General features: G+C 38.8%; 6 protein-coding genes across 7 annotated transcripts; 3 read left to right on the plus strand and 3 right to left on the minus strand.

The window, feature by feature from the left end:
* Positions 1-9,661: 9,661 nt before the first annotated feature.
* tmem131 (transmembrane protein 131) lies at positions 9,662-44,487 on the plus strand. Its single transcript, XM_088349260.1, has 41 exons — positions 9,662-9,956; positions 15,201-15,262; positions 15,850-15,887; positions 21,459-21,527; positions 22,992-23,112; positions 24,125-24,241; positions 24,330-24,452; positions 24,580-24,660; positions 24,796-24,946; positions 25,025-25,081; positions 25,157-25,218; positions 25,296-25,404; positions 25,839-25,947; positions 26,022-26,175; positions 26,470-26,640; positions 26,776-26,886; positions 27,034-27,168; positions 28,001-28,105; positions 28,203-28,289; positions 30,267-30,419; positions 32,017-32,092; positions 32,166-32,280; positions 36,042-36,180; positions 36,281-36,390; positions 36,719-36,791; positions 36,874-37,016; positions 37,097-37,239; positions 37,382-37,568; positions 37,636-37,821; positions 38,077-38,232; positions 38,332-38,768; positions 39,692-39,876; positions 40,014-40,150; positions 40,252-40,370; positions 40,460-40,609; positions 40,806-40,956; positions 41,024-41,139; positions 41,296-41,377; positions 41,459-41,562; positions 43,539-43,690; positions 43,765-44,487. Exons 1-41 carry the CDS (start codon positions 9,791-9,793, stop codon positions 44,020-44,022), a joined length of 5,400 nt encoding a protein of 1,799 aa, XP_088205386.1. The 5' UTR covers positions 9,662-9,790; the 3' UTR covers positions 44,023-44,487.
* Positions 44,488-44,803: 316 nt separating this feature from the next.
* LOC148355477 (nucleoside hydrolase) lies at positions 44,804-50,242 on the minus strand. Its single transcript, XM_088350186.1, has 5 exons — positions 49,816-50,242; positions 47,160-47,348; positions 46,983-47,094; positions 45,876-46,012; positions 44,804-45,568 (listed from the first exon to the last, which is right to left on the minus strand). The coding sequence occupies exons 1-5, from the start codon at positions 49,996-49,998 to the stop codon at positions 45,203-45,205; spliced, it is 987 nt and encodes a 328-aa protein (XP_088206312.1). The 5' UTR covers positions 49,999-50,242; the 3' UTR covers positions 44,804-45,202.
* Positions 50,243-50,360: 118 nt separating this feature from the next.
* Positions 50,361-58,886, plus strand: LOC148355478 (basic immunoglobulin-like variable motif-containing protein). Its single transcript, XM_088348914.1, has 9 exons — positions 50,361-50,534; positions 53,124-53,558; positions 53,633-53,759; positions 54,903-54,998; positions 55,063-55,167; positions 56,030-56,257; positions 56,328-56,411; positions 56,479-56,575; positions 58,213-58,886. The coding sequence occupies exons 2-9, from the start codon at positions 53,168-53,170 to the stop codon at positions 58,465-58,467; spliced, it is 1,383 nt and encodes a 460-aa protein (XP_088205040.1). The 5' UTR covers positions 50,361-50,534; positions 53,124-53,167; the 3' UTR covers positions 58,468-58,886.
* Positions 57,362-70,935, minus strand: LOC148355479 (uncharacterized). 2 transcript variants are annotated; one of them, XM_088348917.1, is made up of 7 exons: positions 70,373-70,935; positions 67,631-67,698; positions 67,286-67,553; positions 64,932-65,093; positions 63,031-63,236; positions 61,263-61,342; positions 57,362-58,752 (listed from the first exon to the last, which is right to left on the minus strand). In XM_088348917.1, the coding sequence occupies exons 1-7, from the start codon at positions 70,475-70,477 to the stop codon at positions 58,649-58,651; spliced, it is 993 nt and encodes a 330-aa protein (XP_088205043.1). In that variant the 5' UTR covers positions 70,478-70,935; the 3' UTR covers positions 57,362-58,648. The 2 variants fall into 2 exon arrangements, with proteins under 2 accessions (XP_088205043.1, XP_088205042.1); XM_088348916.1 differs by lacking the exon at positions 57,362-58,752 and having other exon boundaries at positions 61,013-61,342; positions 63,031-63,217; positions 70,373-70,932.
* nme7 (NME/NM23 family member 7) lies at positions 70,794-101,530 on the plus strand. Its single transcript, XM_088348915.1, has 12 exons — positions 70,794-71,111; positions 74,586-74,693; positions 74,801-74,967; positions 75,206-75,316; positions 75,675-75,725; positions 77,520-77,718; positions 78,444-78,549; positions 82,219-82,283; positions 85,392-85,460; positions 85,552-85,653; positions 98,567-98,674; positions 101,339-101,530. The coding sequence occupies exons 1-12, from the start codon at positions 71,109-71,111 to the stop codon at positions 101,369-101,371; spliced, it is 1,122 nt and encodes a 373-aa protein (XP_088205041.1). The 5' UTR covers positions 70,794-71,108; the 3' UTR covers positions 101,372-101,530.
* Positions 101,531-103,576: 2,046 nt separating this feature from the next.
* On the minus strand, positions 103,577-121,322 carry atp1b1a (ATPase Na+/K+ transporting subunit beta 1a). The gene is made up of 6 exons (XM_088348918.1): positions 120,944-121,322; positions 112,306-112,434; positions 108,922-109,097; positions 108,548-108,721; positions 107,056-107,136; positions 103,577-106,236 (listed from the first exon to the last, which is right to left on the minus strand). Exons 1-6 carry the CDS (start codon positions 121,038-121,040, stop codon positions 105,979-105,981), a joined length of 915 nt encoding a protein of 304 aa, XP_088205044.1. The 5' UTR covers positions 121,041-121,322; the 3' UTR covers positions 103,577-105,978.
* Between the last annotated feature and the right edge of the window lie 574 nt (positions 121,323-121,896).

Raw genomic sequence — 121,896 nt, forward strand, 5'->3', positions numbered from 1 at the left:
GAGATTATTTTGACGCCTTTTATTTTTACTTTAAAAGAATTTAAAGAACTACAGTACCTTAAAAAAAAGTCTTGGTGCACGTTTTTGCTTATTCAGTGGAACCCTCGGTTTTTTGAACGCCTCTAAGTTCGAACGAATCGGAGTCCGACCAAAAATTTTGAGAAATTCTTGCTTCGCTGTTCGGTCAAAAAATCGGAGTTCGAACGCCGGTAATGCGTGAGTGCGTACGCTAGGGTGCGATGCTGAGCGGCATACGGGTGTAGATCGCTCTTTTCCTGACCAACTGTTATCGCGTGCGGACGTGCCTCGTTTTGCTTTCGCTTTTAATATAGGCGTACGAAGTGTTTTAGCCCCTAATTATGCCTCCGAAGAAAGTCAGTGCAAGCAGCATAGTTGCTACAGGTGAAAAAAGAAAAGTAGTGCGTACAACTATTGCATTTGAGAAAGAAATAATAGCAAAATATAAAGGAGGTGAGCGAGTGTCTGATCCTCTCCCCACCGTCCACCTGCGCCTTCTGCTGACCACCACAAAGGTAAGAAATCCTATGCATAATTCTTTTCTTTATCCTTTTTTTTATTTTTACACGTTCATGTTAGCGTAATCTTTCATACGGAAGATTACGATAACGCGAACGTACGATTAGCCTGGGTTACCTTCATGTTTACGTTAAACATTCAAGGTAAACATTCAGGGTGTTGGAACAGAGCCCAACATTCAGGGTGTTGGGACGCAGCCCCCTTTCCAATGAACAGCTCACCACTTGTTGTGGAGACCCGGGTGCTAAATGACTTGTAAACGACCTGAATTTTTTATTTTTACACGTTCATGTTAGCGTAGACTTTCGTACTGAAGATTACGATAACGCGAACGTACGATTAGCCTGGGTTAGCTTCATGTTTACGTTAAACATTCAAGGTAAACATTCAGGGTGTTAGAACGGAGCCCAACATTCAGGGTGTTAGAACGGAGCCCAACATTCAGGGTGATGGGATGCAGCCCCCTTTCCAATGAACCGCTCACCAATTGTTGTGGAGACCCGGGTGCTAAATGATTTGTAAACGACCTGATTTTTTTATTTTTACACGTTCATGTTAGCGTAACCTTTCATACTGAAGATTACGATCACGCGAATGTACGATAAGCCCGGGTTAGCTTTATGTTTACGTTAAACATTCAAGCTAAACATTCAGGGTGTTGGAACGGATTAAAACGATTTACATTATTTTTAATGGGAAAAATGATTTCGGTGATCGAACAAATCGGTTTTCGAACAGGGTTCTGGAACGGATTATGGTCGAGAAGCAAGGTTCCACTGTAATGCCATTCGAACCCGGGTTGCTGCAGTGAGAATGCCGGTAATATATGACTTAAAAAGATGCATTTGGTTTTATTTTATTATCACACAATCTTTTTCCATTTTTCAACATTTTGGGAAAATTCCAGGGAGCCACTCGCTTGCGCTAAAGAGCCGCATGCTCCTGGGCCACAGATGGCTGACCCCCGGGTTAGATGTCACATATTATGGAGCCAAGTGAGACTAGGTTGTTGTTCATGTTGTTTTTGTTATATTTTCTGGATATGATCTCTTGCTTTTTCCTTTTTTACCCCATACATAATAGTTGCTACAGTCTGTCACAATTGCTCTTAGTGTGCATCATTATAATGACTGCGAATCATTCCAATCACTGCACACAAAAGTCAAGATGCTGCCAGCCAGCCAAGGACGTGTAATCAGACTACTTCACCATGAAAATTAAAGTGTGGGGCAGGCTGGAGATAGGCAATGTTGATCCAAAGGAAACACTAGAAAATGTGATTGTTGTTTAGCCTCGTCTTAAATTGCTAAACTTCAAAGGTATTAGCGATTATATTGGAAAACACTCTTGTATATTAAAGTCCCTGAATTTGGAATGACAAGGTCAATGGTATTACAGTATTTGTGATACTGTTCAAAATAGAATAAATGGGTTGCAGATCAAATGTTCATCAAACGAGACCATGCCGTTAAAAATACTAGCTCATTATATACAGTACATAGAACAAATTGTAATAATGTGCATGGATGTGGACTGATAAATTGTAATGGTTTGTTAGCAAAAACCGTGTTTATGTGTGGCCAGTTTCCATCCATTTTATGAGTAAATTATTTTCAAATGGATTGTGCTCTGATTTCAACCAGGTTTTTATGAGATCCTGTTCGTAGCTTGCTATGTGTTCGAAGGTTTTTAATAAACCCTCTTTTATCCGTAATGTCTTAAATTAAAGGGACACTGTGTTGTACAACTGAGTGCTACAAATCTCAGGAAATAATACAATCTATGCTGACTCAAAGTAAAAAACTGCACTTTTTCTTCCTCATTCTTTTTCCCAGCCTTTCACAAGGATTTTGTGGTATCTTTAACAACAATATGTCAGCTCCCTCTAGTTGAGGCTCTCGTTTTATAAAATAAATACAATTTGCTTGACCAACGATCATTTTAAAAAGCATGCTTATTTGATTATCATTCTATTCTTGCTTATTATTCAATTGAATACTGTTTTTTTTTTCTTAATGAAGTTTTTCAACACTGGGAGGCAATACGTAATATGCAAAATCCCTTTAAATCTACTGTAAACATGGTTTAGATCAGGAATTTAAAACTCGAGGCCCCGGGAGGCAATTGCAGCCCCTGGATAATAGTTTGAGGCCCCTGACTTAGATGAAAGTTAAAAGAAGATTGTGTATTATTTGGCCACTAGATGTCGCTGTATTCTGTCAAGCCACCAAAAACATTTGCTAAAAGCACAACTAAAAAAAGCAAAATACTCAAAGTGATGGAAAGGCACCCTTATTACTTTTGAAAAAGAAGAGAAAGAAGAAAATAAAAAATAGAATTAAAAGAAAATGAAAGTGTAAAAGAAAATAAAACAAAAAAGAAAAACAAAATGAGAAAAATGAAAAAAGAAGACAAAAAGTAAAACTTAAGAAAAAAGGAAAAGAAGAATTCCTTTTTAAATTTCTTTTTTTCTATTTTCCCTATTTGCTTTATATTCTCCTTCTTTCTTTTTATTCCCGTTTTTTTTTTTTTTTGCATAATCTTCTTATTTTTTTCTTCCCTATTGTTCTTCCCTTTTCCCTTCTTTATGTCTTTGTCAAAGGTTTGGTAAAAATTGGAAGAAAAGGGTGCTTTTTGCTCACTTTGAATCTCTGTAGTTTGTTGTCTTCCTTAGACTCATTTTTGGTTGCATTACACTATTAAACACTGTCCCTTTAAGAACAGCAACATAGTTTTATCAGCACTATTTTTGTAGAAAACCCCGTTTGGACCAACCTCACCTAGACCTTAGCTTCAGTGCCCCCCAACTCAACTGAGTTTGAGACCTCTGGTTTAGATGATTACACATTTAGATGTATGCCTACATCTAATGTGTGGAAAAACAAAAATTTCAACAACAAAAGCAAAAAAAGAAAACAATTATTCGAACCAAATTACGGATATGTGTTGTGTATCAGTGTTGAGCGTGTTACTTAAAAAAAAGTAATTAAACATATTTACTACTTCCAAAAAGTAACTATGTTAGTGCCGGAATTACTTTATAGTAAAAGAAACTAGTTACGAGGGAAAATAATTATTTACGTTACTTTAAGAAAAAGTTATATGTCAAAGAATTGGAAATTTTCTGAGCAAATATGAAACACCTCAGTGACTGACGTCTTTGACCAAAATTTCTTGGAAAGATGGGAATTCCGATTATTTTTAGAGATCGTTTCTTTAGGTGGTTTTTGTTGCTTTAATCCCTACATTACCAATTATTATGTATCGTAATGTAATGCACTGAATGACTTAAAAAGGGGGAAAAATAAAGAAAAGAAAAGACAAAAACAGGAAAATAAGGAACCTTATAAAAATACAATAGAAAAGGAAAAAATAGAAAAAGAAGAAGAAACTTAAAATTTCATACAAACACATTAACATTAAATAACACAGGTTCAATTTCAGCTAACTCAGCCTTCTTGTGTGGAGTTTTCATGTGTTCTCCGGGAACTCTCGACTCCTCCCACATTCCATGCAAGTCAGGTTAGTTGGCAGGTTCAAATTGTCCCTATGTGTGAGTTAGTGAGTTGTCTGCCTCTGTGTGCCCTTTGATTAGCTGGCAACCAGAACCAATAACTAACGAATGCAATTTGGTCTGGTACCACAGAAACCATCAATGACAACACAGAAGCATGTCTGTGTCGCTTTCTGGCACTATTACACTGGATGGGCTCCAGCACCCCTGAGACCCCAGTGAGGATACGCTGTGCAGAAAATGGATGGATGGAACACAGAATCCCCAAAAAGTGCATATTGACCAATCATAAGAGATAAAAAGGCGTCTCGGAAGGAACCAACTAATGATTGGTAGCGAGCCAGATTGCTTCGTTCACTTATGAGAGTCGGCTCATACAAATGTTTCGTTCATGAATGACACAAGTTCGCGTGCTCAAATTTTTTGCGAATGAGCCCTTATTCGCCTTTTCTTTCAGCTCATTAGTAAATACTCTATTCGTAATCTATATCTATCTACAATGGTACCTCTAGTTACAAAGCTCTCTAAATGCAAAAGTTTCAGGTTAGAAAGTACCTGAACGGGAAAATATTGCCTCTTGTCACAAAGGAATTTAAGGATACAAAGTCAAAAATACACTACAGCATGGACTGCCACTCACCGCTCCTAGAGTTCTACATGGCTATCTGGTCAGTATGGGTGAACTCCAGCATGCTCTTCGTGTCCCCTTCCTGCTCTGTAATCTGTCGACTGTATGGTATTGCTACTAAAAGCTATCATTCACAATTAACCCTATGAAAGACATGCAAAAAGTGGACAAAGAGAAAAGAAGAGGAAAATACTTTTTTCTGGCCATCTTAACAAAGCAAGAGATAATGAAAAGGTATGAAAACACACACCGCTGTGCAGGAGGAGTTCAGAGACGAAAGAGGATGCAGCCAGCATTCCATAGGCCCAAATTAAAGACATTTTGGCAAAATTCCATGACGTCTCAGAATTTGTGTAAAGGAATCACCCAGAAAACGTGTTGACAGGTCAGGCTATCACTCATTATGATGACATTTGCTTCGTGCATTTCCAACGGATTGTCAAAAGCTGGCAAAAGCAGACGTCACTGAAAAACGAGGCAAAAAACGCTGCTGAGGACCAGTCAACAAAGAGGCAAGGAAAAGATAAATGATTATTTTTATTATGTCCTTTATTCTTTGTTTTATTTTTACATTTTGTGCCTCTTGTTTTATGTTGGTTGTAATTTCAACATGTATCTGTGTTATGGGTTGTTGCATGGTGCATGCATTTTGAGCCATTGTACCTGAACTTGGACCTGATGTACACCATCATCTACAACCCGATGCATCGGTCAAGATTTTGAAAAAGGAAACTGTCAACTGGACGCTCTGTTATCACCTATATTTCATGTTGACAATGTCTTGTATTGTCTGTTGTAACATCTATTGCAGCCTCGTCATCCTGGAAAGGAGAATTACCTCATTTGCGACCTCTTATCGGTGTTTTTTTCATTTTCCTGCTTGCTGAGGTTTTTGAGTTTTTCCTAGCCCTCGTCTAGGTTTCAGATTATGGGGTGGTTTAATGGTAATCTGAAGGGTGTACAGCCTTTTTAGATATCTTGTGATTAAGTGCTATACAAATAAACATGACTTGACTTGACCTAACTAAACCTCTTTTTTCCTATGCCACCCTGTTATGTCATATTTACACTGAAAACGGGTGCAGGAAATTGTGTCTGAATATCTAAACAGAAGCTACAGCATATGCAGACCACACGGAACGCATACCAATGGTCGCTACGACAACCACTCAGAGCTCAGTGTCCTTTTTATTTCCCTTCCATGGACCTTGAGAAAATGTTAGTTTTTATATTAAGCTCTGCATTGTTGCCAAAGCGACCAATTCAGAGTCATGCCTCTACAAAGGTAAATTATATATTTAAGTGGTGTATAATCGAGAAAATTACATCCAAGCAGACACACTCTAATTTGAATGTTTGCTCTGATATTTTTATTGGAAACTTATTGATTTTTCAAAAAGTAGCAGTTCATGCAATAAAGATAGCAATGTGATCAAATATTTTATAAAATGTAGTCAATGATTGGATTTATATATAATGTTAAGATCTTAACAATTCAGATTGCAATCTATATTTAAACATTTAAGTTTATGGTAATAATCTTGCAAAAACACCAGGGATTTATATGCTATTTCTATTATTATTATTATTTTGTCAAGATAAAATTGTACTTGTATTGAATAGTGAGGAGACTTGTTTGTTTTTTTACATAAAATGGCAATTTGGACAACTCTGCCCTCTACGGGACATCTGAAAAACCTCTATCGATTGGGCCAAATAACATGATTTAGCTTCACTATTTTTAGATTGCTTTTAGTTTAGTATATCATCCTATGTGACCAGACCATTAAAATTTGCTTTGCACGTTTGAAAATGTCAAAGCATTTTTTTCCTGGAGACATGTTAGGAATTCAAGATTAACATGGCAACTACAGGGACATCATCTTCATCCTCAAAACACTTTTCAACTACACGCACACAGAAACACACTCCCGCACACACACACGCACGCACACGCACACAATGGTGCAGGTACAGCTTCAGAAACAGAACATTTTGCTCAAATTGTTCTCAAATATTTCATCAAACAAGAACTTTTCATAAATGTAGCATCATTTCGCAGTGTCATTCACAGTCGTTTTGTTTTTCTGTGTTTTGTCTCAACGTATGCAAAGTTGAAGAAAGAGGAATTAAAAGAAGGAAAAAACACTTCATTGACTTACCTGAGACATTTCAGAAAAGTACAAATCAAAACGTGCTTGTGTGATTTTTGATGTGGAAACAACCTTTGTGTTTGCTTATCATGGGGTAATAATTAGTGACGTTTTATCTTTGGTGTGCTTTTTTCACCTCATATTAGATTTTATTCATTATGGTGCAATATTGAGTAAGTGTAACTCATACACATTTTATATAGTCACAGATTCGAACCAAATTGCTACATAAAGATTAGAGATCGTTATCATAGTTTGCGATGACATACACGATAGAGCATGTCAAGCAAAGTCATTGAATTAGGCTTGACAAAGATATCTGTTTACAGTAAATGTTTAACTAAGACTAAAGTTTCATTTTCTATCTATCATTTACAACCATCACCTACTGCTCTAACTAATCTGTTTTTAAAAAGCACACAAACTCTTTTACAGACAATGAAACTCCTGTGTTGAGAAAATGCATATTTTCTCTGCTTGTTTTGGACATTTTTAGAGCATGTTTTCATGTCAAAATACTCATTATAGGTCGTTCTAGTGGTTTGGGTTTTTGTTGTTGTTGTTGCTATAGATATTGCATAGACAAACATAACTTAAAACCAGCACTTAAATGCTGAATGTCGGTGTTTGAATCTTGCGTCTCTAAAAACCAATTATGATCATATTATGAAATATATATAATTATCTTATTTTTGCTCAGATTTTTCTCAAACTTGGGCAATATTTCATAAAGTATACATGCACGTAATATGAATATCATGTTAAGAAACGGTATATTGCTTCAGGTGTCTAATAAAAAATTATCACTTCCACCAGTAGTCCAGCCTAAAATACTGTCTGATCACGGTTCAAAGATCCCTTAACCACATGGGTCGTCGGGGCACCAATGAGGATGCAACTCTGGACAGCCATCTCCACTGTTAAAGGTCCCTGGCCTATTCTTGGGCCGTGGCAAATTTGGCACCAGTCTGCGCACAATTGACAATAGTTCTTCGTAGGGTCCACTGCACCCTCTGATGGTGTTCGTTTTTCTTTTGACACGTAGGCTAAGTAGCTGATGCCTAGAAGTTTCCTGTAGCATTGGATCTTCAAGGCCTGGATTTTCATTTACAGTTGTCTTTTCCAATGTCTGATACTGATATTATTCAATCTCAGCAGACATGATACTCGCTATAGTGTATGGTTTTATTCAAATTAGGAACAACCCACTTGGCCAATTCAAGTTCATTGTGTCTATTCATGTTAGCATAATCAATCTTCATTTTAGTTCTGCTCCTCTAAAATTTGGATTATCTATGGCCAATGTAAATTGCTCATTGAGTCAGAAGAAAATTTTTATTGGGGAGGGTAAATATCTAGCCGATATCTGACATCAAAAAAGGTTTGGAAAACACTCAATGATGCTCAGGGAATTGGATGCTTTAAAGCACTAATCCACCCAGCACCAGACACCTCTTGGACCTTGAATTTTGAGTTAAATCTGGTCTGGTCTATTATCGACTAGGATTAGTCCAATAACCGAGATTTACATTTATGACATTATCCCAAAATGTGATAAGATCCTTATATGTGGGGATTTTAATGTTCACTTTGCTACCCATCTGACCAATTCATCACTGACTTCAAAGCCTGTTGGCAACTTGATGCAATTAGTTGGTAAACCAACTGACTATCTTGGGCGCACACTGGACCTGGTTATTTCTTTTGGGCTCTTAGTATCCATTAAGGTAAATCTCATGCTTTATCCTGTTGTCGGTGAATCATCACTCACTCTGGACTTGACTCACTCCACTGCTGTTGAATTCACTGCTGCCTTTAATGATTCTCAGTTTTTTCCCTTAAACGATTTGGCTTCCTCGCTCTTCCCAACCATTTTCTTTTTACCTTCCACTCTACCTAGGATCCTGGACTCTATTGTCCTCTTAGGAAAAACATCTTCAAAGCCAAGATCAGACCCCTGGTTGGATCACACTACCCGTGCTGTCAGGCAATGTTACTGGCAAGCAGGACTCAGATACTGACAAACTGCATTTGTCTCTGGAAATAATAAGGGACCCTCTTTGTGATTGTCAGAAAGGCGTTATTGAAGCAAAATGTCAGTATCTTTATTATTGTTTCTAGTAGCAGTCATTGTCCCAAGTTTAGTCATTTTATTCATATTTAGTTTCTTTTGTCTTTTGTTAGCATATTTGGTATTGGAGTAATCCAAAAGTAATTGAAAGTAATCAAGTTAAAGTAACCCTACCCAACCCTTCTCACAACAAAATGTTAATTAACAATATATAGGATATAACGAAACAAATAATAATAATAATAATAATTTCCTTTGTATTGTCATTCTTTTGTAAGAACGAAATGTAGATACACCTGAGCCGTTGTAGGGAGCCGGTGCAGCCGCAGCCAACAGATGTGCAATATAACATGTTAAACTACAAAAATAAACAAGTTTGAAAAAAAATATGGTGTAAGATTATTTTGTATTTTGTAAGGGAAAATTTTTTTTGGGGGTTTGAACAAATTTATTGACACTAAAAACAGAAAACAATCATGACAATCTCAACAGCAATTAAGCACATTCACAATATTATATTCCAATATTACGTTTTTAACAGCAAACACAAAGTGAGGTTTCAACAAACCTTCTCGAAAATCAAACATATTCACAATTTGTAAGGGAAAATACAACATTTTGTAAGGTCATGGGGCCCTGGAGCTTGACAGGTATGGAGACCACGCCGAAGCTCTAGAGGGCAGACCCCACCGCATACGTCACGGTTAACGTCCTGCTTCACCTCCTGTGTAACGTCATCCGAGCAAAAGAAGAAGAAAGCCCTGTAGCCAGAGGGGAGAGGCTAATGTATCTTCACTTTAGCAATACACACCGCGACAACGGCTATGGTAGACTGAGTCCTTGGAACTTGAGTCCTCACTCTCGTGCGGTTGTGAAAATAAAAGAGTATGACCTGTCCAAGCGACCGTGGGGAGGGCATGGTGGCTGGCCAGGAGCTGCGAACACGGCGGACGACTTCTCGCCATTTTTCGCCGACGAGGAGACTGCTATGCCTCGGACTCATGAGGATATTATTTATTAGTTTTTTCCACACGGCGCTAGCGGATAAACAAGGTTTGTATTAGGGAGGGCAAAGATGAGAGGGTGGGGGGTAGCAAAGCTCCTCTAAGCTAGACGTAACTTCCGTTTATATTCGCATTTTCCCTCTAATTTCTTCTCATTTTCGTCTCTTTTATTAGCATTATTTAGGGTGCTACCTAATTGGAATGTCGTCATAGAGATAAGGATGGTTTAGCCTCACCCCCTTGGGGGCGCAAGGAGTCAGGTGTCCCGGGTTCAAGTTTGTAAACGTGGCCCCGGTTTTGCTACTATGTTGGGTAGGGCATAAAATGACAGCCGTGTTGTCATTTCGGCTTCCAGCTCGGGTGTCGGGACGCCTGACAGGTCATGGTGTTCCACAGGGTAGTGGACAGCTGCCCCTCTCCTCACTAGTATTTTTCTTTCGCAAACAGTTGCCTAGATTTGTTTACAGGCAAACTTCGTAGAAATATAAAACGTGATTTAAAGGGAATCTGTTTACTACTTAGCACAGTGCTAAAGTGGGATTAAAACCTTATGGCCAAGGGTCCAGCCCTGGGGACCAAGTTTTCTCGTTTGTTATTGAGTATTCATGGAGATATCTCCAAGTTACATCTGTTTTTAGATTAATCTCGTCCAATTGGTTTTGTATTGCTCAAAGAGCAAATAAATATATATGGTTCTTAATAGTAATTAATTTGATCCCTAGCAATATAGCCAAGGTTGGGTAGGGTTACTTTAACTGGATTACTTTCAATTACTTTTGGATTACTCCAAACCAAATATGCTAATAAAAGACAAAAGAAACTAAATATGAATAAAATTTTGTGCAGGCTTGGGGGAATAACGGAATACATGGAACGGCAAAAATGATTTTCATTTTGTTTCTGTCGCATTTTATGTTCGTTTTGCCGGAGATCAAAGCCAGGAGAGAAAGCTTACCACGTGTTGTGAGTCACAATTTTATTCATATTTAGTTTATTTTGTCTTTTATTAGCATATTTGGTATTGAAGTAATCCAAAAGTAATTGACAGTAATCAAGTTAAAGTAACCCTACCCAACCCTGAATATAGCATTACAGCAGATGCATTTCCATAGCATTTTTGTCGTATTTTAGTAGATGTTCTTTTGTACTAGTTCCATAGTAGTATTTCCGTACGATTTCTGTAGTATTTTTGTCGTATTTCAGTAGATTTTCTTTTGTACTAGTTCCATAGTAGTATTTCTGTACGATTTCTGTAGTCTTTTTGTCGTATTTCTGTAGAATAGTCTGTAGTTTGCAGTACTCTTTGATCTGTGCAGCCCTTTATACTATTTGTGAATAAGGGTTATACAAATACTAGTAACATGACTAGTAACATTTTTGTCGTACTTCTGTTGTATTTTTCTTTCATTTCAGAATAAAAGCAAAATTGTAATTTTGATATGCAATCTTGTAGTAATTTGGTAGCATAGTGGTAACATTTCTGTTAAGTATTTTTGTAGTAAACATTCTTAGGGACAAAGCAGGCACCCCCCAAAAAACTTTGTTATTTTTGTACTACATTATCCATCCATCCATTATCTGCACCGCTTATCCTCAGTAGGGTCGCGGGGGTGCTGGAGCCCATCCCAGCAATATTCGGGCATTGGGCAGGGGACACCCTGAACTGGTTGCCAGCCAGTCGCAGGGCACACAGGGACAGACAATTCGCTCGTTCGTTCACACCTAGGGACAATTTGGACCGGCCAATTAACCTGATATGCATGTCTTTGGAATGTGGGAGGAAACCAGAGTGCCTGGAGGAAAGAACATGCAAACTCCACACAGGAGGTTCGATCTCACAACCTCAGAACTGTGCCGCACACGCGCTAACCACTGCGCCGCCGTGCTGCCCTGTACTACTTTATTTCATTTTTATTTATTTTTTAATACCAATTTTACCGTTTTCGTTTGATAAGCCGGATTAAAAACACCCATGTTTGCCTAACCCTGATTTAGTACGACCGAGTGCTAAATAAATCTTGATTCATTAAAAAAAATATATATTGATTTAATCATAAATAAACATACATGAACTATCATATAAACATGCATTTTTTTTAAATACTAGGTCGATAAAATTGTATTTATTTTACACAACGTAAGGCTTACCAAGAGGAAGCTGAGTTGAATTTCTGTCCTCTTTCTGCTACTGATACCCTCAAAAAAGGAAAGTCTTGTGTAAGGCTGTGCAAAAAATGGTACAGTAATGTTACTTTTAGTCTCCGTTTTTATTATTCTTCCTTGTGCTTATAGCACTCGTTGTAGGTTACACTATACTAGGATTCGTTTTGACTCAGAGCCATGAAAACCAAATGTTTGTTTATTTCACCGTATATTTTAAGACAAAATTCAACAAAGCTACTGAACCTGCACTCCAGACAAAAATAAATTTTTCATGGCATTTTATCTCACCGTGTGACGTTTAATGATTTAATGAAAAGGATATGGTCCGGCTTTTTCACGTCAGCTTTTTTCTTAGTTTATTTCGATCGATGAATAAAGTTGTTGATTTTTGATTAATTGTAACCTTGTATTTGGATGAGCAGAGAGAATAGTTCTCTATCCCATTTTTTCCATCTCCTTTACGGGCTTTTGAATGCAGACGTAATCTTTAAAGTGATAACACTCAAAATATTCTACTCAACTCCGTTTCAGTATAAATGTCCAAAGGATACAAATTATGCTGTGACAGAGAATAATTAAACACTTCTCAGAGAAGTATCAAGGCTCAATAAATATTTAGGTCGTATTCCTCGGATTGTTTTCCAACCGTTTACAATTAGCAATGAACCTCAGAGGTGTGATGAAAAATTAAGGCATCCATTTATAAAATAAGCAACATACATTTTTCACTGATCCAATCTTGTGCAATTGAAAAGCATTTTACACCTGTGAAACAAAACAAGTCAGGGTTGTTATTTTCAATGGTACCCGGAATGTTTTTATGCTGCACGTCATTGCCTGAAAAGTGCTTTACAAATACATTTTGATTATTAGGTCAGCAGATAAGCATTATCTTCAAACTAAGGAATTCGCTCATCTTGATTCCGGCTAATTAACACACATTGCCAAGAATTGTACGCCCAAAACTGAGCTCTTAGGCATCACCATTTGGAAAGGACATTATCACTGAAACGTCAAATAAGGTAGAATGCGCGACAAATTGTTTGAAAGCAATTTTTGAAATTAGGATGTGTATTATTATGCCAAAATGTTTTCCATGTAAAATCAGTACGTTGTTTGGCTTATCTTATTGTGAAAGTATTACTGTTGGAAAATTTGTGAGGCGTTTTCCCGAGATTATTTAGGGTAAATAACCAATTGCACAACTCCGACTATATCACTAAACTTGATGCGAGGACTTGAATAAACTAGGTGATTTTTGCTTTGTTTGTTTCCGTTGTAACGTTTAAAAACAGTTAAAAGTCCATGAGAATGTATGTTAAAGCATGCAAATATTCTACGATAAACTTACGACAATCAAATATGAATGTTTTTCACTACGTACAATACTTCATCGACTTCTGAAAATTATAAATTATATGGACTACAGAACAGTCAGCCAGATTCATTACCCGGTTGAAAGCAAAGGATACTAAATAAAACAAGTTTGCTATGAATGTTTGTGGATATAATGTGGTCTCAACAAAGTTGTATTCAAACAAATGTACTGGTTTGTTTTTGGTCATCCTATGAATATACTTGCTTTCTGGAAAAATATTTTGCCTATCCAAATTTCCAGAGGAAAAAGCCCAAGCATGAGTGAGGTATTGATTTCTCTCAAGCTAATGAAATTGTCATGTTTGCTCAGGGGATTTTTTTCAGGTGTTGCTAAGCTGCTTTAATTGATGGTTGGCGGTTTCACCTTTACAAGTTGATATAATATATCCGTCATGTTTCAGCTTTTGCCTCAGATAATAACCACGTTCCGCATTTGTTGTATGCAAAGAGTGATGTGTGATCTGATTTTGACATTGTCTAGTGATGTGGGTGAAAAGCTTCATTTTAAATTCCAGCTCCCTATGTGTGATTTATGCATTGAAGTTGATGCCTTATGCCCAGTAGGTAAACTGTGCAAAGTAAAATCATTTAGCAGGCTATTACATCAGAAAATGTAATTAAAGTAAGTTAGACACTGTTCTGAAGCAAGTCTATTTTCTAAATCATTCGGCCCTACTTCGTAAATTACCTGGTAGCGCACAAATAATAAAGACAATACTGTGGATTAGTGTGACATTATTTTTGGTTTTCTTGTACAGTGAAGAAAATGAGTATTTGAACACCCTGCTATTTTGCCATTTCTCCCACTTAGAAATCATGGAGGGGTCTGAAATTTTAATCGTGGGTGCATGTCCACTGTGAGATAGATAAAATAAAAAGAATAATCCATGTATGATTGTTCCCAAAAATCTCACAATAGTCATTCTGTCTCAAATGCAGTGCACTCGTCCTGTCCCATGTGCAGAAAACACCCCCAAAGCATGATGCTACCACCCCTATGCTTCAGAGTAGGGATGGTGTTCTTCGGATTGTACTCGTCATTCTTCTTCCTCCAAACAGGCTTTGTGGAGTTGTGACCAAAAAAAGTATATTTTGGTCTCATCTGACCACAAAACCTTCTCCCACGACTCCTCTGTATTATCCAAATGGTCATATGCAAACTTAAGACAGGCCTTGACACATGCTGGTTTAAGCAGGGGAACCTTTCGTGCCATGCATGAAATCGAACCATGACGTCTTAGTGTATTATTTACAGTAGCCTTGGAAACGGGGGTCCCAGCTCTTTTCAGATCATTGACCATCTCCTGTCGTGTAGTTCCGGGCTGATTCCTCACCTTTCTTAGAATCCTTGAGTCCCCAGGAGGTGATATCTTGCATGGGGCTCCACTCTGATTGAGATTGAGTGTCATGTTTGACTTCTTCCATTTTCTAATGATTGGACCTTTTTTCACCAAGCTGCTTGGCATTTGCTCTGTAGTCCTTTCCAGCCTTGTGGAGGTGCACAATTTTGTCTCTGGTGTCTTTGGACAGGTTTCGTCTTCGCTATGTTACAAGTTAAAGTCTAACTGATATGTATGGGGTGGTTTATGCCTCTCACAGTGGACATGCACTTACGATTAAAATTTTAGACCCTTCCATGATTTCTAAGTGGGAGAAATAAAAAAAATATCAGGGTGTTCAAATACTTTCTCCATTGTATGAGGTGTGTTATGGCATTGTGTATTGACGATTTACATATTTTGGTCTTTTGCAGCATTTATTCAATGTGACACAGTACTAGAAGTTCTACATTTTGGTGATGGGGCTGCTTTACCGGTAAGTTGTCAGTTTTTCGTCTTTATAAAAAATAAATCTCGCAATGAATATTGTAAACAGAAGTATACCCAGATCTGAATGTGAAATTGTTGTAAAATCCCCATTGCTGCTGTTGTACAATTTTATTGTAAAACAATAAATTTGATGTTGAATTTTGAAGTAGTTGCATACAATGCCACGTAACAATGTAGAACTTGCAATGATGACCTCCCTTTATGTATAAAGTGTACTGTGCTCTAGCGATCAACCAATATGGGGTTTTCAGGGCTATTACTGATTATTAGTATTGAAATGAGGCCGTTAGTCGATATTTGGAGCCGATATTCATTTGCTGTAAAAGCTTAAATTTGGCGTAAGAAACTTTTAATAATGCAATAAGAAACAACTAACATTTAAGTCTGAGCAACGGAGAGAGAGCTGTTCTGCTTAAATAGTTGGCCAGTCAAATGAATAAAAACATAGATAGCTATATCTGTCAAATTTCCAAACATCGGCGCCAATAATCGGTCCACTTTATAATTGTTCGACCTCTACTGTGTAGCCTTTTTCTACATTTTACTGACTACAACTATTTTGTCTTTTTACAGGCTGACTCTGACATCAATGTTAGTTTATATCAACAAAGGTTTGTACATATTTATTCCATCTATGTCAACTATCAAATATAGTATTCATTGCTGTGGGATATCTGTCCTGTTTTTGATTATTTCTCTCATTTAGTTCATGATTGACAGTTTTTTTTTTTTTGCTTTCAAACTAGGAATTCTCACAAAAACACCTAATTTCTCTCAGCTAAGGATAAACTTCATTTTTCCTTAAGTGAGGGTTGTTGGCTGATACACATGTTGCAGCATATGTAGCCTTGATGTGGGACGTTGTAAAAAATGTTTAGTATGTAGGTTTGTTTTGATATGTGTGGGTTCACCTTTGGTACATTGGTAGTTTGGGAAAAAAATCTGTTACATGAAATAGGTACCCTGAATGGCAGTCCTTAGTTTCTCGTTTTATAGGTTTTCCTTGTATGAACATACCAGAGATATTAGAAAGTGTGTCAGAAACCTGAAAATTATCTTGCTGATGAGATTCAGCTGCATTGTATTAGGGAGTTTGTGTTATGCTCTCATGGGGTTAAACAGGATTCAATATTTGGTCCATTACTTTTCTCTGTACAAGATCTCCACCCTATAGATGTAAAACATCATAACGTTGAGTATATAAACACAGGAGTTTTTTTGTATTGTAGCTTTGTTTGCATTGAATATGTAAAAGTGCTGTTAGCCGGATGCTAGGTCTCCCGTTCCTTGCTGACAAAATTGACATGCTGTATATAGCATTTTGCAAGCTACAATTTTGTCTTTTTACTTTATGTAATTAGTTTAACCCATAGAGCCTTAAAGGAACAGTATGTAATATTCAGTGCCCCTTAATGGTACTTTCTGTTTAAAAAAAATGGATTTTATTACTAAGCAAAAATACACAAACTATCATCTCATCTCATCATCCGTACCGCTTATCCTCATTAGGGTCGCGGGGGGGCTGGAGCCCATCCCAGCCATCTCCGGGCAATGGGCAGGGGACACCCTGAACTGGTTGCCAGCCAATTGCAGGGCACACAGGGACAGACAACTCATTCGCTCATTCACACCTAGGGACAATTTGGACCGGCCAATCCACCTGAAATGCATGTTTTTGGAATGTGGGAGGAAACCGGAGTGCCCGGAGGAAACCCACGCAAGCACGGGGAGAACATACAAACTCCGCACAGGAAGTCTGGAGCTGGATTTGAACCCACGACAGGTTCCCATGACATGAACTGTGCCGCACAAGCGCTAACCACTGCGCTGCCGTGCTGCCCACAAACTATCATACCAATGTTAATTTTTTCATAAAAAGTTCATAGGCCGAGCAATTTTTATTTCTTCCTGGAGTCCATAGCTAAAAGTCGCAGACATGTTTGTCTCGGTTCTCGCTGCTACAGGCACCCTAAGTAACCAAATCTTGCTATGTGTTTGGCGTCTGTAACATTAAGATACTATCACAAATAAATGTTTAGGGTCCTTGCTCAAAGCATCGAGTTGCTGCACCAGTAAGAGTATTGTGTGTTTGGGTTTTGAAGAAAAGATTATGCCACTTTGTGACTTTGTTTAGCTACTGCTAGCCATGTTATTAGCTTCGTGACTCACACCCACTCTTGACTTATTTCTACTCGGCTGGTAGAAATAGTTTGCGTTTTGGAAGAAAATATTATACAACTTAATTCTGTGTTGTTGTTTTTATTTGAATTCATTGTTTGCGATGCTAAACTATCCAATGTAATCCAGACATTTTAACTTTGTATGACAATCTTTGGTGTGTCTGAGAGGGAGTGGGATATATGTGGTGACATGGACTGAATTCTTAATTTTAGATGTAATATACACTCTGTGTGCATTAAAATAAGGTAAATTAAACAAGTACATTACATCACTGCAAGAAAAATACAATCATGAGACAGCACTTTTCTGTAACCTTTAGTGAACAATTTGTTTCTTTATTTTCCACTATTGATCAAAATTATGTGTGGGCAACCCAGTCAATGCAGAATGTTTACATGAACAAATACTAGTCGTTCACAGGATCAGCTGAACGAGCGCCTGAAATCCGAGTCATCAAACGTCCACCCGAAGCCTTTGGTGCACAAAAATAATTGCTGGTTGAGAGTAGTGAAAGTGAAACCTTTTTTGCTAAAATGACCTCATAGTGTATGTCTATCTATACATGTAGAAAAAAAATGTGAGTCAATGCCTAGGCATTATCCACAAAAACTACCATCATGTAAACCAATATGGTAGCTGGGTTGCTAGGGGTCTTTAAAATTTAGAATTCAGATATCTCTTTTAAGAAGCAACAGTACTTGTGCCTACCCTGCAATCCTGAACACTTGGTCAGAAACACATGGTTCCTGCGTAGCCAATTTACCTTAGCCGTTCCACCTTTGATACCAAACTTGGGATGGAGATACAGAATGTGCCACTTTTGAAGGGATACCCAAATTCTAAAACATACAAAATGTGAGAAAATAGTACTTTTTTGCATTGTATATGTATTTGTGTATATATATATATATATATATATATATAATTTCATTGGTACATTCCAATTTTTTTCCGAGATAATGCATTTTGAAGACAGTCTCTTGACTTTCACTTTCTGAGCTCTGACATGATGTGAAGAACACCAGCACCATAGCAAGCCAGTAACCATATTGGTTTTACATGTTAATTAGTCGAAAAGGTTTTGAGTGTTTTGAGCAAGGTTTTGATAGTTGGTGTGGTGAATGCCTAGTTGTTGTGTGGCAGGTGGGTGCAGCAATAGCACAACAAATGGAGAGCAGCCAACATGGTGCGAACTGGCAAAAATAACACAGAGAGCTGACAGATGCCATAACTAGCTGGGACACGTTAGAGTAGGCGGCTGCTAGAAATGGCTAACCGGGACCGATCGGCGGGAAAAAAAACTGCAGGCTGGCAGGCCAAAAACATGCAGTAAGCAGGTCTGAGTTATCCTTGTTAACAACAAAAAAAAACAATTACGGCAACAAACATGAACCCAGCCGCAGAAAAATCAATTAGCACAGCAGGCTAGCCAGCTACCCGACTGCTAACAGGATTTACCTCAGAGCTTACATGAGCCTGCTCGCTATCTGGACAATAACATATTAATCGCAAGTCACTCGGGGAAAAACACAATAGGAAAAGTCACAATCACATAACTAAAAGGAGGCGAGGCAAAAAAGGAACGCACGCTGTACATGACGGCAGGTAAACCTACCCTTTGATGATCAAAGAACGTTACTCTGACAAAATAGTCAGAAGTCCCAGTGACATGCAAAGTTCCAATCTCTATAAGCAAAAATGAGCGCTATGCATTCACTACAGTTGTCTGTTTTTCAATAGGACCCGCCATTATTTTGGTCCTTGTTGTCATCCGGTGACGTTGCAGCTCTAGGAGATATGAGTTCAAACAGTATACTTTGAGAATTAATTTCTCGAGATCCATGATTGTGGGGAGTAACACTTCACGTTGTGTGCCTTTTAATCCCTTTAAGTGTTGTTTCTGTTGGGAAATGTTCTTCTGTGATTTAGCTTACCAGATAACTCTATTTCAGCCAACTCTGTCAAATCTATTGTTGTGGACTTGGAGAACACATGACACTCTTTCACACAGATAAAAAAAAAACAAAAGAACAGTTGAGCAGGGAATGTGTTTCTCATTGAACCCAACAAAGCAGGACATTCCATTGGCGACAATTGCGAGTTCCCTCGGTGAGATTAGAGGTCAATGGACTGCAAGTTTGGTGTAAGATCACACATCTGTCCCATCTTCTATGATTTTATATTTGTGGCTTTCATTATGGCTGGATAGTTTTGTCCTCAACTATTTTAACAATAATTGGAGGAGTGCGGAGTGCCTGTCTTTATCCAGTGTTAACATTTGTATTTAATTTGGAATGTAGACATTTTCCTCCTCAGATGGTAATCCATCCCATCCCACAAGGTTGCCGTCATTGGAGCACACGGCGGCGGCCATTGTCTGCCTTTGATAAGTGAAATTGATATCTGCTGGTCTGACAGCAGGGCTAAGCTGCTCTATTTCAATTATTATTTTGTTTTTGTAGGTCTGGTTAAGAAGTCAGTTAACATTTTATTTGTTCAAATATATTTGAAATAATTCTAGGCTGCTTTTAAAGTTAACTGTTTTGATTTATATTTTCTTGTTTGTATGAATAGCAATTTATCAAGATCAGGCCAAAGCTACCAAACTGGAAAACCTCAGAGATATCTCCAAAACCTACTGGTATTTTTAGTCACGGATGTATCCTTTGGCCTTATTAAAGGTGCTTTTCAGGGAAAAAAAATGAAATGCTCTTTCCAGAAAGCTTTAAAAGGCAGGACTAGTACAACAATTGTGCCCTCATTTTACTAGAAATTTTGCAGCATTGAGGCAATTTAAACAATTGCCGAAGTTGTGATGTAATGCCACTTTGTTTTCCCCACTGTACCGGACTTGAAGGCTTTTGGTTTCTCATTATCCTGTTTTTTCTGAATAAGATTGTATTTTTAAGGAGGAACAAGTTGCAATACCAGAAAGACTGCTTATTTTAATGAACTACAATAACCATGTGGTTAGTGTATACAGTTCCACCTGCATTTTCAACAACAGGTTTTCTGAAGAGAGTGACAAAGTATGCTTGTTTAAATTCATTAAATGTAAAATTTTCATCAACTATGCTTTTAAAATAAAACGGGTGTCGCGTGCCCTGATGTTTTTCCATTTTTCCTGTATTGGCTCCTGTTTCATCAGTGTAAGTCTATTGGACCAAGAATACAATAGAATATACCTTTATTGTCATTTTTACAAAATGGGTTAACATATTGTGACAACAAAATTGGGCATGACACTCCAGTTTCACACATTCACAGTGAGGTAAAGAAACCAAGAAGATAAAGGAACAGAGAAGATAAGGTTATAAAACAGGGATGATAAGGTTATAGTTATAATTTACACAATATTTACACAAGAAATGTCGGCATGTAGGATGTGACATACAGTTTGGTATCGAGGACCTAGTCTATTGTTAAGGTTCACCTGTCATCAAACAGGCCAGGCAAGTTATCGTGTCTAACAGCTGGTGAGCTTCATCTACAGAAAGGTGGAAGTGTTTAGAGTTACTTGGCTTTTGGCTCATGCCAGGAAACGATGCTTGCATGTAAACTTTACAAACACAAATAATTAGGTTTCATCAGAAGCATGTGAAGGAGGTTCATAGTGAAATCACTCTGAATAATCTCATCAATGATAGTGGCCCATGACTGAGGCACTACTGGAAAGCTTCAAGGTTTCTTCATTTTCCTCATGTTGACGTTTTTGGGTTTCCTTGCCCTCATGTAGGTTTTAGATCAGGAGATGGTGTAATAAAAATCTGTGGTTTGCAATTATCTGTGGTCTGTGCAGCCCTTTGAGACTCCTTATGATTAAGGGCTATACAAATAAACATGACTTGACCTTTAGCTGCTCAACGTAAGAAGTTGTTTAGCATTGTATGTGTGGTTTTAGATTTAACTTAAAATGAGCACTAATTTTATCACTTTTTTAGCGGGGGCTACACTTCACCACCACCTTTTTTTGCTCATTCAAAACTCTCTGTTCACAACAGTACAGTCCCGCACAGAGGGAGCTGTCGACCCATACGCTTTGAACCTCCAATGTTGGACTTTCAAAAACAGTGAGTTTCTAATTCTCCATCACCTTCACACACATGCCAGCTCAGGAGTGGTTACTAGAAACACATGCCATGCACTATACTGAGTTTGCCTACCCTCAATGGCTCTATGTTAGGTCAATGTAGATTAGTGCCATGGCCACATACACTGTATGTTACATGTTGACCAGTCCAGTTAAAGAATTGCAGAGAAAGGTTTTTTTTTTAAATAAAAAAATAACTCGTGAATTAAAATAAAATCCCTCCAAATTCATATGGTTTAAATATGGTTTGGATAAACTGAATAGATAGGATAGGATTGTTACATGAGCTTTTTTCTGAAGAGACTTCCCCATACTCAAAGAATTTGGTGTCATTTCAGTGACTGCATGAAAATGTGATTATTTAAACTAAAGTAGAACATTTTTTAAGGCACGTAGTAAATGTGCATAAATAAATCCACATACATTTACTTTAAATATCAATTGCAATTAACGACATTCAATTAACAATAAGAGTACTCCACTTTTTGGCCTGTTCAAATTTAGTCCTATACCATTGAGTCACTTAAATTTTGCATTGACAATCAGCTGCTCTTCCGATCTTAAGATACTGTTATCTATGGCATCATAATCACACGTTCACAGTCCTGATATAGCAGTACAAATTGTTACTATTCTAGCTAACTTGCACATAATACTTGGATTGTTGCAAATGCTTTATACTAGTTTATCGGGGTGTTCCTACGTTTAACAAACTGTGTTCACCCAGGCCTACAGAACTGCAACATACAGTACATGGCACATATCAGCTGTAACTTTGACAAAGCTCCCTTAATGCGCTTATGAAATCACAGCAGATATTCGATATGCATGTTTAATAAATCAACCTATTAGAAGTGTACCTTTCGACCTTGATTGACAACTGTTGACAACACGTGACCTTTTGCAAGTCCAAATTTTTTAAATGTTAGTCATTAAAATGAGTCAACTGAAGATCTCATTCTGCATTTTCAGGTTAGATTAGTTTTAATCACAGTGGTTAACGTCACCTTAAATTAACTTAACATGCTGAACTTGTTTCTCAACTGGGCACAGACATTAGAGAGATGTATTTCTCAAAATATTTTTTAGTTTTCTACATATTGTAAAAACATTTCCATGAACTCTGCTGTTGTGACATGATATAATTTCTGAAAAAGGATGTCCTCCGATACTCCCTGCTTTGTGCAAGTACTGCCTGTTATTGTTTAAGACATCAATATGTTAAATAGAAGACTATTTCAAAATTAAATGTACCTAATCGATGAATGTACCTAATAAAACACACTCCCTTTTGTGGAGATGTAACATTTATTGTGTTAGAGGCATGATTTTTGTCAGGATATAGGTTTTGATATTTTTAAAACAAAATTATTTTTCAGACAGCTATATTGTGTGGATGCTTTATTTACACATTAACTAAACTTTGTTTTTTATTCTTTTACAGGCCTGTGGGCATGCCAAAAATGGAAAAAGTTTATTTACATAATCCTAGCCCAGCAGAAATTAGTTTAATATCAATATCAGCAACGACGGCACATTTTCACGCCTCCTTTTTCCAAAGCAGGGTGAGTATCTAAATTTACTTTTATTGTTGCATTGCATCAATTAGAAACATTTTTGCAACATGGTTTTAAAAGAATGTAGTTGGAACAAGAGCCCTGGCTTCCCTCCTCCATATAAATAGAGGAGGAAAGTGGCTAAAGTATTTGACCTTGGGAGAAAATATCTGAGGGAGAGGCAGGATGGAGCTCATGCTTACTTCCAAAAAGCTACAACAACAGTCTACAGTTGAAAACCCAGCATATACACAACATTTTCTCATTTTATATAATTTAATCTCTAAAGTTGCACCTTTACTGACTTGTGTGCAGAAGTTGAGGTTAGGTTATCAAGAAGCTCTGAAGCAAAAATAGACATACTCAATTATTTTGTAAAATAGGCAGATATTACAACTTGCCAGTCACAGATATTATGATTCAAATTACCTTCCAGTGTTTGACTATTTAAATGTTGAATTGTCTCTATGTATTTTTTTGTAAGCTCCAGTAGTTTTATTTCAGTTCAAGAGAATTCTAGAAAAACTGCACAGCATTATCAAGGACAATTGAGCACAACATAATTTAAAAAATACAACAAGAATGAATACTGAAAACAAGGGTTTAACTCGGATGTTGATTTCAGTGTTTGCAAGGAATACAACTTGATTTTATAAATGGTTTTAAAATTGGGCTGCAAAAGGACTTTATGTGCGCTGGGCAACCATGAAATACATTGCCATTGAGGGTAAAAAAAGACCCATTCAGAGCTTCTGGCTTAGTCTCTGCTACCTTCAGGAGCATATGGTCAGCTGGCATGAGGCACCAGGAAACAGTCTAAAGACGAAGAAGCTCAGGGAGAAAAAGTGGGAGTGGACTATTTAACATTTAAAGACAAATAGGAGAATGCTAAAATGAGCCAACAGGAAGCAGTAAGTGAGGCAAGATTACATTGTGCTCGCCTCCTTCTTATATTTTTGACATAAAATTTGAGTCCCCAAGTTATTGTTTAATCTAATCATATTTTCTGTGTTTTTCCAAGATAATCCCACCAGGAGGTAACACGTCATTTGATGTCGTGTTCCTAGCACGAGTCGTCGGGAATGTAGAAAACACTTTATTTATTAATACATCACATCACGGAGTGTTTACATACCAGGTAACGAATACTCAGGAAGGCATGCATTTTCCAATTTTATTGACTTGACTGATTTTCTCTCCAACCCTAACCTCATCCAACTGTGAAGGTTTTTGGTGTGGGAATACCAAACCCCTACAGGCTCCGTCCTTTTGTGGGAGCTCGTGTCCCAGTAAATAGCAGCTTCTCGCCGCTAATAAATATCCATAACCCCTACAGTGAACCATTGCAGGTAAATTATAATCAAGCAACTGAATGAAACGTATTACTGGATTGCAATATTTATACTTACCTATACATAATATCCGTGATTCCACTATTTTTTAAATGACTTTGTATGTGTGTGTGGCTCGGTGGAGGTGGTTGAGATTTATTCCAGTGGAGGGGATCTACATCTTGAGCTTCCCACTGGTCAGCAGGGAGGCACTAGGAAATTGTGGGTGCGTAGTTTAGAGTTTTGTACTAGTTGTTATTTACACATTTTTATACTTGTTACCTTGTTTACGAAGGTTAAACTACACGTTTGCACAGAGCTCATAGTGTCTGTAAATTGTCTTTCCTGCTTTCATCTCCAGGAAATTCCACCTTTTGAGACAAAAGGCGTGATGAGAGCCAGCTTCTCATCCAGAGATGAGGACAACCACACGGCTTTCATCCGAATCAAAACCAATTCGCCTAATGAAGACAAGTTTATAATCCTGCCTGTTGAGGTGGAAGTCACGGCAGGTGTGCTGTTATTTTTATTTGTTTATATTTTTACACTCAAAGACCTTCCAAGTCTCATTTTAACGGCTTTTTGTTCAGCCCATGGTATTTATTCCGCCACCGAAATGCTTGACTTCGGCACATTGCGCTCACAAGGTATGCATTCCAAAAGATACATATATTGTAGCGCACATTTCCCTTGCACTCAGATCATTTTGTTTTTTTCTCTAGATCGACCAAAACTGATCTCTTTGCATCTATTAAATTCGGGAACAAAAGATGTTCCCATTACAGTTGGTTACCTTTTTAACTCTTTAAAATCATTCTTGTTTCATTGGTTTCCAGATTTAAAGTTTTTCTTCTTGTACAGAGCATCCGAACATCGCCATCTAATGAGGCTATTACAATTGATTTCAAAGCAGTAACGCTCCGAGCAGGAGAGAGCAGTTTTACTAATGTGGCTAACATTACTTTTGACGGTAGGTATCAGTCTCACTTCTCATGCACCCTTTTTTGAATATTTTTCTGTATGAAATATCCACGCTGTGCGATGCCCCACATATTGTGTGCAAGAAATCGGTGGGGTTTTTTGTTTTTGTTTATGTGTTTCGATTGTGTGTTTTTTGTCAACTTTTTTTTAAATTTGATAACGGCATTAAAAAGTCTTGAAAAATCTTGGATTTAACTTGCCTTAAGCTGTAGAAACTTTGTTATATGATTATCAGAAAATAATCAGTTTGTCATATTTCTTGCTCATTTTAAGTATTTTTCTAATTGAGTGGGGAAATAAATAAAACATCAATAAGAAAAATATTGTCAAAATGATAAAACTTTTCTAATTTTACAAAATTATTTTCTAGTAACAATGCTACCTATTTGTGGTAATTTGATATTTTTACTTTGACTACTACAGCCTCCAAGGCCAAGAGACCCTTTCAGTTCTTTGGTAAAATCACAGTGAAAGCAAAGGAAAAGAGTTACTCAAAGCTTGAAATTCCCTACCAGGCAGATGTTTTAGAAGGGTAAGTTATATTTAGCTATGAAAACGTCTGTGTGCGAGGTAATAAGGATACTTTATTAATGTCTTTTGTTGCAGCCACCTGGGCTTTGACCACTCTGCAACATTGTTCCACATTCGCGACAGCCCTGTGGACCCGGCTGACCGAGCCATAATCCTCACAAATGCCTTCAATTTTGCCATCCACATACACAATGTGTCACTGCCCGAAGAGGCCAAAACCATGTTCAAGGTGACTTTCGAACAACTTTTAGAATATGTATATTTTTTTTCATTTTAGGTCATTTTTCCAGTGCCAATGTTTACAGACATCTGAACAAGTATCATGAATATCATGTGAAAAACGCTAATAAACTAATTTTAAGTTCTGATAGCTTAGTATTAATGTAATATTTTTTATGGGAACTACTATTGGTCAGATTTTTTGTTGTGCTTAGTTTCTTTGCCAGCCCTACATGCAATTTAGCACGATTTAAATGTTATAGAGAGAAACTTCTGTAATTTCTTTTTTTACTGATGCTTACAGATACAAAACTTCAGTGGGCCTGTTTTGCTTCCTGCCCGCGACTCGCGCTACGCCTTCTCGCTCCTTTTTCGACCCGTTCGGCCGTCCATTCACATCAACAACAACATCCTGCTCATCACCAATGCTTCAAAGTTTCACCTGCCTATCAGGGCTTACACGGGTTTCTTGGAGGTATATATTTTACTAACGTCTTCTTCTCAAATGCATTGTACTTTTTATTCTTATGACCTCAGCACACAATGGTCAATACTGACACCTAACTCACTGAGTGCTTTGTTTTTTTGTTTTTTTTTGCTCTCTTTCAAGCCTCATGTGCTGCCACCCAGCCTAAGAAGGAAAGTTCTAGACTTTGGTGTCCACAGTGCCTCAGACACTAGCAGCATCATATTTGTGGTGGTGAACAGTAATCCCATAGAGGTAAAAGATAGTGTCCCCTATGTGTTTTGAAGTCTGATTAATTCGCGTATCATGTTACAATTTTTCCTTCTGCATTCACTGAGAGTTGCTCAACCACCATTAAACAATCATGTATTCAGAGAAAATTGTATTTCAAACTCCCATTAGTTGGAGGTAAGGTCCTGGCATGTGACTGGTGACAGCCTCAGCATGGAGCTGCTCAAAGCCGAGAAAGGAAATGCAACAATGGCCACCAATCGTCTGAAAGACTTACAGAACGTGTCTGCATCCCATTACAAAACAGTAAGAATTCCAAAGAGGACAGTCACACTCCTAGAATTGTACTGTACTACAATAGAAACTCTATTTTTGTTATCGCTAGTAGTATTAAATACTCTGTGCAGTTTGACATAGAGAATACAGTAGTTAGTTGATCCCAGTTGAAGTAGTGTACAATTAATTGCCTAACTGCTAAATTGCCATGAGCATTTTCTTGAAAAGCTGAACAAATGTGTCAAAATATTTTATTAAGCAGCAATCTGTTTTAGGTTTTTAATTAGCTAATACGTTTTTTACTGATTTGATGTTTGCCATGGGTTTGAATCACCTCAATCCTTAGTCATATGATAAAATTATTCATAAGAAAACAATGCTCTGCTTGACAACAGAAGGTGTGTCTACAAATGCTTTTAAAATCATGCTGGAGATCTTTTTTTAGGAAGTTGAATGGCTAATTACTGAATTCACACTAGTTGCACACACACCACATTCTGAGTAAATGAATCGTACTTCAAACAAAAACATAATGATGGGTGGTGATTTGGCAGCTGTACATAGGATTTACACAATATTTATTTAAAGTGAACAATGTGTCTCTGTACACACAATCTGTAGTAACAGGAGTTGCCATTAAAATTGATGCATTTAATTTCCCCTTGATGTATTGGTAGTGCTGTAGGCAGTAACATAAGTATTTAAGCAATGATGACATTTTACACTTACGTAGAGCATAGAACCCTCTTTTTCTCTCCTTCATTGAACAGCTTGAGTCATTTAAATCTGCAAATATATAAAGCAGTAGCTCGTAATGACTTAAAAAAGTTTGTATGTGTAACTGTTTTTTTTTTTTTTCCAGATTATTGTGGCGTCTGGATTCTATGCTGCCTTCCGTGTGACTCTGGTAGCCAAGGCGCTTGAGGGAACGTATGACGGAGCCGTACACATTACCACAGACTATGAAGTATGTAAATGTTTACCCCATTTATCTGAGGTGTACCTCATTTATCTGAGGTGTCACTTTAATTCACTCTTACCTTTGACCCACCTTTTTTCCTCAGATATTAACTATCCCAGTTAAAGCATTCATCGCTGTGGGTACTTTAACCAGCTCGCCCAATCACATCGTCCTGCCACAGTCATTTCCCGTAAGACACACTTACGTTACCATTTTTTTTTTGTAACCCTCACGGAAAACGAGGAATGCAGTTCACGTAGTTCTTAAACACTTAACATAATTGAATGTCTGATAGCAGCAATTTCTAATAAAAAAAAAACAAGATAAAAATGTATTTTTTATATCACTCACTATGTCTTACTAGAAGTGTTAACCTGAGGTATCGGCCACAACATGGGTTGTTATTGTTTGCCAACAAAATGAACAAAACAATTTAAAATATTCAAATCAATGCTAAGGAGAGTGCTCTCTTGTATTTGCTGGTATATGCTCAACCAGCCTGGTGTGGGAGGGCGCCGGTTTGAGCCTCGGCCGAGTCCTACCTAAGACTTATAACATTGGTACCCGTTGCCTCCCTGGTCGGGATTAGGGCTTGGAATTGGGGAGGAGACATTTGGTCACCTAATGACTTCCAACGATAGGTGTTGTGACACATCGGTGGAGGCAAGCGAGAGGGCTGGGAATCCCCTCCTCTGTATCAATCTCCCACAAAAAGTCAAGAATGCAAGAATGTCAGTGTGGTCTTGACTGTAGCGACCTCCTACTAGGGGGATACGGCTCTTGTATGTATGTGTGTATATATATATATATATATATATATATATATATGCACACACAGTCTTGTGCAAAGGTTTGGGCACCTCTGATAATTTTCAAGATTTTCTTTAAAGATCATTGTTTGTTCGGATCAGCAATTTCAGTTAAATATATCAAATAGCAGACAAACATATTGACATCTGAGAAGTGAAATGAAGTTCAAAGGATTTACAGAAAATGTGCAATAATTGCTTAAACAAAAGTAGGCAGATGGATAAATTTGGTCACCCCAGCAGAAAAATTGCATCAATATTTAGTAGATACTCCTTTTGCAGAAATAAGTCTCTAAATGCTTCTTATAGCGAGGGTCTGGATTCTGGTTGAAGGTATTTTTGACTATTCTTTAAAAAACATCTCAATTTCAGTCAGGTTTGATGGTTTCGGAGCATGGACAGCCCACTTTAAATCACACCACAAATTTTCAATAATATTCAGGTTTGGGGACTGCGATGGCCATTCCAGAACATTGTACTTGTTCCTCTGCATGAATGCCTTAATAGAATTTGAGCAGTGTTTTGGGTCGTTGTCTCGTTGAAGTATCAAGCCCCGGTGCAACTTCAGCTTTGTCAATGATTCTTGAACATTGTTCGCAAGAATCTGCCTATACTGACTGGAATCCATGCGACATTCAACTTAAACAAGATTGCCAGTACCTACACTGGCCACACCGCCCCACAGCATGATGGAACCACCACCAAATTATACTGTGCCATGCATACCGCCCCTTGGTATGTCTAAATAACTCAATTTTAGTTTCATCAGTCCACAGCACCTTTTTCTAAAATGAAGCCGTCTTGTCCAAATGTGCTATAGCATAACCTCAATCAAATTTGTTTGTGGCATGTGCACAGAAAAGGCTTCTGCCGCATTACTCTCCCATACAGCATTTCCTTGTGCAAAGTGCGCTGAATAGTTGAACGATGCACAGTGACACCATCTACAGCAAGATCAGGTTGTAGGTCTTTGGAGCTGGTCTATGGGTTGAGTTTGACTGTTCTCACCAAGGGTGACAACAAGGGTGCCCAAATTTATGCACCTGCCTACTTTTGCTTAAGTAATTATTGTACACTTTCTGTAAATCCTATTAACTTTATTTCACTTCTCAGATATCACTGTGTTTGTCTGCTATATGATATAATTAACTGAAATTGCTGATCCAAACAACCAATTATTTATAAAGGAAGATCTTAAATGATCAGGGGTGCCCAAACTTTTGCATACAAGTGTGTGTGTGTGTGTGTGTGTGTGTGTGTGTGTGTGTGTGTGTGTGTGTGTGTGTGTGTGTGTGTGTGTGTTTGTTATATACATACACTGTAATAATCAAACTGATTTTTGTTTCGTCCTGCTATAGGGAAAGGTGGTACACCAAATTTTTAGCATCCGGAGCTCTTTCTCACAAAAAGTAAAACTAGAGCAAATCCGATCGCTGACAGAAGATATTCGCTTCTACTTTAAGCGCCTCCGCAATACCAAGGATGAGCTCGAGCCTAGGCGCAAAACGAAGGTAGGCAAAACTATTAGAGTTTATTGCAGGGGTGGCCAATCCGGTCCTTGAGAGCCGCATGTCCTGCATGTTTTTGGCGTTCCTATACTCCAAAACAGGATCGTTATCAAGCTCTTACACAACTTGCTGACAAGCTGAAAATTTGCATCACCTGATTTGGAGAAGAGAAACCTCCAAAACATGCAGGACATGCGGCCCTCGTGGATCGGGTTGGCCACCCTGTGTTTATTGTATTTGTAGTATTCTGACAACTGATTGCATTTTCAATGACCCAACACTGTAGTGACCCCAATTTAGTCCCTTAACGTTCCGCCGGCGGGCAGTAGGACTGTTGGTAGACCAAGATTTCACCAATCACTGAAATGTCATGCCAAATATCATTGGAAAGCTTAAACTCAAGGGGTTCAAGATATGACCATTTCAATATGTAGTCATCACGGAAACATCACTATCAGTCTGAAAAAACATACACTTAAACTAGAAAGCCGGTATAACCAGTCACTCAAACCCTGTAAAATATTTACTCCAAAACACACAATAATGCCGTCAGAAAAAAATCACCTAAAAGCATTTCTGCATCTTGTCAGATGATTCACAGTATGGCTGTTTGCCTCTGACACTTTGATACTACTCTTGGTCAAATGAAACTTTTTTTTCCAGTGTCCCTAGCCTGCGATAACCTATTTGGCTCTTATTATCATTAGCCAGTAGTGATCGATTCAAATGATGATTGACACAATGGTTATTCAATGAAATTTCCAACATAATTGTATGCAATTTTGCTGGATGTCTTAAATCAGAGCCGAAAATAAACTTGCGTAAATGCAACCTGCGATCCATTTTTACGCGCAATTATCATGCGCATGCGTGAACAACCAGGGATTGACTTTTGGTAAGAGATGTCAAATATTTATAACTCTTTTGCAATGTCTCAAAATTGGCCAAAGTATAATACACAATTGCAAAGCTTTTAGGACTGTGAACTGTGTAAAATACAATGTTTAGCTTTTCAGATTGGGATCAATTTTGACCTGGGACCAGATAAGGCTTCATGCTACTGTCCCAGCTGTTTATCAGCTAAAATGCCCGTGCTACACTCTTTTGCAGGCATGTGATTGCAAAAAATAATTCAGGTGAGAATATAAACCGTCTATTTCTGTGTGTTCCACCTTAGATTACTCAATGTTTGTAGTACTTGCAGCAATTGTTATAAGACAAAACTTCGGTGTGTTTCCGTTCAAAAGCGACCAAAACCGTCCATATTCTCGAAACGCTTCAAGAACAGTATTCAATTTACTTTGGGTACGCCTTGGATTGGGATTTTAGGGTTATTTCACAGGAAAGTTAAGGGGTTAAGATCATACCCTGATAATTGGCAAGACACTGATAGCCTCAAGCTGCTCGACACTATTGCAACCCTCTACTAAGGTGTGTGCTTATAACGTTGTTTTTTATGTTATGATGCATCAATTGAGCAGTTAATCTATTATTGTTATTGGCAGAATATAATGCTGATTGTGCCGCCAATTAAAAAAAGACTGTTAGCACTAGATACCGTTTGTATGTTCTCACACCCGTGACTCTCATGCTTTGGCAGGTAGCAAATATTTATTTTGACGCCAGTTTGCAGTGTGGAGATCACTGCTACGTGGGGATGCCTTTTGTCTTTAAATGTAAGTGTTATGATATCAACCAAAGGGCTGAATGGCTTCTTTGAGAATTTAATTTTAAACTTTCATTTGGCAGCTGAGTCGAAGCCTTATGGCACAGCGCTACAGGAAGATATTTGGGACACTGATGTGGATCTTCACCAAAAACTTCTCAAGAGATGGAAAGAGTTGAAAGAGCGGACGGGCGACATGTAAGATTTCTCTTTTGATTTCCATTTTAACACCTTAACGTTCTGACAGCCCGCTGGCGGGCCGCTGGACTTTAGATAAACAAATACGTGTCTGTACTAGAGGTCGACCGATTATCGGGTGAGCCAATTATCGGCACAGATATTTAGGAGTTTGACGGATATCGGTATCAGCATTTTATTAGGCTGATTAAGCCGATTATTAAACACAACACTGAGCAGCAGCTGAACCGAACTTTACTTTTCCTCTCCTGTCTTCTGTCTCGGACGCTACCCACCCAATAAGCGAGGGTGGGCGGAGCCACTGAAGCAGGAAGCCCACTCTGCACTGTGCGGAGTCACAAACTACATACTGGAGCAAGAGTTAGGGCTTTCGCTAATGTATTTCATATCCACGAATATTTTTCGCATTCACATTTACTGCCTTTTTTTCTCTTCACCTCCCTTTGTTCCAACCCTTGACTGAATTGTCGAGGAAATGTCATCAACGTGGTGTGTCGCACTCACGGAAGCAGAAACTACTGGAGTGTCACTCCCCTTCTCGCGAATGCAAACTCCAATTTTCCTATGCTTCTCACTTCCGATAGAACGTTTGTTGCAATCGTAGTCTGTACAATGTGTTAATTAACACATATTGATTAATATGATTGAAACAAAAACACTGGCATTGTATATATAATGTTTATTAATGTTTATTCTGACATATTCCTGTGAGTTGTAATGGAGCAATGTAGCTCAACGCTATAATATTTACAACCACAACGAATTGCACACAAGTAGGCTTTACATAGCATGCTTTAATACCCTTATTGTAAAGCATCCTTATTGTTCGTAGTAGTTCACTGATCGCTGTTACCAGAGTACCAATTGTGAATGAGACCCTGGTTTTATTGGATTTTCCCCGTGTAAACAAATGTTTTAATTGATTTTAAAATCTGACTATCTACTGTTTGCTAAGTAAGACACACTTCAAATATGTTGTGTTGTGTAGCTATGGGAGACTACAGCAGAATACCCCTTAAAATTGTATTTTATTTTATTTACTGTAAAAGCTTTCAGAGTACTATTGAAGTTAATTTTAATTTATAACAAATATTATTTGTGTCTTTTTTTTGCATTATTAAACATTTGTTACGCCATTTGTTAAGCTTTAAGAGAAAATGAACATCGGCTCCAAATATCGGTCATGGCCTCCACTTAATAATAATAATCGATATCGTATCGGCCCTGAAAAACACAAATCGGTCTATCCTTAGTCTGTATGATGACACCAGTCACTGAAATACAGTGGCTTGCGAAACTATTTGGCCCCCTTGAACTTTGACCTTTTGCCACATATGAGACTTCAAACCTCAAGATATAAAACTGTAATTTCTTGTGAAGCATCAACAATAAGTGGGACAGAATCAGAAAGTGGAACACACTTTATTGGATATTTTGCAAAATTATTCAGCCCCATTGAGTTAATACTTTGTAGCGCCACCTTTTGCTGCGATCACAGCTGCATTTCGCTTGGGGTATGTCTCTTATCAGTTTTACACATCGAGAAACTGATGTTTTTGCCCATTCCTCTTTACAAAACAGCTCAAGCTCAGTGAGGGTGGATAGAAAGCATTTGTGAACAGCAGTTTTCAGTTCTTTCCACAGATTCTCAATTGGATTGAGGTCTGGACTTCGACTTGGCCATTCTAACACCTTGATGTGTTTTTTGGTGAACCATTCCATTGTAGCTTTTGCTTTATGTTCATTGGTGTGTCTCCCAGGTTGCTTGTGGCAAACTTTAAACGACACTTTTTATGGATATCTTTAAGAAATGGCTTCCTTCTTGCCACTCTTTCATAAAGGCCAGAATTGTGCAGTAAACAACTGATTGTTGTCCTATGGACATATTCTCCCACCTCAGCTGTAGACCTCTGGAGTTCATCCAGAGTGATCATGGGCCTCTTGGCTGCATCTCTGATCAGTTTTCTCCTTGTATGAGCTAAAAGTTTAGGGGGAAGGCCCGATCATGGTAGATTTGCAGTGGTCTTATGCTCCTTGCATTTCAATATTTTTGCTTGCACAGTGCTCCTTGGTATGTTTAAAGCTTGGGAAATCTTTTTGTATCCAAATCTAGCTTTAAACTTCTCCACAACAGTATCTCGGACATGCCTGGTGTGTTCCTTGTTCTTCGTGATGCTCTCTGTGCTTTAAACAGACCTCTGAGACTATCACAGTGCAGGTGCATTTATACAGAGACTTGATTACACACAGGTGGATTCCATTTGTCATCGTTAGTCATTTAGATCAACATTGAATCATTCAGAGATCCTCACTGAACTTTTGGACTGAGTTTGCTGCACTGAAAGTAAAGGGGCTGAATCATTTGCACACCCACTTTTTCGTTTTTTATTTGTGAAAGTTTAAAATATCAAACAAAGTGTGTTCCACTTCATGATTGTGTCCCACTAATTGTTGATGCTTCACAAGAAATTACAATTTTATATCTTGTTTGAAGTCTGAAATGTGACAAAACGTCACAAAGTTCAAGGGGGCCCAAATAATTTCGCAAGTCACTGTATGTCATGCCGCATATCATTGGAAAGTCAAACTCTTGGAATTCAAGATATGATGACAATTTTCAAATGTATTCATTGCAGAAACATCACCATCAGTCTGAAACAAGATACGCAAGAACTATAAATCCTGGATAGCTCACAAATAATGTCCACTGGTTGTCATCAAATTTGTTGAATGTACGCAAAAATGACTTTGTTACATCAACGACAATCCATAGACTCCAACCGTGTAAAATATTTACTTCAAAACACATGATGATGCAGACAGATGAAAAGAAATCCGCCCGAAAGCATGTCTGTTCCGTTCAACGCTCTTGTAATTTGTTCGTTTCGCTGCAAAAATCCCCTTTTAAAATGAACCGACTCATATAATTATTCACATTATGGTAGTTAACCTCAGACCTTTCGATTGTCACCTTTCTTCGCCAATAGCGAGCTTTTTTCATGGTCCCACTGTCTGTTGTATAAAAGGAAAATCGCCTGTAGTAGGTCTGAATATCTTCAGCCAGTATTAACCGATTCAAATGATGATTGACACATTGTTTAGCCAATGAAATTTCGAACAAATGTAGACGATACTTTTGATGTGTATTTATACACACCATTATTACGCGCAAGTGTGCACAAGCATTAATTTGACTCCTGGAAACAGAAGTCTAACATTTACAACTTTTTCACAATGTCTAAAAAACTGGCCAAAGTAAAATACACATTACCAAAGGTCATCTTAAAATCATCACTTTTGGAAACGCCTAAACTTACCCTTAGAAAAATTTGTAAAATACAAAGTTTTTCAGATTGTGATCAAATTAGACACGGTACCAGGTAAGGCTTCAAGCTATCGTATTACCTGTTTTCCAGCTAAGATGCCCACGCAACAGTCTTCAGGCATTTAATTGCAAAAAAGAATTCAGGCGAGAATTAAATTATTTTTGTGCGTTCCAACTCAGATTGCTCAATGTTAGGAGCACTTGCAGTGATTATTTTAATTTGGGACATAGGTTCAGTCTTACCTTTCAGACCAAAACCGTCCATATTCTCCAAACGGTTCAAGAGCAACATTCAATTTACTTTGGGTACGTATTGGATTGGAATTTTAGGCAAATTTTCCAGGAATGTTAAGGGTTTAAATTAGTAGATTCCCGTGTTGTCAGAACTGTTCATTGAACACATTTTTTTTTACCCTTTTTCTCTGTTCTACTGCAGAATTGAAACCATGTTTGAAGTCAACGCAGATCTTCAGAAAAATGTCCAAACTAAAGTAACTGCCCAGCTGACCTGGCCTTCTCTTATCAATTCCACACGGCACATAACCTTTCCGCTGACCAACACAAACAGTTCCTCTGTAAGTTGCCTAACAATGCGCCTTTTGTGTGCAGGCAAATGCTAGCAGGAATGTCTTGAGGTGATGTAAAGTATTTTTTTTTCTGTCTGGGTGTCTTCAGGAAAGTGAAGTCATTTTGCGGAATCCAGCCGACGTTCCGATCTATGTCCAGGTTCTCCCGCTGGCGCTATTTCCCAACCCCTCGGTCTTTGCTGGGAAGTTAGCAGACAGGTAGAAAGTCATTTGCTATCTTTTGTAGCATCCCGATGTGTGTACATGCATCATTTCCACACATGTCTGGCCTGTTATTGACATTAACTGTTATCATAGGTCGTGCTGCCCTCACTGTGTCCCACAGTTTAGGTACAATTGGCCAATTCTGTTGAAATATTTTCTTTATTACAGGAGCTCTTTATACACCGTTCTCTGAAAGCTATGTGAATACCAACTTGATGGACAAAATATTGCTTTGCACAGAAGTCCCTATTTTATCGTGATTTGTTGTTGTTGTAATTATTATTGCTTGATTTTGAAAGACTCACTTTTGGTTTTTTGGCAGATGGCTACCAGAAAATCTATCCAATATCAACATTGACACAAGCACCATGGAGTTTCAAGTACAAAGAAACCAGGTAAGTTGTCTAAAAGATTCCATGTGAGGCCATGCAGGAAACACGTTTGTATCTTAACCTGAATTTTTTTTGTCTTTGTTAGACAAGTGCAGGAAATACATTTTCTGAGGGATCCAGCAGACAGTTTGTGTACAATCTGGTCTTGATGCCCAAAGAGATGAGATCGTTCAACGTAAGATTCACACCAGTCCGCAACCACAGCATCTCGTCTCTTCTCATAGTAAGGTAAAAGTTCTCGCTTGCAAACACAATTCTGTCCATATGATTGTGATTTCCATTCTAAGGTATCCATTTTGACTTTTCAGAAACAATCTGACAGTGATAGACACAATTGTCCTACATGGGCGTGGCACTACTGAAAGCTTAAAAGTTGCTGGTAGGCCTCCGGGCCAGGGCAGCTCACTAAGGTTCAAGATGACTGAAGCGTTGCTGAGAGAATGCACAGACAGTGAGTACCATTTTCTAATTTTTACATGGGTTGAGTATTTCCATTCTCCATTTCAGACTTAAGGTGAACTGGAAAACTAAAGATCAGGATTTTGTCATTTCTCAAATATAAATTTAGCTGCCAAAACTTTAAATGATTGCAGAAAAAAGAATAAAGGACCCCACCTTCACGCTGAAAAGGTCATTCCGCCTGGAAAATACAGGCTTGCTCCCCATTACCATCCGCTCAGTGGAGATAAATGGGCAAGCATGTGAAGGATTTGGATTTAAGGTTCTCAACTGTCATGAGTTTATTCTTCAACCCAATGCATCAGAAGACCTCATTATACTGTAAGTGCCGCAAAAGCACAAGTTGTCAAATATACGATTTGTATAGACTGGTTTGTTCTCCTCGCAGATTTACACCAGACTTCACTACATCGCGAGTAATTCGTGAACTCAAGCTTGTGACACGTGGCGGCTCAGAATTCGTCTTTGTGATGAACGCCTCCTTGCCCTACCACATGCTGTCAGCGTGTGCTGAGATCCTGCCAAGGCCTACTTGGGAAATTGAGCTTTGTGTTATTGTGGCCCTTGTCATGAGGTATTAAGATGTTTGCCTGCTCTTGAGAAATCAAATTGTTATTTTACTAGGACGTCACACGAAATTCTATCCTAGATGCACTCAAAAACTGTCTTTATTTAAACATTGTACCACCTAAAGTAATCTTTGTGTCTATGCTATGAATTAACTCACTAAAATATTTTTTGTGATCCATTTGTACCTCGAGCTCTAAAAGTATATAGAGTACAGACTGACGATTGTCATTGTCTGAAACTCACTATTTTTGTCCTGCAGTTCTATGTTTCTCTTGGTCATCGGCACAGCTTACCTAGAAGCACAAAGCATCTGGGAGCCATTTAAGCGGCGCGTGTCTGTTGAGCCCAACTGCACCTTGGAAACAGGGAGGCCATTTAATCTCAGGGAAATAGTGCGACTACACAGTGATTCAAAGTGAGTGATCAATGTTAGCATTCGCAGTTGACCATGACTCAAAAACATTTTTTGTAATGTTTTTACATTGCTCTTTGATGTGACAACTTTGCATTTTAGTGGCACATCCCAGCCTTCCAGGGTCTTATACACATCCAGCAACGGTACTGCACGTGGAGGCCGACATGGGAATAGTCGGACCCTGTTGGACCCTGACTTCCAAGACAAACGCTCTAGAATAGGTCTCAGCCGACAACCTACTTCTATACAAACCTCCACATCCTCCCATTTCTCAAAAGGGGGAAGTGTTACATCCAGCCAGGAAAGTGCCGCTACATCACCCTCAGATAACCAGCAGAGCAACCGCAAATCTCGCAGTGCCAAACTAGATCTCCAGGGACATCATAATATACCTTCTTTGTCATCACTGCCACAAAGAGGCAACTCTGACACGGATTACGCCAACCTAGTTGAAGCAATGGATACAGACCGCAACCGTCCAGAGTCACTCATAGAAACACAACAGGACCATGGGTCCCAGTCAATTCACAACAAAGGTGCAGTTCTTTTTTTAATGAGTTCTGGGGATTCTTTATTTTGATTAAACCCATGGCCCTTTTTAGTCTTATTCATATTTATTATTATGTATACCTACAACAAAAATGCCATGAGGAGAAAAGCTTACCCATTTTTCTTAGAAAAAGGCTGCTTGAGAGAATGAGGTACTAATATTACATTAATTGGATGTCTTTCAAAAATGTTGTATGACTTTAACAGTAATAAAAGTGCTACATTTTTTTACAAAAATGGAGCCATATTTTTAAAAAGTTACATCACATTACACAAAATTGTTGCCATAAATTATATAACAAATAAAAAGAAAGCATACACTGTTTATACACTTTTGCAGTACATCTTTTTAAAGGCTGATTGTCAGCGGAATAGTTGGAAAAAAATACTGGTAACATCCGACTTGTGATTGAGATTAGTTTAGAAAATAACCGGTCGTAAGTTTATAACAAAAGTGCCATATGCTGCAAAAGAGTATCTATCTACAAAGTGTAGTGGTAAATTACTGTGCCGGCTGGCTGCTAATATTTTCATACGCATCACCGGACTTTAAATTTTTAAAATGAGCATTTGCTGGAAAGAATTTGCATCTGTTGACCGTGGTTGTAAACACAGGTGGATCTAAGATGTGCCGCCCAAATGTTAGCTTCGATAAGAAAATGTTTTGGTCTATTTTCTGGTTAAGCTTAATCTAAATACTTCTAACACAATGTTGTTTGTTGCTGGCGCAACTTAAAAGAAAAATAGCAAGACATTTGGATTAAAAGAAAACTTAAACACAACACCCTTAAGTCTTTGAATCCAACTCTTCTTGAAAGTATCTTTTGAAAAAAAAAAAATTGTATTAACAATATGATGTATGAAATTTTCTAATGTATTTCATATTAAATCTGTTATTTATATGTTTCAGTTTTGGAATCTAAAGGGAAAATTAAAGCCAAAACAAAACTGCACCGAAAGAAGGAAGAAAAGACAAAGAAATCTACAATAAAAACCGCACGTGACGAATTTAAAGATAACTTGGCTGATAACGACGACAGCTCTTCCACAACCACGGAAACTTCAAATCCAGATGTGGAAACAAGTATTAAAGAGGTACATGTGAACTACTGCACGTAGCCCTTGAGGAGCCGAATTAGACTTAGCACTTTTGGTCAGCTGTAATAGACATTAATTGAATGAACAAAAAGGGGTGATGCTTGTACTGTAAAACTTATGTTGCTCCTCTCTAGGAACCAGTTAAAAAGAAAGGAAAAATAGGGATTCCCTCAAAAGAAGAAAAAGAAAATACAAATTTAAATTTCCTTACCAAACAAAAATCAAAAAAACAAGGAGCTACAAAAAAGGAGGTTCAAGGTGAAAAAAACAGGTCTGTGTCAAATTGATCATTTAAAAAAAACAAACCTGATAATGCATCCCCAAATAGCCAACTTTTCTGAGAAAGTATATGGTTTTGGTTTCTATTTTCAGTTCTCTGGAGCTCCCATATGTGACGCCACAGGAGAGCAAACCGCGCAAGGCTGTCACGTCCAAATCCATCCAACCCCATAACAGCGCCCCCAAGGCTAAACTGGCGCAGAATCATAGATGTTGGTTTCACGCCTGGCTCCTGAATCTGTCACCTGATTTTTGCCAGGTAATTATTGTTTTAACAAGATTCTGTTATTTATTTCCACAGTTGATGGAAAGTTGGAAGAAGGTCGCTCCTCCCTGCTGGCCAAACTATTATCGAGTTCAGCACAAGAGCAAGGACACAGCAGCAGCTCGGAAGGGGAGAAGGAGTTTGCCACACCTGAGTGGGACATCCCTGTTTGCCAAAACAGTGTCCGTAAGTACCCCAGAGTCTCTGCAGACATTGAAAAATAATTTATCATTTCAAATCTTTAATTGTTTTGTGTAAAGCCTCATTCCAAAACTGATTGTTTTTTCTCCTAAAATTGTGCTTTAATATCTGAAGAGGTGTGTTCTGGAAACATGTTAAATAGCATGTACAAATGTAGTGCTATGTCTTTTTCCATATAAAGAAGCAGACAGTCTCCAGCAGATTGCACTTCGGACATTAAACGCAGACCCCTTTCTCAAGCAATCATCCACAGCAGGAACATGCTCTCCACCGCCGACATCACCCAGCTTCTTGTCCCGAGGCAGCTACAGCAGCGTTCTCAACAGCAACAGGTGTGCAAGATGCACTCATACACAGGATATCTCCCTTTGATATAATTTAAATGTGATTTTTCTTCAGCGATGCAAACCATAATAAAGCTCCGGGACGCAAAGCTTCCTGCTCCACGCCACTCCCTGGCAAGAACGGAAACCCCACCTTTGCCGCTGTGGCTGCTGGTTACGACAAGAGCCCAGGTGATAAGTGTGCTATTAGCAGTTATAATTATTCAATAAACAGGACGGCATGCTGGGCTAAAATATATGCTAACACAAATGAAAATTATTCAGCCTCGGTTATGCATAAGGCAAATTGTATTCAACTCCTGATTTTATGTCTCTTGTTGCCACCAGGGGGTTCTGGGGCAGTCAGGTTTGAAAGCCAGACACTGAATCTGCCACACACAACATCAGTAGAAAGTGACAGCTCAGACAGGTACTGAGGACAGAAATACTAGGCATATATAATACAGTTTAAAAAAATGTACCCAAGTCTGTGGTTTTATTTGCTTTGCAGCTCCGGCTTGTGGAGTCCCATCGAAACAGTTGGCAACTCAAACTTCAATTCGACCAATTCTTTCTCTGCTTTTGGGCCCAACAATTCATTCAATCTGACAGGAGGTACGACGTAGTTTGTAAAAATTGCCGTACTTTTTGTGTTCTTATCATTGCAAGTGCTAACTTGCTAGATGAAATCAAAGCTCCTTTGACATGACAAATAACTTCACATTTGCACAATAACAAACCCGGTGGCAAGAATTAGCTGCATGAACGATTGTGGGTTTAGTACAGGGGTCTACAAACTCTTTTTAGCTGACCAAGCATTCTTATGGGGGCTGGACTCGTAAATTTATGGAATTTAAAATATGACTTTGCTGTTGGGTTGAGGGATCTTTCAAGGCTACGTATTAAATTATTATCACGGGGCACAAAATTCAAGTATAAAACGATTATTGTGTTGTTTTTTTCCTTAATATTTTTTTCTTAAGATTCAATCTCCTTTAATGTTTTATTAACTGAGCGTTTGTTTAAAAAAAAAAAAAGAAAAAAAAGCCAAACAATGGTTTAATTTTTTCCCCACTACAATTTATTGAACTTGGAGAAACTTGAAAGTGAAAGATAGCCCACTAACCTCATTTCAAATGATTATGTTTAAAAAGTCCTTTTTTATTTTGTATTTTTTATGAAAAATGTTTAACTGAATTAGGGTACTTCGCTGCTACAAATTTTCTGTGGTTGATAAGTGGTAGTCAGCAAATACAGCTACAGTGGGTGGATTATTTTGCAGGTCATTGTTGCTTCTTCTCTCTTGTGCTTCTCACTATTGTCTTGTGGGCAGAAATAAATCCATTGGCGGTTCGTTTGTTCGTCACCCTTGTACAGATTTTGAAGAAAATTATGAGTAAATGTATTTAATATACTGTATTTTCACGACTATAAGGTGCACCGGGTTATAAGGCGCACCCCCCCAAAAAAGTTTTTTGTCATATATTTCCCATACATAAGGCGCACCGGACTATAAGGCGCTACAGTGGGAACGTCAACAAAACAGTCAGATATTTCAGTCAAACTTAACATTCCAACGGCTCACAAAGAAGCCAATACGTGTCTCTGACACGTACGGACACGGTGTCTGTATGACGTCACCAATCAAATGCGTCATTCCACATATCATTAGGAAGGTTGAACTCTTGGGATTCAAGAAATGCTAGCCATTTCTTAGTTTCTATTTTCTTTTTCGCTGGCAACTGTGTGGACAGCAAAGTAAGAATTTTTTTGTGCGGGGAAACGTGGTTCTTTACTGTTCCTATAACAATAAACACTTTGAATTGAATTTAAAAATAGACTCATCACAGAACCATCAAAATCAGTCTGAAACAAGATACTGGGAAAATATAAAGCCGGGGTAGCTCACCAAAGTGGTCTCGTTCAATAATAATAGTATGGTTCTCTTACATCCGTGAGTGTAGTAAATCCAACCGTGTAAAATGTATACCCACTCCAAAACGCGCAATAATGCTGACAAATAAAAGAAAATTGATGGACGTTGCTTCTTGCTAGCTGTCCGTTTAGCCCCATAATTTCTGTTTACAAATGCAGACTAGTAAAAAAAAAATTCTCCATGCCGTAGAGCAACCTAACATGTGATTCACATTCATCTTTTATGGCTTTGTTTTGCCAGGCTTTAGCCTATGCGAGCCTGTAAATGCTGAAAAGGACCCGTTTCCTATACCTCCGAATAACTTTAGCCAATAGTGACCGATTCAAATGATGATTAACACATTGGTTAGGAAATGAAACACCCGTGTATATATATATCCCAGCAAACACCGCGGACTACTCCTATGGGGAAAATCTAGTCGGCGGCTGCTTGCCTTAGTTGCGAGACCTTGCAACACAATATTGATCCATAAATGAGGTGCACTGTATTGTAAGGCACATGGTCAGCTTTTGAAAAAAAATGAGGCTTTTAGGTGCACCTTATAGTCGTGAAAATACGGTATTTGTAAAAAAAGTCATAGTGCCACCAAAAGCCCAAGGTCATAATTTGGAGACCCAAGATAAAAGTCATTTTTAACAAATCCTTTGTTTATTAGTTTTTAGTGGAATGAGTGTTCAGAAGCCACCTGAGCCTCAGTTGAGCTGGCCTGAATTCACCACAATGCCAATGTCCATCTGGGACATGCCCAGCACAGACCCCCTGAACTCTTGGCCAAGCAGCTCCACCTCGCCAACCGCACCCACTTCGGTAAGATGCCCATCACCACTTGTCCACCTCGTGGTAAGTTAATGTTTTTTGTGGGGTTTTGTTTTGCATCCCAGTCGCTACTGGGTGGCAGCCACAACCCATGGTCCACCAGCACTGGCTTCGGCAACTCCATCTGGTCGACTGGTACAGAGTCGTCCCTGCGGCCCTACTCCTCTGCTGCCAATTCGCCCACCCTGACAGACCCCCTGGAACTCTCGCCGTCCCCTTCAACGGACATGAGTCGCACATACAATCCATGGAACACGTGGAGGCCCACACTCAGCCGGCGGAGTTCAGAGCCCTGGCCCAGTTCTTCAGAAGACGCTAGTTAAAATGGCACTTAAGGCTGCGAAACAATTTGATATTTTTCCCAAGTGTAACAGGAAAATGTTTGATTGCTCGCCAGCTGTTGTGTGTTCAGTTTTTTTAGTGGTTTTTATTCATGGGGGTTCCACACTTTCCTTTTAATAGAGTCCAGCTTCCTCTGCCCTGCAAAACTGCAAAATGAGACGTTTTGGCTGTTAAACTGGAACTTTGGTTCAGACTGAACCTTTGGTTTGCAACGCAGAATTTTAGTTCAGTATTAAAAAGTCAAACATTTTTCATTTAATTTTACAATGGCTTAAAGGCTGCTCAGCCAAAAACAAAGCAGATCAAATTGGACAGCAACCTCAGTTTTGATTGGCTACTAAAAGAAAAGCATCCTCTTTTTAAAAGTCCAAAAAGTATTAAGCTTGAGGTTTGATTTTCCTCAGCCCTTCATTTGTCAGCAAATTACAATAAAATATTTCATCACAGTGCCGCCTACTGACTGTAATTCTGTTTGTTTATCTTTGCTGTAATTTGGCTTGAATGAACATTAGCTTGTTCCTTATCTATAGGGAGGATTTCCAAAATGAATGTTCTGATGATCGAAGGCCTGAATATGGTGTGAAACTAGGAGGAAACACGTCTTGTGAATTTTCTGATCGGTCGGACGTATTAAAGAGGTGCACCAAGGCTAATTTGGCCCGGTAATATAAGCTGTGCTTGTAAAAGTTTGTTTTGCCATGTCCATTTGAAATTTGGGTTCAAAAGACTCACATCAGGTGTAAAGATTTGGGGAAACAAACCTTTGTGTGGGAAACAGTATTATAGTATCAATTTTTATTTATGGTTAATATTTTCCCAACTCAGTTTCAGATATTATTTGGCCCGAACCAAGTATTCGAGTGAAAAGTATGGCAACTGCAAATGCAACAGGGAAGCGACCGAGGTCTGGATCGTCTGCCTTTTTAGCGGTCTTGGCCCTCTCCCAAATCAAGAACACCTCCACCACCACTAGGCTTGCTGCCTCCTTGATAGTCTTCTTTTCTTGATTGTGGAAGTGAATGATTCGACTCGGCACTTCCCTCAAGGGGGAAGCTGCTTTCCCATCTTTGGCTCACAGTTTGCTTCAATGAACATAGATGTTTAATCTCAATTTATGGCTACAACATACAATCTTTAAATTGTGATGTAGTCTGAAATTATTTATTTTCCAGTGGGCTGAATGAGCGAGTCCAGCAACATCTTTGCCAACCTGTCCTTGTTGCATTTGGTGAACACGGTCACACTGTGCTTTTTGCCGAGCCTTCCCAAGCGGTCCAGCACCATCATGCCACGGCACATGGAGCCCAGAAGCTCCACACGAACCGGACACTGCACGCTCTCAGCCACCAATTCAGCGTCCAAGCAGGCCGCCATTGCGTACGAGTCAAAACAGACAAAGCCCTGCCCAAAGAGGATGTCGCGCCTCTCCATGAGGGCTTCACGGGAATATGCCCAGCAGTGGGACATGATGGTCTTCATGAAGCGGGAAGCCACTGAGTCCTGACTCGTCAGCTCCTCAAAGAAGTCCTTCATAGGAAAGATTGGGGGTTATCAAAGCAGGGGAAGTCGTACTAAGGGTGAGGTGCCTTTTTTCATGTTTTTTTATTTATTTTTTTCAGAGTAGTACATGATTTGTAGGTCATTTTTTTCTTGGAGGGAAAAAAATATCCATTATTACCGTTTTACAATTCTTAGTTGTCTTTTAAGTTAGTTAAAAATGTTAAGGTTTTTATATTATTGTTTTAATATTTAACTCCTTTCCTTTTCACCATACAAGCAACTTTTAAAGAGGGTGCTTGAAAGACTTTGAAACTGTCAATTTACATCATCTTACCCATGACAATGAATTTCTGCAGGCGTATTCCCATGTGGCCAAATAGGTTGGGCATAAAAACTCCTCCAGAACGACGTGAGCAGCCTCAGGATCCATAGCAAAGTTGAACTCTGCGCACGGAGACAAGTTTCCTATGCCTATGCTCGCACACAACATACAAAAACAAATTTATAAAACAAACTTTAATATACAACCAAAAAGGCACAGAACATACATGAAACTGAAAGGACTAAAACTAAACCAAATAAATTGTGTAAAAACTGGGAAAAATGTAAAAAAAAAAAAAAAAAATAGTAGCAGGTACAAAATGCCACAAAAAAACTTAGTCCTAAAATACACAAAAATACTATTTGGAACGGCATGCACGCCTGAGGGTTGTTTTCTCCTTTTTAAACCAACTAAATTTTAACCTTTTATCAACATCCAACTTGTGTTTAGAATGCAGCTGTTACAGGGAGGGTTTGTATAAAAAGAAGGTTGTAGACAACATGATTAAAAATGAAATCGGACAGATTACATAAACAGAAAATGCAGATGTGACATTTTCATTCATCAATGGCATAGGTGTGTAAACGAGACTTTGGTGTTTGGATTTAAGACCATTTACACAGTAAAGTTGAATTACCGTATTTTACGGACTATACAGTTCACTTTAAAAAAAAAATGCAAGAAATTCAAAAGTGCTCTTTATAATCAAGTGTGCCTTGCGTAATAAAATATAAAAAGCATGATTAAAGTTAAATGCTTTCACATATGGTAACCATTTAGGAAGGAAATTATTATTTTTAGTTGAGAAACCAGTGTTCCTAATATTAATGTTCTATGAAATCAATTTTTTAATTTCTTGATGTTTTTATTTTAATGCAAATCTTGCGCATCACTGTTGTTTCACTTTCATGCACCTTATAGTACGGTGCACCTTTATATAGAAAATCTTTCATAAAGGAATATTTTTGAAGGCGGGCCTTATAATCATGTGCACCTTATAGTCTGTACATTTCGGTAACTTAGAACCATAGTAGGCCAGAAATAATTATTTCTATAGTTAATTTTAAAGTAGACAATATACATGGATGTTACAGTGGTATTTTCAATCAGTTTATTTACCTTCCATGTTACCACCCATGATGTAAAGATCTTTGAGTTTTCCAGGAAAGCTTGGGTCCAGTTTAACTGCCAGCGCTAAGTTGGTAAGGGGCCCCAGAGCAACCAGTGTGACCTGTGGCCACCACACTTCTTTTAATTTCAATAAAGGAGCGCCACAATGGGACGGCGCATCCTCACCTGCTTTGGGTTCTCCGCCACGAGTTTCAGCATGGAACTCACCGCGTGTCCCTCCTGGATTTTCTCTTGCCATCGGGGATCCCTGACCTTCAAAACGTCACCGAGGCCATCGGTGCCGAAGTGGTCGCCAGGTTTGGCGCTGGCGGTGGCTCCCAGAAGAGGCCCAGCGGAGCCCCGAAATACAGGTATCTACCCAGGGCAGGACCGCAGAGGGATGACCAGAGCTTTTTTTCATATCAAGTTTACTAGCAACATTTATCATAATGATTTGGGATTTTAAAAATGAAAGAAAGAAAACTTTTATTTCGAACATTAAAATAAAAACGTGACAAAAACAATGAGTCAACAACAAAATAATGTCGCATAACATGTTCAAAAAGGGGTAGTCAGAAGCAGATGCTTATTTTCCCTACCCCTTTATCTTCCCTATTAAATACATTTTACAAATCCTCCTTTCCTCTTGTGTCTAATTTAACAAAATCTCTTGGATATACTTATTACATAGGTCAGATATCAATAATTATAATAATTACAATAATCACATATTTTATACACTAATCTTCGTAATATTCATCCCTCAAAAATGGAAGTAGAACTGGTCATATTTTAGAATGAAAGACAATTTTTTTTCATGTGCCAATAAAACCTGTAAACGATCCAAAAAAATGAAAAGAGAAAGTGTATGTTATTAAGCACTTTTCAGTGGTTAAAAACCGATGTAAAGTCGAGTCATATTTATTTATATAGCCCTTAATCACAAAAAGCCTCAAAAAGCTGCATGGACCAGCATTAATACATTCTCTGATCTGAAAATGTCTTGACTGCAAAGAAAAGCTCAAAAAACTTAATGTGAGGATAATGTTATAATAAATAAAAAGGTTTCTAAAATTGTTATTTAGGTAGGAAATTGTGTATTCTCAATTGGGTCACCTGTTTTTATTTGGTACAAAATGTTCAATGTAATCCCTGTTTACCGCAGATGTCTGTGCCATCATTCAATACAAAATAGAAATAATATTTCAAAATCATGTTTTAAATAACCAAAATCTTAATATCATACAAAAGTCATTTTTTAGAATAATCATAGGTCGAAAAATTTGCATAAATTTTACATAGGTCTCCCCTAGAGGGAGCGGACATAATTGTGGTCTCGCTGATAGTGGTACCCATAAAAAAAAACCTAATGAAAGATTGGGGGGGGAAAAAGTGCAATTTGTTCATTTTGAGTCACTGTAGTTAGTGCTCTTGTGCCTTTTCACACTCCTTTTTAATTGCACTTCACAATGGATTTACATTTACTGGTAATACAATCCCCACTGTCCCTTTAAGCGTACTTTATCAAAACAACATTTTTATATTAGTCGCGGAAAATCTCATCAATTAAAGTCAAGTCAAGTCATTTTATTTGTATAGCCCTTAATCACAAAGAGTATCAAAGGGCTGCACAGGTTATTGCACAGACTATTATTATTACAGACTATTATTACACCATCCCCTGATCTGAAACTAACATGAGGGCAAAGAAAAACTCAAAAACCTCAAGATGAGGAAAATGAAGAAACCTTGAGAAGGGACCGCACATGTGGTAATCCCCCTTTCAGGATGACCAGGCTGCAATGGATGTTGCAATAACAAATAATACACGGATATTGTCAACAGAAAATATAGGTTATTCATATGCTATAGAGTAGAAGGATGTTGGGGGACATTATCCCAAATTTATTACAAAATAATTTTGGATTAAGCTATAGATTGCGTTCTCCATCCGGGCCCCGATGTTATAGAACGCCCTGCCTCCGGAGATAAGATGTGCAACCTCAACGGAAGTTTTTAAATCGAGGCTTAAGACACACTTCTATTCCAAAGCTTATGACTGATGCCCACCTCATTTTCTGTATTGTCCTGTCTTTTTCCGACTGCCTGCCTGGTGGTGATACGAAGGAGAAGGACGATTTGAGATGAGTCAGCGGACCGGCGTCTGACCTGAAGCATGTCAACCCCTGCATTTACCAGCTGGCAGAGAAGGGAAGCTGCGTTGTGGCCGTCATAGACTTTCTGGACTAGTTTACAGGCTGGGGGCGTTGTTGCTGTCATGCACTTTCCGGACATTTTCAACATCTTACCTAGTGTTTACTATTCTGTGTACAGTAATGCTAATTGTGATTCACCCTGGTCAATCCTGGAAGGAGGATTACCACATGTGAGGTCCTTTCTCAAGGTTTCTCTTTTTTTCCTCACAATGAGGTTTTTGAGTTGTTCCTTGCCCGCATGCCGGTTTAAGATCAGGTAATTGTGCAATTTTGTAATTGTAATCCTGTGCAGTCCTGCGCAGATTAAAGGCTATATAAATAAATGTGACTTGAAATGTGACTAGATTTTAAGCAGACTTTTCCCCTGAATTATCACTTTTTTTTAAGTTAACTTGAAAAAATCCTGAGAATTTTCCCGATAAAGGACCTCTTCAATTGAAACCCTTTTTTCTCCTTTTTCTTTTTACAAACTAGTGTTGTGATAAGTCATAAGTGAGGTTTTTTTTTTAATTTTTTTTTTTACTTGAATGTTCACGCAAGTATACATATAAAACATGTGATTTATAATGTTGATTTTCTAAAAATATTTCCTTTAGATTTAGGGGTTTGATATTAAACTGACCGACCTTTTCCCGCTGTGCGACTGCAAGCACTTTCAACACATTCTGGCAGACGTTGTCCACGGACGCGTTCCCGAACACGCAAGTAATCGCCAGGACTCTTGCATGTGGCGCTGCCAAGGCCACCAGGATGGCTTGGGCGTCATCGATGCCACAGTCGGTGTCGATGATAAGCAATTTATCACACATAGTTCATTAAAACAACAAAAACCTAACTTGACAAGAAGAAATCTTCTACGTTTTTTTCAAGAGGACTTTGAACCTCTTTGCAGGGGGGATGCAACCACAACAACCATATTAAGCGCCTCTTTTGATTGGCTAGGTGTAACCGAATCCAACCAGGGAAGGAATAAGCAATTTCATCTTAGGTGCTAATAAAACTCTAAATAAAATACCCTGGTGGTGAAACAGGATACGAATAACAGTTAAATAATACAGATAAAACTTGATTAGTTATCACCAAATCAAAAAAATATTAGTACATCTAGTTAAAATATTTTGAGACCCCTACTCCTCTTGAGTGGTCCAGTCCGAGTCATCTAATCCGGAAGTGTACACAGCCACTTAATTGACTCTGAAGAAAGCTAATGTTACTTACGCAGCTATTTCTTATTAGATTAACGCTAAAATAAATAAAACGTCTCTTAACACACAATGTTAATGAACATCTAAATATTTTTTTCTCTTCAAATTGCCGTCCAGGTTCGTTGTTTCCGAGTCCTCAGGTAAAAAAAATCAATATTTTGTGTGAAATTGCCATTGAGGGAAGTCGCTGCTTGTGTTTAAAAAAAAAACAAGGAAATTATATGTGGCTAACAGCATCATTAAATGTAAGAAGTCCAAGCAAAATGTATTAAATATTTGAACAAATGATATTTGTACGTACCCATTTTTTTTGTTCCCGGAAGGTTTGACCTTTTTATTTTTATTGAAAAAAAAACAAGCTATTCTTAGGAGTATCTACAAATATCTGTTGAATGTTTTAGCATTTTAAAAAAAAACTGTGATGGTGACTCGAGAAGCGTAGAATAGAGCAGTGTTTTTCAACCAGTGTGCCGTGAGAATTTGCCCAATTTTATCTTTCAAAAAAATCAGGCCATTATTCAGTATTTTTGCTATCTTCAGACGAGGAACTGTAATAGTCATCTATATCAGTAGGTGGCAGTAGATTCTTATCTCATCTCATTAGCTGCACCGCTTATCTTCAGTAGGGTCGCGGGTGTGCTGGAGCCCATCCCAGCAATCATTGGGCAGTAGGCAGGGGACACCCTGAACTACAGGGATAGACAACTCGCTTGCTCATTCACACTTAGGGACAATTTGGACCGGCTAATCCACCTGAAATGCATGTCTTTGCAATGTGGGAGGAAACCCACGCAAGCACGGGGAGAACACACAAACTACGCACAGGAAGTCCGGTAGCGGGATTTGAACCCACACAGGAGGTTCCCAAGACCTTAGAACTGCGCCGCCGTGCTACCCTAGATTGTTATATACTTTTTAATATACTAATTATCTGCTCATGAGGGAGCACAGTACATTTAATAAGCAAATTTGTTTAACAAAGCGGTTTAAGATTGCACTGTAAAAAAAAAAACAAATTCAGCACTTCATTCTTTATTATTTTAAGTATTATTTTCTTTTTATATACTAATCTGCTTATGAAGTAGTACAGTGAAATATTTGACATAACTTCATGTTTAAACATTTTCGACGGACGGTGTTCCTCTGAACTTTTTTAGAAATAAAAGTGTACCTTGGTTCAAAAGGGGTTGAAAAACACTGGAATAGAGCATCCCTTTGAAAGCCAATTCTACAAACTAGGAATCAGTTGGGGCAGATGCTCGATGTCACACGGTTGAGTGCACCAACACTATTTAGAACACTTGGAGTAAAGGTTGCTTTCAAGAGTTTTCAAGTTATCACGGTTGTAAATTTCTGGAACTCCCAAGTATCTCAGTGCTGGACCATACAAAACATATTGTAATCCAGTCTTGCCTTATTGAAGCGGTTAATGCTGCCATGACCATGTGTTCACCTAACGTTTACTGCTCACCTTGCACAATGTCTGACCATTTCTTTTTTCTGCACTATGATGTCTATGTTTGCACCAATGCATATGCTGACTATTTTTTTGCACTATGATGACTTTGCACCAAATGCAATATTGCACAACCCTTACGATACCAACGGTATCACGATAACACTGTATGTAACATCCCACATGCCGACATTTCTTGTGTAAATACCATGTAAATTATAACTATAGCCTTATCCCCCTTGTTTTATAACCTTATCTTCTCTGTTCCTTTATCTTCTTGGCTCATACCTCACTGTGAATGTGTAAAACTGGAGTGTCATGCCCAATTTCGTTGTCACAATATGTTAACCCATTTTGTAACAATGACAATAAAGGTATATTCTATTCTATTCTAATTACTACAGACGGTTTTATTACCAGTTGAACTTAACTACTGAAAGTTTTACGTTCCAAATTTGTGGTCAAAACTCTTTTGGCAGTAGAATTTAACTGTGATTACCGTAATATAGGCCTCCAAAACCCAGTATCAACATTTGTTATACTTGTAAAAAAATCTTGTTTTCTTGGGCTTAAATCATTCTTCTTTTTCTTTCACCCACATTATCTAAATTATGCCTCTAAATGTATGCTTTTGACAATTGTGGCCGTAAAATAAATGTTGTTGGGTATATATTTATTAGCCAAACTGAAACACTTGGTCAAACATTATGACAATTCAATTCTACTGGCTTTTTAAATATCTTTTTATTCCCTATATACAATGGCATTTATTTCTTAGTCATGGAAGTTTACATTTTTAGTTTGTCATCAAATAAAGCTACTCAGAAATAGCTTGCATTTTGTATCGTTTATGTTGACAAGATGACCAAAAGCAGACAGTCATTTTAGAGATCTAACTCTACAAACATACAAACAGTATAAGTTTTTTTTTTGCATGTAAAATATTTTTTGTCAAGGTCGTGTAGTTGGGAAAATAATGTAACGTGGGGCTAAAAAAATAATTATTCCACAACGTGAGGCAATGATACCGTATCTCAGGTGTCTACTGTGCATCTTGTTTCCTTTAGAAATTCACTTTTTCTTGATTATTTTTTTTTCTTTCTTAATTTAACTAACTTTTGGTAGTTTCCCCCCCTTTAGTATTACGCAGTTTTTCTGGGTAGGACTGGGTCTGTTAACTAGGGAAAAAGATATATATTTTAATATTACTCATTTGTTCACATTCAAGTAATTCTACAAAAATAAATGTTATGTTTTTATTACTATTTTACAGATATTATTTTTCTCTTGGACATCAGGAGTTGAAGTGAGTGGTCAATGCTAAACACGTCAGAAACTCCAGTTGATCCGCCGGAAGCATCAAGTATGCAAAGGCAGACGGTGGACAGGGACGGACAGGATCGGCACCTGATCGGCTCTCTGGCCCGGGACATCAATCGGCGGGCGTCCAGTGGGGAGCTCCAACTTACTTGTGCCTTCCCCGTCACCCATTCCCGTGAGAAGTTCTACACCGTCTGCTCCGACTACGCGTTTCTCAACCGAGCTGTGAGGAAGCAGGATGACGGAGACAAAACCGGCCAAGACGTAGTTTCCGAACGTGACTGTGACATGGAGGACTTGACTGCCGGTGGGCATGCCAAGACCACATTGGCCTGGGAGATCGACACCACTGACTTTAAGGCGGTCCTAACACGCAAAACTAGGAAGAGTAAGAAGATTTTAAAAATATCATGTCCTAAAGATTTTGCAGGAATGATATATTGTTATATTTTTCCCTCTTAGGTAGCATGAAAAAATGTGGAGGTAAGAAAATGAAACCAGACCGAGCCAATCGCAACTTTCAGGACGTCCTACCTCACCCCTCGTTGGAAGATGTCAAGGAGAGAAAAGTTCTTGACCTTCGTAGATGGTAAATCCTCTTCAACATTGTGTAATATACTGTATGCATCATTGGCGTGCCATGAGGTTCGTGTGTGGTGAGGCACAGTCGGATTTTCAAATAAATGAACCTACTTCTTATCATTCGATTAGCAGCGAAAAAAAAACAACATATAAACTGTAGCATAAAAACAATTGTTGTTATTAAATACAAGCAACATAGGATACTCAATCCCCCATTATGAAAAAGGTCCATGGAACGAGAAGACAATTCCTGGATGGCTTGACTTGCTGCTAGCTTGCAAATACTACAACTACTTGTATTGTTTGGGGCTGGGGTGCACCAAATCAGAATCCTTTTGCCTTTTGCCATGAGGTTAGAAAACTTAGTGCCTCACGGCGCAGACGCTCAGCACAGTAATGTTACATACTAATTCTATTAACAGTACTCACAGTATAATGTAAAAAATCAGTGATTTTCAAACAGAAAATACCGAAATTGTGAAGTTAGACCAAAAAAATGTTAAAACTAAATAAATATAGCCATTTAATATATTTTTAATTTGACCTGCCTCCCCTGACGCACGTCACCGGTGTTTCTAGATAACCTGAAATATTTAAATGGATAAACAATATATAGGTGCAGTAATAACTCTGCTATTTTTGGGTGGTGGCTGAAACAAAATACCTAATGTAATTTATTTAAAATCAATTTCACTTGTGAAGAAAATGATCTGCAATTCCATCTTTGACCACTTTACAGCAGTATAACATTTAGTTTGACGTTTCAATTTTACTGAACTCAAGTAATAATAGGAGATAATAGTAAATAGACCTCCAGGAAAAGACATACACTACTGATGGATACATCGTAAAGGCCTTGAAAACTTGCATTTGTTAAGATTTCTATTATAAGCTCATGGACTTGATTGCAAATACTGAAAAATGTGTGTGATACAGAAAATCAAAATGTTGCTGGTCCACCTACTTGACACAATCCTACCTCAGGAAGAAGTTTTGGTCTCATCAGACCTCGGCACATGGTTCCAAAAACCAACCTCCTGGCGTTTGGCAAAATGGAAGGAAAATAACTGACTGCAATATGTAATTATTTTAATTTGTTGTATTACACATGTTTGGTGTGAACGTTTTTTGTTTTTTTCTTTTCTTTTAGGTACTGTATCAGCCGGCCGCAGTACAAGACATCATGCGGAATCTCATCACTGGTGTCCTGCTGGAACTTCTTGTACAGCACACTTGGTGCAGGAAGGTGAATGGCTATTGATGTCCATCACACACAAAATGCACCAGTTGACTTTGCCTCTCCTCGCCAGTCTGACACCCATTTCCCAAGAGGAGGCGCTCCACATTCTCGGCTACCAGCCGCCTTTTGACGACATCAAGTTCGGGCCCTTCACGGGCAACGCCACCCTCATGCGGTAAGGCAGAGGTGGGCAAATTACTGCCCGCATGCCGCACGCGGTCCATCAGACTTTTTTATTCGGCTCGCAAAACGAAAATGGTCAAGCTAATAAACTAATAACTAATAAAAATACATCTTTGTGTGTCTATAACAAAAATAAATATTACATTTTGTGCTTAGAAACCGGGACCTCAAATACAATACTAAAGTACTAAAAACATACTACGACAGTTACATTATAGAACTAAAATACTACAACAGAAATACTAAAAATACAAATAAATATTAACGCAGCAATACTACACAAATACCACTACAGTATTACTATCACACGAAATAAAACGGCAGAAATACTGCAAAAATACTACTACAGAAATATTACGACATAAATACTACAAAATGCAACTACAATAATACAACAAAAATGAAGATATACTACAAACATTTTACAATGGAAATACTACAAAAACACTACTATGGGCTTACTTAAACACTTCTAACGAGATACTACAAAAATACCACAACAGTAAAACAATCATTCAAAAATACTACGACAAATACTGGAAAAAAAACAGACCTAATCTAATATTTTGCTTCAGTTTTGATTGTTTCAAAACCAACTTGATGAGACCAATCTTATTAAAAAGATATATAACATTGTAGATGTCTGCATGTATATTTATTCAAAAATGGTATAGGTGTCCATCATCAGCCCCTTGGCCAATTTTTTTGAACCCAATGTGGCCCACGACTCCAGTTGCCCACCACTGCGGTAAGGGGAGGAATGATGATTTCACACAGTCAGTTGTTTAATTGCACACTTCTCATTACAGACTCCTTTGGTCTGTGTCTAGTTGTAACGTTTTCCCGCTCCTAAGGTGGTTCCGGCAAATCAACGACCACTTTCATGTCCGGGGATGCTCGTATATCCTGTACAAACCACACGGAAAACACAAGACAGCAGGAGAGACTGCAGAGGGAGCTTTGGCTAAACTGATGCTCGGCCTCAGGGATGAGACTATGGCCTACATATATCACTGCCAGAACCACTACTGTTGCCCACTTGGATTTGAAGCCACGCCCATTAAAGCAGCCAAGGCATACAGGTAAGTAAGGCACTACTTTTACTTTTGTTTTGAGCGTAATTGCACCAGCAGTTGGTATGGCCTTTACAAGGGGTCCTCTTCCCACCAACGAGATGGAACACTGGATCCTGATTGGAGAACCCAGCAGGAAGCATGCAGCCATTCACTGTAAAAAGTACATCTCACGGTCCTCCCGCCCACAGTAAATTGAAATTGTCTTTGAGACGGTCCTTTCTGCGCAGGTGGATGGACATAGTCACCGACCTCAATACACAGAATCCAGAATATTTGGACATTCGGCACATAGATAGGGGAATCCAAAGGCGCAACACCAAAAAAGTATGTTTTTTCCTGTTCGCAGTTGAGTTTTTAGCCGTTGTTTCAATATTTTTTCATTTAATATATTGCCCTTCCATTCAGGCTTGATTTTGAGATCATTTGGAATTTTGATCAAGTTTTCTTAAAAATAACTATTTTACACAATAGAGAATCGTCAAAAGGACAGTGTGTATCATATTACAACTAAATGTCGCTGTATGGTGTAGTGCTAATATGCACTAGGAAGAATACAAACTAGGGAGACTCAAAGTGACCAAAACGCTTAATTATACGTGATTTGTTTTTTATTGCCCAGCCTTTTTGTATTTTTGGGTCCTTGTAGCATATAGTTCATGCTTATTATTATTATACATACATATATATATATATATATATATATAATATACGTTTTCTTTATCACTAAGAGGTTCTAAATGTTACACACTATCCCTTTAAGTTTAATATATTAAAATTACCGTATTTTTCGGACTCTCGGGTGCACTTCAAACAAATAAAAATTGACAGCAATTGGAAAGTGAGCGTTACAATCCGGTGCAGACATGTGGTAAATAAAATCGGGAATTCCTGATCACAAGAGAATGCTTCTACATACGGTAAACCATATATGAATTATTTCATTTAAATGTGAAACCAGATTTGGTAACATTCATGTTCAATGAAATATCTTATTTTCTGACATTTTTGTCATGCTAACATTGCTCGTACTTAGGTTTTTAGTTTCATGTGCCTTAGTCTTTTGCTCTTTATATGTGAAAAAGCTTCAACAAAGGAATATTTAAGAAGCTGTGCCTTTCAACCAGGTGCGCTTTATTGTCTGACATAGTAAAACATGATTTATGACCTCCGCCACTGGTGACATTTCACATAAGGTGCCTTTTGTTTTGTTTTTTAAATCATCTTACGTGTGACATTGACATACGAGTCGTAATTTTATTTAAGTGCTCACTACCTAATCCAGAGTCATATATGACACTAAGGGCAAAATGTGATTTATGAATAGTCAAGGTTTGATTGATGTCAATGCATTATTATGCGAGGGCCTATAAACAAAATACCTATACATATATTTAGGCAAAAATCTAAATTTGGCCCAAAAATGAGGTAGGCACGATGAATTAGTGTGACAATACATTGCTTCTTTTTTGTTAAATCGCTCGATTGAAAGATAGTTTAGGGTTTCAAAATTAGTGCAGCCCGATTGACTTATTCACATAGTAATCCGATAAAAACTATTTCAAGATTGTGTTTTGCTTAGAAAATATACTAAATTACTTATTTGATGAATTATTGTTGTATTTATTACTGACTTATTTATTTTCTCACTAATTCTAATAATGTTTACTTTTTTTATATAACTTTAATTAGTTTCGGGGAAAATGTATTCGGGAACAGCGGTATGTTTTTATAAGGGATTTTCTTTTGAAAAACCTGATTTAGCCCCACCTCACCCAGACCCTTGCTCCGTTGGCCCTCAAGAAAATTGAGTTTGAAACACCTGAGATAGATCTAGAGACTTTCAACTTAATTAATCAGAGTGTTTTCATGCAAAAAGGCTTTTGATTCTTGTAGATTCTTGACTCAAACACTCATTGATTATTTTTTTTTTAAATGATTTTATTCTTATCGTGGCTTCTCAGGTGGGTGGCAATCTGCATTGTATCATGGCCTTTCAGCGGGTAAACTGGCAGAAGTTGGGCCCCTGGGCCCTCAACCTCGAAAACCTGCGGCACGCGAATGCAGAAGAAGAGCCAACCAGGCGCAACGTCCAGTTCGGACGCTCACAAAGCACAGGCAGCCAGAAAGACGCCCCATGGAGGCGCCTGTCCAGCACTGCAGACCACAGGCAGAAGAGCTCGCCCGACAGTGACATCGACGAGACCGATGCCAACTAAACACGAGGGTAAACAAAAACTACCAAGTACGGACTTCCACTTTTACATAATACACATTAATATGCAGAAAGGGTTTGGTTGGTTTTATTTTGTGTTAAAAAAAAAAATCATAGCTGTGCAAAATGTCCTCATCCTTTTAAGTACCCCAGCAGTTCTTCAATGTATAGAAACGTCGTTGAAATTATCCAATTTCTTTGCATTTTTTCTCTGTTGAGTGACTTTTAAGTGAGTTTAAATGTTGTCTCAGCTCTCCAATTTGATCCGGACTAACGCGGCAGCAACCACCTGAAAAGAAAATGTTCAAAGTCTTGCAGTGTATTTCCAAAGCACCAAATGGTGCTGGGGAAACAATCTTTTTGATTAGTACAGGAATAGACTGTGAAATAGGTACATAATAAACTTGTAATATTATCCGCAAAGTGTTGTTTTTCTCCCACTTTGCAACTATTTAAGGTATTTTTTTGTGGCACAAGAGAAAACCCTTTGATTGAGGTTGAGCTTGTGTAGGCTATTTGTTATTTAAAAAAACAATTATGATCCCTATGATTATGGTCATCTGAGTTTGCCAAACGGAAAACATTGGTTTAGAGTAGGGGTGGCGAACACGTGGCTCTAGGGCCGCATGCGGCTCTTGGCCAATAAGAATGCGGCTCTTTGCCTCATCATATTTTCTATATACTGTGGCTCTTTGCCTTGTTTTATGTTTAGTATTTTGTGTATTGAGGGTGGACCCTTTCCTTGAAATCAACACAAGAACAATACTTGTTGTATTGTAAGAAGAGGAGTGTGTTATGGAAAATAATATGTTTTTGATTGTGTGTATCTGTCTGTCATGGCAGGCCAGTGTGTGGTGTGGCTCTTTGACTCTCAAAGTTATAAATTTCGGCTCTTTGTGTCAAACTTGTTCGCCACCCCTGGTCTAGAGTATGTGTGAGCTATTTATGTTATTTCACAAAAGCATATATGACCCTTTCTGTTTTTTTTTTTTAAACTCTGCCACAAAATGATTAGACCAGTATGCCTCTAGATCAGGGGTCGGGAACCTATGGTTTGTGAGCCATATACAGGTATTTTCATGAGTACATATAGGTCACAGATAAAACTATACTCAAGTTAATCTTATTTGTAGCGATAAACACTGAGTCGATTCTAGTGCACACATAGCAGAACTGGTGCTCCTAGACTGAATAGTTTGATCAAGTATTTGAAGAGCATAATTCCCACTACATTTAACAGTCAAGGTGTCACCAGTGTTTGAAATAACGTCTGCCCTGACGCCCGGGGCGTGCATCTTTTACGTCAGGCGCACAACTTTTCAAAACGTCTCCGCCTGAGTGGCAGACAACTTTTTCAAGGGGGGGAGAAAAAGCCGCAAGATTTTTTTTTTCAAATCAAATGTTTGCTTTATTCCGATCTCGAAATCTTCGTTCGATTTGTACATTTCGGTTTGTTTAGCAATTTGCATACTTAGCAGCCAATCAGAAGCATGCATCAAATAACTTTGTGCTTCCAAGCTTTCCTGAGCCATATAAGGTCGCGCATTAGCATATCATTTTCAAAAGTAGACGCACAGAGAACACAAGAAAAAGGATAAGTGGTTAGGAATCGAGCCAAAACCTCAGCCCCAGAAGAAATATTCAAAAGAAGCTAACAACATTTATGACGCTACAAAACGTAAACGTACATTAAAATCATCGTGGAAAGAGGAGTTCACGTGGCTTGCAGCAGACGACGCAACGCAAACATTACAAGAATGAAGATGAGTAAATACAGGTACTTACTGAAGGCAGATGGAAAACAGCGATGGCATATACATGCAATGAAATAAGTAGATTTATAATAAACCAAATTTTAAACAGCTGTTCTGTTATATATTCTAATTATCCATCCTTAATAATTTGCAACAATGTTTTTTTTGCGATTACTCTTCTCATTGTGTTTCCAGTTGTGAAAAATGGGGCAGGCAACTTTTCCAGTAACTTTTTGTCATGAGTTTCAGACACTGGTGTCACACAAACAGATGCTAAGGAATCCTTATTAAACAATTTACATTCACCGTTGAGACACCTTATTATGAAAACTGTAAACAGACAGAAACGCCGGCCAAACACAAAGAGAAATTTGATTGGGTAAAACAGTAGGGCTGGGCTGAGCTATGCACACAGCGTACTTCTCCCTGCCCAGCGCCGTCTGCACCGAAGGTATATTCGTCAGTATCATTGTTTGCAGTATTCTTTAACATTTGTACAAAATAACTCTGCTTCCACCTTGTTTTGAAAGCATTTATATATATATATATATATATATATATATATATATATATATTTTTTTTTTTGTTTTTTTTTTGTTTTGTTTTTTATGTGTCAAAGTGAGCCTCAACAATATTAAGTAATTGCGGGAGGGAGACAAGTTTAAAGTGGTAGATTCTCTATATCGGACACAGGCTCTGGCATTATCCTTATTTAAAAAATGCTATCAAATCATCCAACGTCACAGTGAATTGAAATGCGCTGAAAAATCAGATACTTGTCTAGAGATTGGGTTTGGCTGAAATTATTCTTGAAATATATGGTATGGCTCTCAACAACAAAATCAAAATATTTTGCTAGCATGGCTCTTTGGGTCAACAAGGTTCACGACCCCTACTTTAGATTCTAATGTTGCACATTTTGTATCATCTTTACTTAACAAAGTACTGACAAAATAGTCATATATCCAAATTAACCTTAACTTATAGTTCATCATATGTAGTTTTCCAGACATTAAGTCTCATTAAAAAATAAAAAAAGGTTTACCGAGCAAAGCGGCCCCTTGCTTCATCCACTTGTCACTTAAAGCTGTTAAGGATTCTGGTTGTTTTCTCGACGCCTCCCATCTTAAAATTTACAAAACAAGATTATATTGAAACATTAATGTCAAATACCACAGTAACCTAAACTACAGAAAGACACATTCAACAATATAACGGAGGATTATACATGATTTTTTTGTTTTATGACTCCATGCAACACCCTGGGATGCGTTTATTAAATTATGTGTGTGTAATATATATATATATATATATATATATATATATATATATATATATATATATATATATATATATATAATAAATTATTTTTCCTTTAACTGCGTATGTTAAAGGAGCCAGGACCTTGACAGATCTGCCAAATATTGAAAATTGTATTCCAGATTGACAAAAACCTAGTAGTAGTATGTAAAACCATGATTCCTTGGTTGAAAGTGCTTACTAGACAACCTTTTCACTTAGTAAAAAAACTGCAAAACATCAATTAAAAACTTTATACATTTGTAGAATATAACTGTTTAGTATTTGTACAATTCAACATTTCAATAACAAAATGATTAGTGCTCCATTTGTTATAATTATTATATTTTCTTTATACAAAAATTATTGCTTGTTCCCCCAACACTTTTTGGAGAAATAGTTTTGTAATTTGCTATAAACTAGCTTATAAACTATGGAATATTTTCAGTATTTGGTAGCTCTGTCTTTAAAAAAAGACTATGTATTGTTTGACCACCGGATGTCGCTGTATGATGTAGTGCGACCAATAACAAGGGCAATAAAGAACGAGGAAGAATACAGTACAAACAATGTCAAGTCAAGTGACCAAAATACACCATTTTTCATTTTTTGATTTAGTCTTTTTGAGGTTTTTGGGTACCCATAGAAGCAAGATGAGTGAACAATAATGTCATCTCCCTTCAGATAAGGCTCATGTTATGTACAATAAATGCTTATTTCTGGACCTGTAAGTATTTAAACAATGCATTTTTATATGACAGTTAATGTAAAATTTGCTTATTGTTTTAACCACTATATATATACATATATATATATATATATATTTTTTTTTTTTTAATAAGGTTTTTTTTACCACTAGGGCGCACTAAATAATACACATTGTCCCTTGTAATTCTAGGAATTACTTTTCACAGTTTGTTAAATTGATTTATGACCCTTTGACCAATGTAATTTGGTGTGTTTTATTATAGAGGGTGTTTTAAAAATGTTATATCTTTTGAGTTGTAAATATTACAGAAAGTACATGATTAAAGCAAACAATATAAAACGTATTCACGTTGAAGGGCCACAAGATTTATCCCTTCAAATTTGAATTAGAAATTCAAAAGTATGTGGATACATGTGAATTTTCAAGATGCGCAACGCCTGAGACACGCCATACGTCAAGTGGATAATCCAGCTCCTGCCAAACACTGCTGAAGCCGATCTTGAGTACCAGTGCGGTATTTATTCTCTGGTTCAGCTCTTCTATGTTTGCAGGAAGAGGGGGAACATACACCATTCCCTTAACGCAACCCCAGAGAGAAAAGGCACAAGGTGTTGAATCAGGTGAACAGGGCGGCAATCTCAGCAACACACTGTCTTTAGCACCACCACGCCCAATCTATCTGGATTACCGGCTAGACATAAGCACGCGTCTCAGGCAGTTGCGTGTATTGAACATTGGTAAAATTGGAATAATCATGTCTATCACATGCTTTTGAGAAACTTACTAACTAAATTTTTTTACATACCCTCGTGAGGCATCCCAATTCTCCCCGCTGTTTGGGTACACCACCCATTTCCTATCTGGGCTCCATAGGTCACTGACAGAGTCCAACAAAGGCTCCACCCATTCCGGAGAGCAACAGTTGATGCCAACGGCCAGAACTTGCGCCGATCTGCCAGCCACAATGACGCCATTTTGCAGTGAGCTGCCATCTGACAAGAGAGACCCACACTGACAGAGAAGCAGAAAGGGCATGTCAATTTACAGGTGTGAAAATGGGTAAAGGGTGGTAAAGGTGAGAAGTATATGGAGGAAATGTGTTCTGGTACACAGTACAAACCAACAAATAATGAGGTCTGTCAACTTGCACTGTGTTTCAGTAATCTGGAGGAGGCCCCACATACACACAATATTGTACTGAACCAATTTTGGGGCAGAGCGCATTAGGTTCAAGGAATGTGGGCTGTGGGAAGTGCTGCAGAGTGACGTCATGCTTGTCCCTGCATATTTTTTTTTTTGTCAGTGGAGCAAACAAACGGTGAAAACAAGAAAAAGAAGGCTTCTAATAATGTCCAAACGCCAACCCAAACCTCAAGAAACTTGAAAAAAAGAAACGTTTCTTCTACCGCATCTAAGAAAAGCATGTACTTGCACGTTCATCATGAACAAGCTGCGTAAGGCTGCCATCATGTTTTTAAGCAAGGAGATGTGGTAGAGAGTAAAAACGTTTTAAACCATACATCCCCACCTTTAAGAAGGAGAACTTAAAACAAACTCAGACTAAATTTGGTAAACTAATGCTCTACCCTCTGAGATTCGATCTGAAGCCTCAGTAATAAATCTAGGTTTAAAACACACTTCTATTCTGTATCTCATGAATGGCCTATATTTCATGTTGACGATGTCTGTGTATTGTTTGTTGATGCCCTTGCAACATCCATTGCAGCTTAGTCATCCTGGAAGGGGGATTACTTCATGTGCAATCGCTTCTCAAGCTTTCTTCATTTTACTCATGCTGAGGTTTTTCCCTTGCCCACATGTAGGTTTTAGATCAGGGGATGGTGTAATAAGTCTTCAAGTCTGTGCTCTGTGGAGCCATTTGAGACTTCTTGTGATTAAAGGCTATACAAATAAACATGACTTGTCTTGAAAAGGGATATGTACGTTATTTTGGCTATACTTAGCCTCAAGTCGGTTGCATCGGAGCAGGTTCAATTTAGCTTGACTCAGTTACCGCGGTGATATATTCTCTACAGCTTGCTATCAAAAATATCTTTGACAGTGGTACTATAATAAATTATTATATATATATATATATATATATATATATATATATATATATAAGAAAAAGTTCAACTCCCAGTCATCTGTTCCCTCATCAAAGAGAGAAAAGTTTGTGCATTAAAAGGGATCAATGAATTGAAACTTAAAATAATTAAATACATAGGAATTAGAATTGTCCTTATCGTCACAGTGAATATTGTTTAATAAGGAGATAAAACGTGGCACCCCTGGATAGACAAGTGATAAAAGCTTTAAAAGAAAATTATAAAACAAAAAATGATTTGGTTAAATGGGAAGACATTTCTCCCGCATAGCAAGTAAAAATGGTACGACTGAACCACACATATATAACATATATAGATAATATATATTTTTTTAACATAGTTGCATTTGGCACTTGTTCAGTTAGGTTTATAAAAACAGCAAACAAAGCTTTAAAAAGTATTTCAGGGGACATCTAGTGGACAGATTTAAAACTGCATAGAAGTGTTTGACGCTGCCCATCCCCAATTCAAAAGGTTTCTCCTCGGATCTAAACATATCACATAGGTCACCCATTCCGACTTCAAAAAGGTAGATTTCGCCAAAGGTGAAGGACTTTCATGCCTGAATAGCTGACTGCTCTGATAGGAATCTCATTACCTTGCAAGAGAAGGAAATCCAGGCGTCGCAATTCGGAAATTCCCGGAGCAGCTCGACCAGCGCCTCTGCCTCTTTGACGCTCGGGATAGTCTCAAAGGCCAGGACGTCTGCACCTGCTGCTGCCAAACATGCCAGCTGAGGCCGATGCCAAGCCTTTAACTCCTGGGATCACAAAGATGCAAGAACTGTTGACATCAAATGTTTAGATTCAAATCAACAGATGCAGTATTACTTTATTTCCCCAAAGTTAATAAAAAAAAAAATTACTTAAGGGTGTATGTATATCGGGCACATGAGCAAAAGTCATGCCTTGTGGGCCAGATGTGGCCCGCCATATCATTGTATGTGTCCCTCAAAACAATCCTGGGAGAAGCTACTTCTATTACTGTTATAAGCCTTTAACCACCTGGGTCGTAGGGGCACCATTTCCTGCGGTATATCTTGGGCATGTCCAGCCTGGTGGCGCCCATCCCTCTCAGAGCCAACAAATATTTCCACCCGGAAGCACAAGAGAAAAATTAGCTGCATTGGGTCAGTGACTTGCAGTTTTAAATATGTCCACTAGGTATCGCCAAAGCAAGGCACCACTCACATCGCACCTATTGTATCTGTATTTGCGGACTACCATTACTCAACCAGCAAACATTGAGAAAATACATCCCAATGTTATTTTACTTAAAATAAATATCACCTAAGTAAATATTTTCAACATGCTCAAAAGTGATTTCTACACAAGATGCAAATACCCTGTGCTTTACTGTCCTATTACATTCCCAAAAATTTAGATAAAGTCGTTTTAGTCACATTTGCGTGAGGGGGACATTTTACGACGGGCGTGTATTTTCGGCAAAACGAAGCGTAGCAACATGTACCAGCTATGAAGAACTGGTAAGCTTCCAGGCTTTTATAAGCTTTTGGATACGCATTGGTGTATGGGAATGCTTCATTTCCAATGTACGTAGTGGTAAAGATCATCTGGACTAAAGTCAGATCGATTTGGTTAGATGTGTTCATACAGTATATCAGGAGAAAGAAGGTATGGGTTGGTCCTCAATTTCTCCAAATAGTGCTTTTTGTGCTTTTCAACAAGGTGAGCCACCCCATCTGACAGCTGCATAATATTCATATGACTAGTCATTGCCAATGGTGTTTAATAGTATAGTTTTTTTGTTGTACAATATGCCTACTTAACTGGCCTCATCCACTGTTTACTAAGGTTTACTGCCGTCCGTCCTGGTGTCGTCATGTGGTTAGGTATCGTGTGTGCAAAGGGTCATTATCTTCTACTTTTTACTGAAGTCTGGTACATTTTGGAATTAAGATACATTAAAAACTAGTCTAAGTCATTCATGTAAGTTTCAGATCAGGGGTTGGTGTAATGGATTGTCTGTGCAGCCCTTCGAGACATTCTGTGATTAAGTGCTGTACAAATCCACATGACTTGACTTTACAAAGGAAATAGTGAGTCTGCTAAGAAAACAAAAAAAGTGCCATGAGATGAGAACCTGGCTGATAAAGTCACAAAGTATGTTTTCTGTGTCTGTGATCTATTCATTCAATGGGTGTTGTTATGTGTTTAAATTATAGTCAACATAAGTGCTAATTAACACTAATTAAGGACTTTTCTACATCCAACTAAAAAGGGAACGATTAAAATGTTAATTTCTGTTGAATATAGTCCCAATGCGATCCATGGGATCTTTTTGTTCAGTTAGAATGCTCTTTTTATTCATGTTTGCAGTTAAATATACACACATAGATCAGGATCACTATGTATTTTAATCGTCTTTTAGCTTTTAAGTTGCTACATAGTGAATGTGACGGAAACAGTTGTTTAAATAAAACCCTGTGAAGCATCAGGTAAAAAAGACTCCAACATCATTCAGCCGGGGACGTTAAAAAAAGCAGACTTATTTAATCAAAACATTCCTTTAAATTAGTGTCTGTATGCTATTTTTTTCACTTTCTGCAAGAGTTTCCCCAAGTTAAATAAAGTAGTGGATGTATTTTTTTTAAATGCCTAGATGATAAAAATAAAATACAAGAGACGACATCTTGGTGAAGAAAGAAATTAGAAAAGAAACTTAATAATTGTTTTCTAATCAAATCTTGCATCCATAAATCATAATTGTGAGCCTCCAAAAAGACCCCAAGCCCTCAAGTTCAGGCCCACTTTTTATGCCATTAATGTACTAGAATGATTTTTTCTACCATGCATATAGTATATTTTAAACTCTTGATTTATGAGATTGCTACAACATTAATAAATCAATAAGTACATACGTAGGCCCAGGAACAGATACCTGAGGGACGCCGCAACTTGTTTTTTGGGGAAAAAAGGTCATGACTCTCACCTCTAAGCTCATTTTGTCAGCATATTTCCCATTGTACTCCGAACCATCATGCAAAAATGCTCCATAGGGTCCTACAGACGCCACCACTACCACAGGGTGTGTGGCCCGCTTTCCAGGACCGAACTCAGCCGCCTCTTTTGCCAGATGGAACCCAGATGCCAGCAGTTCCCTGGAAGCATCAGGGGTGAGACCCAAGTGTTGAACAAATCCTTGCATGGTGGCCTGGTAGGTGGCGCTGGTGATGACATCAGCACCACTAAGGAGGAAGCTGAAAGTAATTGACCTTTAATGTAAACTAGTATCGAAAGATAAAGCGGCGCATTCTTATTCAGCGTGTAAACATACCTATTATGGGCCGCTTTGATAGCATTGGGATTGGTCTGCAACAGTCTTGCACTCCACAATGGATCCCCCTAAACAAAAGACAAAATACGAAAATGTTGCTTCCATTAATATTGTTGTAAATCATCTTTTTCTTCCAACTGCGTATTCAGTTGATTACAGGTAGCCTGAAAGTATGTTATGAAAAAAAAAAAAGGCTGAGCAGGTCCTTCAAAGGTTTCATTTATTCAATAATGTATTCTGGACACAAATGAGTTAAGTACAATGGCTGGAGCAGGTCAAATATGGAAAGAAAATTGCCCTCGATCTCATACTAACAAGTCAAGTCGTGCTTATTTGTATCGCCCTTAAACACAAAGGGCTGCACAGACCACTTATTATTGAAAACTACAGACTATTATTACACCATCTCCTGATCTAAAACCTACATGAGGGCAAGGAAAAACTCAAAAACCTCAACATGAGGAAAATGTAGAAACCTTGAGAAGGGACTGCACATGAGGTAATCCCCCTTCCAGGATGACCAGGCTGCAATGGATGTTGCAATAACAAATAATACACAGATATTGTCATCATACAATATAGGTTAATGATATGCTATAGAATAGAAGTGTGTTTAAGCTTAGATTGAAACAGGGGAAACAACTTACCTAGGAAAAAAACGAAACACAGGGACAGTGTATAATAATTAGTGCCTCCAAGTTGTACAGAAAAATGCATTCAGTGAAAAAAACTCCTTGATTTGAATACAGTACGAGGCAAAAACACATGAACCAATGTAGATTTTCAGTAAAAACAAATCATAGGTCAAGAAATTGTGTTTATTTTACACCGTGGAATCCCTACTTAGATCAGCGCCATGTTTGGCCTAGCATTCTGCCGCCACTGTGCCTTGTATCACTGGCCCTCGCTTGTACCGGACTACACAGTGCCATCTAGTGGCTAAATATTACACATTGTGGCTTTCAAGTATAACAGTTGATAGTCCACGACAAGCCTCTTTCCAAATCAATACCACATGATAACACTCAAGGCTACATATGGCTCCAAAACACAACACAACTGAAATAATGAGAAGTTATATAATCATGAATCAATTAAATTGCATATCCATCTATTTTACGCACCACTATTATTTTTTATCCTCACTAGGGTCGTTGTGGTGCTGAAGCCAATCCCAGCTCTCTTTGGCATGGGAAGGGGACACCCGGAACAGGTTGCCAGTCAGATGCAGGGCACACGGAGACGTCGAACCATTCAAAAATTAATTCATACCTAGAGACAATTCTATCCGCCAATACGTGTCTTTGGAATGTGGGAGGAAATCTGAGTGCCGGAAGGAAACCCACATGGGCACAGGGCGAACATGCAAACTCCACACAGCGAGGCCATTGGCTGGATTTGAAACCTAAACTGCGGGGCTGATGCCTTAACCACTCATCCTCCATGCCACTAAAGTCGCAATTCAATATACAGTAACCACAATTCATACATCATCAGGATTATCCATTTTAGTGACATGAGCGCACTTTCAGGTTACGGTGGTTTATGGGTGATGTAGTTAGTCTGTCTCGAACGTTTGACGAGAGCTAGGAGAGAGAATGTTGCTTGTAAAATATACATCATTTAATTGCTTTATTCGTTAATTTCGGTACCTAAACAATGAAAGTAAATGTTTTATTGACTGTCGGCCTGACTGCTGCTAGTAGATCCTAATAAAAGGAAAAATAAAACTACAGTAGGAGTTGTAGCATTGCATTGCGCACCTTAAAAATAGTCTGTGGTTTGCAATAATCTATGGTCTTTGCAGGCCTTTGAGACTCTTTATGATTGAGGGCTATACCATACCTGTCAACCTGTACGTTTTTGCCGTACAAAGTACGTTTGTTATGCATATTAAGACGTGTACGACGTACAAGAAAATCTGTACGGAAAAACGCAAATTTGTCAATAATGGGTACTATCCGGTATACAATGACTATCACGAAACGGCAAATCAATCAAGCCAAACGAGTTCGCCGCGGTAGCCTCTATCTCTGAATAATTTTTTCGTTGATCAGAAAACAACAGGCGGGGTTGATTGAGAAAATTTGAAATACGCGTGGTCTTAAAAACATCAGATTTCATGTGGTGGTTGTGTAGTGAAAGGAAGTCCGTCTCTTTTGAGAGAACCAACTTTTTCGGCTCAACTTATTAAAAAGAGCCGGCTCTCAAACGGCTCACTTGCTTTGATGCATTATATTACGAATGATTATGTTGTATAAAGAAGTTAAGACAAAAAGGAAGTATAAAAGGAGAAAATGAAAAAAAGACAGGTTTGTGGTTATCCCCTTAATCAGTATATTACCAACAATAATTTAATGCAGAAAATGAATTATTCTACTTAACTATATTTGCATGTATTTTTTTCTTCTACAGTGAACGTCCAAGCGACTTCATTTTTTAACTTTTTTTTTATAATAAACCTCATTCATGTCGAGCAACTCAGGATCTCACAACAAAATGTTAATTAAAAATACATATGATATAACGAAACACATGTACGATACAACATGTTAAACAACATAAATAAACACGTTTAAATAATATATGGTGTAAGATTATTTTGAAAGGGAAAATACGACAGTTTGTAAGAGCATGGAGCCCTGGAGCGCGACAGGCATGCTATAAAAAATAAACATGACTTGACTTTCGGTAAGGAGAAAAACTCATAACCGAACAGTGCAATAGTTTAGTAAATCTTACTTGTAAATGTGCACCTTGTGCCTCTAATTCTGTTGCTAAACCACCATCCAAGAGGAGAATTTCTTCCTGGTTAGAGGCATTCCTCAGTCGAGATCGTAAATTCATGAAAACCAACTGAAGTAATATAAAATTTAATTAAGTTAAGTGCGTGATGGGGGGGTCATTGACAAGTAACAATTATTTCCATCAATGTTTTGTTTCCGGGTTCGAAACGGGTTCAACTGTTGCGTTTACTGTCACTCCGACTTTGTCCTTGTCACTGAAAGATAAGGAATTATTTGTATTTTGTAATCCTGCAAATGCAGTATCCGACGTGAACACATTCAGTCAATGTCATTGATTCATTAATATATTTTCAAAGCGATTCACTGTTCGTTCACTGAATTCATTCATACATGTTGTGTCGTTACTATGGAAACGGATAAAGCGTTCAAAATCCTTGGAAATGTGCACTTCAACGCTCACTTCACGCGTATTGACCATCATATATACGACTCCGAAAGTTTTAGACGACAAATAAATCGTACATTTAAACACGTGTAGCATCATGTCACTGATTTTTGCTCGTTGAATATATTTTGGAACTTTGTGGCGCATTTATATATATTGATGGGTTTCATTCCACACCCGGCTTTACAGTAGAACCTCAACGCAGCACGAGCACTTCTAGAGCTACCTAGCTACAGCATGCCAAGCTAAACATCTGGGACATGAGGATTTATTTCAAGCCAAAATAATGGTAAGTGAATTAAAACTTGTTTTTTTAAGGAAGCCGAAATACATATTTTTTTTAGTTTTGTGGTTTACTCGGGCTGTAAAAAAATTTTACGATAACCGTCAATTGTGTTTTGGTGAATCGTTAATGAACGCTAGTCAACGGGTAACATGGATGAGGAATTCGTCCTATACAGTCAAATTTCCGGTAAAATTCTATTTATGACGGATAACAGTTTCGCTAATACTGTATTCGTATAGTGTTTTTCAAGTTTAAGTCAAGTAACCGTGGTGTCCGTTTGTGCCCATTTCCTGTTATTGGTGTGCTGGTTTGATAAAATTGTAGCAGTATTCTCTACACTCGCTCAAACTAACAATGGTTTTTGAATTAATAAGTGACTGGTCTTCTTTTTATCTGACAAAAAAATGACTAAGTATTTTTGTCACCAATAGAGAGCGCTACGGCACTGTATTTAGGCTTTGGTGCAGGGAAAAGTTTTGTCCTCCAACCATCATTAAAAAATAACCTCACGCATCACCAAAGAAAACGTCAAAAGGTAGCATATACTAAACTAGCACATAATACTGTCTTGCTTATGTGACTTGCATATTGTATTTCTATACTCCTATTTTTGGACAATATTTCTACTACATGTCTCATCTTATCTCATTAGCTGCACCGCTTATCCTCAGTAGGGTCGCGGGGGTGCTGGAGCCCATCCCAGCGATCATCGGGCAGGGGACACCCTGAACTGGTTGCCAGCCAATCGCAGGGCACACGGGGACAGACAACTCACTCGCTCATTCACACCTAGGGACAATTTGGACCGGCCAATCCACCTGAAATGCATGTTTTTGGAATGTGGGAGGAACCCGGAGTGCCCGGATATATTTTTTAATTTTATTAGAGAACATACAAACTCCGCACAGGAAGTCTGGATCTGGATTTGAACCCACGCAGGAGGTTCCCATGACCTGTGCCGCACATGCGCCAACCACTGAACCGCCGTGCTGCCCGCTACTACATGTCATTGCACTATTTTTACTGCACTTTTCTGATATACTTAACCATTCTACAGGCACTACGTTTTACATTTTTAGTATAGATCTATATAACTAGTATAGCTATCCGAATACTATGTTTGTCTTATTTTTTTCTCTAATGTATTTTATTACATGTTTGAACATGTCTAATCAATGCTCACTAGATTGTTGTCAATATCCATCCATTATCTGCACCGCTTATCCTCAGCAGGGTCGCGGGGGTGCTGGAGCCCATTCCAGCTATCTTGGGGCATTGGGCAGGGGACACCCTGAACTGGTTGCCAGCCACTCGCAGGGCAAACAGAGACAGACAATTCGCTCGCTCATTCACACCAAGGGACAATTTGGACCAGCCAATTAACCTAACATGCTTGTCTTTGGAATGTGGGAGGAAAACTGGGTGCCCGGAGAAAACCCACGCAAGCACGGGGACAACATGCAAACTCCACACAGGAGGTTCGATCTCATGACCTCAGAACTTTGCCGCACACGCGCTAATCACTGCGCCGCCGTGCTGCCCGTTGTCAATGTCAATAAAGACAATCCACTCCGAAGTTATGTTCTGTTGTACAAAACTCAATTCCAATGAAGTTGGGAAAGTGTGTTAATTGCAAATAAAAATTGATCCAAGTAAATTGCAAATTCTTTTCAACCCATATTTAAATGAATGCACAGCAAAGACAACATATTTATTGTCTTCACTCATAAACTTTATTGTTTTGGGAGAAAACCATCAACTCTGTAATTTGATGACAGCAACACGTGCCAAAATAGTTGGGACAGGTGTCAATAACTACTCAGAAAGTGGATGAATGGAAATCAACCAACTATTTGCAGGTGAACAGATGAATTAGCAACAGGTGAGAGTTGTTACTGGGTATAAAAAAGGGAGACCCGAACAAGCTAAGTCATTCACATGCAAGGATGGGGCGAGGTTCACCTCTTTGTGAACAACTGCGTGAGCAAATTGTTGAACAGTTTAAAAACAACATTCCTCAAAGTACAATTGCAAGGAATTTAGGGATATCATCATCTACAGTCCATAATATTGTGAAAAGGTTCAGGGAATCTGGAGAAATCACTGTGCGTAAACGGCATGGCCGTAAACCATTATTGAATGCCCGTGACCTCCGAGCCCTCAAGCGGTACTGCATTAAGAACCGACATCAATGTGTAAAGGACATCACCACATGGGCTCAGGAACACTTTGGAAAACCACTGTCAGTCAATACAGTTCGACGCTATATCCGTAAGTGTGGGTTAAAACTTTATGTTGCAAAGCGTAAGCCATTCATCAACAACATCCAGAAACGCCGCAGGGTTCTCTGGGCCCGAGCCCATCTAAAATGGACTGATACAAAGTGGAAAAGTGTTCTGTGGTCTGATGAGTCAGTTTTCCAAATTGTGTTTGGAAATTGTGGACGTCGTGTCCTCCGGTCCAAAGAAGAACAGAACCACCCAGACTGTTATGCACGCAAAGTGCAAAAGCCAGCATCTGTGATGGTATGGGGGTGCATGAGTGGCCAAGGAATGGGTAACCTGCACATCTGTGAAGGCACCATTAATGCAGAAAAGTACATTCAGGTTTTGGAACAAAGTATGTTGCCATCCAAACAGAATCTTTACCATGGGCGCCCTTGCTTCTTCCAGCAGGATAATGCCAAGCCACACACTGCACGTCTCACGACAGCGTGGCTTCGTAGTAAGAGGGTGCGGGTGCTTGACTGGCCTGCCTGCAGTCCTGACCTGTCTCCCATTGAAAATGTGTGGCGCATTATAAAGCGCAGAATAAGACAAAGGAGACCCCGGACTGTTGAACAGCTGAAGCTGTACATAAAGCAAGAATGGGAAAGGATTCCACTATCAACGATTCAACAACTAGTCTCCTCACTTCCTAAACGTTTATTGAGTGTTATTAAAAGGAAAGGTGATGTAACACAATGGTGAAGGAGCCCCTTTCCCAACTACTTTGGCACTTGTTGCAATTATAAAATTCTAAGTTTATCATTATTTGCTTATGGAAATAAAGTTTATGAGTTTGAACATGGATAATCTTGTCTTTGTGGTGTATTCATTTAAATATGGGTTAGAAAAGGTTTCCAAGTCATTCTATTCTAATTTTACTGACATTTTAAACTTTTTCCCAACTTCAATGGAATTGACTTTTGTATGACAAAGCGGTTTTATTGCACATTCTTGTGTTTTGCATTCCCCATGTTTTGCATTCCCCAAGAAGGGCTGCTTAACTTTCATTAAATGATTTAATTTTGCTTGGATACTAGTTGACTACTGTATATAAAAACCGAAACATTAGTTGTGAAAAATCAAATAAAATTGTGCTTCAATTTTCATGGCAGTTCCCCCTAAAATCTCCCCCCCTACCGTACAAAGGGATAAATAACGTTTTCTGAATCAAAATAATAAATAATGTATGTAATGTTTTTGTCTTTTCTAGGAGGAGAAAAAACGCTACGCCTTTCTGGCCGATTGGTATGACTCCACGGCATCCCTTTTGAGGCGTTACCAGCTCTTTTACTACCCCCATGACCACTCGGTGGAGATGGTATGGAGTGTAAAAAACAAAACAAGCTCACAGCTTTCTTTGCCTCCTTTCGACATAGCCTGTAAACTTTTAACCAGGTTTAATGCCTTTTGCTATTTTCCTGGCAGTTTGACGTAAAGAACCAGCGCATCTTCCTGCGACGGACTAAATATGAAGCCCTGCACCCGAGGGATTTGTTTGTGGGCAACCGGGTCAACGTGTTCTCGCGGCAGCTCAACATCATCGACTACGGCGACCAATATACGGCCAGCAAGCTCGGGAGTAAAAAAGAACGGTAACGTGCCTCTCCTCCCCGAAGATTATTTTTAAACGCTTCTTAAGAAGGCCGGTATACGAGCGCGGCGTCGGCTCAGAATAATCACACTTGACGAGGTCAAGCTATGACTTTTTGAGTATAGTGAAAGCAAATCTCATCTGTTTTGACAGTAGACTGCAGCGTTGTTAATTCAAACGTCAGACGAAAATATCCTGTGCCTGTCATAAATTCAAATACATGACGTGATATCATCCAGGACCCTTGCGCTAGTCAAGCCGGCCGGCGTCAGCAAGGTGGGAGACATCTTGGAAATGGTCACCAAGTCCAACCTGATGGTCACAAACGCCAAGATGACACACTTGACATGGTAATTCAATCTTTACATAGTATGTGATCATTTATACATTACTGTTATTCTAGTACTTTTTTTGCAGTCTAGTTACTATGAGGTGAATCCTTAGAGACTAATTTTTTAGCCTGATGGACAACTTGAACCGCACTCACACAAATGTACTTCCGAAGTGTACCCATTTATTAGGCAACAAAACATTTTGATAGTACCAATTGTCAGTGTACTTTAAAAAATCACCATGAGGTGCACTATGTTTTATTGTTTTCAGTTGTTCAGCGTGCCTTATTGTTTTTTCTATGAACTAAAAACTGCAACCGAGTTCTATTGCGACCATATATTAGCATTCTATGGTAATTGTGTGTTTTTGTTACAGGAACCAAGCTGCAGATTTCTATATGGAGCATCAGTCGAAGCCCTTTTTCAAGTGAGTGCAAATGTCGGGGGGGCTTTCAAAATAAATACAGTTCGTGGTAAAAAACAAAAACAAATACTGTGCAGAAAAATGTAAAAAATAAAATAAATAAAAGCTCTCTATTGGCCGATGACAATTGCAGTAATCCCTCGCTAATACGTGACTCAGTGCATTGCTGGTAAAGAAATATTCATTTACACAAAAAAATATATAAAACAAAAATTCAAGCCTAGCTGCCTGTGTACGGTATGCACAATTGCAGAGTTTTATTTCTTTCTTTTTTTTCGGTTCGAATCGTTGAGGCATGCCTTTGTGGCCCGCCTAAAATTAACTGCACTGTGTGGCTGTGATACAATATCCCCGGTTGACTATTGCTGAGAGGGGTGACTGAAAGAGCAAATTTGTCTCTTGGGTAGCGGCTATTTTTGTCCACTCTTTCAGCCTAAAATGAACTGCACCTGTGTAGCTGTGATCCATTATCGCCAATCGCACATTGGTGCAGGTAGGGACCAGCAAAAGCATACTTTTTGACGGGCGTGGCGACACTTTTTTCGCCGTTATTTCCACCTAAAAGGAACACTCATGTAGCTACGATCTGTTTTCCCCAATAACATATTTCTGAAAGTGGGGTCCAGCATGAGGCACTCTTGTCGAGAGGCGTGCCGTTCTGGCCCACTTAAAATGAAATGCACAGTCGTGGAGGGATCCATTATCTCCAGTCAACTATTGTTTAGCTGGTAGAGCGCTTTTGTTTTTCTGGTCTGGGGTGCTGTAGCGTGCCATACCATTGCTCACCTAAAATTAATAGCTCCATTTTGGCTGAATTCCATCATCCCTGGTTGACTCTTCCTGCGAGCGGGAACTGGCACTTTTGTCAGTTCTGCCGGCGATTTTCCTGGTGTCATTTCTGCTTAAAAGAAACTGTATTCATGCAGCCTCGGTCTATTATCTGTAATCTCATATTGCTGCACATGGGGACCGGTAGAAGCTTTGTTTGTCAAGAGGCGTGCCCTTCTGGCCCCCCTAAAATGAAACTGTCTTTGGCCACTATCTATTGTCCCCGGTCAACTATTGTCAGACAAGGGCCGGCAGAGCGAATTTACTCAAGTTTAGGCCGCTAAAGTGTGTCTTTGTCTCTCTCTTCAAATTAACTGCACTGTTGTGGATGCAATCCATTATCCGTAGTCGACTATTGTTTGGAGAGAGGGGGCAGAGAGAGCAAGTTTGTGTCATATGTCGGCGGCTTTTTCCCCCTTAATTCCGCCTAAAATGAATCTCACCCGTGCAGCAGAAATCCAGGGTCCCTGGTTGACTATTGCTGCGAACGCCAGCCGGCAGAGCACATGTAAAACAGATATGGTAAATGGTAAATGGTCTGCATTTATATAGCGCTTTTCAAGTCCATGAAGACCTCCCAAAGCGCTTTGCGCTTCACACTTGACTATTCACACACACACTCACACACCAATAGGGAGTCAGCCATGCAAGGCGCCTACCTGCTTATTGGGGGCATTAGGGATTCAGTGTCTTCGCGGATTTTAACATCACAGGAGGTTTTGGTCCCTATTAACTGCAATAAAAGGATTACAGTAATTATAAAAATATTGCTCAGCAGAGTAGACTAGACTCAATCGCCACTGCTCAATATGCCAATCAAAAGAGAGCAGATGGGAACAGTAAGCCTAAAATATGTGTGTTGTTCAATGTAAATTGAAACAAATTCATTGCTTTTTATTATATATAAAATACTAAATGGATGATGACGGAATGTTCTACAACCTAAATCTCTTTGCTTCCTCATGGCAGTTCCTTAGTGCAGCAGGTTTCCTCCGGTCCTGTTGTTGCACTGGACCTGGTAGGCGACGAGGCCGTGTCTGTCTTGAAGAACCTCCTGGGACCTTCAGAAGTGGTGGCGGCGCCACACAAGGAGGCGCCACAGAGCGCCAGAGGGCAACTCGGCAGTGACCTAATACATGGCTCCGACTCGCTAACCGCAGCAGCCCGAGTAAGTGATTTGATGTCCTTTCCCGTATTCAGGCCATTATCCTGCATCCCATTAGTCTAGTCAACAGTATTCTCAGATATCCTCATTCGTCTTGATGTCGTATGTTAATTAATACAAAATCAATTCATACTTAATTGATTGCAGATTAGTCACACTACTATTTTTATTTTAGTATTAACATTTACTTTTGTAAATTTTTACTTATTATTGCTGCTTCAATGAGACTGCTAATGCTCCGACTGTTTCTTCTACAGCTAACAACCTTAGCTGAATTAGGATTAAAGTTAAACAAGAATGTCATAAAATGAAAACATTTTTGAATTTAATTTAAATCAACAAAATCAATACCCAGTCACACTAGTATAATGTTCAGAAAATGTCTTTATACTTTGTCCTTTGCTCCCGATAGTATTATGTGTAACTACTACAATGCTTCTCAATAAATCAAAGAGGTCACAGTCTTGCTACCTATGCTCTTCTAATACGTCCTCATGTCCCCACCCATTTTTATATACACTCTGTTTTAATTATTTTTCACGGCCTAATGAGTCACGATGTCCTTCACAGTCTTTATGCCCTCTGTCCCCCTCACACGCTCTCGAGTTTATGTCCTCCCTAACAACCGTCGACTCGTCTTTCTGTCCCCTCCTGTGTGAACTCATTAGTTCCGGGACTGGGACAATGGACACTATTTTCTAATATAGTCTCGCTCTCTTGCGGGACAGGAGCTGGAGTTCTTCTTCCCGACCACAGTTTGCCACGGCCCCACCAACACGGCTCGCTATTCCCAGTGCACGTGTTGTATCATCAAACCACACGCCATCTCCCAAGGTAAGAGCCAGTGCTCACTTTCAAGTTCACGTTTATATATTTGCACACATTCAAGTTTACCTTTGTGATCCCCCCTGGTGCTCCTTCATCCTTGGCATGGTGACCTTAGAAATTATATTTAATGCGGTATAATCTCAAGTGACAGCATGAATTACTGCTCTCATTTTCTCCCTGGGTAATAAAATCATCCATACTTGTAAAGACATGACTGGGATCACGGTAGCACGCACGTCTTTTCTGCCACACCTCTCTGGAGCTGTGCCAGGGTGAAGGTTGCTGAAAGAGTTTCCGCCTCCTTGTAGAGACACGTTGATGTTTGGTTTATACAAGAAAAGCCTCCGGCCGTGATGTTTACTTGGCTGCGGGCAACGATTAAGCAACGGCGGTGAATGCTCAAAAGTCATGCAAGTTACTTTAACATATGTTATATCATTCTTAAAAGATAAGCATACAAAATCGGTGTCAGTACCTGGTAACTGTATGACTACTTAATACTTGACTATCGTATTTGGCTAACAATGTGGTATAAAAACAAGGGCGTAGTTTTGGTCTTGACATTGATGGGGATATAGCGCTTTTTTTTTTTTAGTGATCATGTAAAAAATATTCTTCAAATCCAAGTTTGACTCTGGATGATTCCGTTTACTTAAAGTTATTCGAGTTAACATTAGGCATGAGCGGTACTTGGAATTTCGGTATTCAAGTAATTAACGGGTAGTATCGAGACCGGTCCAATACAATTTTCGCATGAAAAGGTCATGACCATTGAAAAATTGACCTCCCTCCTTGAGTTAATTTATTATAATTATGATAAACACAGCGGAAAGATTGTTGGCACTCATATTTGGACTACAACTGTTTCAGAGCAAAAGTCAAACCGAAATAGCCGCAATGTAACGAAAATACAAATACACCAATGTCAACATGACAACTATACCTTCCATTGCACAATATTTTGAAAACGTCAGAAAGTGCAAATAGTGTAATCAATACAATTCTGTTTAGAGGAGCGAACTACTGATCCAAGGTAATAGTAATGCTCCAATCCATGTATTTGCTCAGTATCAATAATATTGCTATTTGAATTGATGCGCCCACCCCTGAATTAGAATCTTGCAAAACCCTATTTTCAGTTATCCATGTGCCAAGGCATAGACCTAATGGACAACTTGTATATGAGCACCAATATCTGAAATTTTGGAAAAATCGGATACATTTTTTGGGCTGATATTGTAACATTTTATCGTAAGGTGACACCCCTAGTCAAGAGACACCACATCAGTTCGCTGACTCAAACAAGTAGACTCTCCGGGAATGCTGTAAACTTTGATAATTTGGTTAATTCCAGTTCCTGCCTTGGGTTAGCAAATTCACATATTACTCAGAATATTTGGTTACTGGTCCACTGTTAAGACCTAGCTGAGACACCACGACCCAGACTATTGCAAACACTGTTAGGTTCAGACGATACAGTTCTCTCATTTTACCAACTCCAGTTCCCCGATTCTTCAAAGCCTGGATTCAATTTAAAATTTTCTCAAGAAACTCTTCAGACCCTGTGGAGTCACTTGTTTCAGTTAAGTGACTGAAGTTGGTGGAATCACCAGGTCAGAACTTAAATGTTTCCCTCTACGGCTCAGATTCAAGTTGGCAGATTCTCTTGAAACTATTTAGACCATGTTGAGTCACTTATTTCAGTTCAGTGACTATAGTTTGTATAATCACCAGGTCAGGAAGGCAATGAACTTAGACGCTATAGTTGTGTCTGTTTACTGACTCTGTCGGAAACGCTGCAGAATCTGTTGAATCACTTGTGTCGGTTCAGTGTCTCTAGTTGGCGGACTAAACACATCATAAATGCTATGAACTCTGACAATGCAATCGGTATCTGTTGGCCAACTGAATTGGTTGTTTTATTATGTTTGGTTGTATGGTCTTGACTCAAGCTGGCAGATTTGCAAGAAACTGCTGATTTTTGAATCACCTGCGATAATTCAAGGAGACTTTGCTGATTCTGTTGTGTTCGGAATTGACTCAAGTTGGCGGAATCACCAGAAACTCTGCAGACTAGCGATTCACCCAAAAGTTTGGTGTCACTCAGACAATTTTATGTTTTTTTACGAAAAAGTCATACTTTTATTTATCAAATGAGTGTTCTTATGCCTGTTCTAGTATTATCCTTTTTTTTTGCGTAGTCAAAAAAATGGCTTTTTCTTTGTCATTCTGCTTTGAAGGCCAGCATCTCGGAGTCGCAGCTTCACTGTACATGTTGACTTTGGTGTACTGTTGGTAAAATTTAATGAACCTGCTCGTTGTGGACTTGCAAAGCTTTTATTTCTCAAACTACAAACTTTATGCACTTGTACTCTTGCTTGGCTGTCCCTTCTTATTTCTATGCTGGTTAGAGCATGTGTGTGCTGTTATCTGAAGGAAGTAGTACACACCGTTGTAGGAGATCTTCAGTCTCTTGGCAATTTCTCGCATGGAATAGTGTTTGTTTCGCAAAACAATAATAGACTATCGAGTTTCATGCAAAAGTTGTCATTTTCTAGCCATTATGAAATGTCGTGTTCCAGATACTCAACTACCTCAAAGGAAGGTCGGTTTTTATAGCTTTTCTTAACAGCTAGACAGTTTTCAGCTGTGTTTATATTGCACAGGGGTTTTCTAATTATTTGTTAGACTTCTATTGCAATTGGCAAACACGGTGAACACTGGATTCCTGGTTGATGGAAAAGGGGCCGCTATACACCTATGTAGATATTGCATTAAGAAGCGGATGTTTGCAGCAAAAATAGTAATTTACCATGTTAAAAGTGTATGCGGTGTATTTTCAATTAGTTTAATGTCATTTTCATGGAAAAAAACAGTGCTTTTCCACCCAAAGTAAGGACATTTCTAAGCGACCCCAAACTTTTGAATGGTGGTGTATGTTGGATGAAAGATTTGGGTTTGCTTTCTAAGGTTGTATAAATTGTATCAGTTGTCTCTCTTCCACTTGTGGCAAACAGTACAGATGATGCTTTTGTTCATTGAATTAAGTATGGGGACTCACTGGAAACAATTTGGGGATAGTCTGCTCCTGTTCTGGATTTGATTTTGTTGGATTTGATTTTGTTGCATACGTTTATCTTCATGGGAATTTGAACAAGATCGTAATAATCATATAAATTGTAAAATGATTGATTTTTGAATGACCAATCTATTATCTATCTTGTGAAAATACCTGCTAGAGCCCCACAGTCTCATTCCAGACGAGTCCGCAGCGTCATGGTGGGCTAGTACACCCCTGTGCTCCCCATCTCCCACCACTGTTCATGGTCACGCGCTACCAAATGCGCCGTGCAGACATGACTGGAATAGAAGAAGCTTCTGTTGCCAGGCACCCACAAGGAGTAGCGTGTCGCCTAGCAACAGGAGCAGCTGTGGGAGTTTTGCAGAGGGGGACTCGTGAGCCAAACAGACATATTGAGCCAGATTGCCAAATGTCTTATCTATCTCTCGCTATCTGTCCCGTTTTCCAATCTCTCGACTCCCATGAGAGCATCTCTATGCCTAAAGAGAAAGGCATGCGGAAATAGATAACCTGTTAGAAGCCTGCTGCTGCCTTCAGGGTCATCCCGCCCTGTCTGATGAGAACCCATTTAAAAGACTCTGATTTGTCGGCAGGGCTGGTCGGCAAGATCATCAACTCCATTTCTGAAGCTGGTTTTCAGATCTCCGCTCTGCAAATGGTAAAACACGCATGCACACACCTGCGAGAGTAGAACAAATAAAGAAATATGTACAACTTAAACCACCCCTATTGATTGTATGCCCTTTGTTATTTTTTTAGCTTCCTTACTAACAACTATTACCACGCAGTATTCTACTACCAGTGAATATAAAAACAGATGCTTTAAAAATAACCCAACTTTGGGTAAAAATGCATGAACCCAATTCTTTATTAATTTTACCCACCGTCCCATGTATGTAGAACTAGCCCCCACAAAAATTGTGTAACGGTTAAGGGTTCTTTTGTACAAGAGGATTATGCATAAATCGATTATTTTTGTTTAAAATAACAGCCCCAAAACTAGTTCATATTATACCAAACAATCTGGGTCGTTTTGTGTAGATCTAGAACAACCCAAAAGGCCCAGAAAAGTACTGGGTTTGACCCAGATGTTTTAAGAGTGTACCAGGTACTCATAGGAGTAGCACTAGTAATGCAACAGTGGTAATCCAATTTATAGTTGTTTTTCTAATATTACTAGTAGTGTTTTTTTCTGCTTGGACTCCAACAAATACTACAACATATTTCACTTTTCCCTGCGAGGATAAACAGGCCAGAAAATTGATGGAAAGCAAGCCAGAATATGGATTGATGGATCGATTTTTAACCATGACTACTACTAATTCTTTTTGTACTAAGGTTTTTAAACTACTACGATTTTTGCAGCTTATTTTTTTACTACAAAGCTAGACATATTTAACCAAACAACATCTCTCGTGCACACAGACACACACTTCATTTTACTTCCACGCCAACTACTTCTGTCACATCTGATACTAATGGTTGTTTTATTGTTAGATCTTCAACCTCTATCACCGCTAGTTGTCTATGTCTAAATCCACATCTTTTTTTGACTGCTGGCCATTGCACGACTAGTTTTTCTTGTAGTAGCAGATAAACTACCATCACTACTAGTTCTATTTTAACCAGCTCATTTACTATTTCTCCTACTTTTAAGATGGCTTTTGTTGTGTTTCTACAAACATTACTGTTGCTTTTACTTATACAGAGACCTTTAGTATTTCTCCTGTTATCAATACAATTACTGTTTTGACTTCCATTACAGCAAATGTTATGAATTCTTCACCAATGTCATTTCTTAGGTTTTTCTCAGCTACCACAGCTGCTACCTGTTATTAGTTCCCTGATACTATTACTATTCCAAATGTAATACAATAATATAAAATTATTAAGATTTGTCTTTCTTCTGATACTTGTAATTGACCTATGGCTAAGCCCCGGCCCTTTTATTCACTCGGACAAATATTCCACATTTTGTGAAGAGCGCCCTGGCAAGTGTCACTTAGGAGACATTTCACAGGAGGCAATTGATGATTTTGGGGCCCAGAAAGATCGTATAAAATCTTGAAGTCACCAAAAGGGCTTGGACTATGCCCTGGAGGTTTATATTCATGATTTTATTGTTGACAAGGTCGATGAAAAGCTTCAACTAGTCTCATTCTAAACTGCATAATTTCCCTGGACAAGCCTTTTTACCATCTGTAGGCTACCAGGAGCGCCTGCCTCACCGTTATTATGGTGCTACAGTATTTACGTTGAATCATTCAGCATAACATTGCCAACATTTGTTATCTTAGTTGTTTACAGGTACTTTAAAAAAGCAAAGCTCCAAATGTTAACGTTACTACGACTAGACCCCTTTTGGACAACAGCTAACGATCGGTGAAACGCATACACTTGGAAACGTATGATTACTAGCACATAACAGGTTACTGAATTCCCAGTACACAAAGTGACACGCTGTACGACCTAGTTAAGAACTAAGATTAGCTAACAACAGAGATGTTAACGTTATAAATAACTCTATATTTCTCTCCAGCAAAGTGACAATACTGTATGTTGCCTCAAATACTAAGTTGGCTTATCTTAGAACAGATGTAGACATCTTCATTAAATAACATTGAGTTGGTGCTGTGGTTGACTCATAACTTTATCCAAAGCAGGCACTTTTCTCGATTTAGACGTGGCTAAATGGGGTAAAAAAAATACTGCTCATCGCCCAGTCTTTCAGGATATTTTGTATCAAATTTGCATGTACCCCATGCACACCGTTTAAACAATTTAAAGTTTAAAATGTAAGAAAAAAACACACAAAAATGACCGACTGCAATGCTATTGAATGGACATGCCAGCAGAGTCTGTCCTAGTGTATGGAGTCTGCTATGCGCACTGTGATTGGCTCACCGTGTTTGAGGGCGGGGCTTGGCTATCAGCCAATTGTTAAACTTCTAGTAGTTTTATTAGCAGCAGTGACGGGCGGTGAAGTTCGTGTGAGGTGAGCCGTTGTCAGATGTAAAAATAAATGAACATACATCCTATTCGTCATTTGATTGGCAGAGCAAGGAGACAGTAAATGAACTGTAGCACAAAAAAACATTATTCTTACCTTATCTATAAGTCTAAGTGATGCTCTTTTTGAAAAATGGCACCAATAAATAGGTAATAATCCATTTGAAAAGTCAAGGCAACAGGAAAAAATAAACAACGAGCTTGACTTGCTGTTAGTTTGCCAATACCCTAACTAACTCTATCCTTTGGGGCTGAGGTGTACTCCAATTCAGAATCCTTGGTCTACCGATCACGCAAGAGAATTGAAATCTGCAGACAGTCAGCACAGTAATACATTATGTGCTATTTGCATTATTTATATTCAAAATGTAATGTAAAAGTTCAGCAATTTTGAAAAAGAAAGTCCAAAAAATTGTAAATAGAAAAAACTTTAACCCTGAAGAAATGAAACAATTTAATATATTTGTAATTTTATAACTCTATTATGACATGTAAGGTACAGTTCCGCCTCCCTTGACTGCATGTCACCGTCTCCCAGTTCTGAATGCTGTTTACTATCAACATTCCACTCGATTAATCGTAATATACTGTAATATACTAAGTTCCCCCAAAAACGGGGCTCATTTACCCACCCACATATGTATTCAATTTATAATAAAAGGTTAGCGTTGAGTCAAAGCCCTTAACCAGTTACAATGGTGATTTTAGCTTACGTGTTATTTATGTATTTTTTTAATTTCTTCTCCCAACTCCACAGTTCAAAGTGGACCGAGCCAATGCAGAGGAGTTCTTTGAAGTTTACAAAGGTGTCGTGACGGAATACATGGTGAGTAGAGTACGCCAAAGCAGTCGCGAGTAAATGTTCACTTGTGCTCTCATAAAATCATGATATCCCCGTCATCTGGCCCTATTACCAGGATATGGTAAATGAACTTTCCTTGGGGCCCTGCATGGTCTTGGAGATCCACGGTGAAGACGTAGCCAAGACCTTCCGAGAATTCTGCGGACCCGCCGATCCGGTGAGTTGCTAGGCAAAATGGCAGCACCTAGCTAACCTCTTGTTACCTGATGGTCGATTTAAGCATCCGTCTTTGGGTCTATGGAGCAGGGCGTTATTGACCCAAAGAGCCATAAAAGTAAAAATATTTATGAAAACCTTTTGAGAGAGCCGCACCATATATTTAAAGACAAAATTCAACAAAACCACCAAACCTGCTCTCCAGACAAAAGCAAATTCTTCAGCACATTTTATTTAACTGTGTGAGGTTTGATGATTTAATCAAATGAAGAAAATGATAATAATGCCAGAGCCTGTGTCCTATATCAGTATCAATATACCACTTAGAATTTGTCTCCCTCCCTCCGAGTGTTGAGGCTCATTTTGACCATAATTTTTGTCCTAAATAATGTTTTTTTAAAAAAGGTGCAGGCAAAGTTATTTTGTAAGATTGTCACAAAATGCTGTAAATGAGAAGCATATCATTGTTTTTACTTTCAGAGCAGACTGCACTAAGCGAGAACACAAAGGTAGTGCCCGTTGCTGTGTGCAGAAATCCGCCCAACTCTAGCGCTCACCCAATCACTTTGCTTTGAGTGGTTTTCGGGCGTTTTCTGTGTTTACAATTCATTCTGTGGGATTTTCATCAGTGAACATACATAGTTTAATTGGCCTCCATTTGAAGGATTTCCTAGCTACTTTTTGCCAAAACGGGGTAAACTGGTGTGACACCCTAACTGAAAGCTTTATTTCCAACATTAAAATAAAAACGGGACAAAACATTGAGTCAACAATAAAATAATGTTACATAACATGTTCGAAAAAGGGTAGTCAGAAGCAGATGCTTATTTTCCCTACCCCTTCATCTTCCCTATTAAATACATTTTACAAATCCTCTTCTCCTCTTGTGTCTAATATAACAAAATCTCATGGATATACTTATTACTTAGGTCGGATATCAATAATTATAATAATTACAATAATCACATATTTTATACACTAATCTTCGTAATACCCATCCCTCAACGTCATCATGCCACTAGTTACCAAACATCACTGCGGCACCAATGATAATTACAACAATAAAAATAAAAAGAATATTTATAATAACAGTTATGATATAATAATAGCAACAATAACAACAACGTTAACCATAGTTTTAAACGCAGTATTTCCAATCTCACTCATATCCCATTTCCTTCATCCCTGTATTTCGCCAGTAATGTTTTTTGTATTTAAATTTGAACACATGAATAGTTGGACATTGTTTGATCTCATCTTGTAAATTATTCCAAAGTTTGACTCCACACACAGACACACACATACTTTTCCTGGTTGTTCTCACCTTTGGGATTTTGAATTTACTACAGCCCCTCAAGTTATAATTTCCCTCTTTCCGAATGAATAATTTTTGGATGTTTTCTGGCACCATTTTTTGTCGACCTTAAATAACAGTTGTGAAGTGAAAATTTTTATTAAATCTTCCAATTTTAATAAGTTGGACTGCATGAATAAAATATTAGTATGATCCTGATATCCTACCCTGTGCATGGTTCTCTTGTAATTATTGCCCCAGACTTCTGCACAATATGTTAAGTATGGCAGACTGTAACCTGTAGTTGAGGAAGTTCCCTATATATACTGGACTGAACCAAGAGCTCCCTCGGTGGTTCTTCGCCTTCGCATGTACCACAATCGAGATCTAACCACTCGACGAGGAAGAGCCAAAGAGAAATATACAACGGTCAAATTTGACTCATACTTATTCATGAAAAGAACCATAAATGGCTCGCGAGCCATAGGTTCAAGACCCCTGCTTTAGAGGAAAGGCACAACTGCAAATGATCCCTTTACCATCCATCCATCCATTATCTGCACCGCTTATCCTCAGTAGGGTCGCGGGGTGCTGGAGCCCATCCGAGCTATCTTCGGGCAGTGGGCAGGGGATACCCTGAACTGGTTGCCAGCCAGTCGCAGGGCACACAGGGACAGACAATTTGCTCGCTCATTCACACCTAGGGACAATTTGGAGCGGCCAATTCACCTGAAATGCATGTTTTTGGAATGTGGGAGGAAACCGGAGTGCCCGGAGGAAACGCACGCAAGCACGGGGAGAACATGCAAACTCCACACCGGAAGGGTGGTAGCTGGTTTTGATCTCATGACCACAGAACTGTGCCGCACACGCGCTAACCACTTCGCCGCCGTGCTGCCCATCCCTTTACTATATAGTACATAATGCGTGTCGGTGACACATTCCTGCAATAAAGTGAACGTGCTATCATATGACTGACGCCCTCGTGTGAGATCATGTTCATTTATGCACAGACATTACACGGGTTGTGCATGTCTTGCATTGAGCTTATTTGACACATTTCTCATATTTTTTTTTATTATTTGAATGGTTTCTTAATTATTCATTGATATATATATACATTATATATATATATATATATATATTTTTTTAAATTATTTTAACACACCCTACCCTGTTTAGGGCGGTGGATTTTTTTCCCCACAAAATGATGACTGTATTTCCTCTCATAAAATGGTAAAGCCAACATATGTGGGTGTTTTTTTCCATTTTTTTTGCAAAGAAATAAAAATGTGATGGTCTTATTAATAGAATGTTTGAGAGGGTGATGGTTTCAATCTCCACAATTCTAAATTTGTTTCACTTAAGAAAATATGGATCAAACATGTATGCCTAATTTCTGAGTTTGTATGGGACCAACCAGTCAGTACCTTAAAGGGACATTGTATATTATTTAGCTACTAGTGGTTAAAAAAGATCCATTCTTTAAAAACAATATTGATTTGATTATTAAGCAAACATACATGAACTATCACATAAATGTGTATTCTTTTTAAATACTTGTAGGCCGAGAAATGTGCATTTATTTGACATAACATCAGCCTCACCTAGAGATCTTGCTGCTACGGGTACCTGAAAAACCAAAAGGCTTGGCAAAAGAAATGAGAGGAAAATTGTGTGGTTTGGTCTCTTGGCCCTGTAGTTTGTATTATTCTGCTTTCTAGCACTCTTTTTTTTGGGGGGGGGTTGCACAATACAGTGACATAAAATGGTCACATATTACACAGTGTCCATTTTAGCTTATTAATTATTTTGTATTTAGTTTTTACATTTTATTAAAGGTTTATAAGTTATTTTTATTAATTTGTGTCGTTTAATATTCTATGTTTCACTCATTCACTAAAGTTTTAGTGTAATTTGTCTTACTTTAAAGTTTATTTCTATTGACTTTACATTTGAGTTTTTAAAACATTGATATATGTTTAATTTTGTAATTTTCAGATCTTTTTCTTACGCTTATTGAATTTTTTTAAAGGTTTTTTTTTTTTATTATTTTATTTTTTCCCCTTTGGGTTTCGTGGTTTTTTTCTTTAGTTGCCATGACTTTATCTATTATTTATTATTTATTTATTTTATATATTTATAAAATAATAATAATACCCGTAATATGATTAAACAATATACAATATTTCATATTTATTGTAATTTTATGATGTATTTAATGTACTTATTTAATCATTACTTCTTTGAGAATTTATGATCATTTTTGCTGTCAATTTTCTTGTTTTTCACCTTAGTCCAATTTGAATATTTTGAACAAATGTGTGCATATTTGTTGTGTTTATAGTTATCACTCTTATATTTTTAACAAATAATTGCTTCTTTATATATATTTTTTGAATATATCTATAGTTTATTGTTGTTTTTAATGCATCGATTTATCATTTTTACCACGTGCTGCACAAGTAGCAAAAGCATCCCACCTTTTTTGTCGTTGTTTAATTTTATCTTGTTTTTCACTTAAGTCAATTTGAATATTTTGAACAAATGAATGCATGTTTGTCATGTTGTATTTAGCATTCTTCTAATGTTTAATAATGTTTTTAACCAAATGATAGACATGTAGCAATACCGTCCCGCTTTTGTGTTTTGCGGGTGATGTTTCAGCAACATCACTTGGGAATCGACACACTCACCTAGTCTGAAATAGAAAAGCTATTGTTGTTCATCTTCAGTTTCTGTTGCGCAACTTCCAGGCAGTTGATGACAAACGCACATACACACCAAAATGCGTCATCAATGAGCTTAGCGTGTGATCAATATAGGGGAGGGCTGTCCTTTATTATTAGCGCCGAAATTGTGCAGTCGTGTGTTGTGGATCTATTAATCAATAGTGCCTTCTGACCATCAGCCACAATACCAAATCACAGTGACCTTCGCACTGTAGCCGGAGGCCTGCTGCCATTGGTTTGGACAGTGGCTCCTCTCCCCCTAAACAAGAGCACATCCAGTGTCCTGCTCATAATAGATGCGCCCCCGTATTGGGAAATTGTCATTATTTGGGCAACTGGAGCCCAGAGGGTTCTGTGCTCTTGTGGCCTGCCTGCAAATCATTAGCACAACAATACAAGATGGAAAAAGACGTAAACAACAAGGTTTTAGAAATCAATTTTATATTTGTTCCAGTTTATATTGAATCATTTATGAAAAAAACGACAATGTTCTATCAACTGTACATGTCCATTTGTTTTAAATGAATATTCATAATTTAATATGACAATTGTATTCCGTTTTTTATTATTTTGTTAATCATTATAAACAATAACAGGTTCACAGTGAGAAAAAGCAAGTGAAGAATAAAAAAGTGTGTACTTTATATTCTTACGCATCATCATATTTTCCATTGTTATAAAGAAAAATAATGCATACATTTTAGTTAATTTACATTTATTACAAATCATGTATCAATAATATTTTCAGGCAAAGGCATATAAATGTAATATCTGTCTCTGTGTGCCCTTCGACAGGCTGATTACCAGTTCAGGGTGTCTATATTGTGATCTCACTCTTTTCCACACTTTGTACTTCAACGTGGGTTGAAAATATTCCATGATCAATTAACCTTGATTGCATTTTTTGGTGAGCAGGAGATTTCAGAGCACATTTTTGCCAGGTTTGGTGACTTTTTTTTTTGGGGTGCTGCCTACCAAAAGGTGAACCATGATCCATTATCCCCGATCACTTATTGCTGCAGGAAAGGCCCAGCATATTGAATTTTTGTTGGACCATTTGGCTGTTTTTCCATATCCTTGCCAAAAGGTGAACTGCACCTCTCTGGCTGAAATCCATATATTATTATTACTATTTCCTTTATGCTAACCTTGTATCGCATATTGTAGGGGATTCTTGTCCCCGTTAACCGCGATAAACAAGGTATATATTAAAACATTTGTGTAATTATTTAACGTAAGTAATAACTTCTTCACTAAATCAAACCATAAAAAAGGTTCAAGAAATCATTTCAAATAATTTTATATTTTTACATTTTTTTCCATGGTATATCTTTGGGTACAACGACATTGTACGAAGTTAAAAGGGATAACAACCTTTGTATTTGGAGCCTAGGGAGCAAGGGTTTGCACCCCCTCCTCCTGAAATTTTGCCGTTGCCAATAGCCAAAAACCCACTCGAAACCCGCTCCGAGGGAGTACTCCCGGCGCTTGTTATAGGCGTTGCATGAAAGTAATTGGGCAAACCCTCTGGGACCCCCATCGCCAGAAAGGGAGGAAACCTCTGAGCAACCGGGTCAGGCCGGGTTGGGAGCTACCGCGTAGTAGCAGTGCTGAGGTGTTGCCCCCCTGGCTCTCCACCCCCTCGGTTGAATCTGAGGCGGTCGATCTGGTTGGGCGCCTGGAACGTGACCTCTCTCCGTGCGGACTCCCGCGTATTTCTCTTATCTCGGGAGCTCGCCCGGCTCTGTGTCGCTACCCTCTCTGAGGTTAGAAGGCCGTACTCCTCAAAACCAGCTTGGTAGCCTAGATGGTAGGGCGCCCGCTCCGAGACTGGGAGGTCACTGGTTCAAGCCTCGGCCGAGTCATACCTAAGACTTACAACATTGGTACTCATCGCCTCCCTGCTTGGCGCCCGGCATTAAGGGTTGGAATTGGGGGGTTTGGTCACCTAATGACTCCCAACACAGCAGTTGGGTCTAAAATGGCTGCATCGGCTCGCTACAGTTTAACTGTGCGGGTCAGGTGTATCGACATTTCGTTCTGTGTCCATGGTTACAAAGAATGACAATAAAAGTAAATTCTCTTCTTATAATCGGGGGTGGTGGCTACACCTACTACTGGTCTGGCTGGGGAGATGGGAGATGGTCGCCATACCGAAGCGGTGGCGTTGGCGGTTGCCCAGGTTCGGGAGGTGTCACCGGTCTGTGAGCGTATTATGCGACTGAGACTTGTCCACTCTGTGGGGAATGTTTCTCTCATTGCAGTGTACGCTCCGACTGGGGTGAGTGATGACTCCGTGAAAGAAGCGTTCTACACCAAACTCCAATTGGTGGTGGATGCAGTTCCTACAGGCAATACCCTTATGTCCTGGGAGACTTCAATGCAACCACAGGCACTTCCAGAGCTGGATACAAGTCTTGTGTTGGTCCTCACGGTTCCGGAAAGCGTGACCAGAGCTCCTCAATGTTGCCCGACTTTACGTCGAGGCATGGGTAGAGGATTGCTGCGTCGTGGTTCCAAAGACCGGATTCTAGACGCTGGTCTTTGTATTCCAATGACAGTGTCACAAAGAAACAGATCTATCATATTCTCATAGACGGGCGGTGGGGATGGATCCAAAACTGTAGGGTATTCAGAAGTGCACAGTTCTACAACTGACCACAGGCTACTGATTGCAACGCTGAGACTGCGATTCAGGACCCTGGTCGGTCGTCCACGGCCAGGCGTCTCCCACCCATGCGATCCTGACGTTGCTCATGCGTATGCCAGCAAGCTTGCGGAAACATTCACGAGAGACAACCCTGAGGACCTGGAAACTGAGTGCAGCTCCCTCAAAATCTGCGTTCTGGATGCTGCTGATGAGTGCATTCCAAGCCTGCCTAGGAAATCTCAGGATTGCATCTCAGAGGAAACTGTTGAAATCATCGAGGAGTGTCTCAGAGCTAAACTCGATGGCAAGACTGAGCTGTACAGGGAGCTGAGGCAGAGGAGAGGGCCTTTCGGGCTGCGTGCAGCGACCACGAGAGGAGGTTTCGTGACCTTTTGTGGGCGGGTTGAGAGCAGCCTTCAAACTGGCAACTCGCGACTAGCATACAGAGGTATAAGGGCCCTCTGTTCCCTGGGGCCGCCTGCGTGGTGCCCTGTGGTCCTCTCAGCGGGTGGCAAAGTCCTATCTGATCAGGCTCAGGTTAGGGCCTGCTCGGCCGGGTACTTTGAGGGGCTGTATCCAGTGGATCTGCCTAGCCAAGACCTCTCTGCGCAGGACGACGAGATCCTGGTCACTGATCCTCCTCTAGATTGCGATCCACTGTCCCTGGAAGAAACCAGAAAGGCGGTTGAACAACTAAAGGACGGAAAGGCGGCAGGGGTCTGTGGAATCTACGCAGAGATGCTCAAAGCTGGCGGTGACTATGTCCTCGAGCGGTTGCATGCACTCATTTGTTCCGTGTGGAACTCTGGGAACAGCCCTTCCGACTGGAGAAAGGGCTTCATTGGCCCATCTGGAATGGAAAGGGTGATACCCGTGAGTGCAACAATTATCAAGGTATTACACTCCTCTCCGTGCTGGGCAAGGTCCTTGCCAGGATCCTATTGGACAGGGTTCTCGACCAGCGCCCTGAACAGTCGGGTTTCACTCTGAAACGGTCGATGGTGGACCGAATTCTGGGGCTTCGCTTCCTCGCCGAGCGCTTCCGTGAATTCGATGTGGGTCTCTTAGCAGCGTACATCGACTTCAAGAAGGCGCTTGACTTAGTTAGTAGGGATGCTCTGTGGAGGGTCTTACAGCTCCGCGGGATCCCCCTGCGGTTCCTCCGACTCATCTCCGCCCTGTATTTGGGTACAGACAGTGCTGTACAGGCTCAGGGGTACGCTTTCCTGTTACTTCCATTTACAATATTTCTCCATTGTTCTCTGAAATGTGCAACATAAGTATGCTTTTGAATAATATTTGAATCCTTTTAAAATAATCCCTACTTTTACTAAATGTACCTGTTTTGATTACGTCTTTTTTTCCTGTAACTGTAACAGAATACAATGATTTTTGTATCCTAAATACGTAATGCAGTCAGTCCCCAAGCTTACATTTCAATTTTATTTCATTTATTGCAAATGACTTCATAGTTTTCGATCTCTATATATTACACATACAATATGAATGTAATTAATACATTCTGTATAAAATTCATTCATGAGAAATGACATTAAGTTGTGGCGTGCAACATGCGAGCATAGTAATACATTACAATTTTTTAAAGAGTCCCCAAAAGATTTTAACGAATTCAATGTTAAATGAACCGTATCAGTGAACCTATTGACCCGTGTTTATGTTTTTGTGATCGATCAAAAACCAGCGCTGAGTCACATTCGCACAGACGAGTTTGTCGCTCCAGGGTCTCCATGGCAACAGTGCTCAGCGTTGCGCCATTAGCTTTCACGTCACGCACCTTGCAGTACTTTTACAGAAGGCACACACATACTCCCTATCGCACTCATGCTTACTTTGGAAATCTGATTAATAGAAAGAACAATCTGTTCCCAGGTCTCACTTCATTTGTCCCAGACAGGAGACATTTGACCTTGGAGCAAGGGCACACTTATTTTAGTATTCGATGAAGATTTTGAATCTGAACGTGTCTATATCGTGAACTCGAAAATTAACAGGGGATCTTGAGGGCATGCATGTCTGAGGTGACTTTTTCACCATTTAATATGAGCAGAGAGTTTATAACTCTAAATCGAAATAAATTCGATGGTGAATAATGATTTGGAATTTTGAGCAAAACGATTTTCTCCATCCATGTATTTTTCCTTTCTTCCTTCTGTGCATCCCTCCATACAACCTTCCTCCCTTGCTTACATTCAGATTCCTTCCTTCCTTCTTTGCACCCTCCACACAGCCTTCTTTTTTTCCTTGCATCCTCCACACTACCTTCTTTTTTCTTTCTTTCATCCATTTTCCTTCCTTGAATCCTTCATACATCTTTCATTTTTGCATTTCTTTCCTTCCATCAATGTTTCCTTCTTTCCTTGCATCTTTTATACAACATTTCTTTTTTTTCTTTGTTCCCTCCATTTTTTCCTTGCACCCTCCATGGAACCTTTCTTCCTTATTTATTTCTTCTCTTCCTTCCTCTCATCCATTCTTTCATACCGTCCGTCCATCTATTCCTTCCTTCCTTGCGTCCTCTAAATAACCTTCCTTCATTTTTTCTTTCCTTTGTTCCTTTCTTGCTTCCTTGCTTCTTTCTTGCATACTTCCTGCTTACCACACATCCATTTTTACTTCCTTCCTTGCATCCTCAATAAAAAATGTTTTTTCCTCTCTTCTTTGCTACTTACTGCTTACTACATACTCACTTTCAGCCATGCCAAGTGTGACGTAACAAATGCAACAAATTGTTCTTTTCTTTTTCATTTTCTGTGTGCTTTTCATATTAATTCCACTCCTTTCTAAACCGTAACATTGAAACCGGTTACAAGAATAATCTGAAGTGTTTAACTTGGGAAAAAATTGGTATGCAGTACTGCCCTTCACTCTTGCTTATTCTTCTTCGTATTTGCTGTCACCACTTCTATTGCGATTGTGTGATTTTTCTTAGCCTATGTAGGAATTTACGATCCATAACACAACATGAACACAGTCCCGAACCGACTTTGTAAAACGGGACTTGTGTCCATCACTTTTTCCCCTTATGCTTCATTTTTGAGAGCATTTTCTTACCCTTATGATCCACACACTTTGCTGAAGTAAGGAGTAAAATTGAGGGTCAGGGGGAGTAATGGGATTGAGCTTAAATCTGGATGTTAATTTTTGCCAGAGCGAGAGAAATGATATTATTTAGCCAAAGTAACTACTACAATACCTGTAGCTATCAAGGAATGGATAGATTGAGCCTTCAGTATTTAATTTAAAAACCCGAAAAAGCATTTACCTCTCGGAATTAGTTCCTAAATGAACCAATCTATACCTTGAAAATTAGCTTGTACTCTGTAAATGTACTGCCAATTTATCATTTGGACAGTAATATATACGGTAGCACTATGATCTTCATTTATATATTCATGCAATTCAAATAAAAGCTATTAAATCGATGCTCCGTCGTCGTAATCCAATTATGGAGGATGCTCGTTCGCTCGCCAGCGATCGTCCAACCGCTAACGCCCTGAATCTCCGTCGTGAAGGTAACGTAATTACCGACCCTGCCGGAGCTCTTCATCTTCCAAAACTGCCGCTGTTGTAATCCTTTCCTGTTACTGATCCACAATGACTCATGGTGTTGCCTTAGATGCAAACTAGGAAAAGTAATCTGATTACATTGCTCAAAATTCATGCAGTTACCGAGTAAAATGGTTTATTTTCTTTGAAGTATAACGTGACTGAAGGACTTGTCTGATGACACTTGTAGAGAAAATAATTCAGCTCATTTTAAATTGATTTCAAGAGTGACTTTTTTTGTATCCAATGTCATGTGAGAGGGAAAGCGGATTTCGTTTCTTAAGTAACTCTGTGTGCAGTAACGCCACAAATGAAATGAAATGATCTGCATTTATATAGCGCTTTTCAAGTCAATGACTTCCCAAAGCGCTTTACAATGTGCTCCACATTTCCCAATAGCGGCCCTGCAGCCATGTAAGGGGGTATTAGGGGTTCAGTGTCTTACCCAAGGACACTTCGACATGTAACACGGGCGAGACGGGATTCGAACTGGGATCCCTTGATCCAAAGACGAACGCTCTACCACCTGAGCTACTGCCGCCCCGATGAATGATTATATTTTTTGCTACATGCTGCAAATAAAAACTAATCTAATTACTCATAAGTTATGCAGTTAACTTATTATGGGTTGTTTGAAAAGGAACTAAAATTAATGTGTATGCACTGTGTAAAAAAATGGTGGTAATCTGCACTTTTTCAAAGTATTCTATGTATTGTTTGCCCAATTTTAAAGCTGAGTTATGTGATTAAGTTAAATATAGAGTAATCTGATTGTACTACTACAAAGTTTTGCTATAGCTTAAATTTGTAGTGCAGATGAAAAATTCATCGGATTTCACCTTTCAAATATCTGTTCTCTGAAAGCTTGCTTGATTGATTATAGCTCATTCAGTCACTTTAGTCAAGGGTAGATTTTAATTATATCGCCATAGAGGATTATTGACATCAAAGTTCTATTTTGATTTCAATGCCATTGACGACTAAAGACGTCAAATGTTGATTTTAATTTCACTGTCGTCAACTACTGAAGACGTGAAAGGTTGAGTTTTGTTTCAATGCCATTCATGAGTTAAACATCAAATGTTGATTACATTTAGGTTGCCATTGATGTCTCTAGACCTCAAAGATTGATTTTACTTGTGTTGCCATTGACAACAATTGACCTCAAAATTGATAAATTAAATCAGAGGTTGATTTTTACTTTGTTGCATTCACGACTAATGACGTCAAAGGGTGACTTTAGTTTTCTTGCCATTGACGACTATGGTTAATTTTGTGGCAACTATTAATTGCAGACGGAACATCCATCCAGCCATTATCTGCACTGCTTATTCTCAGGAGGGTCCCGGGGGTGCTGGAGCCCATCCCAGCTATCTCCGGGCAGTAGGCAGGGGACACCCTCAACTGGTTGCCAGCCAGTCGCAGGGCACACAGGGACAGACAATTTGCTCGTTCATTCACACCTAGGGACAATTCGGACCGGCCAATTAACCTGACATGCATGTTTTTGGAATGTGGGAGGAAACCGGAGTGCCTGGAGGAAACCCACGCAAACACAGGGAGAACATGCAAACTCCACACAGAAAGGTTTGATCTCATGACCTCAGAACTGTGCTGCCGTGCTACTCCAAATGGAACATATTGCTTTTAAAGAGCCTGAGTTAAGTTACATTCAACCTCCACATAAAAAACTTCATGGATATAAGTTCTAGTATTTGCTATGCTAACATTGCACAGAATGTGGCTTTGCATAATAGCAAATCATGCAACAAGATTTGACCACACTTATTTAAAATGGTGGCACACTCTTAGACAAGGGATGCCCAACCCAGTTTGGCTCCGGGGCCGGATCAGTAAATGGATGTCAGCTCTAAAGTTTTTTTTTTTCAATATTATGGTTTATTGTGCAGCCTATGTCAGTTACCTAAGATGTGTATTATAATATCAGATGAACAGGGATCTTTTCATAACTAAATACATTTAAAAAGGGGAACCAAGATTTCATTTTTGTCATTGAATGTGCTTACTGGTTTCTTTTGCACTTTTACACCTGAACCAATTCGCCACACTATACAAGAAATTTATTTCAAAGATTATAACTTTTGACAAAAAAATCCCAACGACTTTCTTTCCATACAGGCTGGATTATATCATCCTGCGGGCCATATATTTGACACGCCTGCTCTTAGAGAAGCTAACTATTCATTCATAATATGATAAATTAGCTACGGCTCTTGAAAAAGCGCTTCACTACCATACTGATTTGTCATTTCCTGAACCGTGCGGTAATCCAAGTGTTTGGCAGGACATGAAAACAATTCACATGTCAGAACACAAACGAGTCATTTCTTCTCCATTATTGCTAGCCTCTGCGAATGAGTTATTTCATCAAAAGGAGACAATGAAGGAAGTCAGGAATTGTGTTTCCTGCCGTAACACTCGTAACTTTCCTCATGATCTTCTCTTTGTCGGCTTCCGCTCTTGTCGTTTTATATCCTGGCGGTGAGTTGTGGGGAACTTCAAGGAACAATATTGGCATCCAGGTTACTTACCTCAGTGGCCTTTTTTGGTTCATTCCAGTTTTGTTTTTTTACAATAATTGAGGACAAACTCATGTTGTTTCCTAAGAATTTCCTGATGTGACTTATTTGTCCCTTTGGCGCCTTCGCAGGAAATTGCTCGCTACCTTCGTCCAACCACACTGCGAGCAAAGTACGGCGTGGACAAGGTCAAGAACGCCGTTCACTGCACGGATCTTCCTGAGGACGCCATACTGGAGGTGCGTGGAAAATTTAACACTCTAGATCGACGGGGGGAGGGGGGTCAGACTCATTTTCCCCGTGGGCCACACCAGTGTAATAGCTGTCCTCAAAAGGGCCTGATGTAACCTAAAAATGTAACTAAATGTAATTGGTATGTTAAAGAGATGTTACTACTTGTATAGAAATTCTATACAAATAAAAATGACTTGACTTGACTACTACTCCTAAGTATAAGTCACACACATTACAGTCTTCTGAAAATAGCCCACCAGTGCTGGGTCATTGTGATTTTCTAGGAAAATGTTTTTTTGTTTTTTTTAAATTGGTTGACTGAGTCTGTTTGACCCTATTTTTAATAATTAATCTGGTTATAAGGTAGTAATAACGCAGTACTAAAATTATGAATTGTTATTTTAGAAATCAAATAAATTCTAGTTCATGAGCTTTGTGGACAATTTTTTTTTATTTTTAAGCAATTAAGATAATAGAATGAGACTTTATTAATGAATCAAACAAATGTATTTCATCATCTTTTTCTTGATTTATTTCAAAGGAAATACAACAACAGAGCGAATGAGCAAAAAATTGGCCGTTTTTTTAAGCTCGCTATCTGGCTACATTTGTAGCTATTTAGCAAGCTATCTAGCTAGGTTTTGATATTTTTTGCATGCCATCTAGCTAACATTTTCATTTTTTGCTGGTTATCGTGCTAAATTTTGGCCTCCTTTCTATCTAGCTATCTAGCTTTGTTTTAGCTTTCTATCTGGCTATTTAGTTGGATTTTTATCTTTTAGCTCGCGATGTAGCGATTTAGCTATTTAGTAAGCCATCTTGCTAAGTTGCTTTTTAGAAATTCATATCAAACCGCGTGCCCTTTGTGCTAATTAGGAACAAAAAGTAGTTTAACTTGAAAAAGGCTCGAGACCCCTGCTCTACATACAAGCTACAAGAAATTTGAGACACAATATGTTTTTCGAGCATAAATATTGTTAGACATACGTGAGCAAATAAACGTAAGTAATTTTCAGACATTACAACTAGAGAACAGGCCTTTAAAGTCATTTGATTATCATCTTATTTTATTAATCTATTTTTATGTTAAATTACTATTGAATGTTTTGAAAAGGAGGATATGTTTTGGGAGTCTGAAAACGAATGAATTGGTTTCAAGTTATTGTATATCGGAAAAATTAACTCGAAATACTAGCAATTCTAGATACTATCACAATCCGCACATTGATCTCGTGCAGAGGGATAACTGTTTAACAAAAAAAAAACGAAATCCTCTTGAATTTTAGTATCACATACTGTATTTCTCAATTTCAGTCATTGGCATCAATACTTCACTGTGAATGTGTGAAACTGGAGTGTCATGCCCAATTTCGTTGTCACAATATGTTAACCCATTTTGTAACAATGACAATAAAGGTATATTCTATTCTAATAGGGAAAAACTGATGCCATGAACAGCTATAAATATGAACTCATTTACATCTACTGCTCACATTTGAAAAATAATTGGCGGGGAAATGTTGAGTAAAGAAAAGCAACACATTGTCTATTTTTACAATCGGACAAACTATGACATCATATTAGGCAGTTATCACTCCAATAACTGTTAGCTCGATAATTGTGGACCACTACTTAGTTACTAGTGTAGGCATGTATAATATTTTTGTAGTAATAGCAATAGTTGGTCTCTCACTCCCTTGTGCACATGACAAAGTGATAGAGCTCAAGATCAGTTGCATGGCTTTGCATATCTACAAACTGTTGTGATTGATTACGTGGCCTTCTGAAATTTAGTCAGTACAGTCCATTTTTTAAATTTGAGAATATATTTGTCACACCCCTGCATACATGTAAATGCCAATTTAATATTGACAACTGTGCTAGTTGATTAAGATTGGCAGCTTAATCATGGCACAATTTCTGTAGTAGACATTTCATCGCTGATTCTGCCAAAATAGTAATCTTATTCCATAGGGACATTGGGAATCTTTAATCCATTCGGGCGCTTCACTAACTAGATGATAGTTACTTTGGTTGTTCACCTGAACTTCAATTAATTTTTCCACTTTGATATTCATAGCACTTGGCAGAAATCACATTGCATCATTACCCTCTGTGTGTCTTCACGATAATTTGTTTTAATTAAAGTTGGTTTCCTAGGTCTGCAGTAGTTCTTAGACAGGTCGACCTGCCAGGGACACATCACCGCGTCAATGCCAGGCCCCGAAAGTAGAGATTTGCGGAAGGGACCCAGCGTACGTCGTCGCGAAGGAGATTAAGCCTCATCGTATTGAAAGCAGCGGTGTTTAAAAGTTGGAAAAATGTAGAAAAAAAAGTAGCAACTCGTAGTCCAGAATTTAAGGTGTGCGACCTGAAAAATAAATGGCTACATATCCAGTCCATTGAAAAAAATGCTACCCTTTACAAGCGCTATGTCACAACCTGTAACCTCCCCCTCTCTCAGTCCCATGACTGCAGCGTGGGCCCTCAGATCTCTCACGGTGCGACGGGAACAAGAATGACTGCGAGATTTAAAACAAAAGCTTTTGTTTGGCAATGGCCGGGTCGGGCGGGCAGGCAGGCGGGCGGGGGAGGTTTTGACATAATGCCTCTTTGTTAACCATTTGCGGCTTGAACCTGACCGGGGCGGCCTTTTTTCTGGTCCACAGGTGCAGTATTTTTTCAAGATCTTGGACGGCTGAACACAAAAAGAAACGCCGACACGGTCCGTCCAGAGGGCACCCTTGGCATTTGCCGAATTCAACAAGTTCTTGGACAGGAAATTAAAAACAAAATGGGACACAAAAATCATGTGACTTTTTCTGTCGTTGTTTTAGCCAGAATAAATCAAATGACCAGAAGATTCCTGACAAAATGTTTATTTTTTAGTCAGTATTTGGTCATTCACTTTCGTCTTTGAGAGGAAATGTGTCTGTAATTATCGAGAATGTGTGTGTTTTTGTACCTTTGATGTATGCAACATCAGGGATGCTGTCAGTAGTTGTATTAGCATTAGCAACTAGCATTACATTGCTAAATTACAACATTGGAACATTTAAATTGATTGCACTGCGAAAAAATAATTTACTTGTTTTAACTACATTTTTCTTGAATTTTTGGCTGTCATTACCTGAGTTGAGTTCATAGTCTAATGAGTTAGTCTAGAAGTTAGATTGGGATGCTCCTCCTGCAGTAGCCAAACAGGGAAATCATTGCTATCAGTTCCGTGTGGAGAGCAAACCTCTACCCAGAAAAACGGTCTGGAAAGATGTAGCCGCCCAACACACTCTAATGTTGCACAACTTTTTTGTCACCCGGATCTAAAGGACTCACGCCTTCTGCTAACTACCTGGTCACAAGTGATAAATGTCATGGTCATAGCACACGCTCCGCTGCGACAGCACTGAGTGTACCCCGTGTCTAGCATTTTATGAATGTTACCTCTGTACCAAAGCATTGTTCAACCTGTCTTGTACATGTTTTTTTTCCACGATGGTTTCCGTCATGAACCGGACCAAACTCCCGTATCACTTATACAGCAGCTAAATTAATCTGCTTATCCACACCCAACCTCTCTGACTTAAATAACTGGTCCATCATCACTCAGCCATTATACCAATACACAGACCCCTTGCTTTTTCGGTTGTCGCTAGTTCACTCCTTGGTTTTCCAAACGAATTGACTTTGTCTTTGTTATTAATATGATTGGATCATGCAGTGCCCGGGGTTCAGTGGGGGCGGATTAAGGAGGACACTCTGTGGGTTGGGTATGACTGTGATTGGCTGAAGTGACTGTGTATGAGACTATTGACATCTTACACCAGTCTAAAAGTGGGCAAAAACTGACCCAGTAAACAAACTAGGAAGCACTATTAGCAGCTCATTACATTTTAGATAATTTCATCAATTAAATAGGACTCTTAAGGGGAGTCAAAGGACTGGCTAACTGTTAGGATGACCACTCTGCTAAGCCACCCCTCTTTCCAACGCCAGGTCCATTAGTCATGAAACGGATGAGGCGGAACTACAAAGTGAGAAATCACGTCATTTAATAACGCGGAATCTGGCTCAATTCGGGGATACCTAATGCTAGCTAACCAGCTGCTCTCTTAATTGCTTTCCTACACTGAAAGGAAAAGCCCTCCAATTTTGTTTTACTTTTTATGACAAACCATCAATTCAACTGCTGTTTGTGTTTTTATCCGTAGATCTAGAACTGTAATTTTTGTTCACGTTGTATATTTAGCGTCTATAATAATGTCATCTCAAGTTTTACCCTTTGGGGGCTTTCTTGAAGGTGCGAATTTAGCTTTGTGGGTGGTTCTGGTCCCCATTAACCGCAAAAATAGAGGGATCTCTATACTTAAGTTTTGCGGCACAGTTCATGTCTTGGGAACCTCCTGCGTGGGTTCAAATCCAGCTACCGGCCATACTGTGCGGAGTTTGTATGTTCTCCCCGTGCTTGCGTGGGTTTCCTCCGGGCACTCCAGTTTCCTCCCACATTCCAAAGACATGCATTTCAGGTGAATTGGGCGGTCCAAATGGTCCCTAGGTGTGAATGAGCGAGCGAGTTGTCTGTCCGTGTGCCCTGCGATTGGCTAACAACCAGTTCAGGGTGTCCCCTGCCCACTGCTCAGAGATGGCTGGGATGGGCTCCAGCCCCCCTGCGACCCTAATAAGGATAAGCGGTACAGCTAATGAGATGAGATGAATGTCATCTCAAGATAAGTTTTACCCTTTGGGGGCTTTCTTGTAGGTGCGAATTTCACTTTTTGTGGGTGGTTCTGGTCCCCATTAACCGCAAAAACAGAGGGATCTCTATACTTTTGTTTTTGGACGAGCAAAATAACACAAAAATCATTGTTATTATTTCATCCAGATTAAATAAAGTGACTCCTGACAAAGTGTTTGATTCTCTTCTTTCTTTTTTATTTGTCAACATGTAACGATACTGCATTGATTACTTTTTTTAATGTTTTCAACCAGCGACTACTTTGGTATCAGATTCAACACATGACATTTCTGTGTAAGAGCAACAGAGAAGAGAGAGAAAAAATAAAATGTACAACTGCATAAATATAAAATTCTTCCACCATGAACATGGCTAAAACATTCAACGGTACAGGACTTTGCTAAAAACTACAAAAAAAATAAGAGAAAAATCTACAAACAACAGGAGGGGGTGTGAAAAAAAAGCGTACAAACGATAGATCCTTTCTTGATGGTGTCCAGTACCGCGCTAGTATTTCAGTTAGTCACGCACACAAACAAAGGCGCTGGCGCACGCACACACAAGCGGACGAGACGAGATATCACGACAAACACATCAGTAGTAATAAGTAGTAGTAATAGTAGCGGAGTTGCAGTTTTCGGGGTGGGGCGGGGGGTTTCTCTTGGGCAGTATGGACGCGCCTCTATGACACCCGGAAGGAGTCACATTCGTGTACAGCAGAATAAATATTGTTTCTTTTTGTAAGCTTTGCTATTGCTACGTGACATCCTAAAACCCTGGACAGACACGAGTGGGAATGAAGCGCACGCTGGGTATTTTTTTTCTTTTTGTTTTTTTCCCTTAAGTGGAATATGGTCCTGTAGAGCAGGGGATCCTTAAGGGCGGGTGGAGGGGCAGCACCGAAAAAGTGGGTAAGGCGGCGGACGAGTAAACCACGGTAACCGACGTATGGCAGTGTTAGAGAAAGTCGTCTTTTTGACAATGACTGATAAAAAAAAAAACGGAACCCGGTAGAAAGCAAAAGTTGTATTTAGGATCGGTTGCGTGTTATAAAGTCACATCGTTTTGAGGAAAAGAAGAAAATATTTTCAAGAAAGGAAATCCCGATTTTTGGGATAAAGTCACATATTTTTGGCAAAAAAAAAAAGGCAAGTCAATATAACTCATTTGTGTCACCCTCAAAGGGTGAATGGAATCAACTTTTGACAGCATCTTCCGTTTTTGACGGAGCGTAAGGTGCTCCGTAATATAGGGCACGATTTCGACAGAGTTAAGGCAAACGTTAATCCTTATTCCTTTTCAAAAAGGAGTTTGGCAACAAAGGGGGAAAAAACGCTTTAGATAGCTTGACATTCTTAAATGTGACAACGTTGGCACAAATATAAAATATGACAACTGGCAGATCATTAAGCACACATTAAGATTTTCTCATGCGCTATATTTTAAGTACATAAAATGAACAAAATAATCTCTTAGAGACAGTGTGTAGTATTTGACCACGAGATGTATTATGTAGTGAGACCAAAAACGAGTGTTAAAAAGCACAAGGAAGAATACAAACTACACACCATTTTCCTTCTCTTTTTTTTGCCCAGCCTTTTTGAGGTTTTGGAGTACCCGTGGTAGCAAAGTGGCCGATAATGATTTCAGCTTCCGTTCGGCAGGCTGTTATGTTAAAATACAAATCGAGTAATACAAATGTGTTTTTATCAGATAAGTCTTGCATTTTTGCTTATTATTAAAATCTGCATCGTTCTTTTTTTAATGATTTTTTTAGCACAAGGTGCTACATAATACAATCTGTCCCTTTAAGACTGTCTTGCTCATTTTCTTTTCTTACTATACATTACAAATATACATATATATATTTATATATATATATATATATATTTATATATAGAAATATTTTTGACTTTTTAGAAAAATAATATCTATATATTAGAGGTAACAGAAAAATATTCTAGTTTTTCCCTATTTTACTATTTCTGCTTGGTAAAAAGATCTATAATGAGCAAAATGATCTGCCAGTGGAACAAAAACATTTTGCTTATTTTACCACTTTTTGCGTGGCGCATTAGCCCCGAATTGGTGTTCGAGAAGTACCGTATTTTGCGGACTATAAGCTGCACTTTCAAAACTTTCCCCTTGTGGAAGTTTTGTTTTCTCTCATGTGAGGCGCACCCAACGAATACGGTGCATGAAAATAAAACAGAAGATTTAAGAAAATGTGTTTCATAGAACATAGAAATAATATTGACCATATTTCTGGCTCCATACGGGCCAACTGGATTATGAGGCGCACTTTCATATTTCTGCCAAATTTGGGGTAAGCCTAAAGTTCAGAAAACACGGCAATTCCAAACGGGTGGGGGGAAGAAAAAAACGACTAGGCCAACGTTTGCCTCGGCTTTACATATTGTGGGGGAAACTTGTGCCGAGCAACATTTGTTTTTCAGATTTTAAATTGATCTTCATGTTTTTTTGGCAATTTGCTTGTCAAAAGAAAACTAAAGGGCGAGCGGGTGTCTGGGGTGGCGAAGGGTGCGCGCCGACTGACCGAACCATCGGCCGGAGAGGTCACGATTTGATGGTGAACTTGACATCGAATCGTCCCTGATAGCGATCCTTCTCGCTGTAATCGATATTGGCGCCGTAGATTTTGCACTCGATGCGGATCTCCTGGTCCAGCGTTATGTTGTTGAACTGGACGGCCACCAGAGGCTGAAGGTAGTTTGGGTGCAGCACCTTCCCGTAGTACGGGTAGTACTGCAGCGGGAAGCTGCCGTCGAAGCCGAAGTAATTGATGTCGCCGATCTTGCCTGCGTCTTCCTCACGCTGATGGAAACATAAAGCAACAAGTTGTGTCTTTTTTTTTCCCAGTCTCGTGCACATTTTCATGGCCAAATTCCTTTTGAAGGATTTTGAAAGCCGAATTTTCCAATTTCTCCACCACAATTAAAAGAAAAAATCGGTTTTCCTCAAATATGTCCGCAATCTTCGCACCCCTGAATATATCTGCGATTTACATACGCAAATTTTCATCTCGCGTGTAAATATTTTTGAGATAAATCCCTCCCCATATATACCCCCTTTTCCAGCCTACATCATCAACACATCACCACAGAAAGCATATTCAATGGCGAGTTGCGTTTTTAGAGACACAATTTACTAAGCTGCTGCACTAATTGCCATTTCAAGGGGAAAAAAATGTTGCAATTTCCAGAGGAAGCAGGCTTTTAAAAAGACACCGTAGAAGCCTGTTGCTGCAAGCCATTAAAATAACTGACTGGACTCAAGACATGAGGAATATCCGTGTTTGCAGCGCCTGTTTCATATCTAATTAATCATTGTGGCAATCTGGTTTACATTTACAAAGTGAAGCCACCAGAGAGCTATGGCAGCATCATCTTTAAGCAGACTCGTTTTATTTGTCTTCATTTAATGTGCGGTCTATCAATTCAGACTGCCAAGTATCATGGCAACAATTTCAAGCATTTACCAGACCTTCACCCAAAATTCAAGCACTTTTCATACCTTAAAAATACCCCTCTTAAATTCAAGCATTTTCAAGCAGTTCAAGCAGCCGTATAAACCCTGTTTATTTAATGGGATTGGGGGGCTTTTCATTGGCAGGTCAGGAAGCGTGAAACTCACCTTGTTTTTGCAGAAAATGGGAATGGAGTTATTCTCCGCTCGGGCTTGAAGAGGCACAGGCAGTGCATTGCTATTGGGAGCCTGCAATGGCACAGACAAAATGGTATACTGGGTCAAAACAAAATGGTGGATGCTAAGAATAGAAGAGTGTTAGCGGCGTTTTTTTTCACAATGTTAAAATATTCTGTGTTCCTTTCTCATATCCTTAAAGCACATGTGTCCAACTCATGCCCCGTGAATGAAATGTGGCCCACAAAATAATTTGATCCGGCCCGCAAAAATGTTTAAACGTATAAAAATAAATATGTCAAAAGAGTGCTTTGACCAAGTATTACATTTCCCACAATGCCTGTCAACTACGATATCTGCTAAGTGATGGCTCAGAGCCACGACACGCTCTTTCTATAAGTGGATTTGAAAAATATATGATCTTAAAAAATTCCAAGTATATTTTGTTAGACAGTAGTTCATTCCCAGATCGTGCTCAAATCTAGAGCAAATTTTCCTGATACGGTAATACTGAAAACTAATTAGTTCCCTGCCTCTCAAAAGCATCAAAGTTAACCTTAAATCGCTATAAAACACATCTTCCTGGTGATTAAAAACTGTCAAATAGTAACCGAACATAAAAATACAGTTATAAGATAAAACAGACGATTATCTGGTACAGTCTGGGGATTTTCATAATTTGGCTAGTCGGGCAAAACTTTTGCTCAAAAAACAACTATTATCTCATAATTTTTCATTGCTAGTAGTGTACGTAGAGGTATCATTTTATTGAATAAAATTTGTGTAGTGACATTGTTTCAACGCAACAGTGATTTTTGTGACTTAAATAATTGATCAATTCAGAGGTACTATACATGAAGGGGTAGTTATACGTATTTTACATATCAATTACATTTAGTTACATTTTTAAGTTACAACAGGCCCATTGAGGACAGCCATTACACTGATGTAGCCCTCTGTAAAATTGAGTTTGACCTGCCCTGCTTCAAAGGGACATTGGGTATTATTTAGCATCAAACCGAGCTAAAACCCACATAAAAAGCAATATGGATTTGAATAATGAAAAAAAATACGTTTATACGATATTTGATATAATTTATACGTATTTTTGCTCTATACTCGTAGGTTAGCAGACAATCAGCTCCCTCTGGGCGGGCTGACATGATTGTCTTCTGTATCGATTTAACCGGAAAACTCCCAAAAACTTATGAAAAAGCAAGGCAAAATAATAGTACGGTTAGGTCACCTTGAGACTCCGTAGTTTGCATTCTTTCTTGTGCTTTGTAGTAATCGTTTTTGGTTGCACGACACAGTAGGGCGACATATAGTGGTCAAATATTACACAATGTCCCTTTGATTAATAAATCTGAGTTTTCTTTCAAAAGTAATTCCAACCAACGTTCAGTTATGAGCAACAATTTAAAAATAGATATATTTTTATCGCTATTCAGACGAGCACTGCCATCTTTTTGCCCTCACCCACCCTGGGCCTGAAGTTGACGATCCTGTTGAGTTTGACGATGATGCAGGGCGATCCATTCTGGAAGCCGTAATTCCCGTCGGGTTTCCCCGAGCAGCTTTTTAGCCAGGACCTCTTGAAGGTGCAGGCCTTGCGCTCCCCCCGGTTGGTCTCGATGGTGTCGCGCTCGCGGTACGACTGCGGGCTCTCTGTGGGACGACGGGTTGGTTTCAACATTAGATTTCATGTGATAAAAATCATAAAAAAATAATATCATCTTTTTTGTGTTCAACAATATGAACAGTTGAGTTATTTCAGTGGAAAACATGAATATAGGACATAGAAAATGCACTAGGGTAAGAAACAATGACAGTATGCATTCATTGCAAGAGTCAAACGGGGGAAAAAATAAGCTCGCCTCCACAGTCTTCGAACTTCATGAGGTCAGTTTGGCGAGTATCGTTGTAGAGATCGAGGATCTTCTCGATGCTTTCCACGTACTTTTCATACGTCTTTGGATCGCTCATGGTGAAGGATATTTCCGACTTTTCGGAGCGCGGTGTATGTGACAAACCTGTGTGAAAGGAACAAAGGCATTAAAGGGATATCTGGTCCCCTCCCAAAATATTGCAACTGCCCATTTTTGTTAAGAACTCAAGTATGTCGTTGTGGCCTTACTAAATTAATAGAAGAATAAATTATTGGGTTTGAGTTTGAAAGCTTTTTCAAGCAAGAGACACACTGCTATCCTTTATTGTTCTAAAAGCAGGCACTGCACAAAGCTGAAGTTGTGATCAAGTGTTGTACTGTAACCAGTTACCTCAATCTGGCTGTTCTGACGTTGTTCCCAGAAATTCCAAGCATCATAAGTGAAACAGTAGCACGAGGATTAATTAGCGTTAGTCATGCTCAAGGAAGGGACTGTTCACAAAGCCGCCACATGACGCAATCAGGACGTGTGGCCACTAGTCTAGTGTGCGACGTTTTTTTCTATAAACATGATTACACATTTGGGGTCATGCACTTTAAATAGTTTTCCCCCCCCCCAACTCGTGCAAATCTGGTGTGGGGAGCTGCGAAAATCTCTGATTTAGATGGAGTGTCTAAATTTTTGTGCTATTGAGGGGTCAGCCCCAGGCTAGGCCTATCACACCATATTTTATGTTCTTTTGTTTGTTTTTGTTTTTCCAAATTACACCACTTTCTTATAAAGTATCAGTAATATTAAAATATCAGATCTATTTTTATCCTGACGATATTCCAAAACATCTTAAATCAGGCGGGGGTTTTTTTTACAGTAAAGAACATTGAGAATTTGAAATGAATAGCATTAATGATAAAATATATTCATTTAAATGACATCACTTCAAACTTACTTACTTTAAAATGAAATCAGTACAGAATATAAAAAGGCAAAGCTCTCGAAAGACCACTTTCCCCCCCCAAAACAGGAAAGAATTTTCAAAGATCGATTCCAGCACCGTCTAATCAGGTTTTCATATTCTGAAGAAAGAGAACGCGTTTAACTTTTCATCCTGCCAATACATAGAAGTTGTAATTTTGCAATATTGTTTACAACCTAAAGGACAGTGCATCTTGAAATCCCTTCTAGTAAATATTGCAAACTTTCCACCTTGCGTATCAGAAATTTAGTAATTCCTGCATCCGCAATTTTGGATGAAAAAAAAGGCTGGTAAAAATAACCAAAAGTGAGTGGAGTTTTTAAGTCACAAATGGGGCCAACATAAGCAAAATAGCACTTATGGAACAGAACAGGTCAGGAATGCCTCTGGCCCTTTGGATGATTTAATCCGGCCAGCAATACATTTCGGAGTATGTCAAAAAACATGATTCATACACCTTTTTCATGGACAAAATCAAGAACTTGTCAAGCACATTTAAGGCCAAATCTTCTATCTTTCCAGTAACTTCAAAGGAAGAAATACAGCGCTGATAAAAAGAACGTTTTTTTTTTTTGTTGTTGACTCAGATGACTAAAAGAAAGTCGTTATCTTACTGCTAGCATACATTGTGCAATTTTTAATCTGTTCCCATCTGTGAGTTTATAGCAGCCCATTGACACAAAAATATCGCAACTGACATGAATTCTGCCTCAACAATGTGTGTGCAGCTTGGCTATGTCATACTTGTTACAAACAAAAAAGGGCTCTATAGGTGTTAGGTAATAATTGAGTTCAAAAGGAACACAAAAAAGAAAGTACTGTATGTTATTAAAAACAGAAAATTGCCCAATTTGGACACTTCTTAATTATATTGATTGCTCTGAGTGCATTCAATCTTTCAAAGACTGCTGATTTTTGGTTTTTGTTTTACTGATTTTAATGTATTTTTTGTCTGTTTTTCAGAGGATCTGTGTCTAAATTGGTTAATATAGAATCAGTTATTTTTTTAGCATTTTAAAATGTATTTATAGCACTGAAGGGTTAATATTTTTAATATGTATATTTTCGTTTTGCATTTTCAAGAATTTTGTGTTGTCTGACTTCAATCAGTTCAGTGTGTTGAAAGCTAAATTTGGTTTGTATTTTAACCTTTAACGCCATAATGACAAGCCACCAGAGCAGGCATATCTGAGTTATTCAAACACACTTTTTCTTCATTTATTGCGTGGTCTATAGAACCAGACTGCTAGGTAACATGGCAGAGGCAACAATGTCAAGCAATTTCAAGCACTTCACTCAAAATTAAACCATTTTCCCGACCTTGACAACGCAACATTAAAAATTCTTAATCTAAGGATTTCAAGCACTCATACGAACCCTTAACTTTTTTTAAATAAATGTAAATTAGATGCTCTCTCCGGCCACTCACCTGTTAAAGTAAACCAGTTTACACATTCATTATGAAACCTGAAAACCTTTTCCCATTGTTTGTGAATAAATGTGTTGATTGCTCATCATCAGTTATTATAATATGTATGATAAGTTACTAATTTAGGCTGAATGTTAAAGCATAATCCCCAAAAACAAAGCTAAAAATTTAAAGTTGACTTTCTTTTAAAGATCAGGCCCGTGTAAGAATAGAAAGTTATGATCCGGCCACTGAATGAATCTGAGTTTGATATTCCTGGACTAGGATGATTTCAAGTGAGCAATGCAGGCTATTTATAATCAGAAAACATTGAAACACATCCAGGTGCTGTTTCAATTAGAAGGGGAAGGGACTTAATATTGAGGATTTTCTTGCTAGCATTTGCAGTTTCTGCACAGCAGTAGTAGCGCTGTGCAGATTTTACACATGCGTGCGACTTGTGAGATCCCCTCACACCTTCCTTCACCCCGTGACTCCTCAGTGGAAACTTTTTAGTGGCGTTGTAAAAAAAAAGAAGAAGAAAAAAAAAACACCTCCCCTCCGCTTCCTTTATCAGTCACGCTGCTCTAAGGCAACGTCGGCAGCCTGACGGCCACACCGGGCCTGACAGGCGGTAAACTAAAACCGCGAGGAGCTTCACAATGGTCTCTAAAAATACTGCCCAAACATGTGCTGCTGCTGCCGTTTCTAAATGAAAGCTTACACATTACAGAGCACATTTTGTCCAGCTAATCAACAAGATTAGTGAGGCCTAGCGCCGCGCTGCCACAAAAACAAGCCTCGCCACGCGTCCCCCCCCCCAGTCTGTTGCACATGTGTGAGCCGCAACGCTTCCTGTGGCCCGAGGGGGAGCCAGCATCGACAGGTTTCCATGTGAGTGAAGGACAAAATGGCCGACGCTATCTAAGGTCAGAGGGATGCCGCCTGGAGCCATTTTGAGGATTTCTTACCTGGGGGGGCAACCCGATCCTGGTATTTGGGCTTGTAGTTGCTCAAGGTGAGCAACATCACCTGAATGGTCCCCACAAATATGGCGGCCAGGCATCCGTAAAAGATGACGTAGAACAGAAAGATTTTGACTGTGGAGAAAAGGAGAATTTGAACCGTTAACTTCAGTTATTTGTCATTGTGTCACACAGGAAACAGGTACTGTATTTATTTGTGTCTAACTTTGTTAGGGCAACACTTAACGACTATTATAATGGTTGACTATCAACCGACTATTGAAACGAGTTGAATAATCGGCTAATTGTTTTTGTTTTTTTCTTAAATCTACCATGAGGTCGATTTCATGTGGGAAATGATTTTAAACATTGGTACAAATAGAAATACATCTTTTCATTAACATACTGCAGATTCTAACAAAAAATAAATTGAAAAGCTGAAATCTGAAATCAATTAGGTGCGGTGCTTGATCATTAGAGACATGAATCTGTAAATAAAACTGTTAATTTTTAACTATCCGGCACATAAATAATACATTAAAATTAAGTAAACATGTTATTATCCCTCTAACCCAAATATTGGCTTATTAGCAGCAGTAGAGCAGTAAATAAAACAAATATGAGTATTTCGTAAATTAAATTCATTGGTCAACTGTAGTCAGTTACAAAGAAACTTAATGATTCTCAACAGTTTAAAACCAACCACTTTTAACACAGGGTTGTTCTTTGCCCAGCTGCATTCACCCTATTCTCTGCACTATTAGGCGCACCGGATGATGAGGCGCTACAGTAGAAACGTCAGCAAAATATTCAGATAGGACAGTCCAACTTTATTAAACCCTTAACTGTTGAGAAGCAAATACGTGTCTCAGAGACAGACAGACACAGTGTATGTACAATGTCACCAGTCACTCAAATAAGTCATGCCACAATATCGTTGGAAAGCATAAACTCTTGGGATTCAAGATATGATGACCATTTCAAAATATCATTACAGAAACATCACGATCAGTCTGAAACGAGATACCAGAAAAATATCAAGCCGGGGTAGCTCAGCAAAGACGTCGTCTTGCAGCCATCACATTTGATGATAATACGCAAGCATGGTCCCTTTACATCCTTAAGTGGAGTGAATCCAACATGTGAAATATTTACGTACTCCAAAACGTGCGATAATGCAGACAAAAAATAATAATAATAAAAATAAAAAATCCGTCAAAAACATCTCTGCGTTGAGGTGTGTCGCTTACTGCTATCCGTCTGTTTAGCCCCATGATTCCAGTTTACAAATACAGAGGTTCCCTCACGTACGACCATTCGACTTACAAACAACAAACATTTCACAACGAACAAAATACAAACATTTTTTTCGGGATGTCGAAAAATATCCGGACATTGCTGTAAGTAAGATTTTTTATAGTGTACACCTTTTCCGAGTAGAGGACATTACTGTAATGCTTCTTTCCGCCGCGTGGCCCTGTGAGAGGTCACCCAGCATCCACACCAAAGAAAAAATCCGGCTTCTACTTCCTAGTTCGTGTGTAAACATACTACGTTTACCGTACTGTATCTCTAGCTAACTTTGACGTTTTTATTGTTTAATATCTCGTGCATCCATTCAATATGGTTGGTGTAAAGTGTAAAGAATAGGCAAGCCATTTCTTTTGAAATGAAAGTGGAATAAGAAAGATTGATGCGGTTGAGAAAATGGTTCGATCGCTTTTTCTTCGCCCACTTTTTACCACGGAGGAGGAAGTAGCCTAACTTTTGAAGCGCATCATCCAGAGGTTAAACTTCACTTTCTTTATAGAGCATTTTATTTTAATATTTTTTTTTTTGTACAAAACAATACAGGGTATTTTGAGCCTTAAAAATACTTATATAGACCTTAAACATACAAAATATAGCACTGAAGCAACCAACGAAAAAATTCAACTCATGACCAATTTAAATGATGATCGACACCTTGGTTAGGAAATAAAATGCCGGTATATATATCCCAGTATGCACTGTGCACTACTTCTACTGGGGAAAATCTAGTCAGCAGATGCTTACGGTAGTTGCGGGACCTGTTGCGACTCAACATTGATCCATATTTAAGGCGCACCGCATTATAAGGGGCATGGTCTTTTCATTCGGCATATCCAGGCTAAATTGCTCCCAAGCTTTAAAAGTTTTGGTATGCGTACTCTATGTTGACGCCGCCATTTCTGTATGTTGCCAGTAGAGACAGAAACACTATTTTGCACGAGCAAATCTCAGCAAAGATTATATTCACGTAGAGATGCCTCAGTATGTTGCAAAAAGTGAGATAATACAGGGTCCCTATGGCAAGTTAAATTCAAGACTTTTAAGACTAAGTTAGAAGAAAAAAAAAACAATTTCTTGCACATAATTAATCGTGCCTCGTACACATTACCTGACACAGCTTTTAGCCACTTTTGATTACTTTTCATGAAATTTACACTTTCCCATGGTCCAACGTAAATGTCTCTGTCCGAAGTTGCTATGTGTATTGTGGGTAGACCAAAGACATGCGTCCACTCTGAAAGGCCAGAGTTAGACCACATCACCATTTTGAAAGTTCCGTTATTGTGGTCACCCCATGTTACCATGAAAGTAAATTGTCAATTATTAAAAAAGAAATTTGATAAATGTTACTAAATCTTAATAGTTCAAACAGATAGATATTATTAGTTAGTTCACATTTTTAAGACTTTAGAAAATTGGATTCAGAACATTTTAATGCAAATTAAGGTCTTATTTTCAGAATAATGAATTCAATGCCTTTTAAAGCTTTAAAAAATCTTCAGGAACCCTGTTGTAGTCGACGATGTAATTCATTGTCGGCTAATTCCGTTATCGGTTTCTGTCAAAGGTGTCAACTAACCGTTGCAGCTCTAAACGTTATACACCAAGTTTTACCAACTGATCAGTCAACAAATATCGCTGACCACAATCGAAAACGTTGGATTCAACTGGAATAATAAATAAATAGCAATAAATTTGTCGCTTACAATGCTTACAAGAATATTATATAAAGTATTGTCATTGTAATATGTTATATGTACAACAAAATTAACATTTGTCCATGGTACAATAACTAAAAATAGTAGTAATGAGATCTACTGCCTTTTTATCTCATCCATACCACTGGAAATAAAGAGGTTACGGTTAGCCAATCTCATGGCCGCGACCCAGGTTTGGTTGGAAAAAGTGTTACGGGACATTTGGGTTATTATTAAATCTTTTATCCTTAAGTCATTAATGATGATTTATTTTAATTTGAGGTTTTCTGGCCACTCCAGTACTCAGCACTACCACAGATTGAACTTTGTATAATTCTGTAAAATAAATAAACTGCTTCATTTGAACACAGTAGTTCGATATCCAAAGAATATGATCATTTGTGCTGCTGAAACAAGACATTAAAATGTGGCCCAACATGACATAGCCAAGCCTTTTTTTGTTATTTCTATTATGTATTCAAACAAAATGTTTTCCCTGTACACTATTGTGACCCATTTTATATTGCTGAGCTCTTTGCAATAATGACAATCACTTGAAGTTTATATTGTAAAAGGCTAATAGTGCTAGTGCTTAATCATATTATTTCAGATATTTCTAAAAATTGAAAGCCAGCACTAATCTTTCAGAGCCCCACAGAAACATGGGGTGCCACATTCACTCCATAGTATAAGTTAATGTAGCTTTAAGTTTGACTGATTAGAGAGTTACTCTGAAAAATTTTATTTTAAAGTTTCCAGAAACCAGTTCTTATATAGATTGCCCTTATGATCAAAACTTATTAATCCATTGTTTGTGTAACTGTCGTTGCTAAATCTAAGTGTGGGGGGGATGTCTTATGTGGGTGGTTGTCAAAACACTGAAAAGGAAATCCATTTTTGATGCTTGTGAAATCACGTTTTTTTTACAAGCCAAGGGTGTCCGTACGTAGTTTAATAAAACAAAAGTACAGTAACCACACTCATTCCATCTTTTATTATTTTGGTAGTCATTATTCCATTACAAGTATCTGCAACTTGGGGAAAAAATCCATCAGAAAGCACAGCCGATATACACCAGGCCATGCATTATGTTCATTTGGGCTCATCTATGTTAAGAACTGTCTCCGGAAGAACAGCTGTTTTAATTCAAGGACACAAGTAAACATGAGAAGAGTTGTCGTGAGGGGGCGACTAGTTGCATGTAATTGTCAACCTCATGATGGACTACGACTACAAAGGATCCCTTTCTCGTCTTGCGGTGGAAGCATTGTGAAGGAACTATTGTGGGAGTACCTTTTTTCCACTCCTCTCGGGAGAAAGGGGGGCCATGTAGGGAAGAACAGGATAAGTCATCACGAACTGTCTCCTCAGTATGCAGTTTGGTCAAGAGAAACACAGAAACTGATCCATACTCCCGTTTGAAGAGAAATTGTGTACATGCTTACATGGGATCAAATCGGTCTCATGAAAAAGTCCTACATGGGATCAAAAAAGTCCATCACTTGTGCCTGGTTTAAGTTGGTCGTTTTGGCTATTTGAAGCAAGTTCACAATTTGAATCTTAATTTGATCAAAATAGAATTTTGTGATGCGTACCTGAAAAGTTTTAATAAATGAATACATAAACTGCTACTTTCATTGGAAAGTTCCTATACCCATGCTTGAAATTCCAAAGAGTTATTGCCTGCTTGGGAAGAAAGTCTATGAAAACAGATGGAGAGAAGGCACCATAGCTACACCTTTGACTTGGGTTTGCAGCTCGAGCATTTTGAAGATGAATTTTATAGTCTACCATTACCTGAAATAAAACGCCAATATGAATTTAGAAGACACTTCTAACACCATTTTATTACCAGTCAACGCATATAGGTTACCTCATTGAACTGAAAACGGTTCGATAAAATTGTAATTCATTTTAATAGGTGTATTTTCCGTTTTCTATGCCACTTTCATAGATACCAGTAAAGTGATCATGTTCTACTAATCAAAACATTCAAGTTAACTTGACCAGTGCACTAAAGCAACTCATACACTAGATGCTATTTATAGTCAATGTGCCTCAGGGGTTTCCCATTGTTGTTAAAATGGCCAACCTTATTTGTTGTTTAATACACAATTTGTACTTGATTTTATTTGACAGTTAGGTGTGAAAGTAACCTGCAGCTCGGACCAGCAGTCAACAAGAGCTAGTTTTCTGAATATTTGCCAAAATACCCGTCATTGTAATGCAAATGAATGAGACCTAATTTTTTTGTGGGCATAATTCAATGATCAGAAACGATTGACACGTTTTATATGGTTTTGCAGTTGTCATGAACGCATTCACGAGGAGTCTTTTTGTTGATGGTTCAAAAGTTGTTCTCTAGAGAAAAATTCTGGCGGGCACGCCTTGGAAGCCGAATCAACCATATTTTCCTCTTCACCTACCCGAGTTAGCCTATTGTTGACAAAGAAGATTCAAGTATTGGTAGTAGGTAAGTGAGACTACTACATTGCGGGCTCCATTTATCAGAAAGCAGAGCGTTTAGGTTGGCACGTGCCACCGCAAGGAGCATAGTCCAAACACCATGTCCAGACACATTGTTGTAGCGACATGATACCCAATTGCTTTCCAGGAACTAAAGGAGAACCTTGTCTTCTAGTGGGCGCAAATAACAGCCTTTGGTGTTCGTTTTGACAGGTCCGTTTTCATGTGCATGATAAATATTCATTTCATCATGTTGTGCCACATGAAATACTGAAAACAATAGCCAATGTCAATCTTTGTCAACGCAATTCTTCTATGATCAACTCTGGATCTTTTTCTGTTATTAAGCATGACAGGGATCTTGGCATCTGTTTACAATGACAGTCTTCATGTTACTTTTAAGAGGAAAAGGTCTGCTCATTTGGAAGGCAAATGTGCTGTGCTTGTCCTCACAGGTGAGGATGAGGCGTGTCGAGAATATCGAATAGATTGACTGACAGTCGAAGTTATTTGATGTGTTCTTGTCAATGAGGTGAGGTTCAAACAGTACATGACATTGACTATTAAGAGTGTTTTAGGACTGAAATAAATATTTTCCTTGACGCCATTCACTTGGAAATGGTGAGCCATGAAGATTGTACAAAGTTTGGGATGACATACCAATCAAATATTTAGGCACAAGACTAGGCAAGGCAAACCATGTGCTTTGATTTTAAGACAGTGGAAATCTAGCCGCTTGCCTGAATAAAACTCAATACTTACACAAATCTGTGTATGTATAAATGTAGTTGACTCACAAATATAGGGTGAATTGTCTATGAATCAAAGTGGGCAATTAGTAATGAAATGATCTGCATTTATATAGCGCTTTTAAAGTCAATGAAGACTTCCCAAAGCTCGGTAGCCTAGATGGTAGGGCGCCCGTTCCAAGATTGGGACGTCGCTGGTTCAAGCCTCGGCCGAGCTATACCTAAGACTTACAACATTGGTACTAATTGCCTCCCTGCTTGGCGCTAGGCATTAAGGGTTGGAATTGGGGGGTTTGGTCACCTAATGACTCCCAACACAGCAGTTGGGTCTAAAATGGCAGCGCCCTGTTTGGCTGCGGCTGCATCGGCTCGCTACAGTTAAACTGTAGGGGTCAGGTGTATCGACATTTCGTTCTGTGTGCATGGTTACAAAGAATGACAATAAAAGTAAATTCTATTCTATTCTACAATGTGCTTCACATTTCCCAATAGCAGGCGCGCAAGGCGCTAACCTGCTTATTGGGGGTATTAGGGGTTCAGTGTCTTACCCAAGGACACTTCAACGTGTAACACGGAGGAGCCGGGATTCGAACTGCGATCTCTTGATTCCAAGACAAACGCACTACCTCCTGAGCTACTGCCGCCCCCTTATTGTTTCATAATAAAAGTTATTGTTTAATAATAAAAAAGTCATTGCTTGACTCCTTTATCAGTTACTTTGGTTAAAAAAAGAAAATTCAGACCCAAGAATAGCAAAATAATTTCATTCTGTCAATTAAGCTAGCTGGTCATTTTTATCTAAAAACGACATAGATTTTCAACTTCTGTATTTTTTTTTTAAATACGGCTAGTTCTGGTAGGTAAATAAACACAGAACATTTGTGTGGTGTTGTATACACAAACCGATGTGTGAGACTTATGGGTCCTTTAGACCACCGAACTTGTTAGATGACCTTCACTTTATAAGGACATCAGTCACAAATCAATTGTCGCTAGTTAAAAGTACATAATCAAGTCAAACTTTCTTTACATGAGACCTTTCTAAAAATAATAAACATGTGTTTCCTTTTTACCTTCAAAGAATAACATTCCAGCATCAAAACACCAATGGGATGCACCTTGTCTAAAATGGAGGACATGCACATGCAATCAAATCATCAACGGCGCACCTCGCAGTTGTCATTGCATGTGTGCAGCTCGAGATAATGATTCCGACTTTGACTGGAGCTACTGCAGAACCTCCCAAAAGCAAAGTTATCAACATTAATACGCTCCTGTTTTTTTTAAAAAAATCGACCTTTAGTGAATTTAGGGACAATGAATCTATGTTGATGTTGAATCTATGTTAATCTATGTTACAGTTGGAAGGTTTTCAAAGATTTAACATTTTAGTCCAGATCCAAACAGAGAGATCTTGTCAATTTTGCACCTAAAAATGTATTTTTCCATGGGCAACATCCCCAACAAAGTACAGACACAAATACAACACATTACATGTGACAGGGGATAGTCAATGTTTATTTAGCAGTTCAGGAACAGGCACCACAACCTATAACTAGTCAATGGAAAGAGTCCCATCCCCCCAACACAGTGCAGCAGGAGCCTGTGGTGAGCAAACCATCACCACATTCACACAACCCTCTCCCCTCCTTTTCGTGGTGCGTTCACTGACACTCTGGATACTTTGAAGTACCCTCAGTATTTAATTGAAAGAAAATAGCACAGGAGCAGTCACACATCAAAGTATACGTTTTGGCCTTTAGGCTAAAACGAAGTTTTTCCATAGTGTGTTCAAGGACAAACCTGTTGCATACGAGTATTTTCTGAGGACCAAACACTGAGTTTTAAGATTTTACCTAACTTGGGTTTGTTGTATTTTGCGGAAAATTACACAGCAAAAGGCAAGTTATCCCTTTTCAGAAAATAGAAGCAGGGGAGGCGGGGGGTTGAGGGACGGTCCTTTGAGACATGCAAGTCGTGATCAATTCGTCAGTACCGGAATCGACGCACACAACTGCATTTAAAATATCGAGGGGGGGCTTCTTTTTGAAAGAGGTTAGTTCCACGTCACGTGATAGTTAGTCACCCACGTCAAGCTTTATGAAGCCAACACTGAACGGAATGTTAACTATTCAAAGAGGGGAAATGCTGTTTTATTTTTAGGAAAAGTGGGGTTCCATTTTAATCAAGCAAGAAGTAATGACTTAGATCAATGAGCTATTGAGAAGTGTGAACTTTTCCACTACAGGCGCTGAGGAAATGTGGGGGGGGGGGGGGAACCTTCGACAAGTCACGACGCAGCCTTGTCGGCGGCGGAAAGCTCGAACAGGTGCTGCCCGCCTGCCTTACCGAGCAGGCAGCTGGAAAATGGAGGAAGCGTTGTGACATTCAACAGTACTGTACAAAAAATGGAAGACTTACACCAACTTCCGCCGGTTCTCCCCAGGAACTCCTTCTTCTCGGAATTCCACAGAAAGCTCCTCCAACCGCCGTCAGTGTCCTTATTATTCCCCGACATGTTATGGAAGTCCCCCCAGGCAAGCGCCGGTAAAGTCCAACTTTTGTAGTAGTCTTTTTTTGGGTTGTGTTAAAAAAAGACCACTCAGGAGTGTTTGGACGAGGAGACGACCGCTGCGTCTCACCGGATACGAGAAAAGGACACTTTGAGAGCCCGCACCGCCGCTTGAAGCTCTCAGCCCTCCTCTCTTCTTTCTCTTCCTTCTCTCTCTCTCTTTCTCTTTTCACTTTTCTCTCTCTTCCACCGTGAGTGACTCCGCCCGGTAATAAGTTCCGCGGTGAGAGTGAAGAGGAGGAGGGGGCTAAGAATGGGGCAGGGTGCCAGCCAATCACATTGACGTGTTATTTGTGACGTCATACGTAGGGCCGCGTCGAGGAGCAGGGGGTTTCAAAAGGGAGGGGCAAGGCACACAGTTGCCAAGAGCTGTAATACAAAATGGGACAGGTTTCATAGCAACTGTACGCAACCCTCTTGTACCCCATTATCACTAATGTTAAGGTGGTTTATGACGTCTCACTCCTTTGATGGAGGTGGGTGCTCACATCATGTCAACCTAATTCAATTCTTCCCCTTAGTAATGATTGTAATTCCCCTTATCAAATTGTTAAAACGTCACGAAATTGTGAATATGCTTAATTGCTGTTGAGATTGTCGAGAAAAATTGTTCAAACCTCACATTGTTTATTTGCTAAAAACAAAAAACAAAAAAAACAAGAAGTATTTAATTGCTGTTAAGAGTGTCGATAAAAACTCATATTGTTGGGATATGATATACAGTGGAACTTCGGTTTTCGAACGCCTCTCAGTTCGAACAAATCGGTTCTCGACCAAAAATTTTGAGGAATTCTTGCTTCGC

This window comes from Urocampus carinirostris, chromosome 12 (assembly GCF_059441175.1).
Source record: "Urocampus carinirostris isolate Australia breed hairy pipefish chromosome 12, RoL_Ucar_1.0, whole genome shotgun sequence".
NCBI classification, from domain to species: domain Eukaryota; kingdom Metazoa; phylum Chordata; class Actinopteri; order Syngnathiformes; family Syngnathidae; genus Urocampus; species Urocampus carinirostris.

Excerpts from the sequence above, each read along its gene's own strand:
- tmem131 (XM_088349260.1), top strand. The coding sequence starts at position 9,791 with ATGACCTGTCCAAGCGACCGTGGGGAGGGCATGGTGGCTGGCCAGGAG. Across the intron at positions 36,181-36,280 it reads CCAACACAAACAGTTCCTCT|GAAAGTGAAGTCATTTTGCG; the intron begins GTAAGTTGCCTA and ends GGGTGTCTTCAG. Across the intron at positions 40,371-40,459 it reads ACTGGCGCAGAATCATAGAT|TTGATGGAAAGTTGGAAGAA; the intron begins GTTGGTTTCACG and ends TTATTTCCACAG.
- LOC148355477 (XM_088350186.1), bottom strand. The coding sequence starts at position 49,998 with ATGTGTGATAAATTGCTTATCATCGACACCGACTGTGGCATCGATGAC. Across the intron at positions 47,095-47,159 it reads TGGCGGAGAACCCAAAGCAG|GTCACACTGGTTGCTCTGGG; the intron begins GTGAGGATGCGC and ends TGGTGGCCACAG. Across the intron at positions 46,013-46,982 it reads CATGGGTGGTAACATGGAAG|GCATAGGAAACTTGTCTCCG; the intron begins GTAAATAAACTG and ends GTGCGAGCATAG.
- LOC148355478 (XM_088348914.1), top strand. The coding sequence starts at position 53,168 with ATGCTAAACACGTCAGAAACTCCAGTTGATCCGCCGGAAGCATCAAGT. Across the intron at positions 53,760-54,902 it reads GTTCTTGACCTTCGTAGATG|GTACTGTATCAGCCGGCCGC; the intron begins GTAAATCCTCTT and ends CTTTTCTTTTAG. Across the intron at positions 55,168-56,029 it reads GGCAACGCCACCCTCATGCG|GTGGTTCCGGCAAATCAACG; the intron begins GTAAGGCAGAGG and ends CCCGCTCCTAAG.
- LOC148355479 (XM_088348917.1), bottom strand. The coding sequence starts at position 70,477 with ATGAATTTACGATCTCGACTGAGGAATGCCTCTAACCAGGAAGAAATT. Across the intron at positions 67,554-67,630 it reads ATCAAAGCGGCCCATAATAG|CTTCCTCCTTAGTGGTGCTG; the intron begins GTATGTTTACAC and ends AATTACTTTCAG. Across the intron at positions 61,343-63,030 it reads AATTGGGATGCCTCACGAGG|ATGGGAGGCGTCGAGAAAAC; the intron begins GTATGTAAAAAA and ends GTAAATTTTAAG.
- nme7 (XM_088348915.1), top strand. Across the intron at positions 77,719-78,443 it reads CGCTAACCGCAGCAGCCCGA|GAGCTGGAGTTCTTCTTCCC; the intron begins GTAAGTGATTTG and ends CTTGCGGGACAG. Across the intron at positions 98,675-101,338 it reads CTGAGGACGCCATACTGGAG|GTGCAGTATTTTTTCAAGAT; the intron begins GTGCGTGGAAAA and ends TCTGGTCCACAG.
- atp1b1a (XM_088348918.1), bottom strand. The coding sequence starts at position 121,040 with ATGTCGGGGAATAATAAGGACACTGACGGCGGTTGGAGGAGCTTTCTG. Across the intron at positions 109,098-112,305 it reads GGATCGGGTTGCCCCCCCAG|GTTTGTCACATACACCGCGC; the intron begins GTAAGAAATCCT and ends CCTTTCACACAG. Across the intron at positions 106,237-107,055 it reads CCATTTTCTGCAAAAACAAG|CGTGAGGAAGACGCAGGCAA; the intron begins GTGAGTTTCACG and ends TGTTTCCATCAG.